Source organism: Panulirus ornatus, chromosome 13 (genome assembly GCF_036320965.1).
Source record: "Panulirus ornatus isolate Po-2019 chromosome 13, ASM3632096v1, whole genome shotgun sequence".
In the NCBI taxonomy this organism is placed as follows: Eukaryota; Metazoa; Arthropoda; class Malacostraca; order Decapoda; family Palinuridae; genus Panulirus; species Panulirus ornatus.
The window spans coordinates 15,283,056-15,427,234 of record NC_092236.1 but is presented as its reverse complement, the minus strand read 5'-3'; the positions used below and the strand labels follow the sequence as shown (position 1 = coordinate 15,427,234).

Sequence of the window (144,179 nt, the reverse complement as noted above, 5' to 3'; positions counted from 1 at the left end):
ACTTTACTCTGCTATACAGGCAGGAGATTACGATACTTTACTCTGCTATACAGGCAGGAGATTACGATACTTTACTGTACTATACAGGCAGGAGATTACGATACTTTACAGTGCTATACAGGAAGGAGATTACGATACTTTACAGTGCTATACAGGCAGGAGATTACGATACTTTACTGTACTATACAGGCAGGAGATTACGATACTTTACAGTGCTATACAGGCAGGAGATTACGATACTTTACTGTACTATACAGGCAGGAGATTACGATACTTTACAGTGCTATACAGGCAGGAGATTACGATACTTTACAGTGCTATACAGGCAGGAGATTACGATACTTTACAGTGCTATACAGGCAGGAGATTACAATACTTTACAGTGCTATACAGGCAGGAGATTACGATGCTTTACAGTGCTATACAGGCAGGCGATTAATTCCTTCATTTGGGTATAATGGGTTTAAACCATGTGAAGTTCCCACGAAAATATAAATCTCAGCGAGAGAATAATCTGGTTGAAACTGAAGCAGCAGTTTTATAGATAAAAAATATATATATCTTTTGCGACAGCTTGATACGTACTTTCAGATAAAAAAAAAAAGATAGGTGCTTAGCTTTATATATATATATATATATATATATATATATATATATATATATATATATATATATATATATATATATATATATATATCATTGGACTCCGCGAGTGAAATGTCACCCTTGCGAGGCTTTTATCGTGTCTGTTGACGAAACAGAATAGTCTCGTCAGAGTTTTTGGCTTCAAAGAGAGTCATCCTGTCCCTGCTGCTGAGTGTAGCGCAGTCTTGCACCGCAGGAACACCTCGAAAAGAGGCCCTGAGGCAGTCATATATATATATATATATATATATATATATATATATATATATATATATATATATATATATATATATAATCTTGTACGTTCTGTATTTATGCTGCGCGTCCATATTTATACGTACAGTTGATCATGAATAGTTCGTATCTCCACTATGCCTTTCACCATCCGCCTCCTCTCATGATATTTGCATACACTCCCATGAGCATCGTACTGGAAGAAAACCATGGAATAGCAGCGTCCATGCCTCTGCTGCCCCGGTAATGATAATCGTATCTTGCCATTGAGTGAGCGTTGTTGCTGCATCCTTGTCTTGGTATCTACGCTGTTGTGTATGAGTATCAATACTTGAGGGAGGGAGAGGGAGTGGATGGAGGCAGGCCCTCACCACTTGCCATAATTGCTTTACTTAATGTGCTGAACGCACCCGGGTCCGCCGCTCGAGAGGCCCGCCTTCGGGAGGGCTCGCAGGCTTCGCTAACTCGCCGAGATCAATTGATGTAATAACGTCAAGCAGAGGGAGGCGCAGTCATGCAATAAATGATACAGAAACAGATGCTGGGGGAGGCAATATCCTGCTCGGAGATTGGCTAATGCAGTTCTCCGGTGGGTGTTGGGGGGGAAGGTGTGGGGAAGGTGGGGGGGGCATCTCATGAATAGCTAATCATTCCTCCAACTCGCCTTTTGACGGGATCGTAAAATGACATATACGGAAGCGTCTTGACCGGTTCATCTGAGCGTTCTAACTGGTCTATAAAAGCCTTGGTGGTCGTGTACTTAACTGACTGATACGACGAGATTCCTTCTTCAGTTCATGAACACAAGTGGCATATTTGGCAAGACGAGGCATTCGCTAGGAGGTAACAGTGGCTGGTGATGACACTTTAAAACCCAGCTGATTGAGGAGTGTTTATCTATAGCCGTTCGTTAACACACCCTGACGCACGCAAGTTCCAGCGCTCACTACATCCTCCTACAATCCTTACCCATTTATTATGCTGCCATTACTTTTTCTATCATACATTCCCATCTGCTGCACTGCGAAAACATCCCCAGTACTTTCCTGTCTAGTATACTGCCTTTACAACCTCCATTACACCTTTCCATCTGTTGTACTAACATTATTTTTCCCAGCATTCCTTCCCATCTGGTTAAACTACCACTGCATTCCCTTGTATATCATTTCCATCCATCATACTTCAGCTGCATTCCCTAACATACTTACTCATCTAGTATACTGCCACAACATTCCCTAACATACTTTCTCATCTAGTGTACTGCCACAACATTCCCTAACATACCTTCCCATTTAGTATACTGCCACAACTTACCCTAACATACCTTCCCATCTAGTATACTGCCACAACATTCCCTAACATACTTTCCCATCTAGTATACTGCCACAACATTCCCTAACATACTTTTCCATCTAGTATACTGCCACAACATTCCCTAACATACTTTCTCATCTAGTGTACTGCCACAACATTCCCTAACATACCTTCCCATTTAGTATACTGCCACAACTTACCCTAACATACCTTCCCATCTAGTACACTGCCTTTGTGCATTACTAATAGCAGTTCAACAAAGGGCTGTTAACCATTCAATACATCAAACAAACTCTCTGGCGAGCACCATCTGTAGTTGGCAATTTATTAATTACATTTCAGTCTTTCCCCGTGAAATGAAAGGCCAAAACATACGTCTCTGATTGTATAATCATATATATATATATATATATATATATATATATATATATATATATATATATATATATATATATATATATATATATGCAGAGATAGATAGATAAATAGATAGATAGATTCTAGATAACTAAGGCTCCATTTAGAATGGAAATACCGTAAATTCATCTCAGGATTCCATGTGATATAATCACATTTCTAAATCAAGTATCAGTCACATATACTCAATTCACCTTGATTCTTACTTTCAGATCTTGTCTTCTACTGTTTAACGTCGGTCGAAAACTTATGAAATTATTGATCTTTCAAGCACAATGGTACGCGTCTTGAGGATGACGGTACTGTATGTGGGCACAACGGTACGAACTTTGGGCATGAAAGGGTGGCCTTTGAGCAGGCCCACGGGGGTCTGGTCAAAGGCCAGGCCATCGAACCCCTAGGGTAGTACTGCCCTGCTCAAAGGTTGTACCGTCGATATCGAGGGTCGTACCGTCGTGTTCAAGGGTCGTACCGTCGTGCTCAAGGATCGTACCGTCGTGCACAGGGGTCGTACGTCGTGCTCAAGGGGTCATACCGTCGTGTACAAGGGTCATACCATCGTGCTATAGGGTCGTACCGTCGTGTACAAGGGTTACACATCATGCTCAGGGGTCGTACCATCGTGCTCAAGGGTCATACCGTCTTGCTCAAGGGTCACACGTCGTGTTTTAGGGTCGTACCGTCGTGCACAAGTGTCGTGCCGTCATGCTCAAGGGTCGTACCGTCGTGCTCAAGGGTCACACGTCGAGCAGAAGGGTCATACGTCGTGCTTTAGGGTCGTACCGTCGTGTTCAAGGGTCATACCGTCGTGCTCAAGGGTCATACCGCCGTGCTTCAGGGTCGTATGGTCGTGCTCTTGGGTCATGCGGTTCACCTCAAGAACCTGAGAGTAGAACTATATCAGATCCTAACACAGTGATCTTAGGAGAGCAGTGTCGCACACCTGAGAACACAGCCTTGGGTAACGACTTGTTATGACATCCTAAAGATGACATGACAGTTCCTGAATGACTGTATGACTGTCATGGATACACAGTATTCAGTATCTCATGACAGACATTGTTATATGATTATCACGACTGCGTGAATGACAGAATGACATGTACCACAGTCTAGGTTGTATGACGGGGGGCACACACACACCTCTGATGATACCGTTACGTGGTTGTAACAACCTTGCCGCAGGAACGGTTATGTAACAGACAAAGCTGTGTGGCGGAATCACAGTCATATGACAAGGGAAGGCTGCGTGACATCCAGTTACATGACAGACACAGCTCCATGCCAGTCACAGTGACATGACTTAAAACAGCCGCTCGTGGATGACTCAAACCCCGACATCAAGACTTCATAGAAAATGGAACAACATAGCCACAAAGTACTGTATCTTTTCAGTCTACTTCTTTGGACCCTCGACCCCAGAGCTGTTACTGCTGCTGCTGCTGGTTCTGAGTGACCCAGTCGTGATTACTTGTGATAACGAGTCTCATCCTTTATATTACCTTGATCTTGTGCCTGTTAGTCCTGTGATAACGAGTCTCATCCTTTATATTACCTTGATCTAACGCCTGTTAGACTTACCTTGATCTTGCGCCTGTTAGACCTGTGATAACGAGTCTCATCCTTTATATTACCTTGATCTTACGCCTGTGAGTCCTGTGATAACGAGTCTCATCCTTTATATTACCTTGATCTTACGCCTGTGAGTCATATGATAACGAGTCTCATCCTTTATATTACCTTGATCTTATGCCTGTGAGTCTTGTGATAACGAGTTGCATCCTTTATATTACCTTGATCTTATGCCTGTGAGTCCTGACAGGTCACACCGTCGATGATCCTGGAGCGATCTAGGAACTGCCCTTTGACGGAATAGCTGATCGAAACCTGTGTCAGTGAACACCTTCACACGGATGTGCGAGAGACAGACAGACCTTGACACCGAGGACCGGCTAACTGTTCGTGTAGCCTGTCACAAAAACAAGGTTGGGTATGATAAAAACGTACGTGTATAAAAACGGCTCAACAAATAGCAAAACGACTCGGTTTTATGCAAATGACAGGGAAGATTTGCATATTCCATGGCATTTACCCGAGAGATTATAAAGATTACCTTTTAAAAAAGCAAAGTAATGTTGATCCATATGCTAGAGTCTAATTGTAATCATGTTTGGTTCCATCTGGGACTTCTTTGTCCGCCACGGAGTACCGTTTGTTGTCGTTAATTAACGTTACAAGTATTGAATTTCACCGATGTCGTTACGGCGATCAGAACTCGTCCGCTGGGCTAGTCAGATCAGTCCAATGTTACAGAAATTGATCCCTCCCGTGAAATTCAGGATGCCACGTAAAGTCTTTGCGGGTTGATTATACGTTTTCACGTCGTGGTAATGTTTGGCTCTCGCTGACGAGTAGAGAGAGAGAGAGAGAGAGAGAGAGAGAGAGAGAGAGGATGAAAAAGGAAATCAGGTGACAAGTAGAGCCGCGGAAAAATGAAGAGGAACCCGTGTGTATATCAGGAGGAGGGCAGAGGCGGGTGGGCGGCCCTCAGCGGTCAGCGTCTTTTGCTCAATCGTGTGTCAAAAATGTGATCAGCGGAGCGGCAGCGGTGGTGGGAGGAGGAGGAGGGCCGGCTGGGCTGGTCGGTGTGGACACTGTGGGCCTCGCCCTCCCACCACTGTCCCTCACGACGATAAGGAAACACGTCTCCCGACGCTCCTCAGCAACTTTTATCTCGGGCTGTTTTGGTGGTCCGGCGCTGCACCGGCATCAGCCATCACTCACCTGCGAGATAAAGGAAAATACCCACTTGCATTACTATTGACGAGTAAAGCTGAATACTAGACATTATTCCCTCCTTCTGAAACGTTTTAAAGGAGTGAAGATTTTTCCCCTCTCATGGTAGTCATCTACATCTAGTTGTATATTCTGCCTGTGTCTCTCATCGTTTGTGAAAACTAGTCTCTAATTCTCGAGAACCCATACAGCTATCAGAGCGACGTAGGCTCCCCGGCTGATGTATAGGTGTATAGGTCAAGGCTTGACATGGTCCTCACTAGGAGTCACTGTATTTCTCTCTCTACCCCGCCACGCCCTCCCCTAAAATGGAATTTACTTATAAGCTTATCTTACGTCTTATTTTCAGCAGCTTTATTTCACTGGTGACGCTTCTGCGTTCTGAGATGTCATGAGAAGCGTTCTCTTTGTTAGTCGTAGAGGTACCAGATCACTGATGCGTTCTTGTTGAAGGACGGACGCTCGTGAGCTCAATAGCCTCCGCGTAAATGAACATGAAACGCAAATGAACCTCCATCATAAATAAGAAAGAAAGACGGTCGACGAAATGAATCCGAGGTAGTTGTATCCAACATATCGTCATAAATTACATTCACATTGCAAAAAAAAGTGATTCTAGATTTCTGCCTCGCTGAAAGTGAGTGGTGCGCTGCTGGTGTAGCAGTGAAAGGTAAAATTGGGTGGATAGAGCGACACTGACGCAGTTGCTGCCGATTGTGATGAGCTTTTTTTTCTTGAGATTCTTGCGACATGTGCACTAGAATCTAGTGTCTTTTCACTTTTCGACTTGCACATGGTTCATTTTCAGTTGCCCTGGTGTTTTTGCCCTCGATAAGTATGTAGAAGCCGTCTCAGAACTAAGTTCTCTCTCTCTCTCTCTCTCTCTCTCTCTCTCTCTCTCTCTCTCTCTCTCTCTCTCGACATATAGCTAATGACATCTTTAAGAACATGCGAGTCAGGATTAGAGCAGCGTTATATATCTCCGTGCAGTAGTGGGTTTGAAATTATTGTAATATACAGGAAACATCACTAGAAAAGGAGAAGATTGAGAGATTCATTCTCAGTATTTCATGCAAATGAATAGGTTGCAGTCCAACCCAGAATAGAAACTTTCAAACCAGGTATGTTGCTTAGCCTCTCGCATAAAAGAAATGATTTAGTTACCAATCACAAAGGATACCTCAAAGAAAATGAGAGTTTTATAGCATAAGAGAAAATGGTCATTTTCGTTGGGTAACCAAGATATCAATACCTCTACCTCCCTCTCTCAGGATCCACTTTTATGGGGTTTCCACAGCGCTCACAAAGCCTACCACGTCTACCATACTGGACCACAGATCAAGATACGTGATGATATGTATGTGATTTAGTGAGCTAAGAACAACACAACTGAAGAATAAGTGTGCAATGTCTTCACTGTGAAAGTTCCATATTAGCCAAAAGGGGTCTTTTGATATGGTAAATCGTAGGTGTCCAGACCGCAGATGGGAAAGGAGAGTACGCAACATAAGACTGGGTTGAGGTTGTGCTTATGGCTGGGTTTGATGTTGTGGTTAAGGCTGCGCTGTTGTTGGCTGTTTAGTTTTTGTCAGGTCCTTTCCATGTGCGTTTTTTTTTTTTTATGCTCGGTTTACTTAGGAAAGGGAAATATGTGAGGATATATGTTTATGAAGTGTTGAGTAGGGGAAAGTCTGGATGGGAAGACTACAATGATCTTTCACAGTACTGAGTGCTGCGCATATTGAAACGAGATTGTATTTGAAGTAATTTTGTTGCATTGTGTATTCGTTAAGTATTTGTTTGTTTGTTTTATTTGGTCATCTGAAGATTGTTAACATAGCAAGTGTGTGGTAGCCAGTGACAGTTACTGACTATATGCCATCTGGTCGCATTAACCCCGTCCCTGGACCGCTAAAGGTTATCTGCATCCGTTTCCTTCGGTATGATCACCTCTGTGGTTCGTCTCTTCCCCCCTGAAAGGACTGCCTCTAAACATGCAGCAACCACTCTGGCACAAACACCCAAAGCACCCACCCAAATCCTCTTCCTCCCAACAAGCAGCTGCAGATAATACACTAACCCTGCTATTCCACAGAACCCCAACCACACACTAAACATTCTGCCACTTGCTATCAATAAGATCAAACCAGGAACATCAAAAATAAACTCGCTGAAGTGCTAATCTTATTCCAAGAGGCACGATGTACATGCAGTCCTCATCCAAGAAACCAGACACACACCGCCCTCATCCCTTCCCTCACCCCTTTATGTAACTGCATAACACTAAGACGAGACAAAGAACAAGGTCAAAGGAGGAGGAACAATAGCACTTAAACACCACATCGTCCCCTTTATCGACACTCTTTAGTGTAAAAAACAGATTGCAGTGACAGCACTCTTAAAGTACAATCCCTGATAATAACATCACACAACGCTTCTCATCTCCCATCAGAACATGTCCTGCCAGATACATGCACCCATCGCGTCCATGCGAGGGGATTCCATTGTCCACCGTCCCGCATGGCTCAACCCTCACACATGCAGGATTCCTCAGCCTACGCAACCAACCAACCATACTGCCATCTCACCACCTCCAGCAGCCAACCGCACCAGACATTACATTGCACAATGGCAGTCTACACATGGACCCCATGCACCACACCATATGAACCGACCTCTGATCACATACGTATTCTGAAAACACTTCATCCAACCGACCCAATTTATTAAGCACAAAAAAGCACAGGAAAGCAATTTCGCACCGTACACTGAAGCCAAGCTCTAACATTTCATCACATAGCTTCCCGATCCCGTACCATACATTGGAACACTTCCACAACGCCAACCAAGCCAGCGAGAAGCACGTAACACAAGGATATAGAAAGCCATCTAAGCCAGAATTTCTCCCCGTATGTTGCAGACTCCATAAAGCAGAGACACATGCTCAGACAGAACCGTTTACCCCTCATTGAAATCAGTAGAACAGATCCAAACTCCGAACAACACCATCACTAACCTAAACACCGAGAACGAGCAGCGAGCTCGTCCCTTGACGCTATAGGTCACAAAACCGGCAGCAAACATTTCTGGCGAACAGTAAAGACATTTCACACCTCCCACGCCACAAACACACTATTCGTTTTTTGACCCGAACCAGTAACATTCATCCTCTTTGAAAAAAAAAAAAAACATACTAACTTGTTCATGAAACACTATTAAATGATTAACCACAAATCAACCATACCCCTAAACAAGGGAGTCATGAAAGACCTTTTCAAAATACACCTTGACCCAACTGCTGATTCACTCTAAATTCGCACTGACACAACACTTAGGAACAAATTGCACTCAAAAAAAAATCCTTACGGATATATTGAATCACTGCTGGTCACACAAAATTCCAACATTTAGAAACTTGCCAACATAGTAACCCTTCAAACCACCCACCGCTACTAATGATACGGGTACTGATTATACCAATGAAACGGTTAAAGAAAATTGTCCATTAGAAAAATTCTGGTGTCATGATGACCAACTGAACCTCTCTTTCTCTTTCAAACACACAAAGAACTGAACTATGGAACAGTTGCTGCAATAATTTTGTTTTCCATTCATCTGATCAAACTTTAGACTACACCCTACAGAAAGTCCACCCTCACCCTCTGTATACCTGACGTATGGTATGAATTCAGACGTTATTAAATGACAGGTACTTCTACATAGCCATTAAAACCCAATGAGACACACATGCCACTTACTGATTCGGTGGTTTTGAGATGCAGAGGTAGCGAGTGACACATATAGCTTTACCTGTCCTACACTTTGCATGTGTTCTGTCATGAATCGAATAGGGTTGAATGTGACAGACTATGAGGTAGAGAAAACAGATGAATTGCCAACTCAACTGGTTACCCTCATTTGCTTCTAGTGGTCAAAAAAAGAATTATGTCTACGCTAGGTATAACTGTATTGTATAAAAGCCTGGCCTTTCAGTACGCAACAATGTCCATTAATGTTCCCTTGCAATACGAAAAGAAATTTGATGGCATGGGTTTGTGTGTGTGATTACGTAGACTGGTTACGACTCGTAGCGGTAGTTTTTAACTCTGTGTCGGGTCAGGCGCGGCTCCCACACAGCTGTACCTGTTAAAAGTACACTTGTACGAAATCGATGTGATCATGATTCTCTTCATTAATGTTGTCTTTCATTTGCGCCCATCCAAGTGATACAATAACCACGTCTGCATTCATGAACCTTTCATGCCATGATTGCTAACCAGATTTACCTCATTCTCAAAAGAAAAAGGATAACCCCAAAGATATCTTCATCGTCAAAACACTTTATTTACATCATTGTTCATCATTCATTAATCAGGTAAACAAGTTTAAGTACATCAGGTTTGCAGGAGGAATGGATGTAGGGAACACGTGATTAAAAACTAAAACTGTCCAGCCAACGTTCCGTCTGCGTGCTGGCCTCGGCGGTGTCCGGGTTGCTTTGCCAGCCGAGTGAGAGAGTCCGTGATCGCAAGCGGTCAAAGACTGGTTGGTGTGAACGTCTCCACCCTATGTGGAAAGTGTTGGTGGCCACGGTGCGTCTGCTGCCCAGGATGGAATGGATGACAACTTCGTCGTCGTCCCTCTGCGGCAGCGTCGTCTGCAATCTTGCTCCTTGGGGTCCGTAGAAAGCTCTGTCTAATAGGGGATTCGTCTGAGGAGTGTTGCCGTACTGGGATGTCTCTCGATAGGAAGAACCGTAGAGTGAAGTATGTGGAGTGGCGTAGAGGGAAGGTTCTTGAAGGTTTCTGCTGTGATGGGAGGAGGAGGAGGAGGAGCAGGCACCGTGGGCAGAGTCTGTGTCAGAATCGTGCCGAGGTTGTGCGTTAATATCGTCCATAAGGAAGACCTCACCTGGTAAGGGGTCCCACTCAAGTTCCATTGGTTTATTTCTGCTCGGGCCATCAGGCGAGTTGTGCCTCCACATGTTCTCGTCGGTCTGCGTAGCCTCTGAAGCAGTGCGCAGACGTCGAGCCCACGGTACTGGAAAGCTGCGTGCCTCCACAGGGAATCTACGAATGGCTATCGCTATGGTTTGAGTCGCTCGAGATACCTTGATAATCATAGGTATGAAGCAGCCGAGAGGTGGAAACCATTCTAAGTAAGTGTGACCCGTGGCAAGGTGGCTATGACTAGGTCTTGGAAAGAACATTCCATTTTCCCTAACCCCTCTTTGTTGAAGCATTGCTACATCCCTCCTCTGCGCTGCTCTCAAACACTGATGCCGCGGTGACATCCCCTCCTGACGCAGTGGTGGTATGGGCTCCGAGTCAGGTAGTATTGGCAACCACTCATGACATAACAGTGAGGAGGTGTCCAAGTCAAATGGCCCCGACTCCCAGCCCTGACGCGGTAGCGAGATGGTTTCCAAAGCAGGTGGCTCCTCCTCCTCTTCTTGACATAGTGGTGGGATGGGGTCCGAGTCAGGTAACTCCGACTGACGTTCAGGATGGTTTTCAGGTAGTTCAGAGGTGACGGTAGATGTTACCAAGTCCGAAAAGTCGGGGTCAGGGTCGGGGGCTGACATCACCGCGGCAGCAGGCCAGCGTTCCGCCCTCGGCTTGGCAGAGTGAGCAGGCGACTGAGTGTTTCTTGTTACAAGAGCCTGAACGAAGTCGCTCGAAGCAGTTTCGAAGCTGTTTTTGGTAATATGTTCTTCGAAGCCGCTTGAAAATTAGGGGGCCCTCATCTAGACAGCAATGGCAGGACTTGTCTGTATTATGCTGGCACAGTTTCGAAGATTTCACTAACGTTTAAACTGGCAATCAAAGAATGGCGACAGCTCTGGTATCATTTCTACAATACATCTTGCACAAGCTCTCGAAAAGCTTTTCGGATCTAAGGTTGAAACTTCATCCCTGTACCTCACGGTTAAAACTGTTCGAAGCTTCATCACACCATCTGATTAACAACTTTGTCCCATTTGTCTTAAATTGAGCTTAATAACTTTTATACCTTCCTCATCAGCCAAGGGAGAAATACAGAAAACAACATTAATGATAAGATGATAATTTTCTGTTATGATTGTTACACTATATTTACCTTTATAATGACAGAGTAGCTTATTCATTAATAAGATGACGCATTCGGACGGGGCTTGAATACCAATACTTCGATCTTCGAAGCAAATTCGGATCGGCTAGTTAGATAATAATATAACCCATGGCCTCGCATTACGCTACAGTCTCTGTTTTATTATTTTCCAAAGTAAACGGATTTCTGTAAGAACTCTATGTAATGTATTCTGGAAAATAAGTATTACATATCAAGAAATACGTTCCAAAAGTAGAGGAAATATTAGCTAGTGTTAGATATGACACAAATGAAAGTTCCTCAAAAAATCATACCCAGGTTTTGGGTGATGGGTCACCTGGAATGGAGTCGTGCGGAGTGTGGCGATAGACCAAGAAGTCCGACCAACAGTGTTCGTTCTAATGCAACAAAGTACAGGCGTTCCACTGTCCACCTGGGGCACTCGCTGCCCTCGTTAGCGTCGCCTTGGTAATCACAGGACGGTGATTAAGGTTCTCCCTGTGACAGTAACTTGTTCGATGGGGATGTGTTCGTTCTTTTCTGATCTTGTCTTTCGAGTTTGGGAATCACTTCAGACATATTTACAGGTGATACGTGCCTCGACGTTCTCAGTGAAGTGCCACACATACAGTGCTTCATTAGATTATACCACATACATACTCAGTAGAGGATGTTATGTACTGTTCCTTTCTGTTGCCTAAACGCGTATCTTCGATTATCCTTTGATCTTAACTCTGCACGAGGCCTTAGATATTCCTCATAGCACGATATACCAGGCACAGGATTCTAATAGGACTAATCTAATGCCTGAACGAGGAGACTTGTTATAGTAGTGAGTCGCTGCTCCCATATCACGGATGACAGACTGTTTTCGACGGGTACTGGTGGGTTACGGGATCCTTCTGCTGCATATAGGCTAAGGACTAGGTAATTCCAACTCGTCTAGCGTACTGTGAACATATATAGTTAAAATGGACGAAAATTTGCACCCCAAATACCCCAAATTGCATGTTCACGTTAATTCCTTCTGACGTCATACTAGTGAAATTCATGTGGGTCTACTTGGTCATATGTGCACAACACTTCCACACACATACACACATGAGGGCATACGGAAGTCTTCTTATCATACCCTAAATTTTTGTTTATCCATGAACCCTTTTATCTTACTTGCCAAGCATATTAAGGTGAGACTGTACTTATTTCGTTGTGCAGCAGATGAATGTTTATGGTTGTTAGGCAGCCGGTGGTTGTTCTGAGTGCTCTGTTTTGTGTGGTTTGCAGATTTGTTATGTTTGTGGGTGAGTGACCAAGCAGGTGAGGCGTAGCGTAGAGCAGATAAGATTTTGTAGTGGATACTACGCGATTCATTTTGTTGTCTAACTCTGGTACCCGTAAGTGCTCTTAGGGCCTTCAATGTGTTTATGGTCTTTATGGTGAGGTTTGTGCCGCGGGAGTGAAAGTTATGTGTATTTTGCATGTTATGTGCAGAATGGTTGAAGTTTTGGTGATTGGGTCTGGGTGACCATTCATGGTGGCAGCGAAAGGGTGCAGAATGGAGCATGTGTTGTTTGATCTAGGGGTGATGTATGTATTCTGTTTGGAGTGAGCTCACGATATTTCCTCATTGCTGTGGAAAGTGGACATCATGTCTCTTTTGTGTGTGTATACGTCGGTAAATGGTGTCGGATACCTTGTTGATACCTATTGCCACTATTACTGTGCGGGAAGGGGTGTCTGTGGCAGTTTGAAGTCTGTAGGATGTGTTATATTACGTTTGTGTTCAGTGTGGCAGTGAAGTGATTGCGTCTAAAGTTGTGGAGTGTAGGCAAGGATTTGATATTTTGGTTCATTCTGTTGTAGATCAGTGTTTCAAGGGGTTTGGATACTAAAGACAGCAAATGTATAGGGCGGTGGATGTAAGTGTAGATCCTTTGCTTTTTTTGTTTTTGAGCAGATGTGGATTTTCATGTCTCCTTGGGCCTAGCAGTGTACGAATCCTCATAACAATCGTATGTGGACTTGGAAAGCATTGAGGACCGTAAGCGAAAGGGACTGTTATCTTTAGATTGTGAATAATCCGTTCATTTTCATTTACCTTACATATAACGAATAGAAAGTTTAGAGGAAAAAATTGTAATGCGGAAGGATATACTCGTGAGAAAACCAGCAGTATAAAGGGGAAGAAATCATTCATTTTTCTTGGAATTGTAAGGACTGAACCGATCAGATGATTATCTCGATATATCCAAAGTCTTATATCGTGAAGTTTATGTCACAGGATAATGATGTGGCTTTGTTCCCCACACTATCTCTGGGACCCTTCGAAGAACCACAATTCGTAACTGCTTTAGGATAGTTCGCCCAATGGTATCGTATACATTCCTTACAACCGTTGGTTTGGAATGCATCACAATATTGAATTGAAATCTCCAGCAAGAGCACTGGATGGCTGGGAGATTTATGGGAATTAGACAGTGTAGAGCTGTGTATCAACAACACACTCTGGCTGCCCATTGAACGAAATATCTTATTGAATGCAGGATTGGTGAAGTCGACGCACAAGCTGTCTCGGACCCTGGTTCGGTTTTATGAGACAGCTCACTTGGTGGTGATCTGTTGGTTTTATTATTTCGTGTTTCATCCTCTAATATGGAGAATATCACTGATGTTTTTACCTGATAGTGTTGCTGGAGGCAGTGATGGCAGTAGCATTTGTGACATGTAATGTTATCGATGTCTTTAATGATGGTAGCAGTAGTAGTAGTAGTAGTAGTAGCGACGGCAGCTTCGGTGTTTGGTGGTGGTGGTGGTGGTGATTGTGGTGATGGACAGGGTAGTGGTTGTACTAGTGGTATCGTCTGTGGCTTGGTCGTGGCAGTGGTGTAGATAGCGAGGGTTGTGTTGTGGTGATGACGGTGGCTATACTTAAGTAGAATGCCAAGTCGCTGCGATGCCATTATGTCAAAGAGATGATGGGATGAATGACCTGCTCTTGTGAACAGACTGGCGTTGCCCTGTGTACGCCAGTAGAGAAGCCGAATCATTCGTCACATAACTGCATCACGGAAGTAACTCCTTTCGTCCCCAAGTCGTACCGTTTGAATCCATGGTCGTTCTGTAGTCGTTGAATGGCCGATCCCACAGTCGCAGAGAAAGAACCCTTGTTCTGTCCCACCACAGTCGTCATATGATCGTCCAAGGGTCGCACATGAACCGCCATGACGATGTGGTGTCGTAAACCCCGCGTCAGGTGGATGGGATCCCAGGATTCTGGGCTCTGACGGTGATAACACGAGCGACAACAACCCGCCACACACCTGCGCCTCCCACCCCACGGTCGCTCTCACCTGTGGCCGAAATAAAACTCAGTCAGTGATATGAACTCATGATAGACGCTCCCACTCCTCCACTGGTATGAACTGACGACAAAATCATGCTTCCAATTATAAGATGATTCTATGAAATGAAACCTCCTTTAGTGAGAAGTCAGTACAAAGCATCAAGCCTGCCATTAGTATGAACTCGCATCATGCAACCCTCGAGTTGTTTTCAGGTCTCATGACATGACGAAGCACACAATGTTTTGTTCAGCAGCAAACACTCGAATTGTGCAACATTTGTGCTATGTTTTCGTACATTTTTACTAAGCAGTAGGTCGTAGACGCCAGTGGGTTGTTCACAGCAGCTGCCCTGGGAAATACTATCCTCCTGAAGTGGTTCCAGGAAGACCACCTTTTACCTCATGAAAACCAGGCTGCCAGGCTGAAACTAACGTATGCCCTCCCATATACCGTAATCCTTTATGATTTATTTCTGATCCTTATCTTTTTATTCACTTTCTTACTTGGACTATTCCCTTTATGTCTCCCGGATGGAGACTTATTGTTTTTTGCTAACTTTCTGTATCTTTCTTTACAACTGTCAAGGTTTTTCGCCATGCATTTATTTTGGGACCGATTGACTTGAAAACTTGTGAGTCATGAACCTTGGTTCAGAACCCGACGACAACTTTTTTTTTTTGTTTAGGGGGTTGTCAAATTCCCTTCCTTGGTCCAGACTGATGTTTATCGTTTTGTTGTTTTTTCCCTTTGTGCCTCATGTGCACGCGGGTCGCTAGCATTCAGTGGGAAAAACATGCGATCTCTGCACCTCGCACATAACACTAGAGAACATGTAACTCGCACAACTCTATGTGCATAATGGCAAAATCTCGTCGTTATTAAGCGTTTCTCTCTCTCTCTCTCTCTATCTCTATCTCTATCTCTATCTCTCTCTCGTCTCGTCTCGTGTCAGCGAAGCTCCTGCCGTGTTCCCTCGCCGCTATCTCCAGTTTCATAAAGCACTCGAAGACTCAGATGACGTCGCCTCGACTGAACTTCGCGGAGAGAGTTCTCATTCCTTTATCTTTTTTTTTTTTTTTTTTTGGTTATATATCAAACGATAGTTAAACGTGTATTGATCCAACCACACTTAGTTATGTGGTTTCGAAGACGCACAGGAAATATCAATCCTCCGTGAAACCGAGGGTTGTGTTTACTCACGGCATTATCCCCTGTACGTGACGGCCGGCCGCCTTGCATAACACATGCGTCACATCCATGGGATCCTGAGGCGCTAAAGCCCTATATAAAGAGGGAGGGGTAAGCCTCAGCCATAGCTGTGTATGGCACAAGACCTGCTATCATGGTGAGTACACGACAACCGTCTAGCCACGGCTTCGAGAGCATTAACCCTCCAGCCATTGTTAAAGTTCCTGACACAGTTTGCTTGCCGGATCGATAGCTTGAGTTCTGGAGACCCTTTTTTGTTCATCTTTAGAGCATCACTAAAGCTCTTTTACTTTCTAATAGTTACAGAGGACGTAGATCACTTGTACGTTATGGGAGTGTAAAGTCATTTTCGATATTTATTGGTAAAGATCAGTGATATATATATATATATATATATATATATATATATATATATATATATATATATATATATATATATATATATATATATCATATATGTATGTATGTATGTACACGGCGTTTAGTACGTTCCTGTAAGTTGCGTTCGCTGTATACATGTGGAGCTTTGACTACCATACATGGTAGGCATGTTCGTGAGCGTAAAGACGGATTACAGGACCTCTTATTTGTCTGAGCTTGAGGGAACACAGAGGGTGGGGGAAAAAAGAACATATTACAATTTTGTATTAAGGAAAGCAACACCCCCCCCAAAAAAAAGGGGGGGTGTTACGTGGCCTTGGCGTTCATAGATTTAAAAAAGTTAAAATCCAACTGAACCATAAAGTAAACTGAAAATAACTTTGTAAGGTGTTGACCATGTGTGCCTTGTAAGATTAATGAACGCTTTTATCATGGAAATAATGCTTGTGTGAGAGTAATCCATGAAGATTATAAATGATGTAACATAGATGAGGGAGTGTGTCAGGGCTGGGTGAACTTGATTATCTAGCGTGTTTATGAATAAGGTAATGTGTGTGTGGGGTGAGAATGAGATAGCACGATGTGAACCATGGCTGAGCCACGAGAAACCTGTACGAAAGGCATCGTAGTTGCTGGCAGCAGATGGAGCAGGTCTGATAGATGAATCTGAATATAGAGATGGGTAGCACTGCATGTCACCCTACCGACGTAGATAGAGGGGTGTACTGAGTGTAATTTCAAGTTGCAGCAAAGTTCTTAATGCTTAAGGAAAATAAAGGTGGAATGTCGAAATCTCTGGTTAACAGAAAATTGAAAGTTGTGTGGGACTTTATGTATATGGGGAATTAATCTCTAATAAAGATGACAGTGGGTCAATTGATCTTTAGAGAAGAATAAAGCAAGCAAGTTAGGTGTATTCTTTAATCCTTGGTGCTAGACACCTGCATAATGGAGTACTTGAAGCAGTTTTTAGGTAGAGAATTAAAACCAGTCTTTCGGTACTGACAGACAGGGATTCATCATAGGAAATGCATAATCATGAGGCCCAATAGTGGTTTTGAGAACACTCAAGCAACAGAATGAAGATGCGAGAGAAATACGTGGGTGATGAAGTTTTAAAGAAATCCGTGTGGATAAAGATGACAGGTCCTCGTAAGCTGAGTGGTAGATGGAACGTTGGCGAAGAAATTATGGTACATTAAGAAAATTCACAATCCGACCGAGAGTATTACCAGTACCTTAGAGAGTACGGATGGTACGGTTCGTAGCGTTAACGTAGGAGATAAATCAGGAAAGACAGGAACAGATGCCTTGAGAGAGGTCCATATAACCAGTAGCATTCCAAAAGATACCAGAGGGACGTTCCTTTTCTTCCTACTCCTTTGCAGTTGAAGACATATTTTTTTAAGAAGGCGGAATAGTGAATGAAATCCTATGACACACTTGACTATTGAATGTATTGTGCACTCTTAAGGCCACTTAGACTTTTCTCATTAAGTCTGTACTTAAGCTGAAGATATGCATACAGAACCCTTGAGATTACGTATTTGACCCAGACCTTATGAATGGGAGGACAAGTAGAGACATGAAATAGAAGTGCATGTGTAAGAATGAATAGCACAGCAAACCAGCATCGTTCAGTATCTGAAAGGGATGGTGTTGAGCTGAAGAGTCTGACGACTTCCAGAGCTGTAAGAGTTGAAATTTACAATAATTTGCCTCCTGATGCCTGTTCCGCCTGCTTAACCCAGATGATCCTAACACATGAAACTTTGCTTAAGCAAGAATCAGAATAAAAAAAGGGTCAATCATATTCAGCTCATACGACATATCATAAAGGAAGTTTTTCTCTTTCCATTTTGCGTTATACATTGCTCTACATGCATGTCTTATTAAACCTGTCAAGCCTTCTGCGCATCTCTGAAGAGCCCAGGGCAACAAGATACGCCCATGGCATGATGGGGGTGATTGTACAACACTGAAAGCGTTGCCTCACAGTGCTAAGTTTCCTGCTATAGGACTCCTCACGTAGAACTCGTCCTTGTGACATTTGACTGGCAAGAAAGGATAGGAGTATCTGAGCACTGGATGCCACAAAGTCTAGCCAGGCTTATAGGAACAGCCTCCACACCTAGTGTTGTGGCTCAGGGTGAGCGTCAACAGACTACAAGATAAAGCGTTGGTTCTGTGGGTTTTTGTTGACCATCCGACCATACCTTAGTCTTGTTCATTGATGATGCACTGAACATGACTCCTCAGTCATTCATGATTCCCAGTTAGCAATTCGAATACTAGGATTTTTCCTAAGATCCCAGTTTGAGGTAGAACAGTCCCCCAAGACGATATACTAAAGGGATGTCTTTATCTATTGATTTGATCAGTTTCACTGCTCAGCAGTGACTCAAATTGTCTCTAATACTTCCCACGGGGTTACAGGAACACTTCCATCACATATTTGTAGCAAGCAGAAGAAAATTTCTCGTTTATACGCGCTAATAAGTTTTCCTTATGGAATTGATTTCCGTATGACAACTAAAAACTGCAGTAATCATGCTTATGGATTCTCTCATGCTCTCGAGGTACTGCTTCTTGCTGCAGAAGTGGTGCATGGTGGTCGTGACGGCGATGGTAGTGGTGTTCGGGGCGTCCCAGGGGGGCGTGCTGGCCATGACTACAGAAAGCCCCAAGTTCTGCGCTCAGGAGATCTCCGACCAGTGCCCCAACATCGACGGCAGCAGTAAGCAACGAGTGTGGGGTCTGTGTGTGTGTGTGTGTGCGTCTGAATCTTTGTCTACGTGTCTGTCTGTCCGTCTGTGCATTAGATTAATATCAAGCAAGTATTTGTATCTGTCAAGAGCTTGTGTTTAATTGTGTCTGATGGCCAACTGGTCCTGTCAGCCGAGTGATTCACAACATTTAGCTGTGTCTCTTGACTTGTTATGCACGTCTCTGCTTTAAGTAGTACGTTCGCTTCATACAGGGGAGCCTTGTTCTCCTTTCACCTCAATGTCATCAGGCGTATGGAAGTGCGGAAATTAATCTCTTAAGGATGATTACGTGTCCCCTTGACTTAACGCTGCTGAGGTACAATGATTTGACCTCTGAAGGAAGACGAAGACTTTTGTTAACCTTTGAGTGCGATGACTTTCCCCAATTAGTACGTGGACTTAATTCACAAATAGTGGTGACTTAACCCACCCTCAGTACAGAAACTTTAGCCTTAAAGTACGATGGCTTTACCTCCTAATGAGCTTGACTTATATCCTAAAAAGGCCTAATCATCTGGGTACGATAACTTCTCCCCTTGAGTACGATAATTCAACTCCTTGGTTAATAATATTATTACCCCAAGAGTACGACGACTTAGGTAAGAAAACAGCGTAAATCTTTCGCTGTGATGTATAAAAGCACTTCCTATTCCTCCTCGCCAGAGTATCATCCATCTCGTCCTTCATCTCCCTCCCAGGTCCAGTTTTCTTCGCCAATCCTAGCAACTGCGCCTCTTACTGCGAGTGCTCGGACGGTCGTGCCTACTACTTCCTTTGTCCTGAAGACACACTCTACGACGAGAAGGACTTCGTCTGCAACTGGGCCGAAAGGGTCGACTGTGGCAGCAGGCCCATCCTGCCCTAAATCTGGGACTCAAGATGGGTCCCCTCCCATGATCTTCATTTGTAGTCGCAATAATTTGAAACCGAAGCCATGGATTGTTTCCTTTCGTGTACTTAACCTCTACATACTGTTTAATCTGTCTGTCGTCACTAACTCCACTCCCAATCCCTTGGAGTTGATCCATTGCATAACTGCAAAGTATTCATACACATCCTTAACCCATGCCATAGTATAAATGCCCTTCACCTTATCACTAAGCACACCAGATTGATTTTCCTTCAGTGAGACGAACGTCTCCGTGTGTAGTCTGACTCTGGACATAAGACGCTTCCATTGCATTTGATCCCATTTCATTCCTCTGGCTTCTTCATCTGAAATATACATAACCTTAATCGATTCTCTCATTGCATCTACCCATCTCTTTCGCAATCTGCCTCTCCTCCTTGCTCCTTCAACTGTACTGCTGTGTGTCCTCTTGACTAGCCTTCCATGTGACTTAAGCCCAGCTTAATCATTCCATCCTAGAAGACTTTCATTCATACGTCTTTCGAGTGATTTCTTCGCACCATCTATTTTTCTCACATCGTCCTTTTTGCTTTGTCTACCACCCTTTTATTTCCAGCTTAAGTTACCTATCTCCTCTTATTTCTTTTACCCATCATGACTTTTGTATTCATCTGTACATCAAATTTGGGACAGATAATCCGTGTAAGCTCGTTGCACATTTTTACACTTAAATTTCTTCCATATACCAAAGCTTTTAGTATGCCTTTACACTCAACTTCAGCATTCCCGTTGGCATCCTTACTGAACTTAACCCCAAAATACCCAAAATCATCCATATCTTACATTCCTACACTATTAAAGCCTATAACACACCATAACATTCAAGGTAACAACACAGCGCTATGTGCATACAACAACTCTTGTGACTTTCATTGTTTCATTATCATTAAGTAATGCTTTGTTATCTCCGCACCTCACTCTCCTCTCGTGCAGTGCCCCAATTATAATGCTCAGGGCTCTTGCCATAGTGCTCGGGGGCCGTACCGTAGTGCTCAAATAGGTTAGATGTTCCTGAAGCACAATTTCATTGCTTCTGGTGCACCGACATCTCCATGAGGTTATATGTAAGTGGCTAAGATCTGTTCGGGATTAGATAACGCAACGCCTTTGGGTTCGAATGCCGTGTGAAAAAGGATGTTCAGATTCTTCTCATCTAGATGGCAAGATTCCTATTTTTCTGTGAATAAATGATGCTGAATGATGAAGAAAAGACGTCTCACAACATCTAAAGTACCGACAGCACACACCAGTACAGTTTCTTTGGCAAACTCAAACAACAAAGGACTCCTTGGCACATGTTTAGGTAACCCGTCTTTGGACTTAAATCTAAATGCGTCTGATTCGACACAATGTAAGTGGAGGATGGTAAGAGAGCTTTCTTCCCATCCTTCGGCAACAACAGCCGGCAGAGGAATAGGATCTTAGAAGGATCGTGCATCGGCGAGGTAAACCTGCCCGAAGCATAATAGGATAGAACGAAAGGGAAATCCTGCAATGAGCTTTTGATACTCTGTCCCACTCCCTTTGCACCTCAGTATATTCTTAGGGTCTGGAATGAGAAAAAGAAGTGTATGTACATGCGTTTATATATTTTTCACCGTGTTTAGGCACTAGATACCTGAGCTGATGAAAAAATTGCCAAACCAGTTTTTGAATATATTTGTAGTCTTAGCTTTTGCAATATTTGACTGACTTATTCCACCGTTCAGCGCATCTGTATACCAAAATGTCTTTTTCCCACGTCAGTGACACATCTTTAAGTTTCATTCCTTTTCTTGCCCTGGCAACTGTATTCTGTTTTCTTTTGCATTTGAAGAGAAAACGTGAGAAATTACTCACCTTCGAGGACCTACAACGAAATTTAGCGAAAGTGGCAGGGCTTACTAAGCACGACGCGCTCACCGCTCGTCTTGCTTGATGTTTAAGACTATTCTTGTCACCTGCGTTGCGTAACCATCGATTCTTTATTCATCTGGGACTGTTATCAGCCATTTGGGGTAATGCCAAAGACTCTATCTTAATGTCCAGTCTTTCTTTTTAATTAGCGCTATTTTTTTTCCATAAGATAATGGCATGCCTTAAGTCAACCGACGTTTACATAGTTCAGGCTTTGAATTATATTCATGCACATCTGTTTAAATAACTAAAGAAAATCTAAGGCCCAGCACGCACTAGGCATTTAAAATTCTCGAAAAAGCTATTTAAGTGCCTTACAACAACTATAACAAGGCCGTCCGTATGAGACGTTTAACAATGTGCGGACTAGATGTTTTAACTCCTCTGGCGCTGGTTTGAATGCTTGACACGCGCCGTCGTTTAAATCTTTTGGACGTCTTTGTAGATGTCGCGACCCGCGGGGGTTTAAATGACTCAGTACTGGCTTCTGTACTAGAGCTGTGAATGAATTTATAAATATACACGTTTACATTGCAAATACGTAGATCTTGTGCACTTATGTTTCCCGCATTCTAACGTTGTATATATATATATATATATATATATATATATATATATATATATATATATATATATATATATATATATATATATACCATGGTTACAAGAGTTCATACCGTATGGCACTTTAAACGTACCCTGTCATTCCTTACACAACTACCTGGTGTCGACTCAGCGGCCTTCCTCTACATGTATCATTTCTGAACGTTTTTATACAGTCTTTATCATCGGAGTCTATGATACAGTTACACATAGGAGTCCTAGTACACACTCAGAAGTTTCGATCCTTCCTTCAACGCATAGTTCGAAACTGTACCGAAGTTGCTGTTTCTACCTGCTAGACAGACAGCTCGATACAGCTTCGACCAGACGCTTCGTGAACCGCTGGTCCTCTTCCCACGCAAACTGTGATACCTTCACAGGTAATCATGCGTCCTGTGGGTATCAGTGTGTCGGCTCTTGTGTCTGTGAGAGAGGCTGGTGGCATATGTCGTCACAGCCGTGATAGTGTGGTGTCAGTAATCATTCTGAGGAAGACTTATGTCAACTGTTGAGAAAAAGACGATGTCATGCACAACCAATTTTTCACCAGGGGAAAAAAAAAAAACACGTTCACGATAGACCCTAAATATTCAAATGGTTCGTAAAATATTCAGATAGATTAGTTGATTTGGGTCGACACACTGACGTCACGCCAGAGTTAACGGGGGATTTAGGCATATGATCAGACATAATGAAGACCTCGAATTGATAGATGATTTGGCTGTGTACTCAGACGTCTCATACACTTAAATTGATGGATGACATAGGCCTGTCATCCAGAGCGTGGTTATACACCTGAATGAGGGGAGGAATTATACACAGGCCAGTTGTACACCTCAGAAATGATGGCCGAATTCAGCAGCCCCAGCTCAGACCTCTGGTTATCTTGATTGGTTCATTGTTATGCTGATGTTCCTCTCGTTGTTGGGTATCTCGCGGTTCTCAGACGTGACCTCTGCATCACCTGCGCGACACCGAAGCTCTCACGCAGACAGTGATTCTTTTTGTGTGTGTGTGAGTGTGTGTGTGTGTGTGTGTGTGTGTGTGTGTGTGTGTGTGTGAGTGAGTGTGTGCTTTGGTCATATCTCTTGTTCAGCAGTTAGCTATGTTATCAGCATCACGTGGCAGGCTATTTTTAAACGAGATCCCAAGTTCCTTGTGTGGCCCAACCCCAGACAGTTCCTTGTATCGCCCAACCCCAGAGAGTTACTTGTGTGACCCAACCCCAGAGTTCCTTGTGTGACCCAACCCCAGAATTCCTTGTGTGACCCAACCCCAGAGTTCCTTGTGTGACCCAACCCCAGAGAGTTCCTTGTGTGACCCAACCCCAGAATTCCTTGTGTGACCCAACCCCAGAGTTCCTTGTGTGACCCAACCCCAGAGAGTTCCTTGTGTGACCCAACCACAGAGTTCGTTGTGTGACCCAACCCCAGAATTCCTTGTGTGACCCAACCCCAGAGTTCCTTGTGTGACCCAACCCCAGAGAGTTCCTTGTGTGACCCAACCCCAGAGTTCCTTGTGTGACCCAACCCCAGAATTCCTTGTGTGACCCAACCCCAGAGTTCCTTGTGTGACCCAACCCCAGAGTTCCTTGTGTGACCCAACCCCAGAGTTCCTTGTGTGACCCAACCCCAAGAGTTTCTCTCTTAGAAGTATTCTGTCCGTTGAGTGAACTCACTGGTGCCAACTCCTCTTTCTTGGGGTCAAGGTTAAGAGACATGGTCAAGGGCGAGGTATGTCTTTCCTGGAAAAGGTTGACTTGAGGGATTAAAAAAAAAGGGGGGTAAATTCCTTCCATGTAGTGTTGTGGGAATGCTCGAGAGTCTACTTATGTTGGCAGGAAACAGTGAAATGTATTTTGTTGAACTGACTTCACCTTTCCATACCGGAGGTCACAGGTTCCTACATTCATTCAATACGGTCCTGTTAAATCTGTCTTTCCTACTCTTTCTGCACCATTTGCATAAAAGAAATAATCTCGGTTTATCATCATTTACCGCTTTGACCATGACTAGATCTTACGTTTGTGGCGTTACTTAGCAGGAGAATACGTACGAAATACATTGTCCAGCATACGTTGACAGTGGACTGTAGTCATCTATCTTTTAACATACGACTTGAACCTCCAGGACTTACACCACATATGGTCTGGACGACCCCCCTCGCCTACTTGTAGGTGGGAATCCCTCCTGCAGACATCTGATGCTATTTTCTCAGTAGTGGATAAGAGTGATAAGTGCACCATCGGCTGCAGTGTTCGTATGCATCGAGTAGATTAACAGTTACATCATCTGAGTGTACAAGTTGTGGACAGAAAAGATTTTCTGGCCATGAAGAGATACATTTCTTGGAGAATGGTGTCTGGGTTGGTTTGGAAAAGATCTCCACTTCCGAACCCTCTCGTCATCGGTTCGAGTAATTCCCTGCTAGATCTTCTCTCTCTCTCTCTCTCTCTCTCTCTCTCTCTCTCTCTCTCTCTCTCTCTCTCTCTCTCTCTCTCTCTCTCTCTCTCTCTCTCTCTATAGCCACCATCAACCCAGTTGTGAATGTAGATCAGCTTATCATGAATGGGAAAGTCAAAGGTGGCCGGACGTGACACACTCTACACATCATTCTCTTGCGTGCAGTTGGGCAATCAGTGTACTGTAAGGGTACTGACGTCACGCCTGGAAATAGGGAGACGTTTGACATGACATCTTGCAAGAAGATCCGGGAACCCTAGTGGAGTAATGTGTTTTTTTCGTCTATTGATTGTAGACGTCGGGACATCATTCAGGTTGCCACCATAATCAAGGCAGTGAAAACTCAGATGCCCAACCTGTGTTCAGAATCTTTTGTAATTATTCATAACGAGACTGAGAGATACCTGCTTCGTGTCGCCTCTGTCGAGGCGAAAATTTGAACTTCCATCTGCGTGGATGAGATTATTGAGGACAGAGCTCCAGATGCAACTACTTTGTGTACTTTCAACTTACGAATCCTTAGCACGATGATCATTCCTGTTGGTGCCATAACCACATCAGGTGATTAGTTAAGGATGAATGACGTGCTGTAGGTTCTATAACAGGGATGACTAACCATCGTACCGTTAATGGGGGTATGGTTTACACTTGCACACACACTGAGTTATCAGACGTGGACACAGGTCTCCCTAGCGTTCTGACCAGGGCCCCTCTCACACCAGCATGCAACCCAGTGCGGGGGAGGTGGTGGAAAGGGGAAAAAAAATCGCCGTCGATAAGTGCCTTCAAGGTCGCGTGTACCCATTACGTCTCTTGTGGGAGCAGACCATCTGAGGCTCGGGTATATAATGCTTGCCGCGCCTGCCTGCATACGTTTACGGCTGTGATCGTCCCAAAGGAACCACTCAACCATGGTGCGTTGGTACACATGTACTCTCTCATTTTCTGTGTGATTATAGAATTAAGTGGATGTGATTATGTGTCGATACTTGACGGGATCAGTAGCTTCCATCGATAATGGTTGAAGACCATTGGTTCTGCTGTGGTGTCGAGCCATCTGTCGATCGTAGCTCTTCCTCTGTGGTTTGTCGATCGTCATCCGTTGTGTAATGTCTGTCGATCGTCATTCGTCGTCTGCAGTTGATTGATCGTTGTTCTTCGTCTGTCGTCGATCGTCATGTGCTGATTGTCGATCGTCTCCCGTCCTCTGCAACTAACCTGTCGATTGTCGTCCGTCCTCCACAGTCGGTCAGTCGATCGTCATCTGTCGCTTGGCGTTCAGTAACATTAGTCCCAGAGAGAATTCAACTTCTGTTCCGTCCCAACGGTGGACGGACGGACGGTCGGTTCGTCCCAGAGAGCTAATTCTCTGACGAAACGGGAGACACAAGATGCCGTTCAATTTTCCGGGACGGACGACTGGAATAGAGAAGATCTGGAGATACGGAAGGAGTAGACGATGAAGCGCTCACAGATATTCACATATACTGACAACGGTTTGCATGACACACGCACTATCATACGTACACATCTGCACACGCAGCGAGCGTGCAGAAAGAAACACGAAGTGTGAAAATAACATCGATATAGTACAAAGACGTTTGGTTCGAGGGACGGGACCCCTGTCCTCGGAAAGTGTCAGTGGAGACCGCGTGTCTCATCTTTGATAAACTTGTAATGCCATAGTTTCCCCCTGTCAAAAATAAAAAGGAGGAGGGGGAATCAACCGTAGTAAGACCAAGTTAATACATGGAATACTTCGTTGACATAATTTGAGAACGATGTTATGTATATACCAAGTGTTCCTAATAAAAGCTCTCCCCAGTCAGTACTCGGGAGACGTTCTGGTCTTCTTGTCCCCTCCTGAGCTACACCTTCAATTAATATGTTTTTCTTTCACTTTTGCAGAAGGCGCTGTTGGGGCTGCTCCTGAGTCTAGGCGCTGCCACGCTCGTCTTAGCTAACGGAGGTCATCAGTGCGATGCCTCCATAACTGCACAGTGTCCTTTCCCGGATGGGCCAAGTGAGATGTGAACTTTCTTTAGTGTGTGTGTGTGTTTGTCTGTGTGTGTGTGTGTGTGTGTGTGTGTGTGTGTGTGTGTGTGTGTGTGTGTACCGTAATGATTTTTGCACAGACGTTATATAATGATAAGGACCCATCTCTTATTCTTGCATTTATAGCACATAGGTTTAAGACCTTTTCAATGTCATTCGCACCTACCTCCTCTTGGCTTCACTTGTTCCACAGGTTCACAACTATGTTGTTGAAGAAATGCTTACATACGTCTCTCTGTACACTTTTCTTATTTCCAGTCATACCATCTTGTTCTGGATTCCCCTTGTGTGTGTGTGTGTGTGTGTGTGTGTGTGTGTGTGTGTGTGTGTGTGTGTGTGTGTGTGCGCGCGCGCGCGCGCTAATTTATATTTGTTATTACCTGTTTGTACAGTAAAATGAGAGAGTTCTACACTCGGGGGCCCTACTTCTTGGGTTTTGAGTTTTCTCTGTATTGCAACGTTGTAAACCTCATTATGCTGTCAGCACTCATTGCTTCGTCACTTAGCTTATTCTATTCATCCTCAATACTGATGCTATGAAAATACTTCTTTTTATATCATTTCTAATGAATGCCTTGGTTCATTTCCATCCGGCCCCCTGGTTCCTCATTCTTTGCATCTTTCAGAGAACTGTCCACTATTGACATTGTAAAATGGAAGGTTGTCATGTAGCTTGAAAGGTGGAATCAAGTCTACCTTTATTTGTCGCCTTTAGATAATTTAACAACTTTATGGCCGGTGGCCTCTCACGGTACCGCAACTCTCTTATTTTAGATACTTTGGTGTCATCCTCTAAGCCTCCTCGGATAGACCTTTATGATTCTTCAAGTGAGTAGACAAAACTGTAGAAAGATTCCGATTTATGTCTCATGCCCATTTTGCCCATAGAATACTAAACAGCTTCGCCATTAGAATAGTTCTGATGTTTGTTGATAGAGAGTTTCTGCCTCACGTCCTCCTGACTTGGTGATAGGAGCACTGGCTCCGTAATCACCTCTTTTGTCCACTGAAGGGAGAGAGTTCTACACCCATGGGACCCCAAAGTCTTCTAAACTTGCTGTCCTTTCATCCAGCTGCGTAAGCATTCGCAATTCCGTTATTTCGTTTACTCCATTCGCCCACGATTCTGATACTCTGGAAGTCCTTTTTTACGTCTTCTCTTAACGTTTATCACTTAATTTCATGTTGCGGCTTCTGGTTGCTTTGTCCCTGCATTTTTCGAGAAACTGTTCACCTCTTGCATCGTCTGACTATTTATCAAAGACCAAGGTTGTATATGGAGAGAGAGAGAGAGAGAGAGAGAGAGAGAGAGAGAGAGAGAGAGAGAGAGAGAGAGAGAGAGAGAGAAGGACAAGACTTCCTCATCTCCCAGCAGGAAGTAACGAACATCTCTCCCACACTCCAGACCCCATCTTCCTCCCGGTGCCTGAGAACTGCAGGGAATATTGCGAGTGCTCAGATGGCATAGCCTGGCTCTTCGTGTGCGCGCCCGGTACCCTATTTGACGCCCAACTAGGCCTCTGCAACTGGGAAGACCTTGTGGACTGTTATGGGCGACCAACTCCTCTCCCGCCAACCGACTTATTAGAAGACTCTTCCGAGGAAGATGAATATGATTCTTGGTAAATGAGAGAGTTCCCAGATCTCACGCGCCTGGTATGAAACGAGAAAGATCATCTGACTGGAAACACAGGGATGCGATTGTCCCATTCTATCATCGGACTGAAATAAAAGCATGGGGTTTCATATTCGGAGTTTTTCATTCCTTTAGTTTCCACATTAGACACGTACAGAATATCTTTACCAATTAAGGAAGTTTATCTCTCGTCGGCTGTGCCCAGACCTCTTCCATAGGCTCCACCTATCTCTTCGACATATGTTGTAGAGAACGGGAAAGAAGTAGACTGTCACGTCTTCCAGTGGAATGTTAAAAAGGATGGTGAGTTGAAGAAACCTGTTGAATGGATCTGTGGGGGAATAGGAATGAAGTTGGCTTTAATTGTAAACATGTGGCTTTTAGTGTCGAGAGAAGGTACACCATGCCAGTACGAGATGTTATTCACCCAAGTTTCTAAGCTTTCCCGCCTGGGTCGACGATTACATCTAACAGAAACATAATCATTATAAGGCTTTTTCTAATTAGCTAATTTCCCAAATGATCAATCACAAAAATAAAAAAATGATAAAGATGGTGACAGCCATACCCATCTTGGGAAGAGTTAGGGGGATAAGTCTGACATGTCTTAGCCGTAAAGATTAGATATTCATTTGTTTTGTGTAAGCGAAATCCCGTGGACAAAACTTGAAATCCATCTTTCTTATACCTTAACCGCAGATGGATATATGACGGTAAGACATCGCTCATTTTTAAATGGTCAGTTTGACTGCTACCTAAGATGTGAGACACTTCGAGGGATCAGGACCCATCAGTCTGGGTTGGGCTGCGGGTATAGTGGATGAGAACATGGAGAAAAATAAAAAGGAAGGAAGCTTTTGAATATCTATGAAGCACAACGCATTGAAGATGGCAGCATGTTTAAACGCGAGAGAATATTTCTGCATGGTTATTGCCCAGAAAAACGAAAAACTTGGAGTTAATAAAAGATACCAAGCCAGCTTACCTGCAATATTGCAGTGTTATTCTTTCCTGACTTTAATTAAGCTTTCTGTGCTCTCTGTGCTGCCATAGTTTTAGTGATTTGTCTGCAACTTGCGGCGGTTTTCATAACTTATTGTTTCAGTATGTTCATGATCTTCAGTATTGTTTAGCGTAATATGTTTCTTCAGACGTGGCATCTCAGATGATGCTGAAATTAGTCTTCAATTGATTTAATCAAACAGGTATACAGTAGAGTAGGTATGAACCGAAAGGAAATGTCGAATATGGGAAAGAGTGAAAGAAATTATCATCATAAGAACAAATAGAACACCTTTACATTTTCCGGCCCGTTTCCTCCGCTCATTGAGGTAATTTAGCAGAGTCTATGCAGTGTCTCTATATTTCATTTCATAACTGAAAGTTATGAAAGTGTTCTGTGTAAGCTTTTATTCAAATTTAAGTTTAGGAACGCCGTACATTTATTACATGAAGTTTTCTGATAGCCTCATGAACAAGACCTTCCACATGTTGCAAAGACATGTAGAGGTATCATAGAATGATGGTTGGAGAAATGAAAAGGATACATGAATAATGCGTTTGAGATAAACTAGAAAAGATGACGGTCATATTGCTGTTTGAAATTCTTGGAAGTCTGGTGGGAGATTCTCATGACCCGAGGTGCGGGTGATAACGCCTGGGAGCCTGGGTAGCCTATCACACTGGGTCCACGACGAGGTGGTGAGGCTAGGGAGGCCACTAGGGAAGGAAGAGAGAAGGGAGGAAGAGGACAGATGGGATGGCCACCTAGGGGAGATGGAGGATGATTGCCAGCGGCGAAACGGATGATATATAATATTCTCTATATTTCAATTAATGCCCGGTCTTAATGTGGACTTTTGTCCGCGATTAGAGTCTTCAATATATATATATATATATATATATATATATATATATATATATATATATATATATATATATATATATATATATATATTTGTGTAGGGAATAAAGAGCGATGAGTATTGCATCAACTCAGAAAAAAGAAATAAACAAATTTCAGAATTTTTCGGATACATGGATGAAGTTCAACTTGAAGTTAATGTAAAGTTGTGGTATGTGACACTCTGAAGAAGGCTACATTTCGTTCACTATCAATCAAGAATGAGCCGCAAAAGTTGGTATGTGAGAGAAATTTGGATGCCGGTACTGCACTTAATTGGTCGCCAGAGCATTACCTTAAAAGAGGAAAGAGAAAAAGACCAATTGTGTTAACAAGTATCAGAATTCCTTACATGGTTAAAGAAATATTTAGGAAACTGTTCCTATTGTGTATCAGCCTAAAACTAGAATATGCTTCTCATCTTTGGTCAACATAATTTAAGAACCAAAAATAATAAAGTCTAAGAGAAGGGCTACAAATATGGATCCAAAATTAAGAGAACTAAATTTAAGTGATAGGTGAAAGGCCATATATTTGTACGGTGTGAAAACGATTATGGGGTAACTTGATCACAACCTTTGATTTTTTAACCAGCTTTATTATGTCAGCAATAGATTCCTTCCAACGATACAATCAATCTAGAGGTCACAACATGAAATTGATATGCTTGCTAGAAAAGTTAGAAGTCCTTCTATAAGTGTAGTATTTAGATGAAATAAACTGACATAAAATTGTGAATGCAAACTGTTTACAGAAGTGAACACACGAAAAAGATAAATCAAATGAGTGAAAAACTACACAAATTCAGGAAAAAGAGATCATGTGTAACGAACCACTTAAACATTTATGAGCGTGTGAGCATCGATTTACAAAATAATTAAGGTCGGATGGATTGTGTGTATCTGAAAGGAAAGCATTTGACACTATATCACAAAAGGGTAGCTTCCTACGAAAAGATTTTGCCCTAAGGCAGGGCTTACGTTTGACGCTTACCATAGGAAAAGTAGGGTTGTAAGGACTTTAGTTATATGTTGTCAGGTGTTACGCATGACATGGAGAGATTGTATATTTGCCTGCTGAGAGCCATCAGTATTTTGATGCAATACTCATTGCCCATTTGTGGATGAAGCAGAAAGAAAAGACAGCTACCCAGGCAACGCCAGTGACACTTGACAAGGGTGGTAATTTAGCTGGTTCTACAGGCAGGAATAAGAGGAAAACACCATCAGTGGATAGAAAACTATCTTACTGGAAGGAAAACAAAGAACGCATGTCTGAGAGTCCTTCTCGGAATGGTTTGGTCTTAACAATGGCGTGTCATAGGCTTCAGGCCTATGAATAATGTAAATGAGCTGCCAGGAAGATTGAACCCCTACCTAAATATGTTTCTGATCATAAGGATGCAAAAAGTAGAGGGGATTGCATTCATTTGTAAGGGGACCTCGATGACCTCCAAAGTTGGTCCGATACATCATTGATAAGATTTAACCGGAATAAATTCAAAGTAATGAGGAAAGGGTTTAGTGAAAGAATATTCGAACAGGAAATAGAGCTGTAGGAATCTGTGTTTTAGAGGGACTTTGGAGTTGTAATTGTACTTAACCTGTTGCATACCCCTCACTGTGGAAGAATAGTATAAAAACTGTTTGCATCATGTTTTAAGACAAAACTAGTATTTGTTTTTGTGAATGACCGTCTCACCTGAAGAAGTAGGAAGAACGAATGTAGGAGTTTTAGAAAAGGGCAACAAAGATTGGGCCAGAATTGGGAGAGTTCGCTTGTAATTTAAGGTTAAACGCCAAAACATTGTACAACATGGAAGAAGAAAAAGGAGTTGGTTACTTAAGCATAGTTTGATGTTAAGAATGAACTGTTCTTCGAAAGATGCAAAGATAGAATAAAGAGAGGCTATAATATGTAATTTAGCAAGAAATTTGTTAGAGAAGATGTTACGAAGTACTTTTATATTAAAGTAATATATATGATTGAAATAAGCCGAGTAGGGAACCTGTGATATCTGACTAAAGACAAGTTAAAATAGTTGTTAGACAGTAGAAAAAGCTGAAAAGATAGGGTCCTATGAATGTAGAACTCTGTCTCTCTCTTTGTAACTTGCAAAGATGTCATTACAAAAAAAGAATAGATAATTAAAGAATAGTCTTAGGCTCGTATTCTATCTGAAACTTCTTACGCTCGTAGTTGTATAAATATTATTTTGTGTCCGACTTAAGGGAAGTGGAAGTAAACAAAAGGTCTAGAGAAATGTCGCCTACTTTATGACCTGCAGTGGCTTCTTCATTTGCATTGAGTATCTTCACCTGTAAATTACCAGGTAATTATTTGAAAATGTCTGAATTATTTGTGTCTGCTGTTAGCAAAAAAATATACGTCGTGCATACTGGAGCAACATTATTGTATGATATTGGAGCACGAAAAAAAACTGAGGCTCAGCGGTGTTTGTAGTATCTTGAAAGATTATTTGACTAGGATGAGAGTAGTTCAGTCATTTAGTTATAATAAGATAGAAATGATGCCTTGAAATCTTAAAATTGCAAAGGCGATGATTATTTAGCCAACATATTGGTACGATGGGTCATACGGTAACATGCAGCCTTTATTTTATTTATTACTTGCTTAACTAACGTTTCCTTTAGAAGAAAACTATTGCTGATATCAAGGTTTATACAGCTGTTGGTAATGCAATGATATTTTGAAAACCTTTTTGCTGTTAGTTTTGAATATTGAGGGATTTTGTTCTTCAGGGTTCGTGTAGTTTATAAAGAATACAGTAATATTTGCTGAGTATTATATGGAGCTGTATAGAATTATCGAATGACATTAAGGTGATGTGTTAAAGTGTATCAGGAAAGATATGGGGTTACAGAAATTTGGTAAAGAGATGCGCTTGTTCTAGCACTGCGACCTTCCTTCTAGTCTAAGGGATTTTTTTTTTTATATGGCATTAAGAGTATGAATGTATCGTTACCAATATTATATTTGATCTATTGATAATGAGTAACCTGATAGCAAGGAGGGTTGTGAAGGACATAGAAAATGGGGAATGTAATGATAAATGGATGGCATTAAGAAGATATTTTAAAAACAACATACCTCTCATTTAGAGCATTAGACTATAAGTTCAAAATAATATGTGCTAATTTCTCACGTTTTGAAGGATGTGCACCTTTAGTTTCATATTCAGTGGAGGGTACCATGCATTGTATGGTTATGGAGGAAAGCAAAAGGGATAGAGGAGGTTACTGATGTTTTCCAAGAGCATAAGAGGAATAGGCATTTTTGTGATTACATTTTGGTACCTTTCAGATAGATTCTAGTGCATTTGTTTAATGTCATTTTTTCTTTAATATTTATGGAAGAACAGCTTTTTCTCAAATAAATGGAACCTCCAGTAGGATTTGGAGTCTGCTTCTAGGTGGAAAGAATGAGGAAACTTGCTTTTTGAATGAATAAAGTAATTTTTTTATAACGTTGTTATGAAATGTTAGTTATATATTACAAGACAGACACAAATTTATTAGGATTATTGTCTGTGTTCTTTTATAATGGAATCATTGTTTCCTATGTACATAGTGATTTAAGAGTGTGAGGATATTCCTTCATCTCTCTTAAAAGTGATCTTTTGATATTGAATATATTGTTAGTGGTAGGGTTATGAGGGAGAGGGGAAAATGTGGGGTTAAATTATACTGTATAAGTAAGATACTAATAGGTATATAACCATAAAGGTAACTTAGCTATTTTAATGCTTCATATGTCTTGTTAGTTCAGTTATTAGTGAAATCTTATAACCACCAAAACATGTTTTCTACTTAAAAGTGCCTTGATCTATTCGGTATGGAAGGTAAACAGTGAGTTCAGATATTTATAGAGACACATGAATCTGACCTTACGTGGGTCAGAGCTACTAAGCTTTAATTCACGCCCTTAATCAACATAGACATCTGAACTCACTGAACACATTTGCAAAACTCAGATTCAGATGTTACACTACACAGTAGCATTCAGTGGACTACATGAATGAAAAAGGAAAACAGGCATCTATAGACTGTAGGATATTGTTTTGTTGTTGATGCGCTAAAGCTTCATTTGATTTGTATATTGACTTATGAACTGAAAAAAGCTGTACAGAATATGAACAGTTGACAGGGTAATGCTGTATGTTGACCTTCTATAGGATGATTATTTTTTCTAATGTCCTCATGCTATGAACAAAGACAGTAGAAAAGGACGTCGACATCCCATAGGTGCCCCTGTTGCTCATTTACTGTTTGTTAGAGTTGAATGAAAATGTTACAAATGCATTTCTTACAATCTCATCTGTTAATCTTGTTTTAACTCCACAATTCCCTCTTAATTTAAAGCCCTGGATAGTTTTTGACAGCTATCAGAAGGACCAGTAATTTGCAAAGAGCCTTTCACTTTGCGTGAGGTTCAAGCAAATTACTTTCAGGACACTAGGTGTCGCTCCAGTTCTTGTAGTTGATGGATTTCAGCAGAGGGGACACCACTTGAATCCTTACACACCTTTTCCATTGATATAGATGGGAAACCAGTGAGACTCACAAGTCAGATTCATGTATAAGACGTCCACCATCAGCAGGTCAGACCAGACTGTGATAAATACCTTACCATCCTTATTGATATCTTACAATTTTTTGTGTGTGTATGCAATATCTGAAGAGATTTCTTTTCTAGGATAAGAATGTTGATTGAGAGTATGTAGATGGGAAAATGGGAATTTCAGAATGAGATATGGAGTACAGAAAGAAATTGAGAAAGTTGAAGAAATGAGTGGTAAGATGGTGTGATGGTGTGGCCACATGGAGAGAGTGGTTGTGGTATGGAGAACTTTGAGTGTTTATATGACTAGATTGAAATGAAGGAGTGCAAAGGGAGACTAAGAGTGACATGAAAAGACAAATAAAGAGAGGAAAGGAGTATGAACATGATAAAGTAAAAACTCAGTATATCAGATTCTGAAGCAACCCTTGCTTGTTATGCCTAATAATCATCTTGCTTTGCCAGGAGGGTGTTAGCAGTGTTGCTTTGGTAATTATTGTACTATTATGTCCTGTTGTTGTACATACTGATTATTACATACACATTAACAGTTGCTGTACCTATTGGACATATCTTTTAATGTAGTCATAATGATTTTTTTTTTATCACAAGCCATCTTTTACTTTTTTATTGATTATTATAAACATGTGTCCCATGGTTCGTGCATCCTCATCCATTTAGTTTTATCACAATAAACCGAATTGTCTGTGTTTCAGTATTTCTTGAGCATCCAGTCCATGTGGCCGCACAGGTTATATTTAGACTTATTAGACTGTAGGTTCGATATACCCATTGAAGGTCCAATACATTGAACAGAATGGATACACAGTATTAGAAAACTGGATTCATCAAACAGGGCTTAATCCCTACCATAAGTCTCATACAGTAAGGCTCTGCTATATTTGTTGTCTTGCAAGGATTGGATGCATAAAGGAAACCTCATATGATACCTCGTCTGGTTAATAAGAGATGGTAAAAAGGCTAGTGGTAGAAAGACACTTGTGTATACAGCTATTCTTATGTTGTTAACTGGTTATTAATATGTACTTTTCTTTCATATTGTATGTTTTTGATGTCACAGACCCAAAATATGCTGTATTAAGTATGAAGATGTATCCTAGAGAATAGGGTGCAAAGAGTTTAAAAGTTTACTTATGTGTTTGATTTTCCAGGCCTTGAACTTCACTGATCAAATTATCATAGTCCTCTATGTGCCGATGATTGTTTGTATGGATTGGAAGGTGCTAAAACTGCAAAAAACTTAACCATGTCAATAGAAGAACTTTTAGCATCTATAAAGGTTTACCAAATCCAGGTGAGTTTAGAATTTCTTTTCAGAATCTCAGGGGTGAAATTTGTTATTATGATACATTTTCTTATAATTGAGATGCGTATTATTTGCATTTTGGACAGAAAATGTATTCTTTGATTCAAAATTTTTCCATTTAATTTGATTCATGATAATCAGTGGCAAGCAAAATTTCATTGGTATATAGATGTTCTTTTAAAAGAACATTCATTTGTAATCCCATTTGTTATGACCTACTCCTCTCTTTATGTAAAACTGTGAGACAAAGAATCTTATGTCTAGTCATATATATTTACATATCTATTTATTATTTTCCTATACTTGATCACCGTCTCCTGCATCAGGGAGGTAGTACCAGGAAACAGAGGAAAAATGGCCCATTCACTCATTTTTTTATTATTATTATACTTTGTCGTTGTCTCCCGTGTTAGCGAGGTAGCGCAAGGAAACAGAGGACAGAATGGCCTAACCCACCCACATACACATGTATATGATACACGTCCACACACGCACATATACATATATACACATGTACATAATTCATAGTGTCTGCCCTTAATTCATTCCCGTTGCCACCCCACCACACATGAAATGACAACCCCCTCCCCTGTATGTGCACGAGGTAGTGCTAGGAAAAGACAACAAAGGCCACATTCGTTCACACTCAGTCTCTAGCTGTCATGTATAATGCACCAAAACCACAGCTCCCTTTCCACATCCAGGCCCCACAAAACTTTCCATGGTTTACCCAGACGCTTCACATGCCCTGGTTCAATCCATTGACAGCACATTGACCCTGGTATACCACATCGTTCCAATTCACTCTATTCCTTGCACACCTTTCACCCTCCTGCATGTTCAGGCCCCGATCACTCAAAATCTTTTTCACTCCATCTTTCCACTTCCAGTTTGGACTCCCACTTCTTCTCGTTCCCTCCACCTCTGACACATATATCCTCTTGGTCAATCTTTCCTCTCTCATTCTCTCAATGTGACCAAACCATTTCAAAACACCCTCTTCTGCTCTCTCAACCACACTCTTTTTTATTTCCACACATCTCTCTTACCCTTTCATTACTTACTCGATCAAACCACCTCACACCACATATTGTCCTCAAACATCTCATTTCCAACACATCCACCCTCCTCTGCACAACTCTATCTATAGCCCATGCCTTGCTACCATATAACATTGTTGGAACCACTATTCCTTCAAACATACCCATTTTTGCTTTCCAAGATAACGTTCTCGACTTCCACACATTTTTCAACACTCTCAGAACTTTCATCCCCTCCCCCACTCTGTGATTCACTTCCGCTTCCATGGGCCCATCCCCTGCCAAATCCACTCCCAGACTTCTAAAACACTTCACTTCCTCCAGTTTTTCTCCATTCAAACTTACCTCGTAGTTGACTTGTCCCTCAACCCTACTGTACCTAATAACCTTGCTCTTATTCACATTTACTCTCAGCTTTCTTCTTTTACACACTTTACCAAACTCAGTCACCTGCTCCTGCAGTTTCTCACCCGAATCAGCCACCAGCGCTGTATCATCAGCGAACAACAACTGACTCACTTCCCAAGCTCTCTCATTCACAACAGACTGCATACTTGCCCCTCTTTCCAAAACTCTTACATTCACCTCCCTAATAACCCCATCCATAAACAAATTAAACAAGCATGGAGACATTACGCACCCCTGCCACAAACCATCATTCACTGAGAACCAATCACTTTCCTTTCTTCCTACTCGTACACATGCTTTACATCCTTGATAAAAACTTTTCACTGCTTCTAACAACTTGCCTCCCACACCATATATTCATGTATACATATTCATATACACATGTATGCATAAATACCCATACAGACACAAATGCATACATATACATATCAACATACACAGACATATACATATATACACATGTAAATACTCGTACTTGCTTGCTTTCATCCATTCCTGGCACTACCCCACTCCACAGGAAACAGCATTGCTACCCCTTGCTTCAGCAAGGTAGTGCCAGGAAAACAGACAAAAAAGGCCTCATTCATTCACGCTCAGTCTGTAGCTGTCATGTGTAATGTACTGAAACCACAGCTCCCTATCCACATCCAGGTCCCCCAGAAGTTTCACATGCCCTGGTTCATCATGTTATGTATATTAAAGTTCAGGACCCCTTTTATGTTGTTCCTGTCAGCTTTGAGGTAGCACCACAATCAGAAGTTGGAAAATGATGGACTCCTTTGGAGTGAGTAGTTCCTTAATGAGACTGTGCCCCCTTTCATCAGCTGACAGTGATACACCCCCAACAAAAGGGACTTACCACATACAGTGTAACCTTAAGCTTTTTACCTCAAGTATCTAACTGCTTGAAGAACTGATCCGAAACAGAATCAAAGAAAATATCCCAAATTCACCAACACAGTATGGCCATCAGACCTTGTCTCTCAGCAATCACACTGCAAATGAACCTCAAACAGCTATTTCACATCTATGGGAGTTTTATTCACCCAAGCATCGAATACTGCTCACACATCTGGGATAGCTCATCCTCCACCTTGTTCTTGACCAGAGTTGATTGAAAGTCGTCCATCTCATTGATTCTCTTTGTATAACGTCTTTTATTCTTCCTTTTTCATAAACTGTGATGTTGCTGCTGTCTCTCTTTTCTATCAGTGTATTTTGACCTTTGTTCTCAGGAGCTTTCTGCCTGTGTTCCCACCTCTAGGCTTTAGACCTGTGGCATGCATTTGGTTGCTGCTCCCCACAGTTTCTATGTGGAGACTGGCCAATAGAGGAATGCTTATTATGATTTCTCTTTCTTCCCTCAAAAAGTGAGGCTGTGGAGTTCTCTTCCCTCTTTTTTCTTTTTCCTCTTCATGTAACATTTTCTTCTTTGAAGAGTCCTGCGGAGTTTTTTCTTTTTCCTCTTCATATAACATTTTCTTCTTTGAAGAGTCTGGTATGCAAAGTCCTGCGGAGCCCTAATTAATTTCCATTTTTCTTTTCTTTCATTTTTCCTTTCACATGAGATATCCTTGATTTGGGGCATGGTTTGCTTGTGTTATATTGATCACTAAAGATATTAGTTATTGTTTTGTGTAAATAAGAACTCCTCTCTTTAAAACAGTGGATTATGAAATGATCTAGGTTGTCCTTGTTTCCCCAAAAGTAGACTAATAAAGTAATATGTCCTGTTAGGAAAGTGTTGGAAAGCAAGATAGCTCATATAAGAGCTGTATTTTTTTTTTTTTATGTTAGCTGAGATGGCATGGGCAGCTGAGGCCCCAGTCAAGGCCATCCCATTAGTGCTATACGCATATATATACCCTGACCTGAGCCAGGTACCCATTTTATCAATCGACCCCCTGGGGTGGATGAACAGCTGGGTTGACTTTTGACTGACAGCCGCAACCAGGATTTGAACCTGTGCACTAGACCCTGGGTGGCCCTTGAATGCATCGTGGCCAGGAGTGCTAACAGTGTAGGAATAAAGATGGATCAGAGATTGGGATGAGAGAAAAGAATTTATCAGTAAACATTTGAGTGCAGTGAAGATGCATTATATATTGTTGTGTTGAGATGTGAAGGTACTTCCAAGCAGCTTGATTTGAAGTAAGGAAACTGCATTTAGATATGCATATATGAATGTATTTTCTCATCTTGAATTGATATTACTTAAAATGTTTCATTTACTATCTTCCTCTAGCTGGAGCAAATTCAAGGAGCTCTTGCTGCAGCTGGAAGTACAGAGAAAGTGCAACTGCAGGAACTGCAGGCTAATCTTCTCCAACTGCTAGATCTTACCTTACAACAATTGAAGCAACAACAAGAGGTGGAAAAGGAGCAGCAGGATGACATTCCAACTCCGAGTGACCACAAAGAAGATCAGATGCAACAAAATGACTCATCAACTTCTCATGATGAAAAGAACTTAGATGATGAGTTTGCTCTTTTTCAGGTAACTTGTTCAATTAACTTTGCAATATTTTGTCATCAGTAGTTAACTTGGTAAAGGTAATTGAGTCTATGCAATGCTGTGCTGTAGTAGAAATTTTCATCATTGACAATGGCCCTTGAGCCTCCTCCGGAAAAGTTTATGCACCTTACCTGTTGGTCCAGTACAGTCATTGTCTATAGTTTAATTTCAGTTTATGTCAGATACCCATTAACTTATTAACTCCAAAGAGGAGAATGAACAGCTGACTTTGATGAGAATGAGCAGTCTAGAACAGGACTTGAACTAAGACCCAGTTACTCATAGCCAGACATACTGATCATAACACAATGAAGGCTCTGTGGTTAACTTTGTCAAGTATTTATTAAAAGTTTCTCATAAGAGTGTGCCTATAGATATTTGAGAAGTATGGTTTTTGGTTAGAGTTTTCCAGTTTTGGGTCATACCAGTTTGAAATTACATTTCTTGTTTCTTCGTCAGTCTGAGATTGCAGCATTGTCAGGAAGCGGTGATGAGAGCAGTGAACCTAAGCATCAGTACTCCAAAGATGAGTTGGAGGCAATGGTAGGGACCAGTTGCCGTTCACCATTCACTGAGAAATGGGGAGGTCGTTCTTATCACAACGCTGTTATTCTCACTATTGTCACTCAGGAAGATGGTGAAGCTGACTTAGATGATCCACAGGTAGTATATATGCTTTGTAGCCTTTCATAGCATTAGTTTGATGTGTAGTCTTTTCTTTTTTGTGTGCGTGTGTGATTAAGGTATTAAGTCTTTTCAGCATTTTTATGAAAGCTCTTCTTTTAACTTTTTTTTCTAGAGCATGACCATTCCACAAGTTTTCAATAGTTACTGCTAATATTACTTATATTTTCATAACCTGTGTTACACCTTGCTTTTTTGCCTTGTATTTACATTTTCATTACTACTTGATATGATACGAGTATTCTCTGCTTTCAGCTCATTTCTCTGCTGCTTTACATTGCAACACCCAAAGTTTACAAGAATTTGATTTGTATGGTGGTTAAGTATTTCATGTTAATTGCTTGTCTGCACTGGACAGTAAACCATAGAAACCATTGCCTAATAAGCCATCTTAAATAAAGGGAGCATAAACTCCATACATCAGGAGGTCACACCAGTGAGTAAAGCAGTTTTATCATCCTCAGGAGGTGACTAATGATTGCTTACCAGTAACAAGTTGAATATTTGTAATTTTCCTGGTTCTACCACATTTTTATATTTTTAATGTTAGCTGAGATGGCGTGAGCAGCTAAGGCCCTAATCAAGGCCATTCCAGTAATGCTATATATTTATATTTTATTTATTTATTTTCCTTTGTCGCTGTCTCCCACATTAGCGAGGTAGCACAAGGAAACAGATGAAAGAATGGCCCAACCCACCCACATACACATGTTTATACATACACATCCACACACGCAAATATACATACCTATACAACTCAACGTCTTTTTTTTTCTTTTTTTTTTTTGCTTTGTCGCTGTCTCCCGCGTTTGTGAGGTAGCGCAAGGAAACAGATGAAAGAAATGGCCCAACCCACCCCCATACACAATGTATATACATACACACACACACACATATATATATATATATATATATATATATATATATATATATATATATATATATATATATATATATATATATGTGTGTGTGTGTGATGGAGAGAGATGGGTGATTATTGGTGCATATGCACCTGGGCATGAGAAGAAAGATCATGAGAGGCAAGTGTTTTGGGAGCAGCTGAATGAGTGTGTTAGTGGTTTTGATGCACGAGACCGGGTTATAGTGATGGGTGATTTGAATGCAAAGGTGAGTAATGTGGCAGTTCAGTGTTGTAAATGGAAATGGTGAAGAGCTTGTAGATTTATGTGCTGAAAAAGGACTGATGATTGGGAATACCTGGTTTAAAAAGCGAGATATACATAAGTATACGTATGTAAGTAGGAGAGATGGCCAGAGAGCGTTATTGGATTATGTGTTAATTGACAGGCGTGTGAAAGAGAGACTTTTGGATGTTAATGTGCTGAGAGGTGCAACTGGAGGGATGTCTGATCATTATCTTGTGGAGGCTAAGGTGAAGATTTGTATGGGTTTTCAGAAAAGAAGAGTGAATGTTGGGGTGAAGAGGGTGGTGAGATTAAGTGAGCCTGGGAAGGAGACTTGTGTGAGGAAGTACCAGGAGAGACTGAGTACAGAATGGAAAAAGGTGAGAACAATGGAAGTAAGGGGAGTGGGGGAGGAATGGGATGTATTTAGGGAATCAGGGATGGATTGCGCAAAAGATGCTTGTGGTATGAGAAGAGTGGGAGATGGGTTGATTAGAAAGGGTAGTGAGTGGTGGGATGAAGAAGTAAAAGTATTAGTGAAAGAGAAGAGAGAGGCATTTGGACGATTTTTGCAGGGAAAAAATGCAATTGAGTGGGAGATGTATAAAAGAAAGAGACAGGAGGTCAAGAGAAAGTTGCAAGAGGTGAAAAAGAGGGCAAATGAGAGTTGGGGTGAGAGAGTATCATTAAATTTTAGGGAGAATAAAAAGATGTTCTGGAAGGAATGATACTCTCTCACCCCAACTCTCATTTGCCCTTTTTTTCACCTCTTGCAACTTTCTCTTGACCTCCTGTCTCTTTCTTTTATACATCTCCCACTCAATTGCATTTTTTCCCTGCAAAAATCGTCCAAATGCCTCTCTCTTCTCTTTCACTAATAATCTTACTTCTTCATCCCACCACTCACTACCCTTTCTAATCAACCCACCTCCCACTCTTCTCATGCCACAAGCATCTTTTGCGCAATCCATCACTGATTCCCTAAATACATCCCATTCCTCCCCCACTCCCCTTACTTCCATTGTTCTCACCTTTTTCCATTCTGTACTCAGTCTCTCCTGGTACTTCCTCACACAAGTCTCCTTCCCAGGCTCACTTACTCTCACCACCCTCTTCACCCCAACATTCATTCTTCTTTTCTGAAAACCCATACAAATCTTCACCTTAGCCTCCACAAGATAATGATCAGACATCCCTCCAGTTGCACCTCTCAGCACATTTACATCCAAAAGTTTCTCTTTCGCGCGCCTGTCAGTTAACACATAATCCAATAACGCTCTCTGGCCATCTCTCCTACTTACATACGTATACTTATGTATATCTCGCTTTTTAAACCAGGTATTCCCAATCACCAGACCTTTTTCAGCACATAAATCTACAAGCTCTTCACCATTTCCATTTACAACACTGAACACCCCATGTATACCAATTATTCCCTCAACTGCCACATTACTCACCTTTGCATTCAAATCACCCATCACATACATTTCCCTTTTCCATAGCCAGAGGTTGAACCATTATGTGACATTCATTTTTTCATTTCATTTCAAGCTAGAAGTTTCAGTTTTCTAAATTGTTTCTTACATTTTTCATATATATATATAGGTATATGTGTGTGTGTGTGTGTGTGTGTGTGTGTATATGTGCGTATGTATGTGTATGTATGTATGTATGTATATATATATATATATATTTTTTTTTTCTGCTTTGTCGCCGTCTCCCGCGTTTGCGAGGTAACACAAGGAAACAGATGAAAGAAATGGCCCAACCCACCCCCATACACATGTATATACATACGTCCACACACGCAAATATACATACCTACACAGCTTTCCATGGTTTACCCCAGACGCTTCAAATGCCCTGATTCAATCCACTGACAGCACGTCAACCCTGGTATACCACATCGATCCAATTCACTCTATTCCTTGCCCTCCTTTCACCCTCCGGCATGTTCAGGCCCCGATCACACAAAATCTTTTTCACTCCATCTTTCCACCTCCATTTTGGTCTCCCACTTCTCCTCGTTCCCTCCACCTCCGACACATATATCCTCTTGGTCAAACTTTCCTCACTCATTCTCTCCATGTGCCCAAACCATTTCAAAACACCCTCTTCTGCTCTCTCAACCACGCTCTTTTTATTTCCACACATTTCTCTTACCCTTACGTTACCTACTCGATCAAACCACCTCACACCACACATTGTCCTCAAACATCTCATTTCCAGCACATCCATCCTCCTGCGCACAACTCTATCCATAGCCCACGCCTCGCAACCATACAACATTGTTGGAACCACTATTCCTTCAAATATACCCATTTTTGCTTTCCGAGATAATGTTCTCGACTTCCACACATTCTTCAAGGCTCCCAGAATTTTTGCCCCCTCCCCCATCCTATGATCCACTTCCGCTTCCATGGTTCCATCCGCTGCCAGATCCACTCCCAGATATCTAAAACACTTTACTTCCTCCAGTTTTTCTCCATTCAAACTTACCTCCCAATTGACTTGACCCTCAACCCTACTGTACCTAATGACCTTGCTCTTATTCACATTTACTCTTAACTTTCTTCTTTCACACACTTTACCAAACTCAGTCACCAGCTTCTGCAGTTTCTCACATGAATCAGCCACCAGTGCCGTATCATCAGCGAACAACAACTGACTCACTTCCCAAGCTCTCTCATCCCCAACAGACTTCATACTTGCCCCTCTTTCCAAAACTCTTGCATTCACCTCCCTAACAACCCCATCCATAAACAAATTAAACAACCATGGAGACGTCACACACCCCTGCCGCAAACCTACATTCACTGAGAACCAATCACTTTCCTCTCTTCCTACACGTACACATGCCTTACATCCTCGATAAAAACTTTTCACTACTTCTAACAACTTGCCTATATATATATATATATATATATATATATATATATATATATATATATATATATATATATATATATATATATATTATCCCTGGGGATAGGTGTGAAAGAATACTTCCCACGCATTCCTCGCGTGTCGTAGAAGGCGACTAGAGGGGACGGGAGCGGGGGGCCAGAAATCCTCCCCTCCTTGTATTTTTTTAACTTTCTAAAATGGGAAACAGAAGAAGGAGTCAGGCGGGGAATGCTCATCCTCCTCGAAGGCTCAGACTGGGGTGTCTAAATGTGTGTGGATGTAACCAAGATGTGAAAAAAGGAGAGATAGGTAGTATGTTTGAGGAAAGGAACCTGGATGTTTTGGCTCTGAGTGAAACGAAGCTCAAGGGTAAAGGGGAAGAGTGGTTTGGGAATGTCTTGGGAGTAAAGTCAGGGGTTAGTGAGAGGACAAGAGCAAGGGAAGGAGTAGCAGTACTCCTGAAACAGGAGTTGTGGGAGTATGTGATAGAATGTAAGAAAGTAAATTCTCGATTAATATGGGTAAAACTGAAAGTTGATGGAGAGAGATGGGTGATTATTGGTGCATATGCACCTGGGCATGAGAAGAAAGATCATGAGAGGCAAGTGTTTTGGGAGCAGCTGAATGAGTGTGTTAGTGGTTTTGATGCACGAGACCGGGTTATAGTAATTCATTTACACAAACGTCAATAGCATTTCTCATCAATTTAACCACTGTATCAATAAGCTTCAATGTCTAAGCTACATTTTTTCCAATTTCACTATTTTCTTGTCAAAGCACCATGTATGAAAACTATCACTCCAGTAACACAACTATAAACATTTACTTATTATTATTATTATTATTATTATTATTATTATTATTATTATTATTGTTATTATTATTATTATCCCTGGGGATAGGGGAGAAAGAACTTCCCACGTATTCCCTGCATGTCGTAGAAGGCAACTAAAAGGGAAGGGAGTGGGGGGCTGGAAATCCTCCCCTCTCGTTTGTTTTTTTTTTTTTTCCCCAAAAAAGATGGAACAGAGAAGGGGGCCAGGTGAGGGTATTCCCTCAAAAGGCCCAGTCCTCTGTTGTTAATGCTACCTCGCTATAGCAGGAAATGGCGAATAGTATGAAAAAAAAAAATATATCATTATTATTGTGCTTGATTGCCCTTCAAGAGCAGTGCTTAGATCATTAAAATTTGCATGTTTTGAATTGAGTATTTTTTTCACAACTATCATGTTGGCCAATGTTGCATGCAGTGTTAAAAGTGAACTCAAAAGTAATTTGTTGGAGTGATCACTTGTACCAAAATCTTTCTCCAACTTCAACACTATTAAGAAGATCCTCATTTGTAGTTAGAAATGAATCTAATATGATTTTGCCATGAGTAGGTTTCATGACCAATTGGATTAGGTAGGGCACTATCAAGAAAATTTAGTTCGAGTCCATGCCCAGAGTTTCTGAAAATGGATTCTTCCTATTTAGATGCCATTATGTTAAAATATCCTACTATCACAGAATCTTGTTCATCTACTGCTGGTGTCTTTATGGGGGGCTGTAAACTACTCCTACTGTTGTTTTCTTATGAAGCTTGTCTTTAATTTATGCAAAAATGAAGTCAATATTCTCAACAGCTACAAAATTTTTTATTATGGGATTTAAATGAACTTTAACAGAGAGAAAGACACCATTGCCTGCTTTGTTTTCCCTTTCCCAATTATACAGTGTACCCTGGAATTGAGTTTTATGTGAGGAAATCTCCACTGTTGATATCTAATCAAGAATAAGATTGACTTTCATATCATCATTTCTTTCTAACTCTGTTGTCTTTAACTCATATAGTATTTTTAGATGAAACTGAAACCTATTTTGAAGGGCATTTATGGAGGGAGATGAATCTACTCTTAGGCTGCTTTTTTTGACCAAATGTAGACTCACTAACAAGCGTACCAAAATGCTTAGATCCCACGTCATTCAGGTGTAGTCCTTCCTTCATAAATACTTCAAACTGCATGGCACAAATATGTGAACTCAACCCCTTCCTGAAAACATAGATTCACTAATCTTTTATGTAGAATGAATGCATTGCTAAAGGAGACATTCCCAGTGCTAATCCTAGGAAGAACTTCTGAAATCATAATAAGTTTTATTTCTAAAGTGTTGAATAAGTTAGTACTTAATATTAACAGTAACTCAGTTTTCTTAGTTTTTTTCTGTTGCTATAATAGAGGGAACTTAATTTACACATTGATGTTTTGTCTAATAATGTCATTTGTCTCAATAAATGAAGGGAATAATGTTAAGGACATTGGATCAGTAGAGAAAGATAAAATGAAATAGTTATGACATATGGAAAAGCAGTAATTATTCCAGTGTGAAGAACTTGGGATTATCATGTTAAAAATGTTTTCGATGTATATCATAATAATCGGTATCATACATTTCATTCTAGGTTCGGGTTTTGTTTAGCCAGCCAACGTGTTTGGAAATGTTGACATGTCGATTCTTCCTGTCTGGTCGATGCAAGTATTCGGATGATGAGTGCCGCTTTTCTCATGGAAAGATTGTCCCCATTTCTGATATCAAGGAATACAGGTTTGTTTAAGGATTTTGAGCGTAAAGATTGTCATGATGTGAAATTTTAACTTGGTTTATCAAAGATGATAAACAGAGAGAAAGACCTTTTTGTACATGTGTGTGAGTGTATGGTTGTGTGTGTAGTAAGAAATACTTTTTTTTTATGTGTGCATGAGTGTATTGTTGTATATGCAGTAGAGAAAGAGAACCTGCCTACATACAAGTACCTACAAAGAGATTTTGCCTTTATGTAGAGTTAGCACAGCTTGATAAACCCCTTCCCCTACTTTTTTTCAAATGTCCCAAAAAGTTTGAGTTTTTTAATTCAGTTTTGAAATGTGTACACACAGTAAAAAAGTATCATTCACTTTTTGTGTGAAACAATATGACACCACAGAAAAAGAATTTTAAGAAATTCCCATTCATCTGTTCTCACATTGGTAGCCCTGCTCTCTTGATATTGTGAAATATATTTCAGTACATATATAGCTCAAGTGAAAAGTTTTTATCGAGGATGTAAGGCATGTGTACGTGTAGGAAGAGAGGAAAGTGATTGGTTCTCAGTGAATGTAGGTTTGCGGCAGGGGTGTGTGACGTCTCCATGGTTGTTTGATTTGTTTATGGAAGGGGTTGTTAGGGAGGTAAATGCAAGAGTTTTGGAAAGAGGGGCAAGTATGAAGTCTGTTGGGGATGAGAGAGCTTGGGAAGTGAGTCAGTTGTTGTTCGCTGATGATACAGCGCTGGTGGCTGATTCATATGAGAAACTGCAGAAGTTGGTGACTGAGTTTGGTAAAGTGTGTGAAAGAAGAAAGTTAAGAGTAAATGTGAATAAGAGCAAGGTTATTATGTACAGTAGGGTTGAGGGTCAATTGGGAGGTAAGTTTGAATGGAGAAAAACTGGTGGAAGTAAAGTGTTTTAGATACCTGGGAGTGGATCTGGCAGCGGATGGAACCATGGAAGCGGAAGTGAATCATAGGATGGGGGAGGGGGCGAAAATCCTGGGAGCCTTGAAGAATGTGTGGAAGTCGAGAACGTTATCTCCGAAAGCAAAAATGGGTATGTTTGAAGGAATAGTGGTTCCAACAATGTTGTATGGTTGCGAGGCATGGGCTATGGATAGAGTTGTGCACAGGAGGGTGGATGTGCTGGAAATGAGATGTTTGAGGACAATATGTGGTGTGAGGTGGTTTGATCGAGTAAGTAATGTAAGGATAAGAGAGATGTGTGGAAATAAAAAGAGCGTGGTTGAGAGAGCAGAAGAGGGTGTTTTGAAATGGTTTGGTCACATGGAGAGAATGAGTGAGGAATGATTGACCAAGAGGATATATGTGTTGGAGGTGGAGGGAACAAGGAGAAGTGGGAGACCAAATTGGAGGTGGAAAGATGGAGTGAAAAAGATTTTGAGTGATCGGGGCCTGAACATGCAGGAGGGTGAAAGGCGGGCAAGGAATAGAGTGAATTGGATCGATGTGGTATACCGGGGTCGACGTGCTGTCAGTGGATTGAATCAGGGCATGTGAAGCGTCTGCGGTAAACCATGGAAAGTTGTGTGGGGCCTGGATGTGGAAAGGGAGCTGTGGTTTCGGGCATTATTGCATGACAGCTAGAGACTGAGTGTGAACGAATGGGGCCTTTGTTGTCTTTTCCTAGCGCTACCTCGCACACATGAGGGGGGGAGGGGGATGTTATTCCATGTGTGGCGAGGTGGCGATGGGAATGAATAAAGGCAGACAGTGTGAATGGTGTGCATGTGTATATATGTATGTGTCTGTGTGTGTATATATGTGTGTACATTGAGATGTATGGGTATGTATATTTGCATGTGTGGACGTGTATGTATATACATATGTATGGGGGTGGGTTGGGCCATTTCTTTCATCTGTTTCCTTGCGCTACCTCGCAAATGCGGGAGACAGCGACAAAGCAAAATAATAATAATAATAATATAGCTCAAGGTAAGGTGCCTGCAGACTAGTGGAAAACATGTATATTGGCATTGTATAAAGGCAAGGGGAATGAAAGTGATGATTGGAAGGTTGGTGTATTGCAAAGACAATCATATCTGGGATGTTCAGTGTGGTTTCAAGATTGGTAGAGGATGTGTGGACAAGGCATTTGCCTTGAAGAATGTGTGTGAGAAATACTTAGAGAGAAAAGGATTTGTACATGCCATTTATGGATCTAGAGAAAGCATGACTTTGAAAATGAAAACAATTTGTGTTTGGCAATTATGGACTTGGAAAAAGCATGTATCAGGGTTTATAGAGATGTGTTATGGAAGATGCTGTTGATGTATGACTGAGTGGTTCTAGGTGAAGTTAGGTTGGCAGCAAAGGTGTCTGATGTCATCAAAGCCTTTTAACCTGTTTGTCGATGGAATGGTTAGGGAGGTAGATGTAAGGGTTTTAGAAAGAGGGGAGTAACTGTAGCTTGATGGGAGTGGAGATGCCTGAAAGGTGAGTAATTTCCTGTTTTGCAGAAATCATGGAAGATAAGACTGAAAAATTGTAGAATGTGGTGTCTCATTTTGGAAAACTGCAAAAGGGGGAAATTGAGAGTTAAAGGGAATAAAAGTAAGATACTGAGGTTTGGGAGTTAAGAGATCCATTTCATTTCAAGTGTGAGTTTGAATGGATAAAACTTTGAAGTGGGATGTTTTAGATACCCAGGAGTGGTCACAACAGCAGATGGAACTGTGGGAACTAAGTGCATCATTGGATGAGTGAAAGGGCAAAAGTGCTTGATGCATTGAGGAATGTATAGAAAAAGAGGTCACTGTCCATTAGGGCGAAGATGGTATGACTCATGGTACAAAACTCCTGATGGGGCTGTTTAGATACAAGTCATTGGCCCTGACAAGTTGTATGAGGAGAGTTAACCAAATAAGGAATGACAGTGTGAGAGAAAAATATGGTAGTATGTGGAGTGTGTTTGAGATAGCTCAGCAGGATGTGCTTAAATGGTTTGGGCATAAGGAAACTGTGAGTGAGGAGAGACTGATTAATTGAATATATGACTTAGATGTATAAAAGAAGGAGGCAAGAGGTCAAGAGAAAGGTGCAAGAGGTGAAAAAGAGGACAAATGAGAGTTGGGGTGAGAGAGTATCATTAAATTTTAGGGAGAATAAAAAGATGTGAGAAATACTTAGAAAAGCAAATGGATTTGTATGTAGCATTTATGGATCTGGAGAAGGCATATGATAGAGTTGATAGAGATGCTATGTGGAAGGTATTAAGAATATATGGTGTGGGAGGCAAGTTGTTAGAAGGAGTGAAAAGTTTTTATTGAGGATGTAAGGCATGTGTACGTGTAGGAAGAGAGGAAAGTGATTGGTTCTCAGTCAATGTAGGTTTGCGGCAGGGGTGTGTGATGTCTCCATGGTTGTTTAATTTGTTTATGGATGGGGTTGTTAGGGAGGTGAATGCAAGAGTTTTGGAAAGAGGGGCAAGTATGAAGTCTGTTGTGGATGAGAGAGCTTGGGAAGTGAGTCAGTTGTTGTTCGCTGATGATACAGCGCTGGTGGCTGATTCATGTGAGAAACTGCAGAAGCTGGTGACTGAGTTTGGTAAAGTGTGTGAAAGAAGGAAGTTAAGATGAGTTTGGTAAAGTGTGTGAAAGAAGAAAGTTAAGAGTAAATGTGAATAAGAGTAAGGTTGTTAGGTGCAGTAGGGTTGAGGGTCAAGTCAATTGGGAGGTTAGTTTGAATGGAGAAAAACTGGAGGAAGTAAAATGTTTTAGATATCTGGGAGTGGATCTGGCAGCGGATGGAACCATGGAAGCGGAAGTGAATCATAGGTTGGGGAAGGGGGCGAAAATCCTGGGAGCCTTGAAGAATGTGTGGAAGTCGAGAACATTATCTCGGAAAGCAAAAATGGGTATGTTTGAAGGAATAGTGGTTCCAACAATGTTGTATGGTTGCGAGGCGTGGGCTATGGATAGAGTTGTGCGCAGGAGGGTGGATGTGCTGGAAATGAGATGTTTGAGGACAATGGGTGGTGTGAGGTGGTTTGATCGAGTAAGTAATGTAAGGGTAAGAGAGATGTGTGGAAATAAAAAGAGCGTGGTTGAGAGAGCAGAAGAGGGTGTTTTGAAATGGTTTGGGCACATGGAGAGAATGAGTGAGGAAAGATTGACCAAGAGGATATATGTGTCGGAGGTGGAGGGAACGAGGAGAAGTGGGAGACCAAATTGGAGGTGGAAAGATGGAGTGAAAAAGATTTTGTGTGTTCGGGGCCTGAACATGCAGGATGGTGAAAGGAGGGCAAGGAATAGAGTGAATTGGATCAATGTGGTATACCGGGGTTGACGTGCTGTCAGTGGATTGAATCAGGGCATGTGAAGCGTCTGGGGTAAACCATGGAAAGTTGTGTGGGGCCTGGATGTGGAAAGGGAGCTGTGGTTTCGGGCATTATTGCATGGCAGCTAGAGACTGAATGTGAACGAATGGGGCCTTTGTTGTCTTTTCCTAGTGCTACCTCGCACACATGAGGGGGGAGGGGGATGGTATTCCATGTGTGGCGAGGTGGCGATGGGAGTGAATGGGGGCAGACAGTGTGAATTGTGTGCATGGGTATATATGTATGTGTCTGTGTATGTATATATATGTGTACATTGAGATGTATAGGTATGTATATTTGCGTGTGTGGACGTGTGTGTGTGTGTATACATTGTGTATGGGGGTGGGTTGGGCCATTTCTTTTGTCTGTTTCCTTGCGCTACTTCGCAAACGCGGGAGACCGACAAAGCAAAATAAATAAATAGATAAGTTTGTTGAGTATTCCTGGGAAATTATATGGGAGGGTATTGATCGAGATGGTCAAGGCATGTACAAAGCATCAGATTGGGGAGGAGCAGTGTGGTTCCAGAAGTTGTAGAGGATGTTTGGATCAAGTGTTTGCTTTGAAGAATGTATGTGAGAAATACTTAGAAAAACAAATGGATTTGTATGTGGCATTTATGGATCTGGAGAAGGGATATGATAGAGTTAATAGAGATGCTCTGTGGAAGGTACTAAGAGTATATGGTGTGGGAGGCAAGTTGCTAGAAGCAGTGAAAAGTTTTTATCGAGGATGTAAGGCATGTGTACGAGTAGGAAGAGGAAAGTGAGTGGTTCCCAGTGAATGTCAGTTTGTGGCAGGGGGTGTGTGATGTCTCCATGGTTGTTTAATTTGTTTATGGATGGGGTTGTTAGGGAAGTGAATGCAAGAGTTTTGGAGAGAGGGGGAGATATGAAGTCTGTTGTGGATGAGAGGGCTTGGGAAGTGAGTCAGTTGTTGTTCGCTGATGATACATCACTGGTGGCTGATTCAGGTGAGAAACTGCAGAAGCTGGTGACTGAGTTTGATAAAGTGTGTGAAAGAAGAAAGCTGAGAGTAAATGTGAATAAGAGCAAGATTATTAGGTACAGTAGGGTTGAGGGACAAGTCAATTGGGAAGTAAGTTTGAATTGAGAAAACTTGAGGAAGTGAAGTGTTTAGGTATCTTGGAGTGGATTTGGCAGCGTATGAACCCATAGAAGCGGAAGTGAGTCACAGAGTGGGGGAGGGGGCGAAGGTTCTGGGAGTGTTGAAGAATGTGTGGAAGGCAAGAACATTTCCTCGGAAAGCAAAAATGGGTATGTTTGAAGGAATAGAGGTCCCTACAATGTTATTTGGTTGTGAGGCGTGGGCTATAGATAGGGTTGTGCGGAGGAGGGTGGATGTATTGGAAATGAGATGTTTGAGGACAATATGTGATGTGAGGTGGTTTGATTAAGTAATGAAAGGGTAAGAGAGATGTGTGGTAATAAAAAGAGTGTAGTTGAGAGAGCAGAAGAGGGTGTATTGAAATGGTTTGGTCACATTGAAAGAATGAGCAAGGAAAGATTGACAAAAAGGATATATGTGTCACAGGTGGAGGGAACAGGGAGAAGTGAGAGACCAAATTGGAGGTGGAAGGATGGAGTGAAAAAGATTTTGAGCGATGGGAGCCTGAACATGCAGGAGGGTGAAAGACGTGCAAGGAATAGAGTGAATTGGAATGATATGGTATACTGGGGTCGACTTGCTGTCAGTGGATTGAACCAGGGTTATGCGAAGCGTCTGGGGTAAACCATGGAAAGTTTTGTGAGGCCTGGATGTGAAAAGGGAGCAGTGGTTTTGGTGCATTATAAATGACAGCTAGAGACTGAGTGTGAACAAATGTGGCCTTTGTTGTTTTTTCCTAGCGCTACCTTGTGTACGTGCTGGGGGAGGGGGGTGTCATTTCATGTGTGTTGGGGTGGCGACGGGAATGAATAAAGGCAGCAAGTATGAATTATGTACATGTGTATATATGCATATGTCTGTGTATGTATATGTATGTATACGTTGGAATTTTTAGGTCTGTATATGTGCATGTGTGGATGTGTATGTATATACATGTCTATGTAGGTGGGTTGGGCCATTCTTTCATCTGTTTCCTTGCGCTACCTCTTTAACGTGGGAGACAGCAACAAAGAATAATAAACAAATGAATAATGACTCAGAATTGGAGGGGACATAGAGGATGGAAGACTAAGGATGCAGTGGAAGGCTGCTTTAATTTATCAGGGACATAGAGGATGGAAGACTAAAGATGCAGTGGAAGGATGCTTTTATTTATCAAATCCTGAACATGCAGGAGGTTGTGAGGCATGAGTGGAATAGAGCATATTAGAACGATATGGTACACAGTGGATGAGATGCTGGCAGTGGGCTGAACTAGAGGATATTTAGTAGGCAAGGGAGCAATGGAAACATCTTTAGGGTATGACTGTAGATTATACATGACAGCTAGAAAGTGGATGTGAGCAAATTAGTGCTGTTTCTTCATTTGTTCATGTTGCTACCATGCTATTGCAGGGAACTACTTGTGTTATTATGTTATAATGCTTTATTTACCATAGTATTTATATTTTTTACAGAGAACCTCAACATGACACTATAGTTACTGGGAGCCGTGTCTTAGTTCAGTACACTGATGATCTGTGGACAAGTGCCACTGTGCAGGATGTACTAGAAGACAGATCAGCTTTCTGTGTAAAATATGACAAGAACAAAGAAATAGCTGAAGTACAGCTGTCACAGATGGTTCCACTTCATTGTGAGGAAGAAGTTGAGGACGAGGAGAGAGATGAGGTGGATATTCTTTTTCACTTTTTCAGGTTTGATAAGGGCAAGAGCCTTAGGAAGCATGCTGTTTATGGAAATATGATTAAGTAATACATGATAGTGTAGTAAAAAAAAAAAAAGCAAAATTTTTAAAAGGTTGTATTTGATATTAGAGTGTTAGTATTAAAATAAACAAATGAATTATCGTGAGTGAACAGCTTCATGAAAGTCCCTAATGGCAGTCCTGTTATTCCAAAGTTTACAGTGTGCATAGAGATGGCACCAATAACACAATATTAGAAATAGAAAATGCACCAATAACACAATATTAGAAATAGAGAATGCACAAATAACACATAAGATTAGAAACTATTCTTGGGTAACCTTGAGCAGATAGTGTTGCCTCATAGCCACACACTGTTTTCATTCTATGAGAGCTACCTCCCAGTACCAGTTAAGAATTTTTTAAGAAAATATCCTCATGACATTTGAGCTATTTTCCACTTTCAGGAATAACAGATGTAAAATGCTAACATTGTCAACAAGTGAACTATCGCACAAGATCCTCAACTCACATTCCTTTGATTTGAAAGGTGAGAGAGATAGTGAGCATAGCCAGTTACATAAGTGCATTACACCTCATGGATAATTTTTGAGCAGAACAGATGTTGTTGCTTCATATCTGCATACTGTACATTTTTGTGATTTCTGAGGCAACCTGTATGGTGTGCACTAACATCTACAGTGCATAATTATTTTTGCCTCAAATCCATCCAGTATGATACTCTTCATGAGAAATCATAAAGCAAGCGTTATTTATTACATACCTGCACATTGTAGCAACAACACTTACTGTATGCTTACCCATGTGCCATACAAAGGCATGTTATTCGCATAATTGATAGCCACATCGGCTGGTAATATGGTTTCCTATTGTGACTGCATAAAGAAGTACACCAGTCATTAGTTACCCAACTGTGTATCAGTCCATAACACCATGTTTATACAATGTATGACTACTGGCAAAGCACTGCTCATACTTATTTGCCATAGTGGTACTAAAAAGTTATGATTATAACTTACTGTGACCCAAATAACTCTTTTGAGCATGATAACTGTTTATGTCTATCAACCTATCTGACACATGTTCTGTTTGGGGACTCCCTCAAGGGAGTCGCCAAGGCAGAAGATTCTCCATAACTGGTGAACTCCAGAGATGCTTCTTAGCCTTTTATGCCTCACCCTTAACAGGCCACTGGCAAAGGGCATTTCTAGTGCTATGACATAACAACTATTTTATTTGATCAAAGAACGTAATTTATTGTGCATAATTGTATTTATAAAATGATGTTCTTGGACTGCAAGAAATCACCTTCATTGGTGCTGTATCATCATCATCGGTCAGAAAGTACAGTGTCGTTGAGAAGCTTCACACCCATTTTATCCACCTCTTACATGGTGGACATCCTTAAAGCTACAGGATCTTGGGGATGCTTAACTAATGAACTAATCATAGACAGAATGCATATTATATTATTATCTATGTAATGTCTAAGTAGGAAAAAATATCAAAGAATTTTTCATTTGTTGGTTGTGTGCAGAGCCATTATCAAAATACATCCAGTACAGAAAGATGGATAAAACAAATAAAAAAGCAGTGGATAAACTTTTTAGAATACAGTGGTCAGTATGCACATTGAAACACATATATAAATTACATGTCCATAGCAAAAGGTGTTTGCTCACTGGTCACTTGAGAAGGAAAATCATGACAGGATGCAAATTTTACTTACTCTTAGTTTTGAGTATTAGGTAGAATTTCATAATTCATTCATGCTCTGATGATGTCACACTAACTATTTTAAGCTTAGGGCTATACTAACTAAATGTAACTAAGGATTCATGGATGACATTTCTTTTCACAGAGGCCATTACCCATTGAAGCTAGTGATCTTGATGGCATTGATGATGAGAGAGCAGTCTTTGTCCCAACTGCCAATTGGTTTCAGCATTCTCTTTCACAGCGTCTTGGTGACTGGGAAAAACACACTAAGGTTAGAATTCTCTCGTTTTATGAAAAATTTTTACCAAGTTTCAGATATGTAATCATGACTGTTAAAGCAGACTTCCTTAAAGTTTTTCTCTCTTAGGAACTAGTATTTCTTAATCAGAATTTTGGTTGATTTTTTATTGTCATGTTTATTATAAATACCCTGCAGAGTTTAATAGAGTAAATTTGCTGACGGAGGAAGTTAAGGGTGAGAAAGATTGGGATATTATAGAGGAATATAAGAACACATTCATAAAGAACCAAGAGATTAGTCTTTTGTTGATGTAATAAGGTAGTAGGTAAGTGTGGATGATGTAGAAAGTAACTCAGTTGATTATATCATCACCATCATGGAAGCCAATCATAACTTTCTCCATAGAGATTTTTAAGAATGCAACACCCACCTGAAATGTCTTTCATCATATGCTGCATGAGATGACCAGGGCAACAGTAAGACAAGGCCTTTTACCTCAACAACACTAATATCTATAAAACTCATTATAACAGGCTGATTCATAGAATTTGCTGTGCAAAGAAAGCTTATTTTCTTATCAAGCTGCAGCACTTGAAACATTCCCCATCAGCTGTATGGGACACTCAGAAAGATCTGCAGGTTAAACAAGAAGACACCCCTTTTTGCCAAGCAGCAAATACCTCCCTATTGAAAAAGCATCTCAGCTTTTGATAGCCACTTCATCACCATCTTCTGTAGACTTTCTCTCCTAGACACCTTAAGCCACCCAGCGTACCTTCCAATCTTAACACTCCTTGAGTCATTACATGAATTTGATGTTGCCAGATGGTTAGACATCTGGAAGGTAAAGTTTTGCAAGAAATTCTTTAGCTTACCAGAGGAATTCTTGAAAGAGCTCTCCCCAGAGTTACTTCCCTCCACTTGTCAAAATTTCTCTTTGATTGGACAACTTCACGTATATCCCATGTACTAGAGTCAACTAGTCCATAATCTCATGTAAGTAGAGTCCATTGCTATCACTCCAGTCACTAGCGTAGTGAATGAAAGTTTTGTGTTTATCAGTGTTTGCACAGACATTTTAAGTTCCATATACTTTCAGCTGCTAAGTCAAATGAAGTCTCAATCGCCCACTACTTTGTTAGCTTTTGAGAGTATATCTGTTGCAACATAGAAAGATGCAAAACTTCTTTGACCCCTACCTTTGTTGACTTTACTGAAGCTTTGATCCAATCGTTCATAACATTCTTCAACAAAGCTATCAGCCATGAGTTATTGAAAAGTCTCAATTCATGGCTTGTAGATGCCCTCAGTTAGGTTTGTAAGGCTATATGCCTCCAAAGAGTCATCACCACCTAACTCCCCAGCTGTGGTAACTTCCAAGGCTTCCTCATCCTTATGATTGATGCCTTGACATACCTATCAGGGCATCACATATTTGTAAGGATGGAATTGTTATACATCAACAGTGCTGCTATTGATATCACTGTCAGTCAGACCAGGAATATTGTAGATAGGAATGACGAATAGCAGGTGACTTGATGATCCATGATGAGAGTATCTATTTATAGTAGTGCACATCATCCTTTCTCATCGAACCCATTCCTCACTGCCTCAGTTGCAGACTTTCCCAACTTGCTCACTTGACCAATCTTCTCATTGTCACTATAGACAATAAACTAGGCTGGAAGAAACAAACCAGTACCAACAACAAAGCCTCTATGTACATTTCTGTATATTTTATTGGCTCAATTCACTTAGGCTACTTGTGCCTTATCTTAGAACTTACACTCATTTTCATTCTACCCAGACTCCATTCTGCCTCTCTTTCCTGTTCTGCCTTATTATCCATCCATACAAAACAGGCAACTAACCTTTAAATGGCTGCCAACATCATGTGATGCTTAACTTATCTTGCTTTTCTTTGAAATATCAGTCAACCTTTGGAAATATTAGTATCCTGAAAAGGTCTTTTAATCGCTGGGCTGGAACAGGAAATTTTTTTGCATTCCTCAGTACCATGCAGATGCACTTCTCATGTCATGATGAAAAGCTTTACTTACCTTTCTATATAATACTAAGTTTTCTGATGATTATAGTGACAAGGAGGAATAATTATCATTAATTACAGCAGCTGGTGAGGAATTTAAAGAAAATTTGCAGTGATAGGTGAAGATATATATGTGACACAGCGAGTGATCACAGTAGGGGTTAGGGAGGAGAGTGGCAAGTGCAGGATGCCACCACCTATGATGCAGTCTTTGTTTGATCACTTTGAGCAGATTTCCTTCCAACTGAACCTAATTTTCATGGAAGTAATCCTAGGGTGATGGAGGACTTTGTTGTAACAGAAGATAGAAAAGAGCTATCTATATTTCCAATCATGCTTTGTGAAAAGCAGTGCTGTGTATGTGTGGAAAATAAAAGTTCAGTGAAATACCAAGTTCTGGAAAAGCAGACAGCCAGGATCTCCATGTCTGCCTTTTATAACTAGAGTTGAGAAATGATCACCCCAAATATGCAAGTCATACATCATCCTCCTGCTCACTTAGCACTCCACCAGTCTAACCGAAGAATAGCTATGTTAGTATTTAGTTAGAATGGGGTAGAAAAAGGCTTGTGAGTTCATTCGTAGTACTTCCTACACTACCTATCTAGAGGCACTCAACATGCAGGTCCTTTAGACTCTCTAACTATTAACTGGCCTTCAGCCAACAGTTAGGTAAATAGTTACTACACTATTTTTGCCCTTATCAAATGCTATCAGAGCTCCTTTGTCCCCAAGTTTCACTTCAGCAACACTTGTATTGAGCCCATCTGATCATCTATAGTACCTCTACATAAACAGGCCCTTTCCTACTGTCATGAACATCAGCAGTAATTAGTAGACTACCACACCAACTTTTGCATAAAGACTGTCAGTTTAATCTCCCACTCCATTTTATAACCCCACTATTGATATTGTTAATTCAGTAAACTAAGGGAATGGGAGTAGAATGGTGTGGGAATGTTCAGGCTGCTAAGTTTAGGGTTAAAATAAGGACAGAAGTAAATGAGGAAGTGGCAATTTTATTGAAGGAGGAGCTGTGAGACTGTTGAAGAGTGTAAAGAAATGAGTTCAAGATTGTTGGGGTTTAGAATGAGAGTTATCTATATAAGGTAGGTGACAGTAATTATTCATCTTGTGGTGAGAGGAGTGAAGAAGAAAGTGGTGCTTTTGGGGATGAACTAAGTGAGGGCTTTGGCAGTTTTGCTGCAGTTGATTGTATTTTGGTGCAAAAGAATCTGAATGCAAAAGTGGGGGATGCAGCAGTTGAAGTATGATTAGGGGGCATAGGGTGCCTTCTGTAAATAAAAATGGAGATCAAAATTTTGTCCTGGGAAAGTAATGATAACTGGGAAATCTTGCTTTAAAAAAAAGATACAAACTTAAGTATACATAGGGCATGAATGTAAGTTCGTAAGTGTAGCAGAAATAGCTAGAAGGCAGAGTTCAGGGTATTCTTATATATAAGAGAGAAATTTGGGTATGTAGTTAAGGACATGGTGGAATAGTACAGGCTTGAGTGGATGGATTGATTGAAACTAGGATGTGGAGTAAAAAAACGAAATAAATGATTTGGGAAGTGGTTATATTAGATGAATAGAAAGATGACTGAGGTAGAAGGACAGTATGAGGGAGTTTGTGAGGGGGGGCTTTTAAGCAGGAATTTTGGGATTGCACAAAGATAGGGATGCATAAGGAAGGTTCTTATTAGTTTGGTATATTTATCTATCTACATATCTATATCTCTGATGCCTGTTCCCCCCAGGAACTCCCATCAAGGGAATGGCCATGGCAAAAGACTCCACTTATCCCTGTCCTTACATGCCTCCCTCTCAATACATCATTCCACTCATTCTTCCCCATTTCTCTCCCCTCAGTGCTCTACTACTCTCATTCTCCTTTTCACAGATGGTCTTTCTCTCACACCAACCCCTTTAATCAAACTGACATACACTATTATTGTAAACTCAGTGTCTTGCATTCTTTCCACATGCCCAATCCTCAAAGTATTACATTTCGCTGTCACTCCACAGTTCATTCCCGTTGCATTCCCTGCCATGCCAAATCTCTCATACATCCCCTCATTACTTTTTTTGCTCCATCTAGTCATATCACATACATCTTTCAAATAACTAATTTCCACAGCCTGGATTCTTGATTTCTCTGACTCATCCCATGCCCATGTTTCATCTGCATGGGTCAGGGTCGGGAGGATAATGCTGATCCTTAATCCTTTCTCCACTTCCTTATTTACACTTGTACCCTTCATTATTCTGTTAAGGGACCCAGTGACTGTTTTACCCTATACTGTTCTCTCCCTTATCTCTCCTTCCGTATCACCAAACGTACCCTAGATAGCTCCTAAATACTTAAATTCAGTCACCTCTCCCAGTCTTTTTTCCCCCATACTAATAACAAAGTTTAATACACTTTCTTCTCTCACTTTCTAAAGCTTTGCAGAATCTGTACTTTCACTGTTTCTTTCCAAACACCATTACTTTACCTTTACTTGCATTTATCTTTACTATCTACACGTACACACTTCATAAAACACACTTACAAGCTTCTGCAACTCCTCGTCACTCACAGCAAACAACTTGATATCATCTGCAAAAAGGCATGTCATTAGTTACCATACCTCACCACTCTCCATCCACACACCACTTTTCCCTCGGTTTGCTTTCATCTCTCTCCTCACTCCATCCATATATATGTTAAAAAGCCACATTGACATCACACAGCCCTGCCTCACACCCACATGTATACTGAAACTTTCCTCAACTCTCCATCCATTCTTACACATGCATTTTCTTCTCAGTATCATTGGCAAAAAGGCATGTCATTAGTTACCATACCTCACCACTCTCCATCCATACACCCCTTTTCCCTCAGTTTGCTTTCATCTCTTTCCTCACTCCATCCATACGTATGTTAAAAAGCCACGTTGACATCACACAGCCCTGCCTCACACCCACATGTATACTGAAACTTTCCTCAACTCTCCATCCACTCTTACACATGCATTTGCTACTCTTATAACAAGCTCTCACACCATCCAACATTTTTAGTGGACATACCTTAGTTAGATTAAGAAAAAACAGACATTTCGTAATAGTAGTTTTCGGCCTGTGATGATTCTGACTAAGTCTCAGATATACTTTTGCAAGTAATATATATATCTTTAGTTAATGTCAGGACTTTGGGATATTTACTTACTTCTCAGACTGCGAATGCAGTTTAACTTTATCATCTTTTTGGTAGTTTCATTTAAAAACAGCACTTCTGTCAATTGTATGTGTGTGATTAAATTTGTACTCAAAAGATTTAAGGATATTCTATGCAGAATTAATTTGTGCTTATATTTTTGTGTTTAGTCTCAGTTTAGGATTGCTTTTGTTAGGGCATTGGATCAAAGCTGATGGAGAAGATGGGATATGTTGTTGGCACTGGCCTTGGCCCACTGGGAGAAGGCAGAGTTGAACCAGTGACAGCATATGTTTACCCTCAAGGAGTGTCACTTGGTAAGTTACATAATCACCCAAGAATTAATAAAAGTAGTTCAGATCACATGTTGTTCATGTTTGGCATTTGGTTATAAGCATGTATAATAGAACCCCACAGTATAAAAAAAAAATCACCAAAGAATCAATTCACCTAACATTTTCTGCATCAGACATGTAAGCTGTAGGTGCAGTAGCTTGCATGACCAGTCATTTATCATATTGGAACTGTATATCAAAGGAAATTCTATCAGATTCATAAAAAGAATTCCAGAGAACACCCATAATGACCAAAAGCCAATTACAGTGCCGGTAGAAAATTGAAAATCTTTATATCTGATAACTGAAACTCTGAAAATCTGTGGTTCATTGCATTCAGGATTACTGACAACCTTGTGCATGAATTTCCAGAGTTGGGTTGCTATATTTACTTTGGGCTGCCCACACCACTGCTTTGTTATTGTTTACAGTCTGAATGTGTAGCAGTGACACTTTATACTTTTCTTAGTTATATGTCATATTTTCATAAAATTTTCCTTTCAACTGGCATCCAAAAAGCATATAAATCCAATATTATGAAGAGGAAGTGTACTATGCTGACAATTATGCTGAAAGTGAAAATCTTACAAACATTAGATGATGCATCACCTGTGTGAGTTGTATGATGTTTGTAAGAACTATATGTGATATCCGGGGGGCGGTGTGAAAAGTTTTTAAAATTCTACACTGAGAGTGAATCAAATAACAATTTCTAATGATAAATTCATGCTTGGAGCTACATTAACATACCAATAACTTGATGGCTTGTGTATGAGTGGTTTAAACAATTTCACAATGAAGGTTTATCTATTACTGGAATACTTTTATGTGAAAAGGCTAAGTGTTTCATCAGAAAATAAGGATTAGTGTGCTTTGTGACTACATGGCTGGATGGTTACTTAAAATTTATTATGCTACCTCAATCCATGGATTGAGAAATTCTTAGCAGACAGATAGGCTGCTGAAAAGTATATTCACAACTTTTCTAAGTGAAAGTGGAGACTTACTCTAAAGCAGGATTATAATCCAAATGAGGCTGGATTCTCTTGAAAATACTTTTGAAGAATATGCTTGCTGCCTTAAATGAATATTTACTGTTTAGAATAAAAGAAGCTGAGGATAGAGTGACTGCTTGTGTGTGCAAACCTGTCTGGCATACGTGTAATTTTAGTATGGGAGAAGAGAGTGCTCATCCTTGTACCCTATAAGAGGTAAAGATTTTGTACATGAATTACATAATGAAAAAAGAGGTGTATCATGAAGCAACTGACCTCAGAATGGTTTGATAAACATTTTAGGTGGAGACTCAGCAACATTGTTATATAGTTGAGCTGCCAGGGGATTTGTAAGATTGTTCTCCTCCAAGGTAATTCCGCACTTTACGACATTGATATTTTAAGTGCCTAGAAACGTATTTGCAACATTGCTACTCCCTAGCTTAACTTCACTGATCCAGTCCATGCATTGAGGAAAAATTGCAGCATGTAGCAACATTACAGGAGGGAATTCATGCACTGTATGTCAGGTCTGATTTATCTACTAATGTGTTCAACACATTCAAGAAAGAGTTCAGCATCAAGAATTTTAGTGATTTTCTTGCATGGGCATGGGGTCAGTGACACAGTCAACACTGAAATATGCAAAGCTTAGGATATGGCCACTTAATGTTCAGTGACCTGAGAGTAATGAAAATTGAGAGGCTTTGGAATTTCAACTGAAAATCTGCTAGCAGTAGGATTGTTATAGTATGCAAGTTTGGAATGGATGAATTGCATTTTAAACACCTGTAGTCTATCACATGATGGATAAAGAGATTGTCAGCATAATTATGCATCCCACTGAAGATCAACATAAGGCTAGTAATAGTGGAAGTGAAGAACCACAAGATGAGATGACCTTGTTATAGTGGGAGTGAAGAACCATAATATGAGATGACCTTGGATCATGAGTAAATAAGGTTCTTGGAGCAAAGTAGTTTCATCTACTGCAAGAAATAATGAGTGTGGACCTTACATAGGGGAAGCTCATTGATGAAAAATTAAACTTTTCAAAGTAAATGCACTGGGCCTTAAAGTACTGTAAACACTTAATAAGAGCAACTTAAACCCCTTCACTGGGACTATTACCCCTGCATGATACTGTAGAGCCACATTTTATCAGTTATGACCATCTCTTATTGTGGATGAAATGTATAGCCTTTCTCTTGTCTCTGCTGTTACTGCAGTCTCAGCTGTCTGGTGCCACCCCAAGTACTTCATCTTTTATGTAAATGCCAACTGATACTTTAGTGTATTTGATACTTTTGGGGAGTGGAAATAAGGAAGGATTTTAGGTAAGAATTGCACAATAATATCAGTAAATGTTTACTAAATGTTTAATACAATACATATTTACATACAAGTTGATCCATTTGGGTGTAAGTAAAATGAAAATGCTGTGAGAATGAAGCAAGAAGTGGTACATTGCTAATCTGTTGTGTGTGGTCATAAAACTTGGTAATTTGTTATATGCATCAAGCATAGCTATTCCATGACCAGATGAATGAACACCAACCCCTGACAGACAGATGATGAATGCACATCATGCAAAGTGTTTCCTTTAGTTTCCTAAGTTTCAGAGTGTGACAGTGGTGAAACATGAGTCTCACTATATGTATGGTGCTCTAAAAGCTCCTGATCATGACTGTGTAATGCAGTGATACTGTACATTTGAAAAAATGTGGGCCAGCTCTAAACCACACTTCAGGTTTAAAGTCGTAAGCATCAATATGAGACAGAAGTCATCATTACTGGAGCAATGACAAGAAGCCCCAGGAAGAGCTTGAGAAGTGTATCATCCAGTGGTTCTTGAAATGTGTATCAATATCATACACAGCACCTTCAAGCATTATGTGATTGTGATCACTAAGTGTGATTGATGATTGCAAGCTTGATATGTTAGGAAATGGGGTTGGATATAGATCTTTTAAAGAGATGGCTGCCACAGGTGAGGCAACATTCCACATCAGTGGCAGGGTGAGTTCCCATGTCACCTAATCTACATTAGTGTTTGGCGTGGAGTGACTCACAGCATGGTATACAGACCCTTTTTTGCCACTGAAGAGACATTGCATTGGGCACCAGACTTTGAATTGTTGCAATAGATTCTTGTGCTGCAACTGTAACAGTGAAACCGGAACACGTTTGTTTTCCAGCACAGTGAAACACCAGCCCACTGTTCTTTGGAAGTCTCTGCATTCCTGACTGACTTGTTTAATGATATTGGTGTGGACACAATGGGCCTGGTGCTTGGCCTCCTGTTCACTGGATTTAGTACTGCCTGATTTCTTTATGTGGGTGTTTGTGAAAAACATTATGTAAGCTCAGTGACCCAAGGACATTGATGACTTGAAGGCCAAAATTGCCACAGCTTTCATACAGATCATGCTGGAGATGATGAACACCATGTGGAGAGAATTTGCCTATCATTATGAACTGTGTCTTGTACAAAACAAGGGTTACGTTGAATCCTAGTTACGTTAGATACAATCTCACATCTTTGAAGGCATTGTGTGCCAAAGTTTGAATTATACAATATAATTGTTGCTATTTCACAGCATTTTTCACATACCCATACCCAAATGGATTACCCTGTGTATTACAAACAGATGACAGTTAGAACCATTCTTATATATGCAGAACATTCTTTTAAGCTTGCAATGTGTTCAGACCACAACCTGTGGGCCATATTGCTAAAATCCATAAGACTGCAAAATCCTCACGTTGTTTGGTCCCAGGAGGATATATGTGTCGGAGGTGGAGGGAACAAGGAGAAGAGGGAGACCAAATTGGAGGTGGAAAGATGGAGTGAAAAAGATTTTGTGTGATCGGGGCCTGAACATGCAGGAGGGTGAAAGGAGGGCAAGGAATAGAGTGAATTGGAACGATGTGGTATACCGGGGCTGACGTGCTGTCAGTGGATTGAATCAAGGCATGTGAAGCGTCTGGGGTAAACCATGGAAAGCTGTGTAGGTGTGTATATTTGCGTGTGTGGACGTATGTATATACATGTGTATGGGGGGGGGGTTGGGCCATTTCTTTCGTCTGTTTCCTTGCGCTACCTCGCAAATGCAGGAGACAGCGACAAAGTCTAAAAAAAAAAGAAAAAAAAAAAATGAACTAAAGTAAAAGTTTGATAGATTGATCCTCACATATTTTTAAAATGCTGTAACTTAACACTTCCGTAATTAACACTTATAGAAACTGTTCCCTTCGTCTTGTCACAAACTTTATAGCTCCCCATCTCTGTGAAAAATCTTAGCTTATGTTTGGGAGGTGAGTTTGAATGGAGAAAAACTGGAGGAAGTGTTTTAGATATCTGGGAGTGGATCTGGCAGCGGATGGAACCATGGAAGCGGAAGTGGATCATAGGGTGGGGGAGGGGGCGAAAATTCTGGGAGCCTTGAAGAATGTGTGGAAGTCGAGAACATTATCTCGGAAAGCAAAAATGGGTATGTTTGAAGGAATAGTGGTTCCAACAATGTTGTATGGTTGCGAGGCGTGGGCTATGGATAGAGTTGTGCGCAGGAGGATGGATGTGCTGGAAATGAGATGTTTGAGGACAATGTGTGGTGTGAGGTGGTTTGATCGAGTAAGTAACGTAAGGGTAAGAGAGATGTGTGGAAATAAAAAGAGCGTGGTTGAGAGAGCAGAAGAGGGTGTTTTGAAATGGTTTGGGCACATGGAGAGAATGAGTGAGGAAAGATTGACCAAGAGGATATATGTGTCGGAGGTGGAGGGAACGAGGAGAAAAGGGAGACCAAATTGGAGGTGGAAAGATGGAGTGAAAAAGATTTTGTGTGATCGGGGCCTGAACATGCAGGAGGGTGAAAGGAGGGCAAGGAATAGAGTGAATTGGAGCGATGTGGTATACCGGGGTTGACGTGCTGTCAGTGGATTGAATCGGGGCATGTGAAGCGTCTGGGGTAAACCATGGAAAGCTGTGTAGGTATGTATATTTTGCGTGTGTGGACGTATGTATATACATGTGTATGGGGGTGGGTTGGGCCATTTCTTTCGTCTGTTTCCTTGCGCTACCTCGCAAACGCGGAAGACAGCAGCAAAAAAAAAAAAAAAAAAAAAAAAATGTTTGCTTCCACCAATTATCCATAGATGTCATTGGCTGCATGCTGCCATTGCTGAAAAAGAATCACACGTCTCAGTCACTCGAAAAGTGACAGGTGTGAGCACTCACTATTGTATTGTAGTTGGTTTTACAGTAAAACAAATTGTTTTAGGGCATAAGTATTGATATCTTTGGTGCAAATTCATTTGTTAATTTGTTTATGTAAATGAAATTTGCTGTTTCCTGAGGGGCAGGGTGGCTCTGGGTATGGATAAAGGCAATCAGGTATGAACATGTAAATGTGTATATATATGTATGAATGTATATAGCTATGTTTATTTACGTGAATGTGTGTGTGAGTGGATTGGGCTTTTCTTTGTCTGTTTCCTGGCGCTACCTCACTAACGCAGGAAACTGCGATCAGGTATAATGATAATATAATAATAAGAACTTGTAAAATATGTAACGAATACACAGAATATGTGAAAGATACCCAAAAAATAGGTATGTGTAGTGTGAAATCACACCTTGAAATCTTAAATTGTGTAATGTAATTAGGTGTACATAGAATGCACTTATGCCTGAAAAAACAAAGTATTTGTATTCTTACATGAATGAGGCACATCTGTGCTGCCAGCATAGAATTTTCTCTGTCCTTGAAGCACCTTTCCACAACAACAAAGAGGGAAGGATGCTATTTTTTTTAGTATTTTTTAATGGAGGCACTGCCAGTGTTCAAGGGTTAAACATTATAACTGCCTTTAACCATTATGCAATAACTCAGCTCAAACTAGAGCCCATCCAACCTGTTGGTGGTTTTAGCATAAATCTAAGCTCCAATTTCTATGAAGGAAATCTAAGGAAAAAATGAAACTAATGACTTAGAATGAACATGGTGCATATAAAAATTTCATTCATTACCAGTAGTGACAAAAGCCATAGAGTGCCATGTGCTCTGAGAGAAATGTAGTAACTCTCATTCTGTGTTCACAGTACTGCTTTAAGATATAACCAGAATGCTTAAAGAAAAGGTATTCTTGGTATTTTCTTAATTTTATGACCAGAATTACATAATATTGTTGGTAATCAAAACTGTCATGTTTTGTATTTATATCAAGACCTTTAAGTTGTTTTAATGAAAAGGTAATCGATTCAGTGGATTGGTATTTGTGATTGTACACTATGTACCTTAACCGTAGTTTGTAATTCTGTAACTTTTTCCCTGCTGTTTTTTGTCAGCATTTATATTACTATTCTTAGATATGGAAGAGGGTGAAAGTTGTGCATGGGATAGAATGAATTGGAGTGATCTGGTGTACAGGGGTCATTGTGCTTCCATTCTAACACACTTCTGTTGTGAACTCATTTCTTTACCCTCTTTAACATGGTCTTGCAGCTCCTGCTTCATCAGACAAGCCATCCCCTCCATCGCCTTTGCCCTCTCATGAACTCCAGAATGTTTACTCCATACATCACTAAACCATTTTACCCTCTTCATCTCCAACATTGTCTTACTTGGAGCCAGAGCATCCAGAGTCCTCTTGTAAACATAGTATATATCTCACCTTTTTCATCCTGGTTATCATTGTGCATTCAGATGTCCCAGCCTGAGCCTTTGAAGAGAAATCCTAGCCTGTCTCTTCTATTCCTGTTTTTGGAAATTGATAGTACAAGAGAGGAGAAGATCCATCCTTCTTGCTGCTACCCGTATTTATTACTTCTTATCACATGCAGGAAATACCTAGGTAGAGTTTTTACTTCCCCATCCCCAGTGATATTGATTCTGCAGTTGATATTTAGGTTCCTGTTTGTGACCTATTTCTATATGTTCCGGCACCAAAGACCTACACTTTTGCATGCAATTGGCTGTTTCTTCATATGGTTCTTGTTCAGATACCACCCATAGCAAGATTGTTCATTAAAATGTCTTCTCTTTTCCTTTTGCTGCAAGTTGCCCTGTTCCTCCTGATGTCTTTCTCTCTTGTAATCTTTCCACTTTAAGGATTTGGATCTACAAAGACCAAAGGAGTTCATAATATCTCCAGTTGCTTCAGTGTTAAAAGTCTTGTATTTTTAAATTCTTTAACTTTTGCAACCAACATAGCTTTGATTAGGTGATGCTTTTGCCTTTACTCTGTTCACTACTATGAAAAATAGGAATATATAGTTGTTAATATATGAGTGCTTGATGTTGATATAAAAAAACAGACCATTGTATTGTTCTAATGTTGAGAGTATATAAAGCTTCTTATTTGAATTTTGTATGTCACAGCATGTTGTCCATATTGATAAATTTTCAGTTTTTTTTTTTGCTGCTAGATGTTTTGAAAGGTTTGTCTGTAGAATTTTTGATTTACATTTTAATCTTGATCTTCACATGAATATGAAGTACTTAAAGGAATGATGTCAACTTTTTATTGTGTAGATTATCATCTCTTGTGAAAGGACTGAGTTTTATTAATTAAAAAGAGAAAATACTTTTTTGTTACGGGAAATTTATTCTTTTCACCATTTTTACTTGCAAAATAATTTTCATAACCAGTGGGCATATCAGATTGATTGTATTTTGTGCAGTAAACTTTTTCAGGATAGCATTTCCAGTGCAACATCCATTTTGGAAAATTTTCTTCCATCATTGTCATCTACAAGGTGAAGAAAGTGACGCAGGATGGTATGCCATTTGCATAAGTATTTCTTTTATTTGTTTTTATGGGAACATTTTTATACAATCTATTTATATTATAAAGGATTGTATTTCTGAAAGAATTTATGGTAATCATAGTTTTAAACAATGGTAATCTTGGTAAATAAACATAATCTGTGCAGTCAGTTACGTGTAGTCTTTAGTGTTTCTTTCATACTTTTTCACCATTTCCCAGTTTACTGAGGAAGCATCAGGATTAGCCTTGGAAGAAAAATCCTTGCTTGGCTCCTTTCTTTGTTCCTTCTAGAGGAGAGTAATAATAGAAGAGTGGAGAATTTCCAGTCCCTCACTTCCTCTCCTCTCTGTTGCCTTCTTTGACATAGAGAAGATACATGGGTAGTATTCTGTCTTCCCTGTCCCTAGGGATGTAATTATTTCAGATAAATGCATTGTATTTTTCACCTTCCTTCCTTTATTTACAAATCTTTGTTTTCTGATATAGTGTTAGTACAATTTGCTTATGTTTCACTTTGTTATTAGAAAAATATCTGTCCACTGATATCTTATTGGAATGATTGCAGGATGTAGAAAATATCCGAAGATAAATGCTGTGCACTTGGTAAGTATGAATCTTTTGTACAGGTAGCAGCTAGTTTGATTGGAAGCCTATAAACAACACTGTCTGTTGTTCCTATCATTTTGCGAAAAGGCAAGGCTAGTGTATAGTACTCACCACAGGAATATCAAAAGTTATGAAGAATAAGCTGTGTGAGTTAAGTGTTGTTATGTGTTATGTATGACAAGAAGATAGAATGTTTGCGGACAGAATGCTAGTAGTCCACATGTGGGTTAGGCCAAAAGAAATATAGCTAACAGATTCAGAGGAGTGCATCTTGAAACCACTGAAGTGTTGGCTCACTATGCAGCTGTCACAAACCCTCCTGATACCCAGGTGGGTAGAACTGATAACATTCCTCCCTGGTCATTCATTGCCTACCATCTACTACCTACCCTGCTCGGGAGGGAGGGAAACAGTAAGAGTGAGATGAAATTAGTGCAGTAGAATGCTAAAGAGGAACTATGGAATAGAAGTTTCACTTGAAGATACTCTTGGATAAGATTAAAAGACCTTTCTATCACTCTTATCTACATTTATCTTTTGAAATTCTTACTACTATTTTCATTACTGTCTCAGCTTTCAACTACTTCAAAATTCAGCTGCTGTGACTGTGATTTCTCTTTCATGTTCAAGACAAGAAGTGATATTGTTGTACTGACTAACCTTTGCAGATCGTTGTATGGAACTCAGAGAGGCATCAAATGGAGAAGAGTTGTTAGAAGTTGAGAAGCGACTTGAAAGAGAACAAAAGAAGGAGGAAGCCAAATCTGCTCAAGCTGCAGAAAGACTTCGGAAGCAAACATCGGTGTTTGACATCATTAATAAAAAACTGGGAGGAAAAGGTAGATTAATGGTCATTTGTCTTCACTACCTCTTACAGAATTTTGTTTATATCTGGCACAGTGATTGTAACCCTTACATAAGCTTATTATATTACAAATTCAACTTTTTAGTTTCTCAGGGTTGTATATGGAAGTACTTGGGAAAGTCTGGTAACAGAAAACCTAATGGTCTGTAGTGGGTTTAACTATATTGAGACAGTATTGATAACTAAGCTTCTAATCCATATAAGTGGTTACAGGATAGGAAAGCAACAGGCTCCTTCTTACAGAACTTTGTCACTGCAAATCCATAAACTCCTGAGTACCTCTTAAGTCCCAGAAATGGACCAATAGTTTTTCCACTAAGTTAGAAGCCAAATGACTTACATTTGTTATAGGAACCCTTAGATATTCTCCTCTCATTAACACCCTTTCATTCTTCGTTTTAGCTAGTTGCTTTTTCATGATATCCCCAGAGCCAATCAGTGACAAATTGGGCCATAATGTCTGCACAAGGCTGAGTCACAATCTCCCCATGCTCTTTAGAATTCACTGGATTACTGTCATAGCACAGCAACATTGTCACCGAAATTTACCCTCCTCTCCTTCAAAGGGAATTGTCTTCCTTTAGAGTGTCCTGAACAGATGTAAGTGTATTACTTTTTCCTTGCTGTTGGAAGAAACTTTTTGGATATTTGTACTTACTTCAGTCAGTGTGGCAGCAACTATTTCCCCATCCATCTCATTTGTTCACACTTCATTTATTTTTTTGTTTGGGGTTTTCCTTTTTTAATAGAAGCTCTAGTATATGGGTCCCAGGAGATGGGGATGAGACACAGGAGGAAGAGATTGTATTAATTCATGGAACTTTGCCCTATGACAGTTCAGACATTGGAAGCAACTTATGGACACAGTACCTTGTAACCCTGAGTCACAGTTGGGGGTAAGAGACAGACCTCACTGCTGTTGTATACCTTAACCATTGTACTGCATTTCACTTGTGGACCTGGTTCTTCCCAGAAGCAGACAGTTAAAACCCTTTCAACATTAAAGCTACTAATGAAGATATCTTCCAGGGTATCTTTGGTCATGGTTCCTCTGCCTTTTTGGGTGTTTTTCTCATATCTCATTACAGATCACTTCTCATCCATTTGTCTTCATTGGGAATACAAAAATAGAATGAGTCAAGAGGTGTTTAGGCCCAGCTAGTACAGCGATGGCATGCCAGAACATTTTGATGGTTGTTTATGCATGGGGTCATGTCATACTCTACTGAATCCTTGCAGAACTACTACTATTTTTTGATAACCAGTAGTACATTTAATCTGGAGCTCCAGGTGTGCTACGTGATCATGCATAAGTCAAGATCATATTTTATATCCATGAGTCATCAGGGCAGGATATGACAGGCCCATTTTCTCCTGTTCCTCAGCAAGTTTACTGATGTTATGCTACAGTGTTGAACTTAACTGTGATAGCAGACTTTTATTGCCTAATTGCAGACTTTTATCGTTAAGGGCTCATTCTGATTTCTATACCAATGAGTTAGTAACTATTGGTGCTTCTTTATTGGTAGGAAGTGGTGCATTGATGAGATCATGCCTTAATCATCTCATACCCCTGAGTTATTGGTGGTGATTTGAGCATTATCCCTAAATCCTATAGTACCATTCTGACTAGCACACAGATGATACGGAAGGGTATATTTAAGATGTCTAACCACAGGTACCTGCATTTACTTCTCCAGGTTACTGTTCCCAGAATCATTTATCTGTTGTGATTTGAGAATACATGAGGGAGAAACTCTGCTGAGAGCTTTATTTTATTATCTCAGGAATTTTATTCTTTTCTGGGCCTTCAGCTGAGAATAGATTGGTTTTTAACAACCAAGAGATCCTTAGTTTGTGGGAGTTTCGTCCCAGCTCTCTTTTAAAGTCAATTTGCCAGTAATAAAAAGAAGTTGACACTTTCAAAATGTATCATCCATGGTAGCTGCACCTCATCAGTTGAAAATTGGTGTGTCTCAAGCAATCAGGGATCCTTAGTTTTGTAGGAATTTTGTCCCAGCTCTTTTGAAACTATTTGCCATAAAACAACAAGAACCATCCACTTTCAAAATGTATCTTCCATGGCAGCTGCACCTTTTCAAGATTCTCCTTCACTTATGAGTGGTACTAAGTTTATCAGAAGTGGATTGTAGTCCTCAAATCAGGGGGCACTTTTCTGTCTGAAAAATACCTTCTTCCACACTGTGCATTATTAAAAAAAAAAAAAAAAAAAAAAGAATACTTCCCACGCTTTCCTTTCGTGTCATAGAAGGCAACTAAAGGGGACGGGAGCAGTGGGCTAGAAGCCCTCCCCTCCTTGTATTTAACTTTCTAAAAGGGGAAACAGGAGAAGGAGTCACGCGAGGAGTGCTCATCCTCCTCGAAGGCTCAGATTGGGGTGTCTAAATGTGTGTGGATGTAACCAAGATGAGAAAAAAGGAGAGATACATAGTACGTATGAGGAAAGGAACCTGGATGTTGTGGCTCTGAGTGAAACAAAGCTCAAGGGTAAAGGGGAAGAGTGCTTTGGGAATGTCTTAGGATTAAAGTCAGGGGTTAGTGAGAGGACAAAAGCAAGGGAAGGAGTAGCACTACTCCTGAAACAGGAGTTATGGGAGTATGTGATAGAGTGTAAGAAAGTAAACTCTAGATTGATATGGGTAAAACTGAAAGTGAATGGAGAGAGATGGGTGATTATTGGTGCATATGCACCTGGGCATGAGAAGAAAGATCATGAGAGGCAAGTGTTTTGGGAGCAGCTAAGTGAGTGTGTTAGTAATTTTGATGCATGAGACCAGATTATAGTGATGGGTGATTTCAATGCAAAGGTAAGTAATGTGGCAGTTGAGGGAATAATTGGTGTACATGGGGTGTTCAGTGTTGTAATTGGAAATGGTGAAGAGCTTGTAGATTTATGTGCTGAAAAAGGACTGATGATTGGGAATACCTGGTTTAAAAAGAGAGATATACATAAGTATACATATGTAAGTAGGAGAGATGGCCAGAGAGCATTATTGGATTATGTGCTAATTGATATGCATGGGAAAGAGAGACTTTTGGATGTTAATGTGCTGAGAGGTGCAACTGGAGGGATGTCTGATCATTATCTTGTGGAGACGAAGGTTAAGATTTGTAGAGGTTTTCAGAAAAGGAGAGAGAATGTTGGGGTGAAGAGAGTGGTGAGAGTAAGTGAGCTTGGGAAGGAGACTTGTGTGAGGAAGTACCAGGAGAGACTGAGTACAGAATGGTAAAAGGTGAGAACAAAGGATGTAAGGGGAGTGGGGGAGGAATGGGATGTATTTAGGGAAACAGTGATGGCTTGCGCAAAAGATGCTTGTGGCATGAGAAGTGTGGGAAGTGAGCAGATTAGAAAGGGTAGTGAGTGGTGGGATGATTAAGTAAGATTATTAGTGAAAGAGAAGAGAGAGGCATTTGGATGATTTTTGCAGGGAAATAATGGAAATGAGTGGGAGAAGTATAAAAGAAAGAGGCAGGAGGTCAAGAGAAAGGTGCAAGAGGTGGAAAAGAGGGCAAATGAGAGTTGGAGTGAGAGAGTATCATTAAATTTTAGGGAGAATAAAAAGATGTTTTGGAAGGAGGTAAATAAAGTGCATAAGACAAGGGAACAAATGGGAACATCAGTGAAGGGGGCTTATGGGGAGGTGATAACAAGTAGTGGTGATGTGAAAAGGAGATGGAGTGAGTATTTTGAAAGTTTGTTGAATGTGTTTGATGATAGAGTGGCAGATATAGGGTGTTTTGGTTGAGATGGTGTGCAAAGTGAGAGGGTTAGGGAAAATGATTTGGTAAGCAGAGAAGAGGTACTAAAAGTTTTGCGGAAGATGAAAGCCGGCAAGGCAGCGGGTTTGGATGGTATTGCAGTGGAATTTATGAAAATAAGGGGGTGATTGTATTGTTGACTGGTTGGTAAGGGTATTTAATGTATGTATGACTCATGGTAAGGTGCCTGAGGATTGGCAGAATGCTTGCATACTGCCATTATACAAAGGCAAAGGGAATAAAAGTGAGTGCTCAAATTACAGAGGTATAACTTTGTTGAGTATTCTTGGGAAATTATATGGGAGGGTATTGATTGAGAGGGTGAAGGCATGTACAGAGCATCAGATTAGGGAAGATCAGTGTGGTTTCAGAAGTGGTAGAGGATGTGTGGATCAGGCGTTTCCTTTGAAGAATGTATGTGAGAAAAACTTAGAAAAGCAAGTGGATTTGTATGTAGCATTTATGGATCTGGAGAAGGCATATAATAGAGTTGATAGAGATGCTATGTGGAAGGTATTAAGAATATATAGTGTGGGAGGCAAGTTGTTAGAAGCAGTGAAAAGTTTTTATCAAGGATGTAAGGCATGTGTGCATGTAGGAAGAGAGGAAAGTGATTGGTTCTCAGTGAATGTTGGTTTGCGGCAGGGGTGCGTGATGTTTCCATGGTTGTTTAATTTGTTTATGGTTGGGTTAGTTAGGGAGGTGAATGCAAGTTTTGGGAAAAGGGGCAAGTATGCAGTCTGTTGTGGATGAGAGAGCTTGGGAAGTGAGTCATTCGTTGTTCACTGATGATACAGCACTGGTGGATGATTCATGTGAGAAACTGCAGAAGCTGGTGACTGAGTTTGGTAGAGTGTGTGAAAGAAGAAAGCTGAGAGAAAATGTGAATAAGAGCAAGGTTATTAGGTACAGTAGGGTTGAGGAACACGTCACTTGGGAGGTAAGTTTGAATGGAGAAAAGCTGGAGGAAGTGAAGTGTTTTAGATATCTGGGAGTGGATTTGGCAGTGGATGGAACCATGGAAGTGAAAGTGAATCATAGGGTGGGGAAGGGGGCAAAAGTTCTGGGAGCGTTGAAGAATGTGTGGAAGTCGAAAACGTTATCTTGGAAAGCAAAAATGGGTATGTTTGAAGGAATAGTGGTTCCAGCGATGTTATATGGTTGTGAGCCGCGGGCTATAGATAGAATTGTGCGGAGGAGGGTGAATGTGCTGGAAATGAGATGTTTGAGGACAATATGTGGTGTGAGATGGTTTGATTGAGTAAGTAATAATACAGTAAGAGAGATGTGTGGTAATAAAAATAAATTTTACTGCAATATCATCCAAACCCGCTGCCTTGCCGGCTTTCATCTTCCACAAAGCTTTTACCACCTCTTCTCTGTTTACCAAATCATTCTCCCTAAACCTCTCACTTTGCACACCACCTCGACCGAAACACCTTATATCTGCCACTCTATCATCAAACACATTCAACAAACCTTCAAAATACTCACTCCATCTCCTTCTCATATCAACATTACTTGTTATCACCTCCCCAGTAGCCCCTTCACTGAAGTTCCCATTTGCTCCCTTGTCTTACGCACTTTGTTTACCTCCTTCCAAAACATCTTTTTATTCTCCCTAAAATTTAATGATACTCTCTCACCCCAACTCTCATTTGCCCTCTTTTTCACCTCTTGCACCTTTCTCTTGACCTCCTGCCTCTTTCTTTTATACATCTCCCACTCATTTGCATTATTTCCCTGCAAAAATCGTCCAAAAGCGTCTCTCTTCTCTTTCACTAATAATCTTACTTTATCATCCCACCACTCACTACCCTTTCTAATCTGCCCACCTCCCACGCTTCTCATGCCACAAGCATCTTTTGCACAAGCCATCACTGTTTCCCTAAATACATCCCATTCCTCCCCCACTCCCCTTACATTCTTAGCGCTCACCCTTTTCCATTCTGCACTCAGTCTCTCCTGGTACTTCCTCACACAAGTCTCCTTCCCAAGCTCACTTACTCTCACTGCTCTTTTCACCCCAACATTCTCTCTTCTCTTCTGAAAACCTCAACAAATCTTCACCTTTGCCTCCACAAGATAATGATCAGACGTCCCTCCAGTTGCACCTCTCAGCACATTAACATCCAAAAGCCTCTCTTTCGCGTGCCTATCAATTAAAACGTAATCCCATAACGCTCTCTGGCCATCTCTCCTACTTACATACGTATACTTATATATATCTCTCTTTTTAAACCAGGTATTCGCAATCAACAGTCCTTTTTCAGCACATAAATCTACAAGCTCTTCACCATTTCCATTTACAACACTGAACACCCCATGTACACCAATTATTCCCTCAACTACCACATGACTCACCTTTGCAGTCAAATCACCCATCACTACAACCCGGTCTTTTGCATCAAAACTACTAACACATTCACTCAGCTGCTCCCAAAACACTTGCCTCTCATGATCTTTCTTCTCATGCCCAGGTGCATATGCACCAATAATCACCCATCTCTCTCTATGAACTTTCACTTTTACCCATATCAATCTGGAGTTTACTTTCTTACACTCTATCACATACTCCCACCACTCCTGTTTGAGGAGTAGTGCTACTCCCTCCCTTGCTCTTGTCCTCTCACTAACCCCTGGCTTTACTCCCAAGACATTCCCAAACCACTCTTCCCCTTTACCCTTGAGCTTTGTTTCACTCAGAGCCAAAACATCCAGGTTCCTTTCCTCAAACATACTACCTATCTCTCCTTTTTTCTTATCATGGTTACATCCACACACATTTAGACACCCCAGTCTGAGCCTTCGAGGAGGATGAGCACTCCCCGTGTGACTCCTTCTTCTGTTTCCCCTTTTAGAAAGTTAAAATACAAGGAGGGAAGGGTTTCCAGCCCCCCGCTCCCATCCCCTTTAGTCGCCATCTACGACACGTGAGGAATGCTTGGGAAGTATTCTTTCTCCCCTATCCCCTATCCCCAGGGATGTATATATATATATATATATATATATATATATATATATATATATATATATATATATATATATATATATGTAATATATATATATTATTCATTTTATTATACTTTGTCGCTGTCTTCCGCATTAGCGAGGTAGCACAAGGAAACAGACAAAAGAATGGCCCAATCCACCCTCATACACATGTACATACATAAACTCCCACACATGCACATACACATACCTATACATGTTAACATATACATACATATACATACACAGACATATACATATATACACATGTACATATTCATACATGCTGCCTTCTTCCATTTCCATCGCCACCCCACCACACATGTAATGGACCCCCCCTCCCCCTGCACGTGAATGAGATAGCGCTAGGAAAAGACAACAAAGGCCACATTCATTCACTCATAGTCTCTGGTTGTCATGTGTAATGCATTGAAACCACACCTTGCTTTCCACATCCAGGCCCCACACAACTTTCCATGGTTTACCCCAGACGCTTCACATACCCTGGTTCAATGAATTGACAGCATATGGGATGTGGGTAGATTAGAAAGGGTGGTGAGTGGTGGCATGAAGAATTAGATTGTTAGAGAAAGAGAAGAGAGAGGCATTTGGACAATTTTTGCAGGGAAATAGTGCAAATGAGTGGGAGATTAATAAAAGAAAGAGGCAAGAGGTCAAGAGAAAGGTGCAAGAGATGAAAAAGAGGGCAAATGAGAGTTGGGGTGAGAGAGTATCATCAAATCTTAGGGAGAATAAAAAGATCTTTTGGAAGGAAGTAAATAAAGTGCGTAAGACGAGAACAAATGGGAACATTGGTGAAGGGGCAAATGGGGAGGTAATAACAAGTAGTGGTGAAGTGAGAGGGAGACGGAGTGAGTATTTTGAAGGTTTGTTGAATGTGTTTGATGATAGGGTGGCAGATATGGGGTGTTTTGGCTGAGATGGTATGTGATCACAGTGAGAGGGTGAGGGAGAATGATTTGGTAAACAGAGAAGAGGTAGTGAAAGTTTGCGGAAGATGAAAGCCGGCAAGGTGGCGGGTTTAGATGGTATTGCAGTGGAATTTATTAAAAAGGGGGTGACGTGTTGTTAACTGGTTGATGAGGATATTCACTTTATGTATGGTTCACAGTGAAGTGCCTGAGGATTGGCAGAATGCATGTATAGTGCCATTGTACAAAGGCAAAGGGGATAAAGGTGAGTGTTCAAATTACAGAGGTATAAGTTTGTTGAGTATTCCTGGGATATTATATGGGAGGGTATTGATTGAGAGGGTCAAGGCATGTACAGAGCATCAGATTGGGGAGGAGCAGTGTGGTTTCAGAAGTGGTAAAGGATGTTTGGATCAGGTGGTTGCCTTGAAGAATGTATGTGAGAAATACTTAGAAAAGCAGATGGATTTGTATGATAGCATTTATGGATCTGGAGAAGGTATATGATAGAGTTGATAAAGATGCTATGTGGAAGGTGTTAAGAGTATATGGTGTGGGAGGCAAGTTGCTAGAAGCAGTGAAAAGCTTTTATCGAGGATGTAAGGCATGTGTATGAGTAGGAAGAGAGGAAAGTGATTGGTTCTCAGTGAATGTCGGTTTGTGGCAGGGGTGCGTAATGTCTCCATAGTTGTTTAATTTTTTTATGGATGGGGTAGTTATGGAGGTGAATGTAAGAATTTTGGAGAGAGGGGCAAGTATGCAGTGTGTTGGGGATGAGAGGGCTTGGGAAGTGAGTCATTCGTTGTTCACTGATGATACAGCACTGGTGGATGATTCATGTGAGAAACTGCAAAAGTTGGTGACTGAGTTTGGTAAAGTGTGTGAAAGAAGAAAGCTGAGAGTAAATGTGAATAAGAGCAACATTATTAGGTTCAGTAGGGTTGAAGGACAAGTAAATTGGGAGGTAAGTTTGAATGGAGAAAAACTGGAGGAAGTGAAGTGTTGTAGATATCTGGGAATGGATTTGGCAGCAGATGGAACCATGGAAGTGAAGTGATCATAGGGTGGGGAAGGGGGGCAAAAGTTCTGGGAGCGTTGAAGAATGTGTGGAAGTCGAAAACGTTATCTTGGAAAGCAAAAATGGGTATGTTCTCCCTCTCTTTTTCCTTTCTAATAATCTCTTTTCACCCCACCACCATACCCTTTCTAATCTCCCCCACCTCCCACGCTTCTCTGCCAAAGATCTTTTGCACAAGCCATCACTGTTTCCCAAAATACATCCCATCCTCCCCCACTCCCCTTACATTCTTAGCGCCCTCACCTTTTCCTTCTGCCTAGTTCCCCTGTACTTCCTCACAAAAGTTCCTTCCCAACTCACTTACCCCAAATGCCTTTTACCCCAACATTTTCTTTCTCTTCTGAAAACCTCAACTCTTCCCTTTTCCCCAAAATAATGTCAGACTCCCTCCCTTGAAACCCCTCACACATTAACTCCCAAAGCCTCTCTTTCGCGGCCCATCAATTAAAACTAATCCCTAACGCTTTGGCCATCTCTCCCACTTTAAAATGTTTTAATTTATAATTTTCTTTTTTTAAACCATATTCGAATAAAATCCTTTTTAGCAATAAACTACAAGCTCTTCCCATTTCAAATTTTCAACACTGAACACCCCCATGTAACCCAATATTCCCTCAACTACCAATGACTCACTTTGCAGTCAAATACCCACACTAAACCCGGTTTTTGCATCAAAACTACTAACAATTCATCCTGCTCCCAAAAAAATTGCCCTCAGATTTTTTCTATGCCCAGGTGATATGCACCAAAAATCACCCCCTCTCTCTCTAGAACTTTCACTTTTACCCATATCAATCTGGGGTTTTTCTTTCTTTTCCCCTACACATACTCCCACCATCCCGTTTAGGGTATCTATCCCTCCCTTTCTCTTTTCCTCTCACTAACCCGGGGTTTACTCCCAAGCATTCCCCCAAACCCCTCTTCCCCCTTTCCCTTAGTTGTTTCATCAAGCCCAAAACATCCAGGGTTTCCTTTCCCCAAACAATCCCATCCTCCTTTTTTCTTTTCATGGTTACATCCCCAACTTTAAAAAACCCCTCTGCCTTTGAGGGGGAGACACTCCCCTGTGACTCCTTCTTCTGTTTTCCCCTTTTTGAAAGTTTAAAAAACAAAGGGGGGAAGGGGTTTTCCCCCCCCCGCTCCCACCCCTTTGTCGATCTACCACGGAGGGGGCTTGGGGAAATATTTTTTTTTCCCCCCCCCCCCCCCAGGGGTGTAATAATAATATATATATATAATATTAATATAATATAATATATATATATATTATATATAATGTAATTTATATATATTTTTCATTTTATTTTACTTTGTCGCTGTCTTCCCATTAGGAGGTACACAAAAACAACAAAAGAATGGCCCAATCCACCCTCATACCATTACAACATAAACTCCCAACTGCAATCACAACCTATACATTTAAATTACATAATATACTACACAGAAATAATATATCCATTAATTCAAAATGCTGCCTCTCCATTTCCATGCCACCCCACCAAATTTTAGGGACCCCCCCCCCCCTCCCGTGAATGAGATGCGCTGGGGAAAAGAAACAAAGGCCACATTCATTCACTCATAGTTTTGGGTTGTATTTTAATGCATTAAAACCCACCCTTTGTTTCCACACCCCAGGCCCCCACAACTTTCCATGGTTTCCCCAGAGCTTCACATACCCTGGTTAAATGAATTGACAGCATAGGGGGATGTGGGTAGTTTAAAAGGGTGGTGGTGTCATGAAGAATTAATTGTTAAGAAGAGAAGAAAGGCATTTGGACAATTTTTCAAAATAGTGCAAATGAGGGGGAATTAAAAAAGAAAGAGGAAAAGGGGTCAAGAAAAGGGTCAAGAATAAAAAAAGGGAAAATGAATTGGGTGAAAGTATCATAAAATCTTGGGGAGAATAAAAAGATCTTTTGGAAAAGTAAATAAAGTGCGTAAGACAAACAAAGGGGGAACATTTGAAGGGGCAAATGGGGGGGTAATAAAATAGGGGTGAAGTAAGGGGGAGACGGAGTGAGTTTTTTAAAGGGTTTTGTTAATGTGTTTAGTGGGGTGGAGATTGGGTGTTTTGGTGAATGGTATTGATCACGTGGGGGTAGGGAGAATGATTTGGTAAACAGAGAAGAGGTAGTGAAAGTTTGGGGAAGATGAAACCGGAAAGGGTGGGGTTTAATTTTTCAGGGGAATTTTTTAAAAAGGGGGGACGTGTTTTTAACGGGTTTGATGGGGATATTCATTATTAGGGTTCACAGTGAATCCAGGTTTGGCAGAATGCATGTTTTGTCCCAATTGTAAAAAGGGCAAAGGGATAAAGGTAGTGTTCAAATTACAATATAAGTTTGTTAGTATTCCGGGGTATTTATGGGAGGGTATTGATTGAGGGGTAAAGGCATGTACAAGCATAATTTGGGGGAGGAGCATGTTTTCAGAAGGGGAAAGGGGGAATGTTTGGATCAGGGGGGCCTTTGAAAATGTATTAGAAATATTAAAAAGCAATGGATTTGTTGTAGCATTTGGGGATTGGAGAAGGTATATATAGATTTGATAAAAGTCAGGGGGAAAGGGGTGTTAAGGTATATGGTTGGGGGGCAAGTTCTAAAGCGTAAAACTTTTTCGAGGATTAAGGCATTGTATGGTAAAGAGAGGAAAATGATTGGTTTTCAGTAATGTCGGTTTTGGCAGGGGGCGTAAACTCCATATTGTTTAATTTTTTTGGGTGGGGGATTAGGGGGGTGAAAGTAAAATTTTGGAGAGAGGGGGGTACATGTGTTGGGGGTAGAGGGGTTGGGGAATCATTTTTTTCGCTGATATCAGTGTTTGGGCTGATTGGATGAGAAACTGCAAAAAATTTTTGACTGATTTGGTAAAGTTGTGAAAAAGAAAGTGAAGTAAATGTAATAAAAAATTATTATTCAGTAGGGTTGAAGGACAAGTAAATTGGGGGTAATTTTGGGAAAAACTGGAGGGAAATAAAGTTTTAATATCGGGAATGGGTTGGCAGCTGGAACCATAAGGGAATGGTCCCAGGGTGGGGGGGGAAAGTTTTGGGACTTTAAAATGTTGGGAATTGGGAAATTATCTGGAAAGCAAAAAATTTATGTTTGAAGGAATAGTGGTTCCAACAATGTTGTATGGTTGCGAGGCGTGGGCTATGGATAGAGTTGTGCGCAGGAGGGTGGATGTGCTGGAAATGAGATGTTTGAGGACAATATGTGGTGTGAGGTGGTTTGATCGAGTAAGTAATAATAGGGTAAGAGAGATGTGTGGAAATAAAAAGAGTGTGGTTGAGAGAGCAGAAGAGGGTATTTTGAAATGGTTTGGGCACATGGAGAGAACGAGTGATGAAAGATTGACCAAGAGGATATATGTGTCGGAGGTGGAGGGAATGAGGAGAAGTGGGAGACCAAATTGGAGGTGGAAAGATGGAGTGAATAAGATTTTGTGTGATCGGGGCCTGAACATGCAGGAGGGTGAAAGGAGGGCAAGGAATAGAGTGAATTGGATCGACGTGGTATACCGGGGTTGACGTGCTGTCAGTGGATTGAATCAGGGCATGTGAAGCGTCTGGGGTAAACCATGGAAAGCTGTGTAGGTATGTATATTTGCGTGTGTGGACGTATGTATATACATGTGTATGGGGGTGGGTTGGGCCATTTCTTTCGTCTGTTTCCTTGCGCTACCTTGCAAACGCGGGAGACAGTGGCAAAAAAAAAAAAAAAAATAAGTAGATTACTTGAGAAACTGCAGAAGCTGGTAACTGAGTTTGGTAAAGTGTGTGAAAGAAGAAAGTTAAGAGTAAATGTGAATAAGAGCAAGGTTATTAGATACAGTAGGGTTGAGGGTCAAGTCAATTGGGAGGTAAGTTTGAATGGAGAAAAACTGGAGGAAGTAAAGTGTTTTAGATATCTGGGAGTGGATCTGGCAGCGGATGGAACCATGGAAGCTGAAGTGAATCATAGGGTGGGGGGAGGGGGCAAAAGTCCTGGTAGCCTTGAAGAATGTTTGGAAGTCGAGAACATTATCTTGGAAAGCAAAAATGGGTATGTTTGAAGGAATAGTGGTTCCAACAATGTTGTATGGTTGCGAGGCGTGGGCTATGGATAGAGTTGTGCGCAGGAGGGTGGATGTGCTGGAAATGAGATGTTTGAGGACAATATGTGGTGTGAGGTGGTTTGATCGAGTAAGTAATAATAGGGTAAGAGAGATGTGTGGAAATAAAAAGAGTGTGGTTGAGAGAGCAGAAGAGGGTATTTTGAAATGGTTTGGGCACATGGAGAGAATGAGTGATGAAAGATTGACCAAGATGATATATGTGTCGGAGGTGGAGGTAACGAGGAGAAGTGGGAGACCAAATTGGAGGTGGAAAGATGTAGTGAAAAAGATTTTGAGTAATCGGGGCCTGAACATGCAGGAGGGTGAAAGGTGGGCAAGGAATAGAGTGAATTGGATCGATGTGGTATACCGGGGTCGACGTGCTGTTAATGGATTGAATCAGGGCATGTGAAGCGTCTGGGGTAAACCATGGAAAGTTGTGTGGGGCCTGGATGTGGAAAGGGAGCTGTGGTTTCGGGCATTATAACATGACAGCTAGAGACTGAGTGTGAGCGAATGGGGCCTTTGTTGTCTTTTCCTAGCGCTACCTTGCACACATGAGGGGGGAGGGGGATGTTATTCCATGTGTGTCGAGGTGGTAATGGGAATAAATAAAGGCAGACCGTATGAATTTTGTACATGTGTATATATGTATATGTGTGTGTGTGTATATATATGTGTACATTGAGATGTATAGGTATGTATATTTGCGTGTGTGGACGTGTATGTATATACATGTGTATAGGGGTGGGTTGGGCCATTTCTTTCGTCTGTTTCCTTGTACTACCTCGCAAACACAGGAGACAGTGACAAAGCAAAATAAATAAAATATAAAATATAAAGTAGATTACAATGTATAAACATGTGCTGTACTCACTGAAATTAGAGATGCATAGTGTGTCAAGGCCTGGGAGGTGAGGGTGAGGACTGGAGAGTTACTGAGACAATGAGGCAGGACACTGCCTCTTCATCTGATGTCCAACTGGTTCCTTGTATTTTTGATGGAGTTTCTTGTTCTGAAGAGGTTTTTATGAACTTTGTAAAAGGTAATAAGAGAGTTCAGGAGAATTTTCTTTTTTTAATTTGTACTTTTTAGTACCATGGCACTATGCTGCATAGCTATAACAGCATGACCTGGGTTTATGCTTCCAGCTCTATAGTTTTGCAGATTCATATGACTGAAACACACTCATTTTATATCCAAAGAAATGATTTAACGAGCTGTCTTGTTATGAATACCTTGACATCTCCAGCATTCTTAAATGCAAAAGTGTGGGTTCAAGTTAGCTCTTTTGAGATAGCTGAATTTGGGCTCCAGGCAAGACTTACCTAAAACAGGGCCTTGCAAATTGGCTGAAGAACTTCTTAGACTTCTGGAAGTTTTTGGTTGTTAAAGAGAGGTTCAAGCTTGCTACTGGAGGACTCGGCAGTCCCTTGTGTGGAAAGCCTAAGGATTACCTTTGACTCAGCTTTTGCAGTTCAGAAAAAGGATTCAGGCAAGAAAAGGATAAATTTTTCTTTTTCCACCCTATAGGTAAGAAATAACGTTGTTAGGAACTTAATTCGAAATCACTTATGCTACAGTGACCCCATTGAAAGCTAATTTGTTGAAATCTCTTTCTCCAGAAATGCATCATGAGTGTTCAGCAGGGCATCTCTGTGTTTAATATTGAAATTTTTTGTCTGTTTTAAATAAGCACAAAATATCAATGCTAGTATTAATGTAAAGAATTTTGACACCTGTATTGTATACCTTCATATTGCAAATATAGTTTTACTAACAAATGATCAAAATATCTTTTTAATGAAATGTCCCTTGTGCAATAAAATAATTTGTTACTCATCCTTTTGGAAATACTGAGGATATTCATATGTTTCATTTCAGATCAAAGCTTTGAAGACAGCAAAGATGAGTCAAACCCAAAGCCAGTAATTAATGTCAGCAAATCTGCACTGCAAAAAGACTCCATCAAGGACCTTAATAAAAAGAATTACCAGTTGAGTGAAAATATTCGTCAGCTTCGAAAAGAAGTAGAAAAGATGGAGGGAACAAGAGAGAGGCAAAGTGGCAATCAGGCTGCTTTATCTGTTATCAATAGTAAACTACAAAGTAAGAAAACAGAACTACAGAGACTACAAGAAGCTGAAAGGAAGGTGCAAGGTGAACAGCAGAGCAGGAAGAATATTAAAAAGTTGTGTGTATTTTAGCATCTTTATTGATGTACTTTCTCATCATTCATGCCATAAATTAATCATTTCATTCAGATTTAGTGTTCAGTATTAGAAACTGTACATAGAATTACACATGTAAAATCATAAATTGTACTTGTATTATTTCATAGTATTTAAGCCGATAAAGACTTCATAGGATGTGCTAGTTTACTTTGTTTATATCACATGATTTGAAAATTTATGTCAGTCAGGTTTACTTGTGTATCTATATATTACACATAAGAGGGAGATACTATCAGGTAACATAATTCATTGATTGCAATCATAATTCAAACAAAATAAATTAATTTGTAAAAATGCTTTTATTGAGCACTGCAAATATGAGGGAAGCTTCATGTGATAATGAAGAAAAAGTGATGTATTACAAATGCTGGGGATAGGGCATTTATAGCATAGGTAATCAGTGAAAGACTTAAGTTTTATATCATTAGCCATTCTTGAATAAGAGAACATGAAAGAAAACCTTGAATATCATGCTGAAGTGACTTGTGAAGGCATTTCCTATATAGAAATATAAAGTGCTAAAACATTATATTTTCATTGCTATTAAAGAATCCCTTTTCTCACACATTCAGATTAGTACTCCATGTAGCAGTTAGCTAAAAGCTGTGGGACTGAACATAATCAAGGAAAATATTTTTTGGGCACTGAAGTGAAACTAAAATTTAGTTTTCCACAACCTCCCAGTTCCCAAAACCTTAGCTTGTTCACAAACACTGTGGCTCACTTCAGCTGCAATGGTTCCATTTGCTGCCATGTCCACTTCCATGTATTTAAAGCAGCCACTTCCATATGCACACTCATACAACGAAGCTGTATCTCTCTACTGCTAATCCTAATAATCTTACTTTTATTCACATTTTCTCTCGACTTCCTTCTATCACACCCTCTCCCAAACTCAGAAACCAGCTTCAGCAGTTTTTCATTTGAATATATTAGCTCCTTGTCATGAGGAAACTGTAACTGTGTTATCTTTCAGACCCAACCACACCCAACAGATTGCAGAATTGTTCCACTCTCTAAGACCTTCACATTCACTTCCTTCACTTCTCCATCCCTAAACAGAGTAAACACCCATAGTGACATTACACACACCAGCTGCAGACCCTTTAACTAGAGCCACTCACATTCCTCTCTATTCACACATACATCTTACTCTTTTATCGAAACTCTTCATTGCTTATGATAGTTTCTTCCCACACCATATGTTCATTACACCTACCACCAAGTATCTTTATCAACCTCAACATGTGCTTTCTCTAGATACACAAATGCCTTGTACAAATCCTGCTGTTTCTTTGAGTACTTCTCAAACAACATTCTGTAACACCTGGTCCATACATGATCTACCATTCCTGAAACCACAATATTCCTCCTCACTCTGATACCCTGTGCATGCCACCAACCTCTTAATCACCTCTTCTATGCAACTTAAAAAATATTCTCAGCAAACTCATACAACTGTAATTTGAGAAAAATACGTTCAGGAAACTTATACAACTGTAATTTGAACATTCACTTTTCTCCTCCTTGCCTTTATACAATGGCATTATAAAGGCATTCCGTCAATTCTTGGACATCTCGCCATGAGCTATGCATACACCAAAAATCATAACTAGCCAATAAACAACACAATCGCCCCCTTTTGTAAGAAATAGACAATATTGAGACATTCAATATGACATTGGACATGTTTTGACTTTCACTTATACTGCTGACATTGCTTTGATTTCAGAAAGCCTAGAAGAACTGCAGGTTGTTCTGAACAGAAGGCATCATAGCTTGGAAGAGAAGGGAATGAAGCTGAAGATTAATAAATATGATGGTAAGTAGAGAGAAAAATGTTTGCGAGTTATGGATTAATGGAGAAAAACTAAGGTAAATTTCTTCATTTATCTAAGAGTTAATTCTAATGACAGTGGAATAATTAAAAAAGAAATAAGGTGAATAGAAAAGTTTATAGCAGATTGAAATTCACTATATCTAGTGATAAAAGATAGAAATATTCCAAGTAAAGTTAAAGTGACCATCAGTACCATAATACAAAGTCCTGTCATCTATAATGTCTCAGAAACCTGGAAGTTGACATCTAAGACTAGCAGTAAAAGAATCATGATGTCCATATTCAGAGTGAGATGGGTGTGGAGCCTATTGTAGTTTTCATAACTACCTGCAATGAAAGTTATGCAAATGGCCTACATTTAGTACACAGCCTGTGGGAAGATCCAGAATTTGGAGACCTATACTGAGTGATTACTCTTCTTGAGAGGAACAACACTGAAGGAGATGGAACATCAGTCTAGATGAGCTACAGGTACTTGTGAGGAGCAGTCATTGCCAGACTAATCTAACTGAAAGAGAGTGAGAAGGTAAGCACAAAGAGTTAAATAGATGTATTCCCTTATAATGAAAGAGATGTGGAAACAAAAGTACCATAGTCTGAAACTCTCTCTTCCTTCCACTTTTTCAAATGCTTAGAAAACCATTTCCCTCTTTTTCATGACCAATATGGAGTTTGCAGAACTAGGTCTATTGGTGATCTTTCCTGTATGACTCATCTCTGGTCCTCCTCTCACAGGGATTTTATTGAAGCTTTTGTCGTGGCCATCGAAATCTTCAAAGCATTTGACTGGGTATGACACAAGTCTTTGCCCACTGAATTTCCCTCCTTTGGTTTTTGTTCCTTTCTCTCTCTTCCCTACTGCATAGCTCTCTTTCAGGCCATTCCCTTGCAGTAGTTGTTGATGGAGTAACTTCCTGCCAACAGAGTTCCTCATTAATAGAACAGGAAAGGAGACAGATTGTCTTCAGCAGATATTGGAAAACCTACGAACTATGTACATAAGGAAATAATCAGCAAACAGTTTATATCCTACATTAGGCCAGAACTAGAGTATAGTTCTAAAGTTTGGTCACTGCATAAAGCATAGAGAACTAAAAGAAGGTCCTGAGGAAGGCAGGTAAGATGGTACTAAAATCAGGAGAGCTGAGTTCTACAGGAAGGCTAGAGGCTTTAGATTTATATCATGGAAGAGAAAAGACTAAGGGGTGACCTTTATACAACCTCAAAGTTTTTAAACCAGATTGATGATGTAGATAGCTGATTGATCTTTGAAAAATGCAAGGATGGAAAAAGCTGAGGACATTTCATGGCATTAAGCAAAAATATTGTCAGGAAAGAGTAAAAACCAACTTTTTTTTATTAAAGGCTGTGGATTACTTGAATAAACATAATTATGAGACTGAATGTGGCTAGCTTACAGAATTTTAACGTTTATATCAGCAGAGTAAGGGTAAGAGACTGGGCCCCACAAGAGTAAAGTCCCTCTCGGTATGGTGTAGATTGTTAATTGCTTAATGCAGTTTTCCTTGGAAGGAAATTCCCTGTCCCCTTTTGCTCTCCCCCCCCACCCTCACCCATGTGGACAAACATGCTGAGCGAGCAAGTACAATGTCCTTTTTATCATTTAGATCTAATTCAGTGCAATACAAATAAAATTTTCAGCAACAAGCCTGAACAAGTTGTAAAGTGCCTCAAGCGGGGAGCACGCCATGCTGAGCCTGTTTCCACTGTCGTCCTTTTTTCATTGTGATTACTGTTTGTGTTACGGGGAGAGGGTTCTGAACTGATGTATGTATTTACCGTATCTTTACTCCTGTTAATGTATGTATGCACACACGAACTGCACCTTAAGCCAGATGCCCATTTATTGACCCGCGCCGAGGGGAGGATAAACATCTGGATTGAGTGCAGGCCGACTGCCGTACCCACGATTCGAACCCATTCGGGTCTGATCCTTTGTTAGCCTATGCTTTTTCATGGTCAGTAACGGTAACTACTACAAGTAGTTTACTTTGTCCCGCATGCTATTAACGCTTTTAAATGTAGTGGAAGTACATGAGAAACAGAGGAAAAGCAATACAAATCATACAGGCTCTAATAAAAAGACCATCGAATAATATTTAAACAGAAGTATTGAGGCAAGAGACGCAATGCTTCCGCCAGATTTGGGATGAGAATTAGTCATGACCGTCCACCACCATCGTTCCATGTGATGAACTTTTTTTCATCAGATTCGGGATGAAAGTGTATGTGATCTTTAAATTAACTTGGTCATCTGAGGAAGATTTTGAAATTGCTTTATATATATATATATATATATATATATATATATATATATATATATATATATATATATATATATATATATATATATAGGGCGTATGTAGCTTGACATAGACGGCTTTTATGACCTTGGCAGTTGACAGGCCTAAATCCGGAACATCCTAACCAACCAACCTTCGGTGTAAGAACTAGTGGTGACTCTAATATGACTGATAAACTCACCAGACAGTTTCTTTCTAGACAGGGCCGTGCTCACAAAAAGGCAGAGGTAGATGTCTCTGGGCCCCCACACCTTTGAGGCCACTAAGAATAATGTAATTTTCATTATAACTTTATATTTGACAATTAAGCAAAAAAAAAAAATCGGTTTGTTATTAGGTTTGCGATTGTCTTCGTTCAAATTATCACGTGTTATGGTTTGTGTTACTCTGTTCCACTAAAAATCTGAAGCTGCTTAAGCTGTACTATTGAAAAGCACCCAGACGTTAGTCGCAGCCTTATTATTCATGTCTTTGTAGGAGCAAGTAAGCGAATGGTAGTAACTGTAGTTCACACCGGTGTCTAACCCGAGGTCCGGCCGCATGCGGCTGCCGGACTGGTTTTTGTGCTGTCCTCGGCCCTCGGAAAAAAAAAAAAAATGCTAACTGCGTTCGTAAGACCACGTTGAATACGAACGACATTGGGACCACCACAATCTCAGTTACCTCAGGGCCTCCATGGGTCTAAATTCGTCTGTGAGAATAGGTATGGAAAACTTAGTGACTAATGGTTCCGTAAAAGATGAGCTTGCCTTAGATTATGATAGCGAACGTTTACACTTATGTTTTACGGAGCTGCCCTGTGTAAAACGTACGGAATAATAACCACCGCCTAAAAAAAGTCGAAGACATTAAAGAGTAGCGTGGATGCATTGGCAGTTCCTGAAAACAATATCACATAATGGTGCATACTGCAGAAATCATGATACAAATGCCAGGAAAATAATTTGATGATGGCAACTCACCGTCAGCACTGAATAATTTAACAAAAACAATGGGTACACTCATGTGGGTACGCGCTGTTATGTGTCGTAGATGTTATCAGTTCTTTTTCATCTCTCTTAAGTCCTTGTCGTCGCATTTGCTCTTCCGAATGTGCGAAATATGAATGAATTGCGATTTACTCGTGTATATATATATATATATATATATATATATATATATATATATATATATATATATATATATATATATATTTTTTTTTTTCCGCTGTCTCCCGCGTTTGCGAGGTAGCGCAAGGAAACAGACGAAAGAAATGGCCCAACCCACCCCCATACACATGTATATACATACGTCCACACACGCAAATATACCTACCTACACAGCTTTCCATGGTTTACCCCAGACGCTTCACATGCCCTGATTCAATCCACTGACAGCACGTCAACCCCGGTATACCACATCGCTCCAATTCACTCTATTCCTTGCCCTCCTTTCACCCTCCTGCATGTTCAGGCCCCGATCACACAAAATCTTTTTCACTCCATCTTTCCACCTCCAATTTGGTTTCCCTCTTCTCCTCGTTCCCTCCACCACCGACACATATATCCTCTTGGTCAATCTTTCCTCACTCATTCTCTCCATGTGCCCAAACCATTTCAAAACACCCTCTTCTGCTCTCTCAACCACGCTCTTTTTATTTCCACACATCTCTCTTACCCTTACAATACTTACTCGATCAAACCACCTCACACCACACATTGTCCTCAAACATCTCATTTCCAGCACATCCATCCTCCTGCGCACAACTCTATCCATAGCCCACGCCTCGCAACCATACAACATTGTTGGAACCACTATTCCTTCAAACATACCCATTTTTGCTTTCCGAGATAATGTTCTCTACTTCCACACATTCTTCAAGGCTCCCAGAATTTTCGCCCCCTCCCCCACCCTATGATCCACTTCCGCTTCCATGGTTCCATCCGCTGTCAGATCCACTCCGAGATATCTAAAACACTTCACTTCCTCCAGTTTTTCTCCATTCAAACTCACCTCCCAATTGACTTGACCCTCAACCCTACTGTACCTAATAACCTTGCTCTTATTCACATTTACTCTTAACTTTCTTCTTTCACACACTTTACCAAACTCAGTCACCAGCTTCTGCAGTTTCTCACATGAATCAGCCACCAGCGCTGTATCATCAGCGAACAACAACTGACTCACTTCCCAAGCTCTCTCATCCCCAACAGACTTCATACTTGCCCCTCTTTCCAAAACTCTTGCATTCACCTCCCTAACAACCCCATCCATAAACAAATTAAACAACCATGGAGACATCACACACCCCTGCCGCAAACCTACATTCACTGAGAACCAATCACTTTCCTCTCTTCCTACACGTACACATGCCTTACATCCTCGATAAAAACTTTTCACTGCTTCTAAAAACTTGCCTCCCACACCATATATTCTTAATACCTTCCACAGAGCATCTCTATCAACTCTATCATATGCCTTCTCCAGATCCATAAATGCTACATACAAATCCATTTGCTTTTCTAAGTATTTCTCACATTCTTCAAAGCAAACACCTGATCCACACATCCTCTACCACTTCTGAAACCACACTGCTCTTCCCCAATCTGATGCTCTGTATATGCCTTCACCCTCTCAATCAATACCCTCCCATATAATTTACCAGGAATACTCAACAAACTTATACCTCTGTAATTTGAGCACTCACTCTTATCCCCTTTGCCTTTGTACAATGGCACTATGCACGCATTCCGCCAATCCTCAGGCACCTCACCATGAGTCATACATATATATATCCCTGGGGATAGGAGAGAGAACAAAAATGCTTCCCACGTATTCCCTGCGTGTTGTAGAAGGCAAAAGAAGGAACAGAGAATGGGGCCAGGTGAGGATATTCCTTCAAAGGCCTAGTCCTCTGTTCTTATCGATATCTCGCTAACGCGGGAAATGGCGAATAGTATGAAAGAAAAAAGAATATATATATATATATATATATATATATATATATATATATAGATAGATAGATAGATATCACAATACCTTCCAACAGTCAGAATTCGAATCCTGGCTGTCTTGAGGGTATCGTGTTCTATGAGAGTGCGCGTTCATAAGCACTATATATATATATATATATATATATATATATATATATATATATGCCTTCTCCAGATCCATAAATGCTACATACAAAGTTGATAGAGATGCTCTGTGGAAGGTATTAAGAATATATGGTGTGGGAGGCAAGTTGTTAGAAGCAGTGAAAAGTTTTTATCGAGGATGTAAGGCATGTGTACGTGTAGGAAGAGAGGAATGTGATTGGTTCTCAGTGAATGTAGGTTTGCGGCAGGGGTGTGTGATGTCTCCATGGTTGTTTAATTTGTTTATGGATGGGGTTGTTAGGGAGGTAAATGCAAGAGTCCTGGAAAGAGGGGCAAGTATGAAGTCTGTTGGGGATGAGAGAGCTTGGGAAGTGAGTCAGTTGTTGTTCGCTGATGATACAGCGCTGGTGGCTGATTCATGTGAGAAACTGCAGAAGCTGGTGACTGAGTTTGGTAAAGTGTGTGGAAGAAGAAAGTTAAGAGTAAATGTGAATAAGAGCAAGGTTATTAGGTACAGTAGGGGTGAGGGTCAAGTCAATTGGGAGGTGAGTTTGAATGGAGAAAAACTGGAGGAAGTGAAGTGTTTTAGATATCTGGGAGTGGATCTGTCAGCGGATGGAACCATGGAAGCGGAAGTGGATCATAGGGTGGGGGAGGGGGCGAAAATTTTGGGAGCCTTGAAAAATGTGTGGAAGTCGAGAACATTATCTCGGAAAGCAAAAATGGGTATGTTTGAAGGAATAGTGGTTCCAACAATGTTGTATGGTTGCGAGGCGTGGGCTATGGATAGAGATGTGCGCAGGAGGATGGATGTGCTGGAAATGAGATGTTTGAGGACAATGTGTGGTGTGAGGTGGTTTGAGCGAGTGAGTAACGTAAGGGTAAGAGAGATGTGTGGAAATAAAAAGAGCGTGGTTGAGAGAGCAGAAGAGGGTGTTTTGAAATGGTTTGGGCACATGGAGAGAATGAGTGAGGAAAGATTGACCAAGAGGATATATGTGTCGGAGGTGGAGGGAACGAGGAGAAGAGGGAGACCAAATTGGAGGTGGAAAGATGGAGTGAAAAAGATTTTGTGTGATCGGGGCCTGAACATGCAGGAGGGTGAAAGGAGGGCAAGGAATAGAGTGAATTGGAGCGATGTGGTATACAGGGGTTGACGTGCTGTCAGTGGATTGAATCAAGGCATGTGAAGCGTCTGGGGTAAACCATGGAAAGCTGTGTAGGTATGTATATTTGCGTGTGTGGACGTATGTACATGTGTATGGGGGGGGTTGGGCCATTTCTTTCGTCTGTTTCCTTGCGCTACCTCGCAGACGCGGGAGACAGCGACAAAGTATAAAAAAAAAAAAAAAAAAAAAAATATATATATATATATATATATATATATATATATATATATATATATATATGTATATATATATATATATATATATATATATATATATATATATATATATATGTATATATATATATATATATATATATATATATATATATATATATATATATATATATATATATATATATATATATATACTGAACTACTTGAAGGTGCCTACTATTAAAGTTACTGCTGTTTCTTTTGCTGATTCCAGCTGAGTTCCTGAAATTGAACAGAGCGTGAAAATCAATTCAAAATATGATAAGCATATATCAGCATAAATTGTGTGGTGACTGCAAAGGAAGACAGAGTATCGCAAGAGAAATCAAATTGCTCTCAGACTAAAAAGAGAATAGATTGCATTATTTTCCTGTCAATTTTTAGTCCCTTGGGTACGTTAAGCCACCAGGCTGGTGGACATCCAAGTGACCTTGACTCATCGCTTCAGGCTACGCATGGTCAAGATCATGGATAAATTGTTCCAATTAAAAAAAAAATGGGAATTACAGCTCTTACCGGGCTTTTATGACATTAATTGGTAGGACATCTGATATTTTGAGTAAACTTCATTGTCATTGTTACCGAATATGATGACGCAGGATTTAATGTTCTGCTACAGTATTGTCTTTCAAAATTCAGGCAAATACATATTGACTTTTCCAGACGTGAAATATTAAAAACTTCGAAAACTCAGATCTCAGAATGGATGGTAACAATTCATATGAGAAATGAATGATTATGGTAACGACTTACGAGTACAGTATACTACAATGAAAACAATATGTTGTTTAGATAGACAACACCGTTGGGGTGAATAAAGTTACTAAATTTGTTAAAAGATTATATGATCAATTTTTATCGAAAAAACTATATATTGAATTAATTGAAATCATTACCTATACCTGTTTTTCATCACTTATTTAAACATGCCGACTGGAGATATTTGCCACGCACATTCGATACATAAAAAGTCCAAATATATCATGATTTAGGGATGTTACACATATTTCATGCTTAAGGTATAATGAAAATGAAAAAAATAAGGTGAAATGGTATATGACCGGTGTCGTTTTATGGTATATGTTCTTTTTTCGGTAGAATTAAAGATACAGCGTTTGAACATGAGCCATCATCATTATTGGAATGCTCGCAGCAGTAGCAGACGGGAAGACGGTCTCCAAGGGAGTCTTCAACGATTGTCTAGCATTTCTCCTTAAAGACTCTCCTCGTGAGATACATCCGCCCTTAAGAATGCCAAACATCAAGATATTTTCGGGCTCCTCTCATCCAGACCTTGCCCAGCGAGTGGTGGATCGCCTTGGCATTGATCTAGGGAAGGTGGTAACTAAGAAGTTTTCAAATTTGGAGACATGGTAAGATTTTGAGTTGTGGCTTTTTTGTTAATCATACTAGATGTGATCCCTTAAACGTAAATACGTTAAAGGTTGATGTCAATTTTTCGTTTCCTAATTGATTTTAAATGTTGTTATGGTTGTGCCCGGGTACTCGTTGCAGCTTGACTCATGATTCTAGGTTTATAATTGGATGACATCTCGACTTGCCTTCCAGTTTTGCATTTTCGTGGTAATATACATAATTTGTCCTAATGATTTGAAGGTTAGATCATATATAATAGCAAAATAGGCATCTTAGAGGATGCATAGTGGCGTGCGCATGCTGTGTTGTTGCTCCATCAGCTGAGGAGTGGCTACCACCCGTATAGCTTCGCTCTATATTCATTTCGGAAATCCTATGCCAGCAGCATTTCAGTTATTGACACTGTATCTGTAATTGAATATGATTAGCTTATTAGATTATTGTAAAGTAGAAGAAATGTTATTACGTTTGTGAATACTTAAAACGCAATGATAATGGTGGCATCAGTTTGTTGTCCAGTGGGACCGTGGTAATAAGGTACTTCCTGGCTCGCTAAAATGTTACTAACTCCCTGACAAGCTCAGTTATAATGATGAGATATTTACTGCTGTGTTATGAATTTATTCGTAATAAAAATTGTTTTGATAAGTGTAATGATGTTTAGGCTATTTCGCACCTGAACGACCTGATGCGCTTCTTTGTTTTGTTTTATATATTTGTTAATTTTTGTTGAAAAGTTTAAGTAATAACTAAATTAGAATTATAAAGATTTCTTGGTTATAACAATGTATATACAGATACACAGTAAGCCGTGATCCTTAGGGTAAATAGTCTGATGGCATAACACAAGTAACTTTTGGAAGTGGAAGGGAAGCTAATCTTCCAATATTTGGTTAATGTGATTTAGAAGGGTACTGTGGAGATATAATGGTAGTAATTTTACGATTATAAACACGTTATAAGTAACTTTCAGTTACACATATCTTTAGCTTTGCTATTAAGTGATTTTGTTGTACATTGTAAGTGTAGTGTATAGGGGAGGCAGTCCCAGTTGGGGACCATTATAAATCGTAGCATTAACATTTCATTGAACGCTTTTGAATAAAGTGATAGTAGTACATTAGGAAAGACATAGGGTTAATTATTGTTATTGTAAGGTTATTCACTTGAGTAAGAAATTGTCATAACCAAACCTGTGAAAGTGTCACCAAACCTCTCTTGTTAGTCAAGATTATCTTGATATTCAGTATTTAGTAATGTTGACACACATGTTCTGTAGACTTGTCAGTTTGGGATTTTAGGTGTAGCATATCTTGCTCTACCAGTAAATATTAAGATAAATTTTTTTTTACAGATAGCCAAGGTCTTCCAAGAGCACTTTCAGGAAAATTCTTGTTACTGTTATGCTAATTTGGTGGACCTGTGTGGTGTGGATTCTGTATCCATCTATGATGCCTCTTTCCTTTGGGAGTTCCCTTGAGGGGGTGTCCAAGGCAGAACAGTATCCATGACTGGTGAATTCTAGTGCCGTTTCTTTGATTTTAGTACTTCAGTCTTAACAGGCCTCTGGCAGAGGGCGATTCTAAAGCAATGTTTTCTTAGGATCCTATCTAATGTTCCCATTAACTAATATTACCTTATGTGCAAACTCAATGTTCCTGCCTATTACTTTTACATAATATTTCGACCTACTGCTCATGTGGTGTAGAAGCATAAGGATAAGGCTTCCATTCATTAGAGGGTCATGTAAGTTTGGACCTGAATGGGATACAAAAGTCCTTACATATCAGCAAAATGGAGCTGGTAGGCGCAAAGTTTTTATCCTACTGAGTGTCCATAAACTGAGGTGTGGAATTTTATGTCTGATGGATTGCGGTTGTCCACTGTCTGGTGAACAAAGGCTCTTGTAGATCCCTACCTTATGTAGGGATATGGGTTGAATATCTATACTCATATGATATGTAACTAGTCCTATGAGGATGTGGTAATACACGAAAGCATGTGGTATTGCTTCATTTTTCTAGTGGCATTTCTGAAGCAGGGGTAATGATGCTGTTTCCTGTGAGGTGGGGTAGCACCAGGAATGGAAGAAGGCAAGCAAGTTTATGTATTATTATTTTTTTTTTATTATACTTTGTCGCTGTCTCCCGCGTTTGCGAGGTAGCGCAAGGAAACAGACGAAAGGAATGGCCCAACCCCCCCCATACACATGTATATACATACGTCCACACACGCAAATATACATACCTACACAGCTTTCTATGGTTTACCCCAGACGCTTCACATGCCTTGATTCAATCCACTGACAGCACGTCAACCCCGGTATACCACATCGCTCCAATTCACTCTATTCCTTGCCCTCCTTTCACCCTCCTGCATGTTCAGGCCCCGATCACACAAAATCTTTTTCACTCCATCTTTCCACCTCCAATTTGGTCTCCCTCTTCTCCTCGTTTCCTCCACCTCCGACACATATATCCTCTTGGTCAATCTTTCCTCACTCATTCTCTCCATGTGCCCAAACCACTTCAAAACACCCTCTTCTGCTCTCTCAACCACGCTCTTTTTATTTCCACACATCTCTCTTACCCTTACGTTACTCACTCGATCAAACCACCTCACACCACACATTGTCCTCAAACATCTCATTTCCAGCCACATCCATCCTCCTGCGCACAACTCTATCCATAGCCCACGCCTCACAACCATACAACATTGTTGGAACCACTATTCCTTCAAACATACCCATTTTTGCTTTCCGATATAATGTTCTCGACTTCCACACATTCTTCAAGGCTCCCAGGATTTTCGCCCCCTCCCCCACTTCCGCTTCCATGGTTCCATCCGCTGCCAAATCCACTCCCAGATATCTAAAACTCTTCACTTCCTCCAGCTTTTCTCCATTCAAACTTACCTCCCAATTGACTTGTCCCTCAACCCTACTGTACCTAATAACCTTGCTCTTATTCACATTTACTCTCAGCTTTCTTCTTTCACACACTTTACCAAACTCAGTGACCAGCTTCTGCAGTTTCTCACATGAATCAGCCACCAGCACTGTATCATCAGCAAAAAACAACTGACTCTCTTCCCAAGCTCTCTCATCCACAATAGACTGCATATTTGCCCCTCTTTCCAAAATTCTTGCATTCACCTCCCTAACAATGCCATCCATGAACAAATTAAAGAACCATGGAGACATCACGCACCCCTGCCGCAAAGAAACTTTCACTGAGAACCGATCACTTTCCTCTCTTCCTAGACTTACACATGCCTTACATCCTCGATAAAAACTTCTCTGTTTCTAACAACTTGCCTCCCACACCATATATTCTTAATACCTTCCACAGAGCATCTCTATCTACTCTCATCATATGCCTTCTCAAGATCCATAAATGGTACATGAAATCCATTTGCTTTTCTAAGTATTTCTCACATACAGTCTTCAAAGGAAACACCTGATCCACACATCCTCTACCTCTTCTAAAACCACACTGCTCTTCCCCAATCTGATGCTCTGTACATGCCTTCACCCTCTCAATCAATACCCTCCCATATAATTTCCCAGGAATACTCAACAAACTTAAACCTCTGTAATTTGAGCACTCACTTTTATCCCCTTTGCCTTTGTACAATGGCACTATGCAAGCATTCTGCCAATCCTTAGGCACCTCACCATGAGTCACACATACATTGAATAATCTTACCAACCAGTCAACAATACAGTCACCACCCTTTCTTAATAGATTCCGCTGCAATACCATCCAAACCCGCTGCCTTGCCGGCTTTCATCTTCCACAAAGCTTTTACTACCTCTTCTCTACTTACCAAATCATTCTCCCTAACCCTCTCACTTTGCACACCACCTTGACCAAAACATCCTATATCTGCCACTCTATCATCAAACACATTCAACAAACCTTCAAAATACTCACTCCATCTCCTTCTCTCATCACCACTACTTGTTATCACCTTCCCATTTTTTTTATATACTTAATTTTTGTCTACACATTTGTTTGCCTTTATCCGCTCCTGGCGCCATACCGCCTCATTGGAATTGGCATTACCACCCCTTTTAATGCCATACAGAGGTTAGATTTGATTAGGTTTGGGAACAAATGGGAACTTCAGTGAAGGGGGCAAATGGGGAGGTGTTAACAAGTAGTGGTGATGTGAGAAGGAGATGGAGTAAGTATTTTGAAGGTTTGTTGAATGTGTTTGATGATAGAGTGGCAGATATAGGGTGTTTTGGTCGAGATGGTGTGCAAAGTGAGAGGGTTAGGGAAAATGATTGGGTAAACAGAGAAGAGGTGGTAAAAGCTTTGCGGAAGATGAAAGCCGGCAAGGCAGCGGGTTTGGATGGTATTGCAGTAGAATTTATTAAAAAAGGGGATGACTGTATTGTTGACTGGTTGGTAAGGTTATTTAATGTATGTATGACTCATGGTGAGGTGCCTGAGGATTGGCGGAATGCTTGCATAGTGCCATTGTACAAAGGTAAAGGGGATAAAAGTGAGTGCTCAAATTACAGAGGTATAAGTTTGTTGATTACTCCTAGTAAATTATATGGGAGGGTATTGATTGAGAGGTGAAGGCATGTACAGAGCATCAAGTTGGGGAAGAGCAGTGTGGTTTCAGAAGTGGTAGAGGATGTGTGGATCAGGTATTTGTTTTGAAGAATGTAAGTGAGAAAAACGTAGAAAAGCAAATGGATTTGTATGTAGCATTTATGGATCTGGAGAAGGCATATGATAAGAGTTGATAGAGATGCTCTGTGGAAGGTGTTAAGAATATATGGGGTGGGAGGCAAGTTATTAGAAGCAGTGAAAAGTTTTTATTGAGGATGTAAGGCATGTGTACATGTAGGAAGAGAGGAAAGTGATTGGTTCTCAGTGAATGTAGGTGTGTGGCAGGGGTGTGTGATGTCTCCATGGTTGTTTAATTTGTTTATGGATGGGGTTGTTAGGGAGGTAAATGCAAGAGTTTTGGAAAGAGGGGTAAGTATGCAGTCTGTTGTGGATGAGAGAGCTTGGGAAGTTAGTCAGATGTTGTTCGTTGATGATTCAGCGCTGGTGGCTGATTCGGGTGAGAAACTGCAGAAGCTGGTGACTGAGTTTGGTAAAGTGTGTGAAAGAAGAAAGCTGAGAGTAAATGTGAATAAGAGCAAGGTTATTAGGTACAGTAGGGTTGAGGGTCAAGTCAATTGGGAGGTAAGTTTGAATGGAGAAAAACTGGAGGAAGTAGAGTGTTTTAGATATCTGGGAGTGGATTTGGCAGCGGATGGAACCATGGAAGCGGAAGTGAATCATAGGGTGGGGGAGGGGGAGAAAGTTCTTGGAGCGTTGAAGAATTTGTGGAAGTCGAGAACATTATCTCGGAAAGCAAAAATGGGTATGTTTGAACGGATAGTGGTTCCAACAATGTTATATGGTTGCGAGGTGTGGGCTATGGATAGAGTCGTGCGGAGGAGGGTGGATGTGCTGGAAATGAGATGTTTGAGGACAATATGTGGTGTGAGGTGGTTTGATCGAGTAAGTAATAATAGAGTAAGAGAGATGTGTGATAATGAAAAGAGTGTGGTTGAGAGAGCAGAAGAGGGTGTTTTGAAATGGTTTGGTCACATTGAGAGAATGAGTGAGGAAAGATTGACAAAGAGGATATATGTGTCAGAGGTGGAGGGAACAAGGAGAAGTGGGAGACCAAATTGGAGGTGGAAAGATGGAGTGAAAAAGATTTTGAGTGATCGGGGCCTGAACATGCAGGATAGTGAAAGGCCTGCAAGGAATAGAGTGAATTGGAATGATGTGGTATACTGGGGTTGATATGCTGTCAGTGGATTGAACCAGGGCATGTGAAGCATCTGGGGTAAACCATGGAAAGTTCTGTGGGGCCTGGATGTGGAAAGGGAGGTGTGGTTTCGGTGAATTATTACATGACAGCTGGAGACTGAGGGTGAACGAATGTGGCCTTTGTTGTCTTTTCCTAGCGCTACCTTGCACTCATGAGGGGGGAGGTGGTTGTTATTTCATGTGTGGCGGGGTGGCGATAGGAATGAATAAAGGCAGACAGTATGAATTATATACATGTGTATATATGTATATGTCTGTGTGTGTATATATATGTATACTTTGAGATGTATAGGTATGTATATTTGCGTGTGTGGACATGTATGTATATACATGTGTATGTGGGTGGGTTGGGCCATTCTTTCGTTTGTTTCCTTGCGCTACCTCGCTAACGCAGGAGACAACGACAAAGCAAAATAAAATAAGAATGATTCTATTTCACATACATAGCACAGGTATCGACCCCCAAGAAAAAGTTGAACAGCTGTTTGTGAACTGAGTTTCTGGAATCTCAGGCCTATATACCTATAGTCTAGGACACTGATTGTCACACCACAGAGACTGGTTGAAAGCATGCTTCACATTATTGCATCATTATGTTATAGGTGTGTACTTGTTCTGTTTAGGTTTGAATCATTATTTTTCAACAGCGTGGAGATTGGGGAAAGTGTTCGTGGTGAGGATGTTTACATTGTTCAGAGTGGATGTGGAGAGATTAATGATAACCTGATGGAGATGCTCATTATGATCAATGCCTGCAAAATTGCATCTGCTGCTCGAGTCACTGCAGTCATTCCATGCTTCCCATATGCCAGACAGGATAAGAAAGATAAGGTTAGTGTCTGATTTTGAAGAAGAGTATTATTATTAGAACATTTGGAATTTAATGTATTTAGCAGTAGAGTTCTTTGGGCTTTTTTCTGTAATTTGATTAAGTGAGTTGTCACATAACCTTGTTCTTCCACCTCATGCTATATTTTTTATTGATTTACTGTATACTATCATTAATTGATGAGCAGTCTTTTGATAGAGATGTAGCACTTCCTTGGTGATTCTCTTGCTTGTTAAGTGATGACCAGCACAGTTTTGTATATGATATTTTTCAATTCTCTTGAGAGTTTTAGGTCTGAAAGTATGCTATGTGTACAGTTCAACCTATTGGCCTTAAATAGAAAGTCTGTTTTCTTAAACCTTGTAAGACAGGAGAAGCAGTCCTCCCTCATCTCATAGCTGTTAGCTTTAAAGGAAGTATAGATTATTTCTCTGTTCAGAAATGAGTTTCTCATAGGCAGCTAACAAGTATAGCATTGAAAAATGCATCATGATTTTCCCTCCCTCTCGACAGTCACGTGCTCCAATATCTGCCAAGTTGGTGGCTAACATGCTCTCTGTAGCAGGGGCAGACCACATCATTACAATGGACCTTCATGCCTCACAGATCCAAGGATTCTTTGATATTCCTGTTGACAACCTTTATGCAGAACCTGCAGTTCTCAAGTGGATCCGTGAAAATATACCCGAGTGGAGAAATGCAATTATAGTTTCACCCGATGCTGGAGGAGCAAAAAGGTATGTGTTTAGATAGTTCTTTTGTGTAGTTACATTGCTATGGAAAGATTAAAAACAATGAATTATGTTTTAACCTGTTTTGTTTGAAATGCTGTACAGGCTTCCCCCATTATGCACGGAATGCATTTTTGGTAAGATACATGATAGGAAATCCACTCAATTCAGGTCTAATGCTATGAGAGAGATAGAGATGCACTCAAGACACTTTTCAGTTTCAATTTTAACTTCTACTGTAGAAAAAAAGTGTTTATGATTCACCTATTGTGTAAACATGATTTATGATTCAAGGAGCAAGCTTGGGAAAAATAGGAATGCATTGCAGACACTTCCCAAAGTCCTTTTTCTTTTCTGACTTTTTTCACTTTTATGTGATGATTTTTGTATGCATTCTTTCACAAGTCTTATTGAACACTAAAGGTGTCAATTTCTAATTTTGATCTACCCAGAATGCCATTTCCCTTATCAAAAGATGTTTCTTGTTGTTTTCCCAGCATATAGTGAGGATGACAAAGCCACAGCATTTTATTATCTTTTCTTGGTTGGATCATCCTACATTGCTTAAGAATCTCAAAGATCCCTTGGGTGTAAAAAAAGAAAATTAATCAACTACATCTATTGCCTCCCAACTGCCTTCTTGGCTCAACCTGGGTCATTTTACTAGTGAAAACCTCCTTTTGTTGATAACATAATCACCCTCAGGCCATTGTTACCAGTCTATCTCAGTTTTCTTGATTGTTAAAGAGTACAGTCATTAAGCTCCAAGCCTTCTTTATTAGCTTTTTCCTTGTTATGTTGTGTACGTATTCTTTTCTCATTTATTGAGGTTGTGGTTTATTATGTAACAATCTTTTTTTTATTTGTACACTTGACTTTATACTGGTTTGCTACTTAGTACTACTCGCTTTTGTATCAGGAGGGTTAGTGATAACTGCTTAGTGAGCCAGCTCTTTAGTGCTTGTCAAGTTGCACTCCTCTGATCTAGGTAGCTTTTTTTTCTTTCAGCCTCACTAACATGTGGACTACTGGCATTCTGTCCACAAACATACAGTCTCTCCTTGTCATATGTAACACTTGACATGCATTTCATTCTTCGTAACTCTAGATTTTCCTGCGGTGAGCACTATGTGCTAACCCTACCTGTTGTCAAAATGGTATGAGCAGTAGATATAAGTAGTAAGTAGGAACATGTAGGCTGGAATATTAGGTTGAAGTAGCAGGTAGGAGCCTATGCAAACACTGCAATAGACTTGCCCTTCTGCCATTTTGTAAAGGAATTTATAAAGTGCATTTTTTCTTCACACAGAGTGACATCTATAGCTGATCGTCTCAATATAGAATTTGCCCTGATTCACAAAGAACGAAAGAAGGCCAATGAAGTGGCATCAATGGTTCTGGTGGGAGATGTAAAGGATCGCATTGCCATCTTAGTGGACGACATGGCAGACACTTGTGGAACTATATGTCATGCTGCTGAGAAGTATGAATTATATCCTTGGAAAAAGTATCTTATATCGGTGATTTGGGAGTAAGAGAGCTACCCATGTATCTTATACATTCTTAAGATGCAACTACTGAGAATGGAAGCAAGAAGCTGGAAACCTTCCCCTCTATGTATTGTCACTCTCCAAAAGGAGCCAAATGAAGATTGCTCCTCAAAGGTTCAGGCTGGAAAATCTGAATGTTTGAGGATGTAAGCAGGATAAGAAGGGAAAAATAGGTTTTATGTTTGAGGGACAGACCCTGGTTTAAATGGCTGTAAGTAAAGCTAAGCTGAAGAGGAAGGGATGAAATGGTTCAGGAATATCAGAATAAAGTTTGGGTGTCGTGTGAGAATTAAAAGCAAAGGAATGGGTGGCACTTTTGAAAAAGGAGTGACTGTGTAACTGTGTTAAAGAATGTAAGGAATTGAGTTTGAATGATATGGTAGTAATAAAAGTCGACAATGAGGTGGATGATCATCATTGCCAATTTCTCTGGTAGTAAGAAAAGTTAGGAAGAGAGGGGAATATTTTGAGAGGAGCTAAATGAATGCTTCAGAAATTTGATGCAAGGAATTTAGTCCTCATGGTGGGAGATTTGAATACTAGACTGGGTTATGTGACAGTTGGGGTTATATGTGGGGGTTATGGGGTACCCAGTGTAAATGAGGAAGGGTAACAGCATGTTGAATTGTGCTGAACAAAGATTGGAGGTTGAAGGATGGAGTGAAAAAGATTTTGAGCGATCGGGGCCTGAACATACAGGAGGGTGAAAGGCATGCAAGGAATAGAGTGAATTGGAATGATGTGGTATACCGGGGTTGACCTGCTATCAATGGATTGAACTAGGGCATGTGAAGCATCTGGGGTAAGCCAGGGAAAGTTTTGTAGGGCCTGGATGTGGAAAGGGAGCTGTGGTTTCGGTGCATTACACATGACAGCTAGAGACTGAGTGTGAACGAATGTGGCCTTTGTTGTCTTTTCCTAGCGCTACCTTGCACAGGGGGAGGGAGATGCCTTTTCATGTGTGGAAGGGTGGCGACGGGAATGGATGAAGGCAGCAAGCATGAATATGTACATATATATATATGTATATGTCTGTGTATGTATATATTGAAATGTATAGGTATATGTATGTGTGTGTGTGTGGGCATTTATCTGTGTACAAGTGTATGTGGGTGGGTTGGGCCATTCTTTCGTCTTTTTCCTTGTGCTACCTTACTAACGCAGGAGACAGTGACTAAGTATAATGAATATAAAATTAATATATATATATATATATATATATATATATATATATATATATATTTTTTTTTTTTTTTTTTTTTTTTTTTTATACTTTGTCGCTGTCTCCCGCGTCTGCGAGGTAGCGCGAGGAAACAGACGAAAGAAACGGCCCAACCCCCATACACACGTACATACACACGTCCACACACGCAAATATACATACCTACACAGCTTTCCATGGTTTACCCCAGACGCTTCACATGCCTTGGTTCAATCCACTGACAGCACGTCAACCCCTGTATACCACATCGCTCCAATTCACTCTATTCCTTGCCCTCCTTTCACCCTCCTGCATGTTCAGGCCCCGATCACACAAAATCTTTTTCACTCCATCTTTCCACCTCCAATTTGGTCTCCCTCTTCTCCTCGTTCCCTCCACCTCCGACACATATATCCTCTTGGTCAATCTTTCCACACTCATTCTCTCCATGTGCCCAAACCATTTCAAAACACCCTCTTGTGCTCTCTCAACCACGCTCTTTTTATTTCCACACATCTCTCTTACCCTTACGTTACTTACTCGATCAAACCACCTCACACCACACATTGTCCTCAAACATCTCATTTCCAGCACATCCATCCTCCTGCGCACAACTCTATCCATAGCCCACGCCTCGCAACCATACAACATTGTTGGAACCACTATTCCTTCAAACATACCCATTTTTGCTTTCCGAGATAATGTTCTCGACTTCCACACATTCTTCAAGGCTTCCAGAATTTTCGCCCCCTCCTCCACCCTATGATCCACTTCCGCTTCCATGGTTCCATCCGCTGCCAGATCCACTCCCAGATATCTAAAACACTTTACTTCCTCCAGTTTTTCTCCATTCAAACTTTCCTCCCAATTGACTTGACCCTCAACCCTACTGTACCTAATAACCTTGCTCTTATTCACATTTACTCTTAACTTTCTTCTTTCACACACTTTACCAAACTCAGTCACCAGCTTCTGCAGTTTCTCACATGAATCAGCCACCAGTGCTGTATCATCAGCGAACGACAACTGACTCACTTCCCAAGCTCTCTCATCCCCAACAGACTTCATACTTGCCCCTCTTTCCAAAACTCTTGCATTCACCTCCCTAACAACCCCATCTATAAACAAACTAAACAACCATGGAGACATCACACACCCCTGCCGCAAACCTACATTCACTGAGAACCAATCACTTTCCTCTCTTCCTACACGTACACATGCCTTACATCCTCGATAAAAACTTTTCACTGCTTCTAACAACTTGCCTCCCACACCATATATTCTTAATACCTTCCACAGAGCATCTCTGTCAACTCTATCATATGCCTTCTCCAGATCCATAAATGCTACATACAAATCCATTTGCTTTTCTAAGTATTTCTCACATACGTTCTTCAAAGCAAACACCTGATCCACACATCCTCTACCACTTCTGAAACCACACTGCTCTTCCCAATCTGATGCTCTGTACATGCCTTCACTCTCTCAATCAATACCCTCCCATATAATTTACCAGGAATACTCAACAAACTTATACCTCTGTAATTTGAGCACTCACTCTTATCCCCTTTGCCTTTGTACAATGGCACTATGCACGCATTCCGCCAATCCTCAGGCACCTCACCATGAGTCATACATGCATTGAATAACCTTACCAACCAGTCAATAATACAGTCACCCCCTTTTTTAATAAATTCCACTGCAATACCATCCAAACCTGCTCCCTTGCCGGCTTTCATCTTCCGCAAAGCTTTTACTACCTCTTCTCTGTTTACCAAATCATTTTCCGTAACCCTCTCACTTTGCACACCACCTCGACCAAAACACCCTATATCTGCCACTCTATCATCAAACACATTCAACAAACCTTCAAAATACTCACTCCATCTTCTCACATCACCACTACTTGTTATCACCTCCCCATTTGCGCCCTTCACTGAAGTTCCCATTTGCTCCCTTGTCTTACGCACTTTATTTACCTCCTTCCAAAACATCTTTTTATTCTCCCTAAAATTTAATGATACTCTCTCACCCCAACTCTCATTTGCCCTCTTTTTCACCTCTTGCACCTTTCTCTTGACCTCCTGTCTCTTTCTTTTATACATCTCCCACTCAATTGCATTTTTTCCCTGCAAAAATCATCCAAATGCCTCTATCTTCTCTTTCACTAATAATCTTACTTCTTCATCCCACCACTCACTGCCCTTTCTAATCAACCCACCTCCCACTCTTCTCATGCCACAAGCATCTTTTGCGCAATCCATCACTGATTCCCTAAATACATCCCATTCCTCCCCCACTCCCCTTACTTCCATTGTTCTCACCTTTTTCCATTCTCTACTCAGTGTCTCCTGGTACTTCCTCACACAAGTCTCCTTCCCAAGCTCACTTACTCTCACCACCCTCTTCACCCCAACATTCACTCTTCTTTTCTGAAAACCCATACAAATCTTCACCTTAGCCTCCACAAGATAATGATCAGACATCCCTCCAGTTGCACCTCTCAGCACATTAACACCCAAAAGTCTCTCTTTCACGCGCCTGTCAATTAACACGTAATCCAATAACGCTCTCTGGCCATCTCTCCTACTTACATACGTATACTTATGTATATCTCGCTTTTTAAACCAGGTATTCCCAATCACCAGTCCTTTTTCAGCACATAAATCTACAAGCTCTTCACCATTTCCATTTACAACACTGAACACCCCATGTATACCAATTATTCCCTCACATATATATCCCTGGGGATAGGGGAGAAAGAATACTTCCCACGTATTCCCTGTGTGTCATAGAAGGCGACTAAAAGGGAAGGGAGCGGGGGGCTGGAAATCCTCCCCTCTCGTTTTTTTTTTTTTTTTTCCCAAAAGAAGGAACAGAGAAGAGGGCCAGGTGAGGATATTCCCTCAGAGGCCCAGTCCTCTGTTCTTGACGCTACCTCGCTATCGCGGGAAATGGCGAATAGTATGAAAAAAAAAAAAAATATATATATATATATATATATATATATATATATATATATATATATATATATATATATATGGTTAGGTGTGATTTCTGCTCCTTCTAGATGTGAAGGAGATTGTGCTCTTTCAGCTTGATTAAGGTACTTCTTTACCTCAGCCTTAGCATAGGAGTTGTGATGCACTGGTTGTGTGGCAGGTGAAGATGAAGAAATCAGAATCCAGTTTGTATTGCTTCTTGGGGTTCTTAAATGTAACTTGAAGATGTAGCACTACACTGAGATGGGTGGGGCTTTATAGGTTAGACAAGTTTGCAAGTCAGTTTGTTGAGGAAATCCTTTATCAGAAATTATTCACCATTGGTGGTGCACCAACATAGAAAGAATGTAGAGGGAAGCAAACTGGAACAGTTCATTGTGTCTGTTTGAGGCTGTCTGCAATATCAGAATCTTGAATTTTATGATGTAGAGAAAGGAGGACTTAATGAGAAATATATCTCTGGAGGCACAAACAATGTTAGCTGTGGAAAAGAAGTAAAGTGTTTACCAAGTTTGTTTCTAAACATATCAGTGATGTTCTTCTGAATACTTTTATGTGTATATTATTCCATATTTATCCCTGGGGATAGGGGATGAAGAATACTTCCCATGTATTCCCTGCGTGTCGTAGAAGGCGACTAAAAGGGGAGGGAGCAGGAGGCTGGAAATCCTCCCCTCTCGTTTTTTTTTTTTCTTTTTTTTAATTTTCCAAAAGAAGGAACAGAGGGGGGCCAGGTGAGGATATTCCACAAAGGCCCAGTCCTCTGTTCTTAACGCTACCTCGCTAATGCGGGAAATGGTGGATAGTTTAAAAGAAAAAAGAAAAAATATATATATATATTATCCCTGGGGATAGGGTATCCCTGGGGATAGGGGAGAAAGAATACTTCCCACGTATTCCCTGCGTGTCGTAGAAGGCGACTAAAAGGGGAGGGAGCGGGGGGCTGGAAATCCTCCCCTCTTTTTTTTTTTTTTTAATTTTCCAAAAAAAGGAACAGAGAAGGGGGCCAGGTGAGGATGTTCCCTCAGAGGCCCAGTCCTCTGTTCTTAACGCTACCTTGCTGATGCGGGAAATGGCGAATAGTTTGAAAGAAAAAAAAAAAATATATATATATATTATATATATATATATATATATATTAAGAATATATGGTGTGGGAGGCAAGTTGTTAGAAGCAGTGAAAAGTTTTTATCGAGGATATAAGGCATGTGTACATGTAGGAAGAGAGGAAAGTGATTGGTTCTCAGTGAATGTAGGTTTGCGGCAGGGGTGTGTGATGTCTCCATGTTAGTTTAATTTGTTTATGGATGGGGTTGTTAGGGAGGTAAATGCAAGAGTTTTGGAAAGAGGGGCAAGTATGAAGTCTGTTGGGGATGAGAGAGCTTGGGAAGTGAGTCAGTTGTTGTTCGCTGATGATACAGTGCTGGTGGCTGATTCATGTGAGAAACTGCAGAAGCTGGTGACTTGAGTTTGGTAAAGTGTGTGAAAGAAGAAAGTTAAGAGTAAATGTGAATAAGAGCAAGGTTATTAGGTACAGTAGGGTAGAGGGTCAAGTCAATTGGGAGGTAAGTTTGAATGGAGAAAAACTGGAGGAAGTAAAGTGTTTTAGATATCTGGGAGTGGATCTGGCAGCGGATGGAACCATGGAAGCGGAAGTGGATCATAGGGTGCGGGAGGGGGCGAAAATCCTGGGAGCCTTGAAGAATGTGTGGAAGTCGAGAACATTATCTCGGAAAGCAAAAATGGGTATGTTTGAAGGAATAGTGGTTCCAACAATGTTGTATGGTTGCGAGGCGTGGGCTATGGGTAGAGTTGTGTGCAGGAGGATGGATGTGCTGGAAATGAGATGTTTGAGGACAATATGTGGTGTGAGGTCGTTTGATCGAGTAAGTAACGTAAGGGTAAGAGAGATGTGTGGAAATAAAAGGAGGGTGGTTGAGAGAGCAGAAGAGGGTGTTTTGCAATGGTTTGGGCACATGGAGAGAATGAGTGAGGAAAGATTGACCAAGAGGATATATGTGTTGGAGGTGGAGGGAACGAGGAGAAGTGGGAGACCAAATTGGAGGTGGAAAGATGGAGTGAAAAAGATTTTGTGTGATCGGGGCCTGAACATGCAGGAGGGTGAAAGGAGGGCAAGGAATAGAGTGAATTGGATCGATGTGGTATACCAGGGGTTGACGTGCTGTCAGTGGATTGAATCAGGGCATGTGAAGCGTCTGGGGTAAACCATGGAAAGCTGTGTAGGTATGTATATTTGCGTGTGTGGACGTATGTATATACATGTGTATGGGGGTGGGTTGGGCCATTTCTTTAGTCTGTTTCCTTGCGCTACCTCGCAAACGCGGGAGACAGGGACAAAGCAAAAGAAAAAAAAAAATATATTTGTATTTTTTGTTATTATACTTTGTCGCTGTCTCCCGCGTTAGCGAGGTAGCGCAAGGAAACAGACGAAAGAATGGCCCAACCCACCCACATACACATATACATAAATGCCCACACATGCACCTATACATACATTTCAGTGCATACATACATATACATAGACATATACAGATGTACACATGCACATACTCATACATGCTGCCTTCATCTATTCCCCCCGCATGCGCACGAGGTAGTGCTAGGAAAGGACAAAAAAGGCCACATTCGTTCACACTCAGACTCTAGCTGTCATGTGTAATGCACCGAAACCAAAGCTCCCTTTCCACATCCAGGCCCCACAAAACTTTCCATGGTTTACCCCAGACACTTCACATGCCCTGGTTCAATCCATTGGCAGCACGTCGACCCAGTGTGCCACATCGTTCCAATTCACTCTATTCCTTACACGCCTTTCACCCTCCTGTATTCTATTTTTTTATTTTTTTTTCATATTCCTTGCGTGTTGTTAAAGGCAACTAAAAGGAGAGGGAGCGGGGGGCTGGAAATCCTCCCTTCCAGATTTTACTTTAACAAAAGAAGAAACAGAGAAGGGGGCCAAGTGAGGATTTTCCCTCTTAGGCCCAGTTCTCTGTTGTAAATGCTCCATCGCTGATGTGGGAAATGGCAGATATGTATGAAAAAAAATATATGTATATATAGATTATGAAGGAATAATGATCACCTCTTTATTGTTATCACAGACTAATGTGATCGTCATATTATCAATACCTAGATTAATGAGGTTTGGGACCAGTGGGTACTGTTGAATTACATACTGATTTACAGGCATGCAGATGAGAGTTTCATGGATGTAAGTCTGCTGAGAGAGGCACCAGGTGTGATATCTGGTCATTTTTTAGTAGAGGTGAGTGTGAATGATTGTGATGGTATTAGAAAAAGAGGGAAAGACATAAGTAGGAAGTGGTTAAAGTGAGTGAACTTGAAAAAGAAACTTGAAAGCACTGATACCTCAGAGACTGAGTGAAGAATGACATAAGGTGAAACTAAATAAACCAAGCACAGTGGGTGAGGAGTGGAAGGTTAAATTAACTTATTTGTGCTGATGAAATGTGGAATGCAGAAGGTGGGAAGTGGGTGTAGGTCAAAGGATACTGAATAGTTGGGTAAGGAAATTAAAGTGCTGGTGAAAGAGAAAAGAGAGATGCACAGACAGTATCTGCAAGGAAGGAATGCATGTGATTGGGAGATGTACAAGCGAGTGGCAGGAGGGCAAGGTATGGTGAGGAAGCATTGGTGAGTTTAATGGGAGAATAAGAAAACGTTTAGGAGGGTACTTTACCACTTTTCATGACCTGTGATTCCACCCAGTTGACTTGGCTGGCTTTCAGAGCACTGCAAAACCCCATAAAAGGGACTTTTGTGACAGGAAGGTAAGGAGGTAAATGGTGGAAGAATGATGAAATGGCTGGGAGTGATGGTTAAGGCAGCTGATGAGTAAATGGTAATAGGCAAAGAAGTGGTGAAAAAGAGATGGATTAGGTATTTTGGAAGACTGCTGAATATACCAGATGATTGGAATGTGGATGTGGTGCATTTGGAACAAAATGGTTTGTGGAGCAAAAGTCATGAGGAATAGTTTGGTGAAAAGAGGGGAGGGATAAGATGGAGTGTGCCAAAGAAGTAGTAAATGGATGAAAGTGCAGTTTTTCAAGAAAAGGGATGACAGTGTTGCTGAGTATTTATTCAGGCTTTGCAATCAGTGTAAGGCCCAGTGTTAGGTGCCTGAGGATAAGCAGCTTGCATGTATAGTGCCCGTACAATAAGTTAAAGGGTGACCTGAGAATGTTTGGATTAAAGAATTATCTTTTTAGTATACCAGGTATGTTGTATCAGAGAATGGCCAATTGAAAAATATTTTTGAAAAGTACTGTGAGAGAGATTGAGTTATATATAGAATTTATGGACCTGAAGGACATTTATGATAGGGTTGAGAGAGAGGCCTTTAAAGGTGTTATGAATAAATGATTTGGGAGGACAGCTCCTTAACGGTTGATTTTTCTGTTTATGGATAGGATTGTGAAACGTACCTTGGAGCAAGGGGCAGGATTATATTATGCTAGGGTTAGGGATTACTTGGGAAGCAAGGCAGTTTCTGTTTCTTGATGACTTTACTCTGATGGCAGACTCAAGAGAGAGCCTGAAGAAGTTTGTGTCTGGGTTTAGGAGTTTGTGTAAGGTGAGGAAGTCAAGAGTTAACATGAACAAAACTAAGAAAATGTGATGTTGCAGGAGGAAAAGACGGGATTGTTTAAACGTGAGATTGAAAGAGGAGAACCTTAAGGAAGTGGAGCCCTTTGCAGATATGGGTGGACATGGCAGCAGATTGAACCATATGGGCTGAAATGAGTCATAGGATGGAAGAGGGGGTGCACTGATGAGTGTGGGCAAAAGGAGGTCATTATCTGTTAGGATAAAGATAGGTACATTTGAAGGTATAATAGTCCTGATAGTGTTGTATGGATGTGAATTTAGGGCCCAGAACACAAAGAAAGGAATATGATGGATGTGTTGGAAATGGAATGACTGAGGACGCTATGAGAAGGGTTGATCATAAAAGGATTGACAGTGTGAGGGTAAGGCACAGCAGTAAGTACAGTCTGATTGAGAAAGCTGAGTAGGGTGTGCTGAATTGGTTTAGACATACTGAGAGAATGATTGAAGAATGACTGACTCAAAGAATCTATGGGTCAGAGCAAGGGGAAAGGAGAGACCAAGAGAGGCCTTGAAGTATCGTGGCTTGTGCACTAGGGGGGTGAGATGTGTTCATAGGACAATACATTGTAGAGATGTGATATACAGGTATCGACGTGCTGTTACTGAGCTGCACCAGGGTTAATAATACAGTGGGGGTAAACTACAGAATGGTCTAGGGCTTGTCTTTGGATGGTGGGTATTATACACTACAGCTGGAGAGTGGTTGTGAGCATGTTGGGCTTTTGGTCGTGTGTTCATGGCGCTACCTTGTTTTACATCTCACTGAAGTATGTTCCTTGAATGACCCTTTTTCTCTTATATCCTCAGTATTGAAACAAGCATGGATTAGCAATGGGATGGTACAATAACCATTTCATATGATTTTCTCTTTTAGACTTATGGAAGCAGGTGCCACAAAAACATACGCCATCTTGACCCATGGTATCTTTTCTGGGCCAGCAGTGTCCCGTATCAACAATGCATGCTTTGAAGCTGTAGTTGTCACTAATACCATACCTCAAGAACAACACATGAAGGACTCCAGTAAAATTCAGGTAAGACTTATAGGCACTGGTGTGCATTGACTCTGAAATGATGGCCATCTTTGTTTGACAGTCTTATTGGGAGTGACACCCATCATCATCTAATGGTCTAACTTCTCCTTTTGCATTTCATATATCCAGCTTACTTATCATACTGTTAATAACATATTGAGGTCTCTTCTGTTGCTAGATAGGTGTGAGAAAAAAAATGGCTTTCCACAGTACATCTACAGCTAGTGCTGTAGATGCACATCTGTCAACCTCAGGCTAAATGTCAGGAAAACAAGTGATTCAGAGTTATTTGAGCAGGATTGAGGAGAAGGCAGCCCAGCTCTGGGTGGCATTTGTGTTGTCATGTGGAGCAGATTATTGGCCTTTGTATTGTCATGTGGACCAGATTATATAACAGAAAGCAAAAATGGGTATGCTTGAAGGAATAGTGGTTCCAACAATGTTGTATGGTTGTGAGGGAGTGTGGTTGAGAGAGCAGAAGAGGGTGTTTTGAAATGGTTTGGTCACATGGAGAGAATGAGTGAGGAAAGATTGACCAAGAGGATGTATGTGTCAGAGGTGGAGGGAACGAGAAGTGGGAGTGAAAAAGATTTTGAGTGATCGGGGCCTGAACATGCAGGAGGGTGAAAGGCGTGCAAGGAATAGAGTGACTTGGAACGATGTGGTATACCAGGGTTGATGTGCTGTCAGTGGAATGAACCAGGGCTTGTGAAGCATTTGGGGTAAACCATGGAAAGTTCTGTGTGGCCTGGATGTGGAAAGGGAGCTGTGGCTTCGGTGCATTATTACATGACAGCTAGAGTCTTGAGTGTGAACGAATGGGGCCTTTGTTGTCATTTCCTAGCGCTACCTCGCACACATGATGGGGAGGGGGTTGTTATTCCATGTGTAGCGGGGTGGCGATGGGAATGAATAAAGGCAGACAGTATGAATTATGTACATGTGTATATATGTATACACATATATGTATATATGTATATGTAGATGTTCTGGAAGGAGGTAAATAAAGTGCGTAAGACAAGGGAGCAAATGGGAACTTCAGTGAAGGGCGCAAATGGGGAGGTGATAACAAGTAGTGGTGATGTGAGAAGGAGATGGAGTGAGTATTTTGAAGGTTTGTTGAATGTGTTTGATGATAGAGTGGCAGATATAGGGTGTTTTGGTCGAGGTGGTATGCAAAGTGCGAGGGTTAGGGAAAATGATTTGGTAAACAGAGAAGAGGTACTAAAAGCTTTGCGGAAGATGAAAGCCGGCAAGGCAGCGGGTTTGGATGGTATTGCAGTGGAATTTATTAAAAAAGGGGGTGACTGTATTGTTGACTGGTTGGTAAGGTTATTTGATGTATGTATGACTCATGGTGAGGTGCCTGAGGATTGGCGGAATGCGTGCATAGTGCCATTGTACAAAGGCAAAGGGGATAAGAGTGAGTGCTCAAATTACAGAGGTATAAGTTTGTTGAGTATTCCTGGTAAATTATATGGGAGGGTATTGATTGAGAGGGTGAAGGCATGTACAGAGCATCAGATTGGGGAAGAGCAGTGTGGTTTCAGAAGTGGTAGAGGATGTGTGGATCAGGTGTTTGCTTTGAAGAATGTATGTGAGAAATACTTAGAAAAGCAAATGGATTTGTATGTAGCATTTATGGATCTGGAGAAGGCATATGATAGAGTTGACAGAGATGCTCTGTGGAAGGTATTAAGAATATATGGTGTGGGAGGCAAGTTGTTAGAAGCAGTGAAAAGTTTTTATCAAGGATGTAAGGCATGTGTACGTGTAGGAAGAGAGGAAAGTGATTGGTTCTCAGTCAATGTAGGTTTGCGGCAGGGGTGTGTGATGTCTCCATGGTTGTTTAATTTGTTTATGGATGGGGTTGTTAGGGAGGTGAATGCAAGAGTTTTGGAAAGAGGGGCAAGTATGAAGTCTGTTGGGGATGAGAGAGCTTGGGAAGTGAGTCAGTTGCTGTTCGCTGATGATACAGCGCTGGTGGCTGATTCATGTGAGAAACTGCAGAAGCTGGTGACTGAGTTTGGTAAGGTGTGTGAAAGAAGAAAGTTAAGAGTAAATGTGAATAAGAGCAAGGTTATTAGGTACAGTAGGGTTGAGGGTCAAGTCAATTGGGAGGTGAGTTTGAATGGAGAAAAACTGGAGGAAGTGAAGTGTTTTAGATATCTGGGAGTGGATCTGGCAGCGGATGGAACCATGGAAGTGGAAGTGGATCATAGGGTGGGGGAGGGGGCGAAAATTCTGGGAGCCTTGAAGAATGTGTGAAAGTCGAGAACATTATCTCGGAAAGCAAAAATGGGTATGTTTGAAGGAATAGTGGTTCCAACAATGTTGTATTGTATGGTTACGAGGCGTGGGCTATGGATAGAGTTGTGCGCAGGAGGATGGATGTGCTGGAAATGAGATGTTTGAGGACAATGTGTGGTGTGAGGTGGTTTGATCGAGTAAGTAATGTAAGGGTAAGAGAGATGTGTGGAAATAAAAAGAGCGTGGTTGAGAGAGCAGAAGAGGGTGTTTTGAAATGGTTTGGGCACATGGAGAGAATGAGTGAGGAGAGATTGACCAAGAGGATATATGTGTCGGAGGTGGAGGGAACGAGGAGAAGTGGGAGACCAAATTGGAGGTGGAAAGATGGAGTGAAAAAGATTTTGTGTGATCGGGGCCTGAACATGCAGGAGGGTGAAAGGAGGGCAAGGAATAGAGTGAATTGGAGCGATGTGGTATACCGGGGTTGACGTGCTGTCAGTGGATTGAATCAAGGCATGTGAAGCGTCTGGGGTAAACCATGGAAAGCTATGTAGGTATGTATATTTGCGTGTGTGGACGTATGTATATACATGTGTATGGGGGTGGGTTGGGCCATTTCTTTAGTCTGTTTCCTTGCGTTACCTCGCAAACGCGGGAGACAGCGACAAAGCCAAAAAAAAAAAAAAAAAAAAATGTCTGTTTGTGTATATATATGTATACATTGAGATGTACAGGTATGTATATTTGCGTGTGTGGACGTGTATGTATATACATGTGTATGTGGGTGGGTTGGGCCATTTTTTCGTCTGTTTCCTTGCTCTACCTTGCTAACGCAGGAGACAGCGACAAAGCAAGATAAATAGATATAAATAAATATAACCTAATCTTCATGATTATAATTCTGGTTTGACGTTTGATTGAAAATTACAGATCTAGGATATTTTCAAGCTTTTTTTCCCTTTTTTAGAACAGTATATTGTGTATCATATAGTGTGCATAAGGTTACATTTCTACATGTGTTTATGTTCACATCCAATATCGTGCCTGTGTTGTGAGTGGCGACTATTGCCGTGGTCACCCCCTTGAGGGAGTTCCAGTTGGAACAGGCATCAGAGATATAGATAGATAGATACCTTGTGATAAACAAACAGGATTTACTTGCCCTTCCCTCTTACCTCAAGGTAAGGAAGGATTCCTTCAGATGTACTATCTAAATCCCTTCCTCACACTTAACTTTTTTTTTTTTCTTTTTTGAGAAGGCTTGAGCAGCTGAAGCCCCAATCAAGACCACCCCATTAATGCTCTCTCTCTCTCTCTCTCTCTCTCTCTCTCTCTCTCTCTCTCTCTCTCTCTCTCTCTCTCTCTCATTTATTTTTTATTTTGCTATGTCGCTGTCTCCCGCGTTAGCGAGGTAGCACAAGGAAATAGACGAAAGAATGGCCCAACCCACCCACATACACATGTATATACATACTCATCCACACACACAAATATACATACCTATACATCTCAATGTATACATATATATATATACACACAGAGACATATACATATATACGCATGTCCATAATTCATACTGTCTGCCCTTATTCATTCCCATCGCCACCCTGCCACACATGCAATAACCCCCTCCCTCCTCATGTTCACGAGGTAGTGTTAGCAAAAGACAACAAAGGCTACATTCGTTTACACTCAGTCTCTAGTTGTCATGTAATAATCCACCGAAACCACAGCTCCCTTTCCACATCCAGGCCCCACAGAACTTTCCATTGTTTACCTCAGACGCTTCACATGCCCTGGTTCAATCCATTGACAGCACGTCAACTCCTGTATACCACATCGTTCCAATTCACTCTATTCCTTGCACGCCTTTTACCCTGCTGCATGTTCAGGCCCCGATCACTCAAAATCTTTTTCACTCCATCTTTCCACCTCCAATTTGGTCTCCCACTTCTCCTCGTTCCCTCCACCTCTGACACATACATCCTCTTGGTCAATTTTTCCTCACTCATTCTATCCATGTGACCAAACCATTCCAAAACACCCTCCTCTGCTCTCTCAACCACACTTTTTATTACCACACATCTCTCTTACTTGATCAAACCACCTCACACCACATATTGTCCTCAAACATCTCATTTCCAGCACATACACCCTCCTCTGCACAACTCTATCCATAGCCCACGCCTCACAACCATATAACATTGTTGGAACCACTATTTGTTCAAACATACCCATTTTTGCTTTCTGAGATAATGTTCCACACATTCTTTAATGCTCCCAGAACTTTCGCCCCCTCCCCCACCCTATGATTCACTTCTGCTTCCATGGTTCCATCCACTGCCAAATCCACTCCCAGATATCTAAAACCCTTCACTTCCTCCAGTTTTTCTCCATTTCAAACTTACCTCCCAATTGACTTGTCCCTCAACCCTACTGTACCTAATAACCTTGATATCATTCACATTTACTCTCAGCTTTCTTCTTTCACACACTTTACCAAACTCAGTCACCAGCTTCTGCAGTTTCTCACCCGAATCAGCCACCAGCACTGTATCATCAGCAAACAACAACTGACTCACTTCCCAAGCTCTCTCATCCACAACAGACTGCATACTTGCCCCTCTTTCCAAAACTCTTGCATTCACCTTGTGTGAGGAAGTACCAGGAGAGAATGAGTACAGAATGGAAAAAGGTGAGAACAAAGGAGGTAAGGGGAGTGGGGGAGGAATGGGATGTATTTAGGGAAGCAGTGATGGCTTGCGCAAAAGATGCTTGTGGCATGAGAAGCGTGGGAGGTGGGCAGATTAGAAAGGGTAGTGAGTGATGGGATGAAGAAGTAAGATTATTAGTGAAAGAGAAGAGAGAGGCATTTGGACAATTTTTGTGGGGAAATAATGCAAATGACTGGGAGATGTAGGTCAAGAGAAAGGTCCAAGAGGTGAAAAAGAGGGTAAATGAGAGTTGGGGTGAGAGAGTATCATTAAATTTTAGGGTGACTAAAAAGATGTTTTGGAAGGAGGTAAATAAAGTGTTTAAGAGAAGGGAACAAATGGGAACTTCAGTGAAGGGGGCTAATGGGGAGGTGATAACAAGTAGTGGTGATGTGAGAAGGAGATGGAGTGAGTATTTTGAAGGTTTGTTGAATGTGTCTGATGATAGAGTGGCAGATATAGGGTGTTTTGGTCAAGGTGGTGTGCAAAGTGAGAGGGTTAGGGAAAGTGATTTGGTAAACAGAGAAGAGGTAGTAAAAGCTTTGCAGAAGTGAAAGCCGGCAAGGCAGCGGGTTTGGATGGTATTGTAGTGGAATTTATTAAAAAAGGGGGTGACTGTATTGTTGACTGGTTGGTAAGGTTATTTAATGTATGTATGACTCATGGTAAGGTGCCTGAGGATTGGTGGAATGCTTGCATAGTGCCATTGTACAAAGGCAAAGGGGATAAAAGTGAGTGCTCAAATTACAGAGGTATAAGTTTGTTGAGTATTCCTGGGAAATTATATGGAAGGGTATTGATTGAGAGGGTGAAGGCATGTACAGAGCATCAGATTGGGGAAGAGCAGTGTGGTTTCAGAAGCCTTAGAGGGAATATCCTCACTTGGCCCCCTTCTCTGTTTCTTCTTTTGGAAAATTAAGAAAAATGGGAGGGGAGGATTTCTGGCCCCCGCTCCCTCCCCTTTTAGTCACTTTCTATGACACTCAGAATATGTGGGAAGTATTCTTTCTCCTCATCCCCAGGGAGTTGAAGTGAGTCACAGGGTGGGGGAGGGGGCGAAAGTTCTGTGAGTGTTGAAGACTGTGTGTAAGGTGAGAACGTTATCTCGGAGAGCAAAAATGGGTATGTTTGAAGGAATAGTGGTTCCAACAATGTTATGTGGTTGTGAGGCATGGGCTATAGATATTGTTGTGCGAAGGAGGGTGGATGTGTTGGAAATGAAATGTTTGAGAACAAAATGTAGTGTGAGGTGGCTTGATAGAGTAATTAAAGAAAGGATAAGAGATATGTTTGGTATTAAAAAGAGTGTGGTTGAGAGAGCAGAAGAGAATGTGTTGAAATGGTTTGGTCACATTGAGAGAATGAGTGAGGAAAGATTGACAAAGAGGATATATGTATTAGAGGTACAGAAAACGAGGAGATGCTGGAGACCAGGTTAGAGGTGGAAGGATGGAGTGAAAAAGACTTTGAGCGATCGGGGCCTGAACATACAGGAGGGTGAATGGCATGCATGGAATAGAGTGAATTGGAACGATGTGGTATACCGGGGTTGACATGCTGTCAATGGATTGAACCAGGACATGTGAAGCAAATGGAGTAGACTATGGAAAGGTATGTGGGGCCTGGATGTGGAAAGGGAGATGTGGTTCTGGTGCATTACACATGACAGCTAGAGACTGAGTGTGAACAAATGTGGCCTATTTTGTCTTTTCTTGGCACTAACATGCTGGCGGGATGCTATTTTATGTGTGGCGGGGTGGCTACGAGAATGGATGAAGGCAGCAAGTGTGAATATGTACATGTGTATATATGTATGCATCTGTGTATGTATATGTATGTATATGTTGAAATTTATTTTTATGTATATGTGTGTGTGTGTGTGGGCATTTATTTATATACATGTGTGGGTGGGTGGGTTGAGCCATTCCTTGTCTGTTTCCTCGCGTTACCTCACTAATGTGGGAGACGGCGATTAAATATAAGAAAAAAATGATATTTCTTATGTGGCGGGGTGGCAACGGGAATGAATGAAGGCAGCAAGTATGAACATGTACATGTGTATATACGTATATGTCTGTGTATGTGTATGTATGTATGCATTGAAATGTATTTGTGCATGTGTGGGTATTTATGTATATACATGTGTATGTGGGTGGGTTGGATTATTCCTCGTCTGTTTCCTTGCGCTACCTCGCTAACGCGGGAGACTGCGTTTAAGTATAATAAGAAATAACATTTGTATCCTAATCTGAGCCAGGTATCTATTTTATCGACCAACCCACTGGGGTGAATGAACAGTTGGGTTGATTGTCAATTGACTGCGGCTACCAGGATTTGAACCTATGCGCTAGACCCTAGGGGGCCTGTGACTGCATCATGGTCAGGAACGCTAAGCCCTGCAATAAGGAGTCCATTTTAAGATATCTATCTCACTGTATCTCTGATGCCTGTTCCTTTCTGGAACCTCCTCAAGGGGGTATCCACGGCAATAGAGTTCCCATATCTAGTGAACTCCAATGCCTCTTCTTATCCTTTAGTGCCTCACCCTTAACAGGCCACTGGCAGAGGGCAAGTCTAGTGCAATGTTTGCTACCTAAATGTTCCTACCCAATGCTTACCACAGGAAAATCTGGAGCTACGAAGAATGAACTGTGTGACTTAAGTGTTGTCAAGTGTTATGTGTAACATGGAGAAATTCATTGTTTGTGGACAGAATACCTACCAGTAGTCCATGTGTGGGTGAGGCAGAAAGAAAAGACCTGTGTCAGTGGAATGAAACATGAAAACCACTGAAGTGCTGGCTCACCACACAGCTGTCACTCACCCTCCCAATACCCAGGCGGGTAGTACAGGAAGGATTATACCAGTACTACCCATCTGGGTATTGGAGTATCCTTCCTGCACTGCCCGCCTGGGTATTGGGAGAGTTAATGATGGCTGTGTGGTGAGCCAGCACTTACGTGTTTGTCTAGTTGCACCCTTCTAACAGAAGAAGCTGTCTTTTCTTTCTCCCTTACCAACAAATGGACTCCAGGCATTCTGTCCACAAGCATAGAGTTTCTCCTTTTCATGCATTTTGAGGTAGTTTATTTATATTTTTGTTGCAGTCTTGTTAATTTTTTGACCAAATCTTCTGTGTAGGGGTTAATGATGGTTTTGTTGTACAGCTCTTGTATTTTGAAATGTATGGAAATTTTGATGGTGGAAAGACGTTAACAGATGTATTTGATTAATTCTTTTATTATTTGATGTTGCATGGTAAAAAATAAATAATGTATTGAATGGAATTTAAAGCATGTTAAAAAGAAAAAGTTAAGATGTCATAATTAGTTTGATGTTGCATTTTTGAAAAAGATGATTGGGAAGAATGATGTGTGAATCAAGGAAAAGAAAATAGTAAGTTCCTGCTGTTTGCTTGTTTGTTCCTGATGCTTCCTAACTAGGGAAGAAGTAATAAGGTATTGAAAAGTGACTTTTCTGGAAATATTTATTATTTATATTTATTATTTTTATTATACTTTGTCGCTGTCTCCCGCGTTTGCGAGGTAGCGCAAGGAAACAGACGAAAGAAATGGCCCAACCCCCACCCCCATACACATGTATATACATACGTCCACACACGCAAATATACATACCTACACAGCTTTCCATGGTTTACCCCAGACGCTTCACATGCCCTGCTTCAATCCACTGACAGCACGTCAACCCCGGTATACCACATCGCTCCAATTCACTCTATTCCTTGCCCTCCTTTCACCCTCCTGCATGCTCAGGCCCCGATCACACAAAATCTTTTTCACTCCATCTTTCCACCTCCAATTTGGTCTCCCTCTTCTCCTTGTTCCCTCCACCTCCGACACATATATCCTCTTGGTCAATCTTTCCTCACTCATCCTCTCCATGTGCCCAAACCACTTCAAAACACCCTCTTCTGCTCTCTCAACCACGCTCTTTTTATTTCCACACATCTCTCTTACCCTTACGTTACTCACTCGATCAAACCACCTCACACCACACATTGTCCTCAAACATCTCATTTCCAGCACATCCATCCTCCTGCGCACAACTCTATCCATAGCCCACGCCTCGCAACCATACAACATTGTTGGAACCACTATTCCTTCAAACATACCCATTTTTGCTTTCCGAGATAATGTTCTCGACTTCCACACATTCTTCAAGGCCCCCAGGATTTTCGCCCCCTCCCCCACCCTATGATCCACTTCCGCTTCCATGGTTCCATCCGCTGCCAGATCCACTCCCAGATATCTAAAACACTTCACTTCCTCCAGTTTTTCTCCATTCAAACTCACCTCCCAATTGACTTGATCCTCAACCCTACTGTACCTAATAACCTTGCTCTTATTCACATTTACTCTTAACTTTCTTCTTCCACACACTTTTCTGCAAGGAACTGACATATGATGGTCCTGCATGAGGCATGGCCTGAATGTTTTGCGTATATGGTGACACTGAAAGTTTTTAAGATGGGACACTTGTTCAGCTGAGTTTTCTCCACCAAGTGGCTTACTCCTCCATTTTATTATATTATTTAACATTTTCCAGTGTGTCTGGTGGGCATGACATGCAGATGTGTTAATATTTTAAACCGTGTTAAAAACACTATTCCCTGAGATTAAAGCCTTATATGCATTGTTAAGTTTACTGATGATATGTTATGGGAACTGTCTCATAGGGTGTCTCCTGAGTGGGATTCCTTGTAGTTCCTAATGGGACTGTTCATTTATAGAGGTTATGTGGGGCTTTGACTCAGTAGTTCATAGAAACCTGTCTGTTACTGGTTTCCTGTTTATCTTTTCCCAAATTCATGGTCATGTTTAACTCTGTGTCATTGCTACAGGAGATAAAGACAGAACCCAAGGCCTGACATTCTCATGGCTGTGTTAGTGATGTGCTAGTAATAAGAACTTTGTCAAGTTACAAGGAACCCTAATGAGTGTAAATGACCACATGTAAGAGATCTTTGGAAAACTCTTTTTCTTCCCTTTTCGTTTGGGTTTGTTTTTATTTAACAGGGCCGGAAATCCTACCCTTCTGTATTTTTCTTCAAAAGAAGGAACAGAGGAGGAAGCCATATGAGGATATTTTTCCTCTTAAGGCTTAGTCATCTGTTCTTGACACTACCTCACTCGTGGGAAAAGGCAAACATCTAAAAATCATTATTATTATTATCATTATTCACCATTACCATGAATATCACTTAGTCATGAAAAGAGAAAGTGAAATTGTTAAAAAGTGAAAACTAAGTTATTCTGACACATGTAGGCTGTGCTTTCTATGAGAACAAATAGTTTTTAAGGAACCTTTCATCATGTTTGTGTGACTATTAAATATCATCATATCAGAGAAAATTATGCATATAACTTGTTTTTATGTGGAATTGAAGTGAATGGTAGTTTGTGTCAACTGAATTATGTATGTATATACACCATAGCAGCACCATATTTAAGTGTAATGTGACATACCAGCATGAATTGAGTAGCTGTAAGTGTGATCTTGAAGACTTTTGAAACTTTTTATGTATTTTAGATATTTTCATTTTGTTTAGCAAAAGAGTAATTGATAGAATTCATGCCAGGGGATAGGGGAGAATGAATACTGCCCATGTATTCCCTGCATGTTATAGAAGGTGACTAGAAGGGGTGGGAGCAGGGTGTTGGAAATCCTCCTCTCCTGTTTTACTTTCCAGAAGAAGGAACAGAGAAGAGGGCCAATTGAGGATTTTCCCCTCTTAAGGCTCATCTTTTCTACTAACATGGAAAATTGTGAATATTTGTTAGAAAAAATAGAGTTTGTTTAATGATTTGTTGGATTGACTTGCTGTTTTGTTTACAGCTGATTGATGTCTCCAACATTTTAGCCGAGGCAATCCGTCGAACCCACAATGGCGAATCGGTTTCATTCCTGTTCAACTCGGTACCACTGTAGATGATGATTGTGCTGGATACTGCTGTTATTTTAATGGGCAAGGTAGGGATGGTGAATCTAGTGTTATATACTATCTTGAATATGCAAGTTTCAAATTAAAACTAGTTTATTTTTACAGGATTATTGAATCGATTATGAATTTGAAATTTTCCAGCTGATTCCAATGGTCTCTTAAGACTTTAGGGTGTGGCTTTATTTTGTGTACTTATCACAGGAGTTCAGACTTTCATTGTGTATCTTCCAGAAATATGTTTTAATGCCTTTCTTTTACTCTTATTTCATTGAGAAATGCACTCAAAAGAAAATGAATGAAGAGGGACCTCATTTGCATACATTGCCTTTCTAGTTTTCATGTATGATATACCAAAATCAGTGCCTGCCATCCAAAGCAGAACCATACTGACTATTCCATTATTTCCCCAGATCACTTCATATGCTTTAGTTCAATCCAATGACTGCATGTTTCCCCTGCTTACCACATTAGTTCAGATCATACTATCCCCTGCATACCTTTCACCTTTCTGAATGTTTAGGCTCCAGTATCCCAAAGCCTCCTTCATTCCATTCTTCCATATCCTTCAAGGTCTCCCTCTCCTCCTTGCTTCCTCCACATCTCATAATTAGTCTTTCTCTTCTTGTCTTCATATGTCCATACTTAAGTACACCCTGGCATCTCATGTCATACTGGACTCGATACCATACTTTTCCTTTTATGCTATCATTCTTTATACACTCAGAATGCCTTACACAGGGCCATCAAAGCAACTTGGACCCAAGGCATGCATTTGGCTTTTGTTTCCCTTAATTTCTGTTTAGAGACCAGCCACACATGGATTGGCAGTTATGATACCTCCTCCTTTCCTCAAACAGTGAAGGTTCTTTTCCTTTTTTCCCTCTAACCTTTCTACTATTAAGTGTGAGGTCTACAAACACTTATGGAGCTTTGATGAATTTGTTTGTTCTTTTTCTCTTGCTTTTTTCATTTCATGTGAGATGACCTTGATCAGTGCTTGTTTTGCCTGTGCCATGTCAATAGTTATAATAAGAACATTGTGCTGAGGCATTTCATATTGAAAACATTCACCCTCTTCCATTCCTTTGCACTAAGGGCCTGAAACTTACATACATATGTACATACATACAACACCATTAATACTATTGTACCTACAAACATACCTAATCTCTCCCCCAACAGACACTGACTTCTCTTTTCTCACATTCTGTGGTGCACCTAGGACCTTAGCCTCTTTCTGTAAAAAATGGTGCTTTTCATCTCCTTTTCCTTTAGAATTATCCAAGAATCATTGATCACAGTTTACTCTTTGCAGTATATTAATACCTCCATGGTGATCGTAGAAGATGTGAGAAGAATGTACATCAGGGAAGATGTCGCAAATATTTAGCAAAGTATCATACCATTAAACATCGCAGTTGTCAATGGAGTACTTGGAGATAAGTTTTATACATATTAACTTTTCCTGTATAAAATGTCATCTCTGATAAATGGGCTTTAAGTAGATGCTGTTATAATGATTATTAATGCTTGGAATTATAACACTGGGAAACTGTTATGGTAATTGAATATGAACTAAACCAAGGTGAATTTGGTTAGTGTATGATTTTATATATATTTTTGTATGACTCAAACAGAAAATCAAGTTAACTCAACTGAACTAATTTACTGTTTTCATATTACTGATAATGCACATTGAGAATCGAGTAAATGGGAACTAAGTTTGTTGTTTTTACTGCTGCTTCTTGTTGTTAGATATGTTTAAGGCAAATTATTATTTCTTTGTTTTCAACTTGCAGGGTACTTTTGTCTACTGTGAAAATGAGTAAAATCATTGAAAAAAAAGAATCAGCACATGTTTATGCATCATGCTTAGCTAAAGAAGAGTCAAAGCAGGACCTGTCCTTTTAGGGATACTGTATCTGAATGTTTTGAGGAGGAATACTGTATTTGAATGTTTTTGAGGTGGCTGGGTTTCTTTCCAGTTTATGATTAAATGATGACTTTAGAGTTATTTGAGGCAGTTTTTCTACTTTTACACATAATCATCAATTATTTTGCCATAATTCTTAATTCAATTCCCTTCTGTTTCCAGGGATGCATATTTAGTCTAAAGTTCTGAGACATTTGAGCATGGAGACAGTGTTAACCATGGACTTTCTTTGTTACATGTGTAGTGATATGGAACAAATATTTTGTCTGCATTACATATAATTAGAACTAATGAAATAAAGTAAAGTAAGTGATGGATGGATACCTAGTCTGCTTAAATAATTAGTTGGTTTTACATTATTTTTGTAATTTGGCTTTAGGGTTCACGTTAGAGTGTGACAAAATAATGAGGGTTGAACTGACCAATCTTGCTATTCTCCAAAGTTTTTTAGTTCCCCTTGCAAAATAGTTAAAAGAAAAATGTAGGTTATCAGTATCGTTATATTTTTCACCTGTGGTGTTTGTCTGACCTACACCGGTTTGTTGACACATTTTGCACGCTCTCCTACAGTATAATAATTGCATACTCTTGGATGATTGGGTTTCACTAAGTAAAGGGGCTGTAACATAATAGTACCTGGCTAAGTCTAAATGTTCATAAACAGCAATCCATTAGCTTTTGGTGCCACCTGCATAGCATGGTTGACACTAAGTGCTCTTTTTATTTTTCTTCTTTGTTGCCTGTTCTTTTGGTCCACTGTTTGTATGACTTATCATCATGAGTTACATTTTAACTTAAAAATTAACCTTGGACATAACTTGGGAAGTCGTGATCAGATAGTAAAAGCTTATCTCGTTACTTTCAAATATTTAAAGACCTAAGTTGGATTTTGCCTGCTTTAGGCCCCTTATGAAACTGTTTAACCTAGAACTTGATTGGGCTCATAATTTGAATGCAAACGGAATGAACTGTGGAGTGATACAATGGATGAAACGTAATACTTTGAGGTGGCTTGGGCTTGTGGAAGGAACGCAAGACTGTGAGTTTACAAGGAGAGTGTATGATAGTGCAATTAAAGGGGTTGGTATTAGTGGAAGACTGCCTGTAACATGGGCAAATAGTGTGGAGGAATACTGGAGGGAGAGGAATAGTGAAAGAATGCATGGAATGGCATATGCAAGGGAGGCCGTGGCCACCCCTTGATGGAATTTCCCGGGGGTAAGGGGCGTCAGAGATAAAGATAGATAGTTAGACTTGAAATGTCAAGATCAATTACTCTTAAAACTTCATATAGTTCTTTCCAAGTTTATAAAGAATTGAATAATGTAACACCCATAACTCCTATGGATTTGCCCAAGTTAGACCACTTATATAAAGGTTTAACATGAAACATGACCTAGCTCGTAACTTCAGGAAATTGCACCTTTTAGAATGAATCTCACTACAGCTGTTTTTGATATTTACCAGACAATATTTTGACCCATTCTTCTTTCACTCCCAACACAGTATTATGCTGCACTATAAGCAATACAGATGTTTTTGGAACACCTTTCTGGTGCTAGCCTTATTATGGTAATGGTCTGTTTTTGTAGTTCATGGTGTTCAAACTGAAATTTAATGAAGAGCTACTCATTGTCTTCAGGATAGCATTTTCATATCTTAGTTTATATGATGAAAAGAATATATCACTTTGCATACTGATTTATGTATGGCAAAATTGATTCCATTTGCTTCATTTTGTTAACACCAAGGTTATTGGCCTCTTTATCTAAACACTTAAGTTTTTTATCTCCTTGTCTTTACACAGGTCTAATGGCCTCTTTATCTTGACATGGAGTCCATTGGCATCCTTTTTTCTCTATGCATTGAGTGGTTTTCTCTCTACTGCCTTTTGGCTGTATTAATGATTTGATCATTTTCTTATTAAGCATTCTATTTGCAGTGCTATTTACATTTTTTGGCTTATTGAAATAAAATTCTTCCTTAGTTAGAGACCGTCATCATTTCCAAGGAAAAATAGTAAATGCTTCTTCTCCTAAAAGTGTATTTCTGGGTTGGTATTTTCAAGATGGAGCTCTCTTTGTTGATAGTGATATCATGAAACTGGTAGATGATGGTATAAAGGTTGCCCTTTTTAAGATGGCCATAGAGGCATGCAAACACGTAGAAGTCCTTTCCATTTGTGTTATTTTTTCATTGTTGAGAGCTTGGCTGAAAAACACCTTGCTCTGGTCTGACAGCCTATTTAGACCTTGAGTTGGATCTGTGTAAGGACAGTAAAGCTAGAACCAAAGCTCAGCTTGTTACCAGCAGAGACATTACACACAGCTGTCTTGATGGGCACCAAATGCTACCATTGGTAAGTCATTATTTTGTTATTAAATAGGTCAAATCTTTTTGGTAGGAATACAAAGGAATTCAAACAGCAACAGACTGTTGGATCCTTTCAAGGTTGTATGTCAGTGTGACTAAGGAGGTGCAAATAATGTAAGTCGTGCACTGGAAGTGAAGCATTTATCAAGTTTGTTCTTAAAGGTATCTATAGTTCTGCTTTCAACCACTCAAATTGGCAAATCATTCCAAAAGTTTACAATTCTTTTGAAGAAAATGTACTTCACCTGGTTTGAGGTAAACGTTTCCCCACGAGTTTGTATCCATTACTTTGAGTAATGTAAGATGAATCAGGTCATATGTAACTTGATAGATCAGGATTATCAGAGCCTTTGATAATTTTGATTACTTAGATTACCTTTGAATCTCTTATCTAAGCTAAGGAGGGTTTGTTTCTCAATCTGGGAATCATCTTGATAGCTTGACACTATACTCTCTCCATTCTGCCTCTTTCTTTTTATTCTTTGGGTGATCAAAACTGAAGATACTGTTCAAGGTGTGGAAGAATCGGTGAATTATTGATTATAAATTCGAAGGCCCTACCTATGAATCCAGGAATTTGAGTCACTCTTTTCATTGCTTCTGTTCACTGCTTGCTTGGTTTTAGGTCACCAGATGATTATGCCTTAAGTCTTTATCCTCATTTACTTTTTGCTGTTCAAGAGAATCCATACTGTAGCTTGCCTTTTTGTTTTTACTTCAAATATGTAAAAGTCTGCACTTATTGATGCTAAAATTGATTTGCCACTAATGAGTCCAGTGCATCAATATACCTATGTCATTTTGAAGCTGGAGATGTTCAAGTTCATTTGTAGATTTGTTTCCCAGCATCATATCATCAGCAAATTTTTATAATGATTAATGCTTCCTATTATCAACATCATTAACATATATGTGAAAGAACTGGTCCTAAAAAAGTGATCCTTGTGACACTCCTCTTGTTACATCTAAATATTCTGAATTGACCGTTAATCACAACTCTATGTTTACAGCCACTTATCCAATTTCTTATCATATTGTGGAACCAAGTTGAAAGCTTTTTGAAAATGTAGATACATAACATCAACTGCTTTACTTTTCTCTTGCATGTTGATTTTATCATAAAAAATCAAGCAGATTTATCTGACATGAGTGATTTTGTCAAAAACCTCATTGAGAATCATTCATGAAGTCATGGTCCTCTGAATGGTTTATATTCTGTTTTGAATGATGGTTTCTATTAGTTTTCCAACTACAGACAGTAGGCTAATAGAACAGTAATATCTGGACTTATTACCTTTTTTGAATGTTGGTGTTACTTTGTCAAACTTCCATTCATCTATAGCACATGACCTATTGGAAAGGCTGGCCAAGGGCTTAAGTGTACCATTTTATGCCTCATTGTTCTTGGATGAAATTTATCAAGTCCTGCCATTTTATTTATTTTCATTCTATATATTGCTGAAAGTATCTTCAGCTTCTATGTCCATTTGTTGAAGAACATTCCCTTCTCTCATTGCGACATAGATTGTGTCTTTGATCAGAAATACAGATGAAAAAAAGTCCTTAATATTTTTGCCATGGCTTCAATTTCTTGAACCAAGTCACTGTTTTCCCAAATTAATGGGCCTACCGACTGGGTATTGACTCTCTTGCTTCTAACATAACTCTAAAACTTCTTAGGCTATCTTTTGCTATTTTCTGCTATATACGGTTCATTTTAACATTTACTTTGTTATGTAACTCTTGCTTTCTCTGTGCAACTTTATATGATTTTACTCTGTCATATTGGTTGTTGGATTCTTTGACTTTCTTATCGGCTACTTTCTCAGACAAGAGGCACTGTTTTATATTGCCGTTCCACCTCCTTGGTTTCATTTTAGAAATAGATGCTTTGGCACATATGTTCCCTCTATTACTTAGAATTTTTTTCTGAGGCTTTACCAAGCTACATTCATGTCATTTTCATTGACCATATCATCTCAGGTTGCCCATCAAGAGTAATGTGAAGATCATTAAAATTAAAATTTAAAATGTGACTTATGTTGACCAACATTATATACAATTTTGAAAGTGACCTCAAGAGTTAGTTGGATGATCACTTATACTATATTTTTTTCCAACTTCAACATTATTAATGAGCTCATTTGTTGTTAGAACTAAATGTAATATATTCTCATTGCAAGTAGGTTTCTCAACTCATTAGATTAGGGTACCATAAAGCAAAATTAGATAAAAGTTCACACCCAGAGCTACTGGAAGGGGATTGTCCCCATTTAGGTACCAGTATGTTAAAATCTCCTACTTTAATAGAATCTTGTTCATTACAAATTTCTGCTAAATGATCATGAAATCTTTCATCTACTCCTGTTGTCTGTGCTAGGGGCTTATAAACTAGTCTTACTGTTATCTTTTTATGTAATTTGATTTGCACAGAAATGAAGTTGACATTTTCAATGGCTATAAAAGGTTTCACTACAGGATTTGAATATGCTTTATCGAAGAGCAGGACACCGCTGCATACATTCTTTCCCCCTAGCCCTATTAAATATAGTGTACCCTGAAATTGAGCTTTCAGCAAGGAGGTCTCTTGCTGACATCTAAGGTTCGGTTTAAAAGGATGTGAAGATAAGCTGTAATTTCAGTCAGGCAGTGTATCATGGGATAAAAGTGTGGATGGATGTGCCAAAGGTTGCTTTGAATGTGTTTGGAGAATGTTGAAAATAAAATACTATGGTGCAAATGGTGAATTAGATGTTTACAACATATGTTCATAAATGAAGATGACTGGTCTGTAACGTATTTTATGAAATATGTAATGATGGAGCTAAAACTTAGGCCGATACTGAACATGAGAAAATTGCATTTCGGAATTTCCAGATTTAATTTGGTTATTTCAGAGTGACATATCAATGTCAGCCTCTCAGTAGAAAATTCCACATTGTATGATCTGAAAAAATTTAGTAAAAGTTAAGATGTCACATGTTTAACATTTCATAGGTAGGATTAATTAACATTATTAAATGTCTTTCATTTGATGTAAAGTTGCCCTAGACTTGTAGGTGGAATGACTGATTTTGGAATTCAGATGCTGTATTTGGCTGGTGAATGAACTGGTGTGATATACTGATATTACAAATAAAAGCTCAAAGCCTACTGATTTGCATGATAAATGCTGCATACTAAAGCTGTATTTAAGATGTATAATATGCATCCATGCCAGAAACTGCAGAGTTGCAACAAGAAAAGTGAAATGAGTATATTATGACTCATTTATCACATTTCCTACATAAACTAAGATTAACTTTTCAGCTAGAGGTTAGAGATGATAGCTAATTTAAACAGATTTCTTGTTAGATTCTTGTGTGGGAAAAATTACTGTACATAAATAGTAATTTGATTTCACCATGATGTGGTAATGTTGATTCACTGTATATATTTCTTGTGGTCTGTATTTATTTTGTTTTTATGAAGTCAATTTGTCATTGCCTCTCAGATTAATTGTTTTGAAGTTTTCCTTCAGTATTTATGTTACTTCCTTTGTTCTTTAATTTTTCCCTCTATAATGTGTTACAAATATGCATCTTCATCACTTTCCATTCGTATGTTTTTATTTTTGCAGTTGTAATTAATAGTTAGTGGAGCTTATTATGTTGATAAACAAGACGGGCATTAGAATTGACCAAGAAATGTGGAGTAAGAATGTAGCCTGATATTTTTTAATCTGAAACTGTTATTTGTCCAACAATTATTGTTAGTGTCATTCCTAGTGGAAAGGGATTGTATGACAGTTTTTAATCAGAGAAAGAGAATTTTTAATGTTAGGTATTTTGTTTATTAAGGAGGCCATGAAGTCCCATAGTTTACTTTACTGACATATAAATGTATTGGGATTGTTGTTGGTTATAGCCCCTTTTGGTCACCACATTGTCAAAAGTAAACATACAAGGCTACAAACCACACAAAATTAGGCTCTCAGAACATTCACTAGCTACTTAACAACCACAAACATTAAATGCCTCCTCAATGAATCAGAAATACTTTCAATATTATCTCACCTCAGTATGTTCAGCACTCATATTTTTACAATAGCATCCTGCCTAAACCACATCATAACTTACAACCAACTCCAAAAGAGAAATAAAAAGTTTATCTCTGCTTCACAGTTCATCAACCAATACTTACTTACAGGTCAATCCCCAACAAACACAACATTGACAAAACATATCCTGTGATAATTTGGCAAACACTTAAGATCCACTTCTCCAACCAAGTCTAAACACTACTCCATGTTAATTACACCCATCTGAAGCCACTTCATAGGTAAAAGCATGTTGTTATCTGCATTCAGGAATCAAAACACCTTTTTAATATTGCGAAACACTGATGCCCAAAATGCAGCTTCTATAGTAAAGACCCTGACAACTTATTCCTCAGTTTTCCTGTACTCACACTGTAAGTACACTAATACATCACCACACTCTTTTACTGGTTCCACCTGGTGGATATGGCTGGCTTCCTTAGGAGTACAGAAGCCCCACAGAAGGGGAATCTGGGGCAGAAAGGTAATTTATATTTTAACCTGGATTTGTTGCTCTACATGAATGGGAGTTTGCTTGTTATAATTATGCTCATTTTAGATTATTTAAATTGCTGCTGCCATAAATAGTTCTGTGATGTAAGGAAGATGTTTAGTTATGGTAAGTGGTATGAATGTAAAACTTATCACTACCTATTCAGTGTTCTAGAATATAAGAACAGACTTTCAGTGATCTCTAATCTCCATGATCAAAATATTAGGACAGCAGTTATGAAATAGATGAGGAACTAGAAAGATTTCTGGCAGTATTCATACAATAATGGGAAATTTGTACTGAGGGAGTCAGTTGGCAAGAATCTTATTATTTGACAGTTTTACAGTGACAGGGTTTATAACATGAGCATTTCTCATATAGCGTCAGTTAATGTTAGAAATATATTAGAATTTGTATATTTTTTTCAGTTAATGAAAGTATGAGAGTATAGTTTTGTATTTTCAGTAAAGTCTAGGTTAGTGTTAGGAAATATTGATATAAAATGATTACTTATTATCAACAGGATTCACCAGCATCTTGCATAAACCACAAAATAGTCATATATTTTTTGTACTCCAGAATCTCAAACAGGTCATAGATGTTTCACATTTTGATAAAATGTATAAGGTTACATATTAGTATATGTAAAAGTCACATTGTAAAGTGAAGCAGAAATTTAGTTAAATAATGGGATTAGATTTTGGTTTCAGAAAAGATAGATGTTCTTATTGTGTAAATGACAAGATTTACACTGTATATATGATGTCCAGAAATCAGTCTGTGTTGGCAGATGTTTTTATTGTTTAAATGACAAGATTTTCACTGTATATATGGTGTCTTTAGAAATCAGTCTGTGATGGGCAAACTCACAAAATGTATTTCTAGTTGAGCAAATAAGGGAATTACAAGAGGCAGGCTGTCAAATTGAGCAACATGATTTTTTTTTAAGAAAGTTATCATTAATGAAGTTAATGTTTAGACAGGTGGAAAGATTCACTTATTTATACATAACATACTTTAGTGTTCTTGTTCTTGAAGCACGGATTCTTACCCTGTTGTTCATTACATTTGAAGTTGAAATTAGGTAAGGCATTGTTTTGATTATTTGTAGCATAACCCTATTCATGAAGGATTTAATTGGTGACAGCCTTCAGATGGTTCATTACAGTGACTCCATATTGTTTACACACAAAAAATATGACTATTAATAAGCTATGGGTGCTTTGTAAACATAGGCTTTTGCTTAGGAAGAGTAAATACGTTTTAGACATTGCACCCTGATGTTTGAATCACAAGTAGTATTTATTAAACCATAATGTATGTATGGTCCATGCTGCAGTAAAATAAGAAAAGGTATACAAGATGTAGGTGAGTAGACAGTGGAAGTTTCATTGAAATGTTTTGTGCTTAGAGATATTTCAGTGCATTATTATCACATGGCATTAACTTAAAATAGTTTTAGTTATGAATAAACATATATATTTTTTCATACATATTTGCCACTTCCCATACGTTAGGTAGCATCAAGAACAGATGACTTGAACCTCAGAAGGAAAATCCTCACTTTGCCTCCCTCTTTGTTCCTTCTTTTGGAAAAGTAAATCAGGAGGGAAGGATTTCCAGCCCCCGCTTCCACCTCTTTTAGTTGCTGCTAAGTCCAATCCCGGATATCTAAAACATTTCACTTCCTCCAATTTTTTCTCCATTCAAACTTACATCCCAATTAAATTGTCCCTTAACCCTAATGAATTTAATACTTAACCTTGCTCTCATTCATATTTACTCTTAACTTTCTCCTTTCACACTCAGTCACCAACTTCTGCAGTTTCTCACTTAAATCAGCCACCAGTGCTGTGTCATCAGCAAACAACAACTGACTCACTCTCATCCCAACAGACTGCATACTTGCCCTCTCTCTCCAAAACTCTTGTATTTACTTCTCTAAACACCCCACCCATAACCAAATTAAACAAACACTGGGACATCCCTGCTGCAGACCGACCTTCACTGGTAACCAGTAACTCTCCGCTGTTCCTACTCGTTCACATACCTTACATCCTTGGTAAAAACTCCCCACTGCTTCCAGCAGCTTACCTCCCACACCATATACTCTTAAGACCTTCCACAAAGCATCTCTATCAACCCTATCATATGCCTTCAGATCCATAAATGCTACATACAAATCCATCTGTTTTTGCAAGTATTTCTTACATTCTTCAAAGCAAACACATGATCCACACATCCTGTACCATTTCTGAAACATACTGCTCCTCCCTAGTCTGATGCTCTCCACATGCCTTCATCCTCTCAACCAATACCCTCCCTTACAATATTTATTTTTATATTTATTATACTTGATTGCCGTTTCCTGCATCAGCGAGGTAGCACCAGGAAACAGACGAAGAATAGCCCATCCACTCATATGCACATACATCGAGGATGTAAGGCATATGTACATGTAGGAAGAGAGGAAAGTGATTGGTTCTCAGTGAATGTAGGTTTGTGGCAGGGGTGTGTGATGTCTCCATGGTTGTTTAATTTGTTTATGGATGGGGTTGTTAGGGAGGTGAATGCAAGAGTTTTGGAAAGAGGGGCAAGTATGAAGTCTGTTGGGGATGAGAGAGCTTGGGAAGTGAGTCAGTTGTTGTTCGCTGATGATACAGCGCTGGTGGCTGATTCATGTGAGAAACTGCAGAAGCTGGTGACTGAGTTTGGTAAAGTGTGTGAAAGAAGAAAGTTAAGAGTAAATGTGAATAAGAGCAAGGTTATTAGGTACAGTAGGGTTGGGGGTCAAGTCAATTGGGAGGTAAGTTTGAATGGAGGAAGTAAAGTGTTTTAGATATCTGGGAGTGGATCTGGCAGCGGATGGAACCATGGAAGCGGAAGTGGATCATAGGGTGGGGGAGTGGGCGAAAATTCTGGGAGCCTTGAAGAATGTGTGGAAGTCGAGAACATTATCTCGGAAAGCAAAAATGGGTATGTTTGAAGGAATAGTGGTTCCAACAATGTTGTATGGTTGCGAGGCGTGGGTTATGGACAGAGTTGTGCGCAGGAGGATGGATGTGCTGGAAATGAGATGATTGAGGACAATGTGTGGTGTGAGGTGGTTTGATCGAGTAAGTAACGTAAGGGCAAGAGAGATGTGTGGAAATAAAAAGAGCGTGGTTGAGAGAGCAGAAGAGGGTGTTTTGAAATGGTTTGGGCACATGGAGAGAATGAGTGAGGAAAGATTGACCAAGAGGATATATGTGTCGGAGGTGGAGGGAACGAGGAGAAGTGGGAGACCAAATTGGAGGTGGAAAGATGGAGTGAAAAAGATTTTGTGTGATCGGGGCCTGAACATGCAGGAGGGTGAAAGGAGGGCAAGGAATAGAGTGAATTGGATCGATGTGGTATACTGGGGTTGACGTGCTGTCAGTGGATTGAATCAGGGCATGTGAAGCGTCTGGGGTAAACCATGGAAAGCTGTGTAGGTATGTATATTTGCGTGTGTGGACGTATGTATACACATGTGTATGGGGGTGGGTTGGGCCATTTCTTTCGTCTGTTTCCTTGCGCTACCTCGCAAACACGGGAGACAGCAAAAAAAAGAAAAAAAAATTATATATATATATATATATATATATATATATATATATATATATATCAACATATACACACAGACATGTACATATTCATACTTGCTTACCTTCATCCATCCCAGGTACTACCCTGCTGCACAAGAAACAGCATCACTTCCCATAGACAAAAAGGTCACATTCTTTCACTCTCAGTCTCTAAATGTAATGCACCAAAACCACAAATCCCTATCCACATCCAAGCCCCATAGACCTTTCCATGATTTACCCTGGACACTTCATATACCCTGGTTAAGTTCATTGACAGCATGTCGACCCCAGTATACCACACCATTCCAGTTCACTCTATTCCTTGCATGCCTCTCACCCTCCTGTATGTTCAGGCCCCGATCGCTCAAAATTTTTTTTCACTCCATCCTTCCACCTCCAATTTGGTCTCTTGCTTCTTGTTCCCTCCACCTCTGACACACGGACATACATATATATGAAATGTCTGGGGTAAGCCTTAGGAAGGTCTGTGGGGCCTGGATATTGATAGGGAGCTGAAGCGGGGGATAGTGATGGTGTTTCCTGTGGGATGGGGTCGTGACAGGAATGGACGAAGGCAAGCAAGTATGAATTTGTACATGGGTATATATGTAAATGTCTGTGTGTGTGCAAATATGGGGATTTGTTTATAAATATGTGTACATGAATGGATGGGCCATTCTTTGTCAGTTTCCTGGAACTACCTTGCTGGCGTGGGAAACAACGATTATGTTCAATGAAAATTATATATCATTAAATTTTAGGGAGAATAAAAAGATGTTTTGGAAGGAGGTAAAGTGCATAAGACGAGAACAAATGGGAACATCGATGAATGGGGCAAATGGGGAGATAATAACAAGTATTGGTGAAGTGAGAGGGAGATGGAGTGAGTATTTTGAAGGTTTGTTGAATGTGTTTGATGATATAGTGGCAGATATAGGGTGTTTTGGTCGAGATGGTGTGTGAAGTGAGATCAGGGAGAATGATTTAGTAAACAGAAAAGAGGTTGTGAAAGATGAAAGCTGGCAAGGCGACGGGTTTGTATGGTATTACTGTGGAATGTATTATTATTATTTATTATTATACTTTGTCGCTTTCTCCCACGTTAGCGAGGCAGTGCAAGGAAACAGATAAAAGAATTGCCCAACCCACCCACATACACATGTATATACATACCTCTGCATTTCAGTGTATACATACATTTACATATATACATGCTGCCTTCATCCATTCCTGCCGCCACCCCGTCACACATGAAATGGCACCCCCTCCCCCCGCGTGCCATGAGAGGTAGTGCTAGGAAAAGAACAAAGGCCACTTTCCTTCACACTCAGTCCCTAGCTATCTTGTGTAATGCATTAAAACTACAGCTTTCTTTCCACATTCAGGCCCCACAAAACTTCACATGCCCTGATTCAGTCCATTGACAGCACATTGACCCCAGTATACCACTCTTCTTATTACCACACATCTCTCTTACCCTTTCATTACTGACTCGATCAAACCACCTCATGCCACATATTGTCCTCAAACATCTCATTTCCCAACACATCCACCTTCATCCCCACAACCCTATCTATAGCCCATGCCTCACAACCATACAACATTGTTGAAACCACTATTCCTTCAAACATACCCACCTTTGCTTTCCAAGATAACGTTCTCACCTTCCACACATTCTTCAACGCTCCCAGAACCTTTGCCCGCTCCCCCACTTCTGCTTCCATGGTTCCATCCGCTGCCAAATCCACTCCCGGATATCTAAAACACTTCACTTCCTCCAGTTTTTCTCCGTTCAAACTTACCTCCCAATTTACTTTACTTTTCTAAGAAATACTTAGAAAAGCAAATGGATTTGTATGTAGCATTTATGGATCTGGAGAATGCATATGATAGAGTTGATAGAGATGCTCTGTGGAAGGTATTAAGAATATATGGTGTGGGAGGCAAGTTGTTAGAAGCAGTGAAAAGTTTTCATCGAGGATGTAAGGCATGTGTACATGTTGGAAGAGAGGAAAGTGATTGGTTCTCAGTGAATGTAGGTTTGCGGCAGGGGTGCGTGATGTCTCCATGGTTAATTTGTTTATGGATGGGGTTGTTAGGGAGGTGAATGCAAGAGTTTTGGAAAGAGGGGCAAGTATGCAGTCTGTTGTGGATGAGAGCTTGGGAAGTGAGTCAGTTGTTTGCTGATGATACAGCGCTGGTGGCTGATTCGGGTGAGAAAGTGCAGAAGCTGGTGACTGAGTTTGGTAAAGTGTGTGAAAGAAGAAAGCTGAGAGTAATTGTGAATGAGAGCAAGGTTATTAGGTACAGTAGGGTTAAAGGGACAAGTCAATTGGGAGGTAAGTTTGAATGGAGAAAAACTGGAGGAAGTGAAGTGTTTTAGAAATCTGGGAGTGGATTTGGCAGCGGATGGAAGCGGAAGTGAATCATATGGTGGGGGAGGGGGCAAAAGTTCTGGGAGCGTTGAAAAATGTGTGGAAGTCGAGAACGTTATTTTGGAAAGCAAAAATGGGTATGTTTGAAGGAATAGTGGTTCCAACAATGTTACATGGTTGCGAGGCGTGGGCTATAGACAGAGTTGTGCAGAGGAGGGTGGATGTGCTGTAAATAAGATGTTTAAGGACAATATGTGGTGTGAGGTGGTTTGATCGAGTAAGTAATGAAAGGGTAAGAGAGATGTGTGATGATAAAAAGAGTGTGGTTGAGAGAGCAGAAGAGGGTGTTTTGAAATGGTTTGGTCACATGGAGAGAATGAGTGAAGAAAGATTGACAAAGAGGATATATGTGTCAAGAGGTGGAGGGAACGAGGAGAAGTGGGAGGCCAAATTGGAGGTGAAAAGATGGAGTGAAAAAGATTTAGAGTTATCGGGGCCTGAACATGCAGGAGGGTGAAAGGCGTGCAAGGAATAGAGTGAATTGGAACGATGTGGTATACCGAGGTAGACGTGCTGTCAATGGATTGAACCAGGGCACGTGAAGGGTCTGGGGTAAACTATGGAAAGTTTTGTGGGGCCTGGATGTTGAAAGGGAGCTTTGGTTTAGGTGCATTATATATGACAGCTAGAGACTGAGTGTGAACGAATGTGGCCTTCTTTGTCTTTTCCTAGCGCTACCTCGCACACATGCGGGGGAAGGGGGCTGTCATGTCATGTGTGGCGGGGTGGCGACGGGAATGAATAAGGGCAGACGGTATGAATTGTGTATATATGTATATGTCTGAGTGTGTGTATGTATATGTGCGTGTGTGGACGTGTATGTGCTCTCTCAACCACACTTTTTATTTTTATTTCAGAGCTTGGTTGCACATGCATAATCATTTTCCTTAGTTGTTTCCTATTCCTCTAACCTGAGAAATGGGAAACAAGTTTGTAAATAAAGTGGGCAAATGTTGGAATGTCTCATCCAGTGTTCATTAATTATACATAATCCAGTAGAAATTTGAGGATTGTTTTGCATGTTTTATAAAAAAAATAATTGATTAAAGATATGTTGCAATTCTTCAAACATCAAAAGTTACCAAACTTGTTCTGTGGAGAGAGAGTTGACCAGCAAGTGCTGACTTGCTGAAGATAGGAGCACCATAAGCAGGAACTCTGAATGTTGTTTTAATGAAAAAGGTCTTTCTTTTTAAAAGGTATTTCCTTTACTTATTGCAAAATTGATTCACTTATTGTAAGAAAGGAAGCAAGTATTTAATTTTGAGGCAAAAATTCTCACTTTCTGTACAATTCTATTTTTCCTTGACTTTTGGAAGGTGAATCCTAAACTGTTATGGCTGCATTTGAAATAACACATTTATTAATTTTTACTTAAAAGTTTCAGTTTAAAATGTATAAGCAATGAATTTCAAAAACAGAAATTGAAATTATTTTCTAATTCCTTCTTATTCGATCTGTTCTTGCATCTACTTTCTCAGCTGCATCATCACTTTTAATATTCTCCAACTCACTTGAATAATGCATGAAGACCAGGAAATACTCTTGTATCTTTTAGACTTTGTGACTAAAATGTGAAGCTATATTTAGTGAGATTGTGGCATTTTCTTGTGTATAGAGCTGCATTATGCTATGGGACATTTCTCTTATTCGACCTTTTTATTTCCAGATATTTCAGATACACTGTTGTAAATTTGCACCCAATTTGGACTTTGGTTTTGCCAAGTATAGTTCATTATGGCATATTTGCTTGTTTATTAATTAATTTTGTTTCAGAAGTCCTTCAACTGGTTTATTTTCTATATACAAGCAACTCTGTCAAAGCATTATGTATTGCCTGAATTGTTAGAATTTTGATATGTAGTTACCATATTGTTTTGGAAGGATTCTGCTTTAACTGTTTTGAACTAGTGTGGGAAAAATTATTTTTGAAGTGGAAGTACAGCAGATGATTTCGAATGGTGTATCATTATTTTGACTGAATTATGAAGCTAAAAGATCTTGTCTCCTGAATAAACATTTATCTCTAAGTGCTTTCCATTTACTACATGCATATTTTCATTGTCATTTTCTCATGTATTCTGATTTTGGGAATTTTTTCTTAGCCTTAAGAAACCATCTCTGTATCCCACTTTTAAAAACAAAATGGTCCTCAGGAAATCTATCACATGTTTGTATTCATTGTTGTACAGTACTGTAGTTTAGTTTCTTATCCATGTAACAAATAAGTCACACACTTACCTGCTGTTTTTAATCTTTCTTCACTACACATTTTGCTCATGTTTTTTTGAAATTGAGAGTACTGTAATTTTACATATATTTTGTGGATATTAAACAGAAATAACAGATTAAGTAGTTATATCCTCACATTTTAGGCCAATATTGCCTTATTGAAATGCATAGTAGGTGGTGTGATATTTGTGAAAACTAGAAATTTATATTGTGATGTTATATAATACAGATTGATTATCATTCCTTGGGTATAAGTAATGTGAAGAGAGTCCTCTCATGGGAAATTTAAAATACTATATGAAATTTTTATGTAAGGGTGAAGATGAAAATAAACACTAAAAATATAATT

At 40.3% G+C, this 144,179-nt stretch overlaps 6 protein-coding genes across 9 annotated transcripts in view; 4 read left to right on the top strand and 2 right to left on the bottom strand.

Moving 5' to 3' along the window:
• Positions 1-9,730: 9,730 nt before the first annotated feature.
• Positions 9,731-11,061, bottom strand: LOC139752791 (uncharacterized). The gene has a single exon (XM_071668706.1). The coding sequence runs from the start codon at positions 10,988-10,990 to the stop codon at positions 9,839-9,841; it is 1,152 nt and encodes a 383-aa protein (XP_071524807.1). The 5' UTR covers positions 10,991-11,061; the 3' UTR covers positions 9,731-9,838.
• Positions 11,062-16,041: 4,980 nt separating this feature from the next.
• On the top strand, positions 16,042-20,142 carry LOC139752789 (peritrophin-44-like). Its single transcript, XM_071668705.1, has 3 exons — positions 16,042-16,185; positions 19,029-19,167; positions 19,897-20,142. The coding sequence occupies exons 1-3, from the start codon at positions 16,183-16,185 to the stop codon at positions 20,061-20,063; spliced, it is 309 nt and encodes a 102-aa protein (XP_071524806.1). The 5' UTR covers positions 16,042-16,182; the 3' UTR covers positions 20,064-20,142.
• Positions 20,143-25,848: 5,706 nt separating this feature from the next.
• LOC139752788 (uncharacterized) lies at positions 25,849-28,872 on the top strand. Its single transcript, XM_071668704.1, has 3 exons — positions 25,849-25,983; positions 26,978-27,092; positions 28,530-28,872. The coding sequence occupies exons 1-3, from the start codon at positions 25,981-25,983 to the stop codon at positions 28,748-28,750; spliced, it is 339 nt and encodes a 112-aa protein (XP_071524805.1). The 5' UTR covers positions 25,849-25,980; the 3' UTR covers positions 28,751-28,872.
• Positions 28,873-32,872: 4,000 nt separating this feature from the next.
• Positions 32,873-87,425, top strand: LOC139752787 (zinc finger CCCH-type with G patch domain-containing protein). Its single transcript, XM_071668703.1, has 10 exons — positions 32,873-32,995; positions 36,417-36,559; positions 40,265-40,516; positions 40,994-41,197; positions 47,714-47,856; positions 54,763-54,976; positions 56,875-57,003; positions 62,418-62,538; positions 71,594-71,764; positions 86,552-87,425. The coding sequence occupies exons 2-10, from the start codon at positions 36,512-36,514 to the stop codon at positions 86,872-86,874; spliced, it is 1,605 nt and encodes a 534-aa protein (XP_071524804.1). The 5' UTR covers positions 32,873-32,995; positions 36,417-36,511; the 3' UTR covers positions 86,875-87,425.
• Positions 87,426-96,630: 9,205 nt separating this feature from the next.
• Positions 96,631-136,500, top strand: Prps (phosphoribosyl pyrophosphate synthetase). The gene is made up of 7 exons (XM_071668698.1): positions 96,631-96,896; positions 103,397-103,580; positions 104,092-104,315; positions 105,619-105,792; positions 115,593-115,752; positions 126,573-126,707; positions 127,994-136,500. The coding sequence occupies exons 1-6, from the start codon at positions 96,667-96,669 to the stop codon at positions 126,663-126,665; spliced, it is 1,065 nt and encodes a 354-aa protein (XP_071524799.1). The 5' UTR covers positions 96,631-96,666; the 3' UTR covers positions 126,666-126,707; positions 127,994-136,500.
• Positions 136,501-144,170: 7,670 nt separating this feature from the next.
• The window catches only part of LOC139752786 (uncharacterized), a 124,821-nt gene continuing 124,812 nt past the window's right edge, over positions 144,171-144,179 (bottom strand). For all 4 annotated transcript variants that reach the window (XM_071668699.1, XM_071668701.1, XM_071668700.1 and 1 more), the window contains one exon: positions 144,171-144,179. This exon is cut by the window's right edge and continues 1,008 nt beyond it. The gene's annotated coding sequence lies outside the window, so the exon portion shown is untranslated.

Bases quoted from the DNA above. Each gene is read 5' to 3' on its own strand.
- LOC139752791 (XM_071668706.1), bottom strand. From the start codon at position 10,990: ATGTCAGCCCCCGACCCTGACCCCGACTTTTCGGACTTGGTAACATCT.
- LOC139752789 (XM_071668705.1), top strand. The intron at 19,168-19,896 runs GTAAGCAACGAG...TCTCCCTCCCAG, and splicing joins CCCCAACATCGACGGCAGCA to GTCCAGTTTTCTTCGCCAAT.
- LOC139752788 (XM_071668704.1), top strand. The intron at 27,093-28,529 runs GTGAGATGTGAA...CCCACACTCCAG, and splicing joins TCCTTTCCCGGATGGGCCAA to ACCCCATCTTCCTCCCGGTG.
- LOC139752787 (XM_071668703.1), top strand. From the start codon at position 36,512: ATGTCAATAGAAGAACTTTTAGCATCTATAAAGGTTTACCAAATCCAG. The intron at 57,004-62,417 runs GTTAGAATTCTC...TGCTTTTGTTAG, and splicing joins ACTGGGAAAAACACACTAAG to GGCATTGGATCAAAGCTGAT. The intron at 71,765-86,551 runs GTAGATTAATGG...GTTTCATTTCAG, and splicing joins TAAAAAACTGGGAGGAAAAG to ATCAAAGCTTTGAAGACAGC.
- Prps (XM_071668698.1), top strand. From the start codon at position 96,667: ATGCTCGCAGCAGTAGCAGACGGGAAGACGGTCTCCAAGGGAGTCTTC. The intron at 96,897-103,396 runs GTAAGATTTTGA...ATTTTTCAACAG, and splicing joins TTTTCAAATTTGGAGACATG to CGTGGAGATTGGGGAAAGTG. The intron at 105,793-115,592 runs GTATGAATTATA...TTTCTCTTTTAG, and splicing joins ATATGTCATGCTGCTGAGAA to ACTTATGGAAGCAGGTGCCA.